The 135,599-nt window shown below is 40.3% G+C and overlaps 1 protein-coding gene across 4 annotated transcripts; it reads left to right on the plus strand.

Annotated features, from left to right (window-relative positions):
- The first annotated feature begins 4,080 nt into the window (after positions 1–4,080).
- Positions 4,081–121,603, plus strand: AGMO (alkylglycerol monooxygenase). Of its 4 annotated transcripts, none has more exons than XM_083578746.1 (13): positions 4,081–4,309; positions 8,179–8,306; positions 15,186–15,337; positions 49,450–49,553; positions 51,629–51,724; positions 58,831–58,897; positions 59,748–59,813; positions 59,894–59,973; positions 60,225–60,359; positions 61,430–61,546; positions 73,471–73,553; positions 74,675–74,780; positions 76,827–77,042. In XM_083578746.1, exons 1-13 carry the CDS (start codon positions 4,172–4,174, stop codon positions 77,025–77,027), a joined length of 1,473 nt encoding a protein of 490 aa, XP_083434872.1. In that variant the 5' UTR covers positions 4,081–4,171; the 3' UTR covers positions 77,028–77,042. The 4 variants fall into 4 exon arrangements, with proteins under 4 accessions (XP_083434872.1, XP_083434874.1, XP_083434873.1 ...); XM_083578748.1 differs by lacking the exon at positions 76,827–77,042 and adding an exon at positions 119,704–121,603 and having other exon boundaries at positions 4,088–4,309; XM_083578747.1 differs by lacking the exon at positions 4,081–4,309 and adding an exon at positions 4,398–4,941.
- Positions 121,604–135,599: the final 13,996 nt, after the last annotated feature.

The following is a 135,599-nucleotide window of genomic DNA, read 5'->3' on the forward strand; positions in this document are numbered from 1 at the left end:
AAAAAAAAAAATATTGGGAAACACAGCCTCAAATTAAAGAGATGGAATCAGGTACTGGTTTGTGGCTGATAAGTACTAAAAACACATGACGAAATAATGCTTATCTAATAAAGAACTTCGACTCTTTTGCAATCACAGCTACCACCAATTAAATGAATCAAAATAAGCTGTTGCACAATTACCCTCATCAGGCTAGGAATATAGTTTAATAAATAGCACTACAGTGGTACCTTGGGTTAAGTACTTCATTTGTTCCGGAGGTCTGTTCTTAACCTGAAAAATGTTCTTAACCTGAAGCACCACTTTAGCTAATGGGGGCCTCCCACTGCCACTGCGCTGCCGGAGCATGATTTCTGTTCTCATCCTGAAGCAAAGTTCTTAACCCGAGGTACTATTTCTGGGTTTGTGGAGTCTGTAACCTGAAGCGTATGTAACCTGAAGCGTATGTAACCTGAGGTACCACTGTATTGCCACATTTTAGACTACTTTAATAAATAGCTTAACTAGCAATGCATCAAAAGACTTTTAAAAATATGGTTATTATTTATTATTTTAAGCTATTTCCCATATTCATGTATAATTTCAAATCATTCAAACAAACTATCCGCAGCTCACGTCTGGATACAATTTCACTTTGCAGTGAATTGCTGCCAAGGCAAACGGTATTGCCCAACCCATTCTAAACCTACCCTAACTCCCTTTATGAGTTTATTATTTAATGCTGCTGCAGAGCTCCAAAGAGACCCAAACAGGAAGCGTCTGGGTGTTTTCTGCTCATAGAGTGGGTGGGACAGAGTTCTTCAGAGAAAATAAGAATATGAGCTGCCTGCAGATCACATTGGGCCAGTTCCTCAATTTCCTCCAAGAGTTTAGTTTCCTTGGATACTGAAATGATTAGTCAACACTAGAATACTATCCCTTTAGACCTGTGTTCCTTTAATTGTATTGGAGAGACCTTGGGTTCTACAAACACAAAGACATGGGGCAGAGGAACACGTACACATCCATGCTCACAAAGGTCCTGTTTCTGGAGCCTTGTGCCAAATGCTAACAAGTCGCAGTTCAGTATTCAGCTCAGTAAATATATGCTGCATGTGCTCTTTCAACTCTCCATCTTCAGGGCAGAAACAGGGCTCTGATAGTCCTTTGAGAGTATGCCAGAGAAGAGACCATACTCACATAAACTGAATGTCCTATCACATTGCAAACTGGGGGATGCTGCGGTCCTATTAGTAGAATGTTCCTTCTAAGAGAAAACACTGATGCATTTGTTTCTGAAGTGGTCTGCTTTGTGTGACTTTACCCACCTAATTTTCATGGGAGACATTTGTGGGAAGTAATCTCCACATGAAAAAAACTCAAAGCTTGTATCATGCCAAAGAATTATGAATGTTCTCATTTTTAACTGACAGGACGACTCAAAACATTTTCTATATTTTCCACGGTTTGAATCCAGAGATATGCACACCTAAGGGAACTAATGGAACCTGCCTTTTCCCGTTCCTCCAGACCCTTATGCCATAAGTCACTCCATTCAGCAATGTCCCCTGGATCTCATGAAAGGCTTTTTGGGATGGTTGCTGGCAGGGAGGAAAGTTTGTTCTCAGCAGTCCCCTTCAGTGCACTTATCTTTGGATCCAACCCCATGTTTAATCTAATTTAAAAATCATTGATTCTTGCTTTTATTCACAGTGTTTTATACACATAGTCTTTTTATTATCTGCATTTTCAACATGATTTGTTGTATACTTTTGAGCCCATTTGAACTTTCGCAGTAAGTTTCACCTGAGCTGCTTTTAAAAAGACATTATTCACAGAGCAGTTTACAAATACACATTAAAACATAACCATGCATTTATTGTCATGACACAGGGACTTTACCCACATAGAATCTAAATGATCCTCATAATATAGATAAAAGGGCTGAAGTAAAGGTGTAAAGATAAGTGAATATGCTGTTCTTATTTGGAGAACAGAAGGGGCTCCTGAACCCCAGTTCAGTTCAGTTCTGTTCAAACATCTCTAGTTATTTTCTAAAATGGACTCTGAGTCTACTGTGTCAATATGCACATGCTCATACTGTATTCTATTTTATTGTTTGGATGAGCAGAGAGCAACATAGTTTATGTGTACCTTCTGATAACCAGTTTACTGAACCTTTAGAAGTTGTTTAAGGTAATAATTGACTTATCAAGTATCAATTCTGCATCTATCAAGAATCATCACAATGTTGGTCTGCAGCAGCTGTATAATGAGAAATAAAATATTCCAGCAAAGCAGGAAGATCGGTCGATTCATTTTATTGTTACTATTAAACATTTTGTAACTGAAATGGAAAAATCAACGAAAATTTGCAGATATTATTGCTTGCCTTCTGTAATCTGAGAGGAATTTCCTTTAACTCCAACTGTAAACATTCCTTATACATACCCTCTCTGTTACTTATCTTTGTCTCAAAGCTTTGTGCAGCATCATATTTTCAAGAAGCAAAGTTATTTCCTTCCACGTTGCCATGTTGACAAACCTAATCTGGACTCAGATTAACAGCTGAGACAGCAAATGCAGTGATGAAACCATAACAGGGTACTTATTCTTTAGCACAAGGTCTACTTACATGGCAGCACATTAAAGAATTGTACCTGCTTCTGGATTCAATTCCTATTGCTGTGCTTCCCAGCAAGACAGCAGGCAAGAGGAGCAAGACATAAGATCAAAGGGCTATAAAATAAGGAACATGTTGTAAGATAGTAAGAAAATGATTGCATCAGAACATTAAACACTACTTTCTTAGGTCACTTCAACACAATTGGTATTTTTGGGGTGGGATTCAGTTGCATAGCATCACCATCAAATTTCACAATTAAAGTAGATTTGGTGCTTTTGCAAAATAAACCCGTTTACATTTTAAAAAATAAATAAATTAAAATACTTTTTGAAGCAAAGAAAGTGATGGGGAAATGCACTAGAAATTGTGCATTGAAATTGCTTGATGCAGTCTCTTACATTTCTCCCACAAATCAGAACGAATGCTCAATAAACAGTGACGTTATATAACCCTCCCTGCAAGCTTCGTGCAAACAAATCAGAATGCTAAATAAACAGCAGTCTGGAAGTAACCTTAGAATACACTGTCTTTGTAATGTAACAAATTTAAGCTTTTTAAGTTGTCATTGTTGCAGCTACGGTGCCTCTCAAAAACAAAACAAAACTGGCAATACTACAGTGTAACCCCATTTCTCTACTTTCTCTCTTTGTGTGGACAGGAGGCAGGCTTTAGGCTTCAAAATTTCAGCGGTGCCCTGTGAAACACCAAAATTTGGCACCCCTACCTCCACTTGCCTTCCATTGCTGGTCATTGTTGCAGCAACCGGCCCAGTGCAGGCGAATGTAATCAAGATCCAGGTGTATTGGGATGTGTGGATCTGAGCACCCGCAATTAGCATGTGAAGAGTTAACTAACCTGAAGGTATGGGGCATTTATTATTATCATTTATTAAATTTGTATAGTAACAACGTCCCAAGTGTGAGTTAGTATACAAATTTAATAAATAACAAGAAAGTCAAAATTGTCTTAAATCCTAGTCAATCAACAAGTGTTGATGAAGTCAGGTGAATTCCTTTGTTAGGTGATGCCTGCTGGGGGATTAACCATTAGCGCTTCAAACCACTAGTGCAGGCATAGGCAAACTTGGCCCTCCAGCTGTTTTGGGACTACAACTCCCATCATCCCTGACCACTGGTCCTGTTAGCTAGGGATGATGGAAATTGTAGTCCGAAAACAGCTGGAGGGCCGAGTTTGCCTATGCCTGCACTAGTGCATCAAAAGAACTGCCCATTAGAATGCCAATATATAAAGGAAGTGGAATCAGGGGAGACAGGGCCAGGAAATGCTTGTAAAATGCTTTTAAAATGTAGTATAAACACTAACAATTGGGAAACACTTGCCTGCCAGCAGTCCAATTGGAGAACAGCCTTTACCAAAGGTATTGTGGACTTTGCAGATGCACAAACTCAGGGTGATAAGGAGAAACAAGCTAAGAGGAAGGCAGGCTTGGCAAACCCTCACCCTGATCAACTCCCACCCAGAAACCTATGTCCCCACTGTGGAAGGACGTGTGGATCAGAACTGGCCTCCACAGTCAGTCACAGACTCACTGTTAAGACTGATTTCATGGAAGACAATCTTACTCGGCTAGGAGCGATCGCCAAAGAAGTAATATTATGTTCCTGGAAGGCCAGCATGGGTGGTAGAACAAAAAGTGATGCTGATGCTGCGAGGATAAGAAAAGCAGACCTAAAAGTTGTTCAGGTGTGTCAGATAAGCGTGCCTCGTTACGCCGGAGGGGAAAGCGGGGGTGGCGGCCAACTTTCGTAACGAGAGACACTGAGGCGAGGAGGAGGCCGTGGCGGTGGTTCGAGAGCAGCCCCTAAACTTATGGGTCACCCGCCGCAGCCCTGCTTCCAGAAGCCGCAGAGCTCGCTTAACTCGCGCAGCTCCTCGATCTACTTCCCTCAGGTTGTTTGCCTAAACGGCTGGCGCAGGGCCCCGGCTGGCAGCGCGCCGGCCACGGCCTTGAAACTAACCCAAAAGGCTAGCGAGGAAAGACGGAGCGAGCGCTGCTCTGGCTCTCTCTCTCCTCCCCACCCCCGATAAGTTGAACTTTCCCCTTAGAAGGGAGCGCCGGGCTAATATCCTCTCTGCTCTTCGCCTTGGGCTCGCGCCTCGCCTCAGGAGGAAAAAAAAAAAAAGGCGGTCGGCGTCGTTGTCCGCAGCAGCTGCACAAACAAGGCGAGCGCAGCCAAGCCATGGCGGCTTCTTCGCTCGCCACCCCTCAGCGGGCGCTCACCGCCTCGCAGCAGCTCCGCGGCCTCTTCTACGCCCTCACGCCCAACGAGAGCTCCTTCTGCGCCGTCGAGGAGGTGCCCAATTACACAGACAAGGTGAGCCAAGCGCAGCTCGGAGGAGGAGGAGGAGGCGGCGGCCTTGGCCTCGCTTGGCTTTTTTTACCTGAGGGGGATTTACTGCTGCCCATCTGCTCCCTCCCCTCCACCAACAAGGCACGAACCCCGAGGAAGCAACCTGTGCTTTGGGCTGTGGAACACACGTCGTGGAAAGGGCTCTTGGGCTGCCATAGAGAAGCCCAGGGTTGAGTTTTACCTCAGGGTGAGGAGAAAAAAAGGCTCGTTTGGGGGGGGGGGGGAGTGTTGGCGGAGCTGTTCTGTTTCTTGTGGGGCAGCCCTGGGTGTTGTAAACAAAAATTGCCCTTTTCCCTTATGGGGTATCCAAGAGCCCATATAGAGTCCTTACATAGGTTCCCTATTGGTAGGAGAAGATAACAGAGGCCAACCAGAGAATATTGAGAAGCAAAGCAGCTAGTAAACCTGATCCTTATTGAACTGTTGCAACAGGGTGCTCCCCTCACTGGCAGGAGAGGAAGATGAACCCAGAACAATGGCGCGCAAGGCCTTATAAAGACTTTTGAAATTGCCACCCTGTAGATCAAGACCACCCCCAGAAACATCATACATACATCACAGAAGGGGTGTAATCTAAGACCACCCTCTCAGATACATCATACCTTCATCACAGAAAAGGCAGTCTAAACAGAAATTTGAATGTTGTTTTTCTCCTGTCTGGCAGGTTACTTGATTGGATTGCCTGGGGAGCCTGGCCAGTCTTTGGTAATGTTAAATATTTAGTGGGCCAGGTCACAGGCTCACACCTTATTCATATCTTAAATGTGCCCTTGAGACAGGATTTGTGAGGAAAGAGACAATGGGGAGGTTTCCCACTTCAACCTTGCGGGGAAATATTTGCTCAGTTTAGGAATCAAAATGGTTCCAGGTCGGTCTTCCTGTGCTGATCTATGTACGTGCTTGGTTGGTACACTTATGAACATTACCATATATCTAAGACCTCAAAATTCCTATCACATGGAGCCCTTAGGAGCCAGGGGGCCGGGGTGTCTTCGCCCCCAATAAAATATTTGAGCCCTCCACTCCAATTAATGGGCATCGGCAGCACCATTTTCCTAGAAAAAGAAGGGCCAGATTTCTCCCTTGTTCCCTTAGAATGACAATGGCGCCCACCAGAAAAAATGGCGACCACTGGAAAAAAGCTCTTGGCATTGCTGTTCATATGGTTCTTATATATTTTTCAGGGTGGGGATTACCTGCCTCCCCCCCAGTATTTTATTCAAGTTGCCCCCCCCCCTGCCTATGGTACACACTTTGCATGTAAAAAGGCCCCAGGTTCAGTCCTTAGCATCTCCAGGTAGGGACTGGGAGAGACTCCCATGTCCGAAACATTGGACCAGGGCAGCATGGGGGTAGCCAGGATTTTTGTTGGGGAAGACAGTCGGGTCAGCCTCTAAAGTTGATGACGTTTTGTGGGGAAATTACAGGTAAAAAAAAATACCCCCTTCCCAGTACGGGGGGGGGGGCATGCGTTGGTTGGTTGGTTGGGGGAAAACCTCAGTTGATTGAATACTTTCAATGCTTTTCAATAGCTTCGCCCATGCTAGGCAGCCCACTGTTCTGACTGGGCCTAAGGCAGCTTCCTGTGTTCCTGGCCCTGACTGTGGCCTGAAATGAATTGGAGCTTAGCGTTGCAAGGAGCTGGTTGGCACCAGGTTTCAATAAGAATGATACAGGAAATTCTGAGGAAGCCCAAATAAAAAGGGGAAACAAATATGGACTGGCATTTTAATACCAAGTGTTGGGTGAATGATTGGGGGAAAGTATCTATTACTGTTTACCTGGCCTTTACCCCAAGGTCCCAGGAGGGGCTACAATTAAAACACAACATTAAAAATACTTTAAAACAACTTACAAGCACAGAAATAAGGTACGTCCTAAAATATTTATATCTCAAGTGTCAAAAGCCTGAGTAAAGTGGAGCACCCAGGCTCCCACAATAAGCACACATACCTGGGCAAGTCTCATTGAATTCAATTATTTGTATTCAGTTAATCTTTACTTGGAGTAGACCCACTGAAATTAATGGGCCTAAGTCATGACCATTAATTTCAGTGGGTCTGCTCTAAATAAAAGTTAGTTCAATAGGACTAGCCCACCCATAGGATCAGACTATTAGCTTGCTCTCTCATCTCACTATATCATTTATCTATCCCAGTCCTAGTTCTGGAATGGCATTCTGCAATGGGGATTCAGTTTCTCTGTGATAGGAGGAGAACACAAAATCTTAAAGGGTAAAGGCTTGGGAAAGTTCCCTGTCTGAGATCTTGGAAAGCTGCTGCTACAGTGGGTGAGCTGGATTAATGGCCTATTTGTAAATTCAAACCTGCTTTTCCAGGGGTCTTGGTCACTAGAAAATGTGATATATATGAATTGTAGGATCTACACACACATTGTATTGAGTGTGTGGCGGTTGGGAGTAATAGCATCATGTGTGATCCTCCTCTCCTCTCCTCACCCCCACATGTGAAAAGTGCTAGAATGAGATTTGGATCTGGGAACAAATTCTACATCTGCTATGAACTTTTATGGAAAATTAGATCCCTGAGTCTACTCAGCCTCATCAATATAGCTTGCAGTGTGGAATAACTGCGGTTCCTATGAACTACCAGCTCTAAATACAGTTGATTCAGAAACAATACACTGATAAAGTCTTTTGCTGCAGAGGAGTATTTATCAGTGTAAAACAGAAGCAAGGGCAGACTTACTCAATGTAACAATGGAGAAATTTCCCAGAAGGCAATTTTCAGTTTATTTTCCCTTTCACCGTGCTAAATGGCATTTTTCATACAAGTTTTTATATATATATATTCTAATTTCATGGATCGGTCAGAAGAACACAATACCTATATTTTCTTGAAAGCTCATATGTTTTTAAAATATAGTTTTCTTCATAAATGTCATGTTCAAGTTAGGATTGGTTTCACACCTTCAGACACTTCACTTGATCTCCTGTCTCTTGATGACTCAGCTATATGTGTGAATTGTCTGTACTGAAAATAAATACGGTACATTGTTACTGAGTTTTTTATGTAATACAAAATTAAAAAATCAACAGCAATATTCTTGCAAAACTGCAATATGCAGATAAGATGATAGCGAAAATAATGTGTTTTCAAGTATAAATCTTTACTAGAAAATAAGCACTCTGTCATCTTTTATTGCTGACTATCTTGTTTTTGTGTTTCTTTTTTATTTTAGGCAACTCCATGGTTCTTTACCCTGATTTTTCTAGAGTTTATTGTTAAATGGGCTCAGAAGGGATCATCAGCTCGGGTCAATGACAGCATAGCATCTCTCTCTGCAGGGATCCTGTCTCGACTTCCAGAGTGAGTCCTCTCAGTTGGGTGGTTTGGCTGATTCATGTTTAGGGGAAAATAATCCCCTATGGCAAATACTAGCTTTCACTAACACAGAAAAGCTAGTAGGTTGGGTTGGTTGTGAAAGTGCAGTGTGAAATTGAAGGCATTTAGCTTCTCCTCCTGCTGCCACTGCACTGCAGGGAAACAATCGGTGTTACCTCCAAAGCTAGGCTTGTGGTTTATTCTCCACTCGTTGTAAGCTAAGAACAAACCTTGGCTACTGCTCATACAGCAACAATGAGCATGAGTTTGAATGTAATGTTAAGCCAGACCATGGTTTGCTTCTTGGCAGCGCAGCAGCACCAGGAGCAAAGCACCTACTGCTTAAGCAGTGAGCACATTAAACCAAAGTTTATTTTATTATGGGTTAATGTAACATACAAACTAGGCCATTGAGGCATGCAGCTGTTAATACAATACGTAGTTTTGCAGGAAATGGTTTTCCACATCTGCATCTGAAAGTATTTGTAAACGACTAAATAGACTAGTTTAAATCAGGGGTTGATAACCTTTTTGGACCATTGGGCACATTTTGAATTTTGAGAAAGTGCTGTGAGTGCCAGTCACAACATGGCTATTGTGGAGGACATGGCATAACACAAAATGGCTGCCATGGGGAATCCATCATTGTTGCTGGAAGTTCCTGTGGTTGCAATGGTGAGGGCTGCTTTTTATCAACTTTGGCTACAATGAACCATGCATTGGTATCCTTGAGACTATATTACTGTAATAGTCTATGTGGGGCTTCCCTTAATATTTGAAGCTGCAGTTAGTGCAGAATGCAGGGGCTGGGTTGCTGAGTGATGTGTATGGCCATGGCCATGTAACACCATTGTTAACAGAACTACGCCAGTGTCCAGATTTGCAACTGACCCTCGTTTAAGGTTTAGATGTTAACTTAAAAGACCCTAAATAACTAGGGCCTGGGCTATCTGAGCAAACACCTTCTCCAACACATATCTGTCCAATCACTAAGTTCATCCACAGAGGCCTCCTGTTGGGGCACAGCCTGCAGACATCCATCTGGCATTAATGACGAAGAGGGATTCCTCTGTGATGGTATTGACTTCTGGAATGGTCTTGCTCTAGAAATAAAGCATGCATCAACAGTAATGCAGTTCTGGCACATGCTGAAAGCTTTCCGAAGGAATCCATTCCACTGTCGAACAGGTCTTATTGTCAGAAATTCCGCTGTCGAACAGGTCTTATTGTCTTATTGTCTTATTCCTGATGGTTAGTTAGAATCTCATTTCTTGTAACTTGAATCCATTGGTTTGGTTCCTAGTCTCCGGAGCAGGAGGAAACAATCTTGTTGCCCCTTCCATGTGTGACAACTCTTTAAACATTTGAAGATGACTATCATTTCTCTTCTCAGCCTCCTCTTTTCCAGGTTAATAATAATAATAATAGTAATAATAATAATTTATTATTTATACCCTGCCCATCTGGCTGGGCTTCCCCAGCCACTCTGGGTGGCTTTCAACAAAATATTAAAATACAGTAATGTTAACATACCCAGCTCCCTCAACCATTCCTCCTAAGGCTTGATTTCCAGACTCTTGATCATCTTGGTTGCCTTCCTCTGTGCATGTTCCACATGCTGCTTCCCTTGTATGCTTTGGTAAAATTAGGTACTACTACTTTAGCTCATAGTTGAATTTACATCTGAACCAACAAATTGATTTGTGCTTGGTGAGCACAAGTCATAGTTTGGTACATGGAAGCTATGGTCCTGCAGTTGGACTCCAGCTTCCTTCAGCCCCAGCTGAATGGTTAGGGATCGTGGTAGTTGTAGCCCAGCAACATCTGGAGGACCAGAAGTTCCCCATCCCTTTATTAAACAGTTGACCAAACATTATCCATTGTTCTAGATGAGTTATGAATAGCAGAGGGGGGAAGCTAACAGGATTAAAAATTAAAACATTCCTTTGTCATTTTTTATCCTAAAAAGCAAGCAAACAAAAAATAGTAAGTTCCTTCCATTAGAGCTTCAGGCAGCCTTCCCCCCCCCCCAACAAATACATAGTAAGGAAGTTTGACAGAAACTGTTAAAATAATATTTCAGCAGAGCTCACTGTATCTGGGGAAATAGTAGTGTAAATCATTAACAGCTGAGGGTTAGATTAACGCACTATTGATGATATCCTCTCCTAGGGACTAATTTTCATCTTCTCGGCTAACAGGAGAAAGTTTCCCACTTCCTTGGAAAGCATGTGATTAGTATTAAAATGGTGACTTGCAATACATCAAACCTGTAGTTGGAACAGATCTTCAGACATATAATAAGAATACCTTTTTAGTTGCTGTGAAGAAATTTGAAGCCAGGGATTTAAAATTTAAGTATGTAATGCAACTTTTAAATTCTCTTAAAAGGAGGAAGAATATTGCGGCTGCAATCCTAAAAACTTTTAGTAAGTAAGGTCTATTGGACACAGTGGGACTTGCTTCCAAGTCAGAATTGATCAAAAACAAGGATAGTAAATTGCTTAAGGATAATTTAAGAGACATTTAAAATTCATGTAAATGTAAAGCTTTAAACTTTTTAAAAATCACTTTAGAAATGGAAACGGGATTGAGACATTAAATCTCATTTCTTGGGAATAAGTCTCGCTGAACTCAAGGGAGCTGTTCCCTTCTGTAAGTAGATGGTTCTGAAAACCTTGACACTAAAAAATAAATTACAAATAAAACTTGCCTAAAATCTTGAAAAGTTTTCAGTGAACCAAGCAAAACAATACTCATTTCTCCGGAAATAACTACCGGTATATATATGCTAGATATGAATATCACCTACAGTTCATGCATTATTTCTTATATTGGTTCATTTTCCCCCATGAAATTAAGAACTACAAGTAAATGTTCACAATAACATTTTGGTAAATGTGAAGTGTTTATGTATATATTTTCTTATATTCAGATCCTAAACTCACCTTATTTATTTGAAAGGAATGAACTTCCATGGAAAAATATAGGATTGCAGCCTGCAATGAAGTATCAGAAAATACCTTTCAGTTGGTTTGCCAATATGCTTTTGTATTTAGGCTGTACACTTAATATTGTTTCTTTTTAGCCATGCCTGCAATGAAGATTTCCATTCCTAAAACCAGAACAAGATATAGTTAATCCTGTCAACTTAATATAACTCTCCACACTGTACTGACTACAAAAAGAGGGGAAATTCCTATTGGAATTTTTATTATGTGTGATTCTACATCTTCCTTTGTTGATAACCTTTAAAATTATGCAGCTGTTTCATATTCATTTTTTTAATAGCTGAAAGTCATTTAACCTATAAGGGCTGCAATTCTTTATACACTTACCATTGAAAACAATGATACATATTTTTGTGTTGGTTGGAGCTTTTCTTTATTTTTAACGGAAACAGCACAGATTTAAAATAACAATAAGCAAGCGTTTACTAGGCTCTGCTAATAATATTCAAAACTCTGCCATTTTTGTGAATTGCTCTTAGCCTAAAGTTCATAGCCAGTTTTGCATATTGAGGGTAGAAGTGGATCATATTTGCCTTCCTGAGCGAAGTCAGGGAATAGAACTCCCACTCCTTCCTTCCCCTTTCCGCCACCTTGCGGAAAGTTTGGCTTTGTATTGGAGTGTGAAAAGGGAGAAAAAGCCTTGACTCTAGCATGTCAAGCATATTTCAACTCGATTTGTGTCAACTCTAATAAGTTGGTTGACAGAGTAATAAATTGGTTGTCAGCTCGAGAGCTGGCAACTGTCCAAAAAATAAAAAGGGGATTTCAGATCGCAGGCAAGCTCTTTTCCTTTTTCAACCTGAGGTTTCCAAAGGCTGCTGCTTTCCCCTCCTTTTTCATAGAGAAAACATTAGGAAATCTTGTTGTTTTACTTTTTCTAGTCGTTTTCCCATTGAGAAATGTAAATTTCAATTTTAAAGTAAGTCTGTAGACTTAGTTGCGGTGTGTGCGGGTGACTTCCCAGCAATTTCTGTGAAATAAGAGTGGTGTGGCCAGCTTGTATCTTTGTAAACCACATTGAGGTTTTGTTTTTTTTACAGTCAAGTGCTGTATACATTTTATTAAATAAATATTTCCCTTGCGCTGAGGAATGCTCCCTGTTGTTATTAGACAAGAACAGTGTGTTTGTGTTTGTGTTTGTGTGTGTGTGTGTGAGAGAGAGAGAGAGAGAGAGAGAGCAAGAGCAAGAACGAGATTTTGCTTCATAATCAGAACCAGCAGAACATACATAGCTGCTCATGGTAAGCATAATAAAGGCTAGCTGTCTTTCTAATTTTGTGTTATTCCATGCTCCCCATGGCAGCCATTTTGTGCCCTACAGCAGACACAAGATTCACAATGTGCACACTTAATCCAAAAAGGTTGGCGACCCTTGTTATAAGCAGATTTCCTAACTCATATTTTATTTGTGTCATATCTTCTGGATTTTAGTCTTTGAAGATCCAACGTTTCCTAGTAGCTCCCTTTCCTTTATTCCACAAAAATAGACAGCAATTTATGGATTTTTCACACATTATTTATCTAACCTTTTGCAGAATTGCATATAAGGCAACATTACTCCAAAATAGGTAGAAATTAAAGCCAAGTTGGAATGTTAGTGAATTTTCCTACTATTTTGCAATGAAAATTTGTCAGAGCTTCTGATTATAATCATCTTTCTTGGAGCAAGTGCCATTTACATAAAAGAGTTTAGTTTCAGGTAAGTAATCAGCTTAATTAACCTCCATTTTTTCCTTGAAACCCTCATTGAAGGGGGGAGTGGAAGGTTTTTTGTTTTTTGGGGAAAAAAGAGTAAGCATTAAATAACTGCTAGGTTGATGACTTTCATAAAATATTATACAAAAAGACATAAGTAACTGCCGATGCTTTTTGTGATACAATCAATTATTCTTACAATTCTAGCTATTATGTTTCATTTTTTGGTAATCCAATGATGAATGAAAAATATGCAGAATTTACTTGCGTGACTTTTAAAAACAAAACAAAATCATTTCTTTGCAGTTAGTCTGAATTTTACACTCTGGCTACAACCCATGGAAAAAAGGACTCAAGGGCAAAATGAAAGTTCATAAAAATGGAGGAAACGTATCTGTTCATATTTCTGGATATGCTGCAAAAGCATTACATTTCTTTTATTAACAAGGCCAAAGTGAGAAAACAGTATCCAGTGGCCACAATCCAACACAGAGTCAGGCACTCTTAAGCCCTTTTGATTCAGTAGGGCTTAAGTCCATGTAACTATTCACTGGATAGTGGCCAATAAATGATAACATTGTGTTGCTGGATCCCCCCCTTTTTTCATTTCCTGGGCAGTGAAATGATGTTGAGAATACTTTTTTTTCCCCTTTAGACTAGCATTGGTTCTCTTCTCGCCAGTTGTCTGTATGATTAAGAATTTAAGCTAAGACTTGCAAATGCTGCATGCTATAAATTCTAAAAATATGGTTGGTCATATAAAATCATCTTTAACAATATCTGAAGAACAGGGCTCTTATGAAAATTAAACATCTTCCAGGTGTTTTGCCTTAGAAAATGGCAGGTTCACCTACCATTGAAAGTTGCATGGAAATTCTCGGTCCATCAACTGCCAAAGTGAAGTTAAACAGATATCTTGAGTGGAAAATCAGGACAGCTGTTGGAGGGCTATGAGTGAGGCACAGGTGGACTATGACAGCCAGAGGTGAAAGAGGGTCCTCTCATACTCTTTCTGAATTCTTTTTGGCTTTTGGAATTGTAACCAGGAAACATTGCCAATGCATTTCCCAAATAATAGTTTAGTGTTAACACACTTTGATCATAGTGATTCTTTGTAGCTAGAGGAATCAGGTGCGCAGAGCCTTACAGGTAATTTTGGGTCAGTTTAAGACTCCAGCACCACAGTAGCAGCAATCTAATATGCTAACTGCACTTATTTGTCTTGTTTGTCATTTTTTTGACTCTTTAATGTTGCCTCTGCTCATTGGGCCACTGCTTCTGTAGATTCAGTTTCATAGGGCCCTGTTGATTTGATTTTGAATAATTTATCTTCACTTTTTTTGCATTCCTTATGAATTTGTGTTTATTGCTTCAGCAAGTGTTCTTTCACTGTTTTTCTACAACATTTATTTATTTACTGAATTTATATCCTGCGTTTCCTACTGAAGGAGCCCTGGGTGGAAAACAGATCCGCAAGTTAAAAACAAAAACATTCTTATTCAGTTAAAACATTCTAAAAACAATTACAGTTTAAAAAGTACTCCATCAAATGATCTCAGGGAGGAGCAGTATTCTTCAGCCACCAAATACTGGAATGTTTTCAAATTCCTCCTGAGCATTAGTAATGATGGAGACCTACAACTCAATAGGGAGGGCATTCCACAAATGGGGAACTATCACTGAAAAAGTGATGCAACTGAGTAGTGCAGGTGGCGGCACTGCCAAAAAGGCCTCACTTGTTGATTGTGGGTTTTGAAATGATTGAGAGGAATCTTTTAGGTACTTGGGTCCCAAGCCATTTAGAGCTTTAGATGTCTCATTTGTCACTGCCTCCACATACTTGTCCAACACAGCCTTTTCTGATTCTGAAGGAATGGAAAGAGAGAGCTGCGTATCATAGGTATACTGATAACACCACCCTCCAAGTCCCCATATGACTGCATCCAATAGTTTCATATGATGTTAAATAGCACACGAGACTGAATGGATCCTTGATGGATTCTGAAAGGCATGGAGTCAAGCAACAATCTCCTATTACTTGGGAGTAAGCCATATTCATCTAGCTTTTGAGTAAATTTCTTCTGAATAAATGTGCATAGAATTGGGCTGCATGTTGAACTCAGAAATTTTCTTCTGAACTATGCCTTCCAAATTTCAGAGCTTTGTTTATAACCATTGAGCTGGCAATATACATCTATGTGTGGGACAACTACAGACTTCTGGAACTGCCATGGGACTCACCGTGGACATGGTATTTGACATTCCTTGGGGTAGATTTTGGTTACTACTGGTTCCACCGTATGGCTCATGGTAAGACGTGTTTTGTTTTTTGATTTCTTGTATATTTTTTACTTGTTTTCTCAAGAGATGCTGATGAAAGCACGCTCAGTTGATGCTGCCAGGAATGTATTAATCTTCTCTTTGACAAGTTGCTCCACCATGAATGCCATTTTGGCCATGAGGACTGTCATCCTGTCACCCAGGACCAGACTACTTGTAGGCAGAGTAAGGTGACGGTGTCAGGCAATAGACAATGGGGGGGTGAAGTAGTGACAACAGTCTACCCCTGCTATGCCCCCGCAGCATGTTTGCAGGCTGTTTTCACTCTCCTGAACAGTTAGTGATGCTGCTTGTATTCCTGTACTCCCTAGTCATGTTCCAGTGCATCACAGACAGTACCCTTGGAACAGGAAAGCTGAGAGGCAGGCAGCCCAGGCTACAAATGCCAGATGCCAGAAGGCATATGTGTGCATTGTTCTGCTCCTATTATGCATGTGGGTCCTGCTGCTGTTGAATTTGGTTGAGGAATGGTGAATTGAAGTGAGATGTTCGAGGACAGAGCTTTGTGTCGCTTAGCTGTCTTCAGCTGCAGTAGAGGATGTTCTCCTTTCCATAGTGTTAGAAGTATGATTCACATACCAGTCCATTTCATGTTTACATTTCAGTTTATGGAATGGAAGGGGCATTAGGTGGTTTCCCCCCCTCCTTTTTAGGCAGCAAAATGTTTTGGGCTAGACATGACTGGATGTAGGCAAGTAGAAACCTCAGAGGCAAGACACAGGCAGGCTGGAAGCTGCAAATTGTAAAGTTTGTCTATGTGAGTGAACCACTGTGACGATCAGGACTTCACTTGTATGGAAAATAACTATATTTTGTGAAACTCCCCTAAGTTGTTGCATTATCTTTAATTACTTGTTTAAAATGCACCAGAGAAAAGTTTCAAAAATGTATTGGCGTTTCCCTAAGAGTGAAGTCAGATGTAATCTTCTGAGAGCAGTGTGGCCTTTTTGTGAGTGTGTTCAATTTGAAGGTTTATTTTTTTTCTTGAGTTAGGAAGCTGGGGTACCCAGTATGCTTCTGATTGCCTGGTACCCATGCTGTTGTCAAGAAATCTCTTCCCTTACTGCCACCAGTCTTTGGAACAATTTTGAAGTTAAATATTTTACTCTCTTTAATTAGCAAGGCAAAGATGAATGAACATATATATACACACACATGAAATTAATTTAAAAATGAAAAAGATTGTCAGCCTTCCTGAAGCATGAAAGGTAGGGGCTAAAACTGAATGGCCGTATAAACATTTAATTTGCTGTTGTATATGTTTGTATTTTAAATACTAGCAGTCACCTTTAAAGTCCAAAATGGCCTGGGGTGAGGCCATATGAACTTGCATGTACTTTAAGATTTGCTCTCTGGCTCATCCATTCGCAAAGATCTGATTGGTAGTTATCAGAAATGGGGTCTTCTCCTTGGTGACATCACAATTATGAAATTCTCTTCTCATGAAGATCTAACAAATGCAGTTTCTTCCCCTCCTTATACAGGTGCTTTTAAACTTCTTCTTTTTTGAAAAAATATTTGCTTTTTTACCTTGCTTTTTAATTGTTGTTGTTTAGTTGTTTAGTCGTGTCCGACTCTTCGTGACCCCATGGACCAGAGCACGCCAGGCACTCCTGTCTTCCACTGCCTCCCGCAGTTTGGTCAGACTCATGTTTGTAGCTTCGAGAACACTGTCCAACCATCTCGTCCTCTGTCATCCCCTTCTCCTTGTGCCCTCCATCTTTCCCAGCATCAGGGTCTTTTCCAGGGAGTCTTCTCTTCTCGAGGTGGCCAAAATATTGGAGCCTCAGCTTCACAATCTGTCCTTCCAGTGAGCACTCAGGGCTGATTTCCTTAAGAATGGATACGTTTGATCTTCTTGCAGTCCATGGGACTCTCAAGAGTCTCCTCCAGCACCATAATTCAAGAGCATCAATTCTTCGACAAACAGCCTTCTTGATGGTCCAGCTCTCACTTCCATACATCACTATGCTTTTTAATACCTCTGTTCATTTCTACTGTATTGTTTGATTTCCAGCATTGTTTTATTTGTTTATTTAAATGTAAGCTGTTCCAAAACACTGGTTTGAAAAGGAGGGTATAAATTATTTAATAATTTTAGGCCAACATGCCTAAAATTAGTAGGGGACCCCTTTTGGGATTAGCGTGAACTTTTGTATTTCCTTCAAATGATAGGAAATAGACATTTCTGTTCAAAGGGGAAACATTCCTAAATCCTCATATGTGTGGAAAACATTGCTGTAGGCTAAAAACTATAAGGACAGGTAGGAAATTATGATGGGCTGTTGAACTGAGTGGAAGGGTGGGGTGGCTCCTGCCGCTGATGAGAACACTTGTGATGGAAAAAGGAATGGGGTCAGAATCGGGCTAGAACAATGCTGGGAGGGTTTTTGAATTAAGCAGCAGAGGAAGGAGGCAATCGGACATACAGCAATCCTATGGGGAGGAACTCCAGACTTCATTTAGAGAGAGGGGTGGGTGGGAGATGAGGAAGTGCATGGGAGATGAGACAATGCTAAGGGGAGGGAATATTCATCATAAGGGGTAGCCAAATTCTTTGTGTGGGTGTGAGAGAGATGGGGAATATTTTTCATCAACAACAACATTAACTGTATTGGCAGCACTAAGATGTCCATGATTTCCATTATGAAAAGCTATTATAATACATCTCATCCTGAGTACCTAATCCTATCCACCAAATTTGCATTGACAGAGAGGAAAAGAAAATCTGTTCACTTCTGTTGGGGGGGGGGGAGAACAATTGCCCTTTAAGAGAACACTGTTGAACTCCTATTTTTAAATTATAATTAGACCATTTCATTGCAGGCAATACGATTTTTAAGGTTCAAACTACATGTGACACTCAGTTGCATGATTCTTTCCCCAGATGATTTGTTTCTTTAATGCAAAGCAGCCTTGGAGGAGGCTGTGATCAAGAGCGGGGAGAACAGTAGGGGGGTTGTTTTAACTCCTATCCTTCCTGCCATTAGTCTGCTGAAAATCCTCCCCCCAGCTGCTTTCCCACCTGTGGGGAGAAAAGAGATTAGGTCCTGTCAGGGAAAGAAGCACACAACTGTGTAGTGACAGGATGCATGCACGGTTCATTCTGAAACAGCCTGCTCACTACTACACTGGCTGGGTGCCAATTCAGCAAGGTACAAGAATCTCGTGCCATAATAGCCACACAGAATAGAGAATTGTCAAGGGAACATCTTTACACTATGGCTGAGGAAACTATCTAGTTCTGTTCTCTAGAAGTGCTCTATTTTGGGCAGTTGTATAGGTAGAGGACCATTGTCTTGCTAGTGATTAAACTAGCAAGCGAAGTGGAAAAACAGCAGTGAAAAGGAGGTTACTAGTCAGTTTGGGGCATCCGGCACCATGTGGGATTGGCAAGATACAGTAATGGCTACTTGTGTTTTGCAAACTTTCAAAGGACTCAGGAGCGCAATGCCTCCCTGCCTCTTTAATGACAAGCCATTCCATGTGAGGCTGTTGAAGAGCAGCAATGTAAACTAAAATTAATGTTACACTAAACATATCTTATTAGTAACATTTTTTTTGTAATTTGCTTTCAGCTTACAAAACAACAACCAGAAAAGAGACTTCAAAAATATATTAGAAAGTGCCTTTGAACATGTGAGCCACTGGGAAAAAGCTTAATAGATGGCTTTTCAAATTTTAGCAGACCCAACTACAGTGGTACCTCGGGATACGAACGGGATCGGTTCCGGAGCCCCGTTCATATCCCGAAGCGAACGCAACCTGCGTCTGTGCGCCTGCGCATGAGCAGGCCATGTTTCGCCACTTCAGCGCATGCGCGTGACGTCATTTTGACTGTCTGCGCATGCATGAGCGGCGAAACCCGGAAGTAACGCACTCCGTTACTTCGGGTCACCGTGGAGCTCAACCCAAAAATACTTAACTTTAAGCACATTTATCCCGAGGTATGACTGTATTTTAACATTACTAAGTCTGAGGCTTTTAAAAAAGGTGGGAAAGCTTTCTGTAGAAGGTGACAGTATAAGGTTTCTCATCTACTGTAGTCACCTTGTTTGTTTTACATATCTTTTGCTTGGTTAATTACAAATACAGTATGTGATGTCTTTCCCCGGTGGCTAAAGGTTTTTATTTTCATTTTAAAGGTGCCAAAATGCTTTTTAGTTCAAGAATGGCAGTGCTTTCCCCAGGATACTGGAGTATTTTCTAGGTGACGCAAACACACAAATGGATAAAACAGATTTATTCCTCTGCACTCTTCACTTTTAAAAATAGTCAATGGAATGAATAGACCCATTCTGGTGTTTTCAGAATTGGTCTAAGGCCTATTGTCATGTTTCACCATATGAATTAGACAAACTAATCTTCCCATAGTTGCCTGTGAGCAAATAAACTTTTGCAACATTACTGTGGAGAAATTCTAACCCATATGTGATGCTGTTAAAAGTCAACTTTTATTTGGCTATATCTGAATTTCCCAACCTGTAAGCCTCCTGATTTGTTAGGCTGTATTCGTAGGTCACATTTTCTGATCCTCTAACGTTCAGAAATTTAAACCATAGTTTGAAAGTTTGGGAAAGCGTCTTCTCATTAAAAGAGAGCACGTGTTGCGGTGGGGGCCAGCCAAGACACCCCTCTGTTGCCAGGCAGTTTGGGATAGTATAGCTCTGGCAGAGATTGGTAGCCTGAGTTGCTGGGGTAATTTTGATGTTACCAATTTGGGGATGGGAACAGAGGTTTTTTAAACAGTGCTCGCAGCGATCTGCTTTCTCTTTTGCTGCGTGCACCATATCACCCTCCCACCCTCCCTTAATTTGGGTCTTGTGCATTGACCTTGCTATGCCTGTCATGGGGTCGTCTGCCGTTGGGGCAGGGGCCTGGTAGGAATTTTGTCCATTTGGCTGATTGGCTGGTGCCATTTATTTTTTGCCTACTGCATAGCAAATCGTCACAACTTGTAAGGTTGCAGTTAGGCATTGGTTATAATTGGTTGGAGGAGGGGTAAGGATTGGCTGGGCCTGCCCCTCCAATGCTGCTGCTGCAAGGGAATTCCGTTAAAGGAATTCAGGGGCTTGCCATCCTTTTGTCCAAACCCCTGGAATCGGGTTTGGGCCGCGTAAGCCCCTGGGAGCATGCGGGGAGAAGCTGAGGGCCTGTGGCGCAGCTCCAGTTCTCCCCAACATTGTTTCCCCTCACTGACTTTCGCTGGAATCTGGAAGTCAGTTCTGTCCCCAGACGGGGGGACAGATAGTCCTAACCAATGCCTAAGCAACCACTCACATCCATGTATGTTAATAAAGTTGTGGCCAAAATTATGCCAAAAACCTTAAACAAAGATTCTGTGTGAAGTGTGTGTTGTTGGGATGGGGTGTCTTGGGGACCTCTATTCAATTCAAAATCCTTTATTAGGCATAGCACACCACACATTATCAAACATCATATACAGACTGTATAAAATACGGGCTCAGCAAACACAATTTATCCCAATCCTATTCTTAACTCCAAAAAATAAATCGATCTACATAGATCATATAATACAACACAGCAACATCACCTACCATTAAGAACCACTAAGTCTCTCTATCATGGCCCTCAACACGCATGGGGACCTCGACACGCAACAAGCACTATACTTACGTGTTGACACCCCCCTTCCCTCCTATTATGCTCTAAGCTTAATAGAATACTTTCTGGTTTGATCAAACCTCAATCCGTCATTATGTCTGGCAAGTTGTGATAAGAGTGACTCTTCCAAACTAGGAATCTACATGAGCAGCTCCATGTTGGGCAAAAGATTCTTGCATTGCAGAGCGTTGGACTAGATGACCCTCATGGTCCCTCCCAACTCTAAAAAGGTAAAGGACCCCTGACAGTTAACTCCGGTCGTGAATGACTCTGGGGTTGCAGTTCTCATCTCGCTTTACTGGCTGAGGGAGCCGGCGTACAGCTTCTGGGTCATGTGCCAGATGTGGCTTAGTCATGCTGGCCACATGATCTGGAAAAACTGTCTGCGGACAACGGAACACCGAAACCAGAGCAACACACGGAAACACTGTTTACCTTCCCACCGGAGCAGTACCTATTTATCTACTTGCACTTTGACGTGCTTTTGAACTGCTAGGTTGGCAGGAGCTGGGACCGAACAACAGGAGCTGACCCTGTTGCAGGGATCCGAACCGCTGACCTTCCGATTGGCAAGCCCAAGGCTCAGTGGTTTACACCACAGTGCCACCTATGTCTCCCACTCTTATAGTTCTATAATTCTGTGATTTTTATAATCAAACAGTTTGGAGAGAATCACTCAAACTAAGAGGGCAGCATAGCTGCTGTTTCAAGTGGTGGCAAAGTCAGCCTCCCACTTGGTATTTTTTGGTTCTGCTTTGTTTTTAACTAAAAGAAATTATTGGCCATTTAATCTTCCCCCACCAGAACATTTGGAAAATTCACTTTGCTAAAGTTGTGCTTTACAGGGGAATGGTGGACTCCAGAAGTGTGTGTTTGAGGGAGGAGATAATTTTAGCCTGACTTAAAATAATGTAACATTTATTTTAAAAAGTGGTATTAGTATCTGAATTGTCTGTGCTGAACTTTAAAACTTAGTTATATAATAAAATCAAATGTGTCGGTTGTATGGCCCTTGTAGTTTAAATGCGTCAAGTTAAACCACAATAAGAAGACTTCAGACTACTTATATTTATGCTTACTGGCATCCCAGGGAAAAAGGTAAAGTTCAGTTTATAAAACCTGGGCAAATAAGGATGTAACTTTTTCTTTTCTCCCTTGGGCTGAATCTCAGCTGAAATAACTGACAATTTCTGGACTTGCAGGAGGAAATGATGAGCTAAGATAAATATCCAGATGTTTGCTGGCCAGATGGATAATGTTACATTTTGGAAGACAATGGTATACCTGTGTCTCCTGACAGGAAGTTGTAAACACACACAACCTTTTTATCTCTGTAGTCTTGATGAAAGTTTGTCTCACTTTTTTAAAATATAAAAGTGTGCATTTTTTTTATAACTAAACCTACAACGGTTCCAAATAAGAAATCCTTGCAGCATGGAGGCACAGCTTTGAAATAGTGGCTGCATCTGTCAAAGTTAATTTAACACTCTCTGTGCATTGATTTCAGTTCATGGGAGACTTGGCTTCGAGAAGTGCCTTTCCAGCATTAGGAAATAGGTGTGCCATCTTTTCCCATGCTTCCTTGGGTCTATTCTCATGTTTCAGGTTATTTATGTCCAAAACTGGAAACCTTGACTTTTCACCTGTCCATACCAATTCAGCCCCCCTTAATTGTTTGGTTACATTTCAATCAAATTATTGAAAGTAATATTAAAAAGTAATGGTTTGTATCCAAAGTTAGTCATACTCGTAATAGACCCATTGAAATGATTGAGCATGACTAATTTAGGTCCATTAATTTCAGTAGGTCTACTCTAAGTAATAGTTGAATACCATCCTATGTAAATGAGACGCGGGTGGCGCTGTGATGTAAACCACTGAGCCTTGGGCTTGCCAATCGGAAGGCCAGCAGTTCAAATCCCCACAACAGGGTGAGCTCCCGTTGTTCAGTCCTAGCTCCTGCCAACCTAGCAGTTTGAAAGCACGTCAAAGTGCAAGTAGATAAATAGGTACCGCTCCAGCGGGAAGGTAACTGGCATTCCCGTGCATTGCTCTGGTTTTGCCAGAAGCGGCTTAGTCGTGCTGGCCACATGACCCAGAAAAACTCTGCGGACAAACGTCGGCTCCCTTGGCCAGTAAAGCAAGATGAGCGCTGCAACTCCAGAGTCATTCACGACTGGAGTTAACTGTCAGGGGTCCTTTACTTTTACCTTTTACCCTATGTAAATTATTCAGCAGTGTAAACTCATATGAAGCTTCTCAACTCCTAGAGAGCCACATATGCTGGTTTTTAATGTAGACTGGATACATCCAGAAGGTGGAAAATAGCGTTGAGGTGAAATGGAGGGTGCTTTTTAAAAAACAGAAACAAAACAACAGACTCTTTAAAAAAGCGTCTCCTTTTGGTTAATTTCATGGGGTGGCTATGAATAGGATGAAGGTGTTTGCCGTTGCAGATTAAGGACTCTGTTTCTTGCCCTCAGTCTGTATTGATTTTGTGACATCAGGTATAGCCAGGTCTGGGGAGAGCCTTAGCTCAGTTGCAGAGTCATCTGTTCTGTCTGCAGAAGGTCCCAGATTCAATCCCTGGTATCATCAGGTAGGGCTGGGAGAGACCCCTGTTTGAAATCATGGAGTGCCACTGCCAGTCAGAACTCAGCTAGATGGACCAGTGGTCCAATTAAGTACAAGGCATCTGCCTGTGTTGCTATGGTTAAGTGATTTAGTGATGTCATGCTGGGTATGGTAACCCTGATTGACTGGAATTGCATAGTCAGCAAGGAGGAGGAGGGGATTTTAAAAATTGGTGCCAAAACAGCAGCTGATTAAGGCTGTAAATGACAAGGAGCAAGGAATAGATGGAATGGTTCTATTTAAAATTGAATTATGTTTATAAACCACTTAGAGATTTTTTTTTACAATTTAGCAGTATCCAATTTCTGTTAAATAAATATAAATAAATAAAAAGAAAAAAAAACTTGGTACAGCACTGAAGAAGCTTAAAAATCCTACAGGTTGAATTTTCATGTCCCCCTCTAAATTGTTTTATGGATAGGACTGTAGAAAGCTTTTTGTTGAAATGGGGAGTTTCCAGCTCTTTAAAATGTGGAGCTGATGGGATTGAAAGGATATATAATCCTAAATCAAATTAAAAGGTGTCTCAGTTTGCTATTCTGGGCCACGTAGAAAAGTGTTGTTCATTTATTGCTAGTGAATGAGCATTGCGTCTCCAAACTATGATTTGAGCTAATTACATTTTAGGCAAAACGCTGATGCAAATATGATGTTGCACCATTGAAAGAAAAGAGAGGGAGAAATTCAAGAGGAGGGGAAGGAAAGGAGAAGGTGCAGATGAACCTAAACAGTGCTTCTGATTCCCTTATCAAAATTAGATTGGGCAACATCATGCTTGCACTAGTCCTGGCTCACTGATTCCTACTAGTTTCGCATCCTCCATTTTCTTCTTTTTATCCCATTCTTCTTTTTCTGTAATCCCAGGAGGACTGCAACATGTAGTCTAGGATATACTGACTCTTGAATTGTTATCTGCTAACCAATAAACAAGCACCACCTGTATTCTTTGAAGAGAAGCTAAGTATCATAAAATAATCAGAATATGTATTACAGTTGTATATACAGTGCATCGGATTTTGAGATTCCTTGCAGATTCCCTGATGCTTCTGTTAAACATGTGCTTGGCAAAAATTGGGGTGGGGGGGCTACATTGAGTCTCCCCCCCACAGCTACATTCTAGACAGTATCTGTAGATCAAAATGTATTTTAAAAATAATAAATCATAAATAAAATTGGTACTTGGTCAAGAGAAGGTTATTATTCATATTACTTTTGTTTATCCCACATTTAGATAATACGGTATCTTGACTGATACCATCTTACTTGATAATATATTCCACCCATCTAACAGCATACATTTCCATATAAATATGGAATCACAGGATCATTTGTTTGCATGAATGTATGCACTATTCATATGCCCTTTCCCATGACTAGCATGTACCAATGTAAAAAAAGTTTTTCGTTACAGCTGATAACTGTGTTTTTAAACCCCTCATGAATTGGTGGAGACAATGTTTTCCATTGAGTAAAGCATTTAGATTAGTTCTGAGCTGTAATTATGGGCATACACTTAACTTCCTTTGACTTCCTTAGGATTGCATAAAGTACAAAAGTTGATCTAGCAACTGATTACAGTATGAAACATAGATGGTGTAATTCACAGAATCATATCAACACACAATAATAAAGGCCTCCCTTTATAGAGAGCCCCTCAAGATCTACATATGATTCTCTGCTAAACAGCCATGTTATTAGAGCTTATTATTAAAAGAGATGCATATAAGGCATCTGACAGTATCAATTTTAAGGCTTTAGTGCACAATAGCACCAGGAATCTAAAATTAAAACTGTTATTAGAAGCAGTTGAAAGGATGCACTGAACTGAAGCTGTGCCTTGCAATCTTGGCTATTGTTATATTATTGCAGAGTCCCACAGGCAAGCCTAACATGAACAGTACAGAGACTTCACATCCTGGCTCTTTTGATTCTTTTGTCCGCCCTCCAACCTGCACGGCCAGGAACCTTCAGTTGAGAAAGATTTATGAAGCCCTCACTAACAGGGTCAACCCTGTTATATCATCAGAGGGATCCTTCTTAAAAATAATAACATCCATCCACAGCTCTGTAGGGTGGCCTTTCTTGGCATCAGCATTTTGTGTTTGTCTTAACAATCTGTGCACACAAAAGCTCACCCCCACTCCCTTAACTCCAGTGAGAACGTCTATCAATTCTGTTAGGCACAGTAGCTCAGGTTCTTGTTATCTGTCAGCCCTGTGTCATCTGAGGTAACTGATACATTGGAGAGGTGCTGTAAACTTCAAAGGGGTAGAATTGTGCATCCTGAGGAGACATGCTTAGATTTAGAGGTTTCCACATCAGAAGACAGAAACAGAAGGAACCGACTGCTTAAGAAAAGAATTTATCTCTCACACTTACAAACCACTCCTGCAAATAAGCATGTTAGTTAGCGTACATTGCAGATATTCCAAATTGCCAACCAAGGTTAAATATTCACAGATGTACTACAAGACAGAAGTATTTTTTAGATAGATAATATGTAAATGATGGATCATCTCTCACACAGTGACCTTCCTTGCAGTTCAAGCTTAATCGTTTGGCTGAACTAATCAAAATGTATTGTTGTTCATAAGAATGACAAAATAAATGAGGATATTATGTTTTTGTATTGCTTCCTCATAGACAATGGCCTTTTATTTACTGTGATTTCATAAACTGCTTCTTTGCAGTCAGCCTTTCAAACTAATTTTGTCTCCTGTGTTGGGAGTTTAAACAAAAGAGAATATATTCCTGGGTACTTAGCCAGGGATTTTGGAGAGTTAATACTCCCACTCTTCTTTGTCAAGTGCCATGGGGATTTCTAACATCCGCACAACAGACAGGAACTTGGTTTTATGCCTTAAAAAGTGGATGGATTTTTTCCACCACATAATCTGTACTGCAATTACCAATAAAAAAGTAGTATTTAAGTACTATAAACTGAACAATCTGCAAGCAGGTCTATTTTTTAAAAGTAAGACACGAACCCTGAAGTAAAAAAAATGGGGGGGGGGGGGAGACACAGGGAATTTACATCAAGTTTCACAGTGAATATAGAAATCACCAAAATGGATAGATGGCCAGAACCTAAGGCTATAAGAAAGGGCTGGGGAACTGTGTATGTTTTTGAAGCCCAGTCCCTTAAGCATTGTAGGCCATGTTATGTTCTTTCTGCTGTGTGTTCTGTGGCTTCTGCAGAGTGTGCACCTGAATCAAAGCTCAATGGGTGTTCTGGGGCACATACCTTATTGGCAAGTATATCATGCCAGTCACGCTGATCTGTGAACTGGGCCCCATGAACTTTAGCCTTTAGCTTGCAAAAAGGACACTAGTCCTTTGTGATGGGTGTGAGTGCATTTTGTGGTAATTGCAGATTTCTGTCCTCCTTTCCTAATTCAGTTTGTCTTTATGCGGGTCTTTTGTATTGCTCTTCATGTTCTCAACTGAGAAACCTAACTTCTGGAAATACACCAAAGTTTTAACAATGTATCAGGAAGGATTCTGTAATCCATTTGTTTTTACTTTTATTTTTTGTCTCTTCACTCATTTTGCAAATGTATGAATGTGAAGAGCATTTGCATTTTATGCATGCAAGTTTAATGACAGATTAATTTATTTAGCTTTTTCTTTTTCTTTTTAGTCCCGGTAGTTTTGTTTTGGAGGATTTAGGACCAAACTAGATGAAAAGTGATATGGAATCACATGTTGTGTATTTTGGTGGGGATTTTTAAAAAGTGGTTCCCCCCACCCCCAATTTATACAGGTGAGCTGTTGGGTGCCAATAAAAGCCTGAGGAGCTATTTTCATTGGGAATCTGTTGTGAGGAAAGAATTAAATTTCCCTTCCCTGCATATCACAGTCCTGATCATGCTCCTCTATTGCTGCCATTTAACAGCAGATATGTGAAAAGCATATGTGACGTAGTGTCAGGGCACCCCCCCAATATTGAGGGGGTCACCAGGCACCCTCCTTGTGCCCCAGTTTCCACCCAGCAGCCCAGGAGCTGGGTCAGGGCTGGGAAGAATGAGGGAGATATTTGACTTCCCTCGTCCCAGTCTCCTCCCAGCAGCCCAGGAGCTGCCAAACTGTATTTATGCTTGAGAATTTTAAAGCAGGGATCTGGAGCAGTAAAAATTGAATATAGATGCAAGAAATAATAATAATTAACATACTGAATAAACCCAATAAATACGTGCTACTGGGGTGTCTACATTAAGGCTGTTGCATAAGAGCTAGAGCATATGTTGTGTTTACTATGGGGAAACTGCCGAAAAAACTCTCTATGGAGAGTTTACTGTCAACCTCTAGCAGGGACCTTGAGATTCTCCATATGGCACTCTGCAGCCTAGGGAGGTGGAATGGAGAACTTTCTCTGAGGAGGACCTCTTAGATGACATTCCTTTTGCATATGTAATAATTAAAACTGACTCCTAAAATGGTTCTTGCTATTTGCAGTTTTTATAAGTTACTTGTATTAAATTTGCTGTCCAATTAATTTACTTGGTAAAAATGTTTTAAAGTCAGTCAATTTAACCAATGAATCAACTAAACATTTCAGCCCTAATAAGAAGCCATATGTCCACAGGGTTTTTCTGCTGTGTTGCTCATCTTTTAAACAATTAAACAACCAAGAAGAGCCCTTCATGTTATTTATGCATCTTGTAATCAGACAGACCAGTTAAGCCAAACTGCTTGGATTCATGCAGGTTAGTCCTCTAAAGCCAAAGGGATTTAACCCATTTTTAAACAGATCAGCTTGACTGTGCTAGTAGACCCATTATGAAAAATTAAGTTCTTAAAGCATAGCATCTTAGCATAAAGGAAACAATTGAGACTTAAGTAAATAAAAATTTTAAAAAACTGAACTCGTGAACCTGGCTTTAAAAATTGGCACAGGACACCAAGCAGCGTTGCCATTTGTGTTGATACTCTGTGATGTGACCAGAGTCCCAAAATCCATTGGTTGTTTTGCTTGGCTCAGTTGAAGCATCACATTCCTCAGGCTTTTGCACCCCATTGACTGTACTGGTGACAAGATCTTTAAGTCACTCAGCAGACTGAAAGTCAACAGCTAGTACACATATTGCTCACATGTGCTAAACTTTACAGTCTGTTTTGCCAAGCATTTCTTTTAAGATCCTTTTTTCAAGAGCATTTTTATTTTTTAAAAAATAAATAGCAATAAGCAATTTCTTTTACTTCGTGTTTGCTTGTTTGTTTAAAAATTCATTGTCAGCTAAATAGTTACATCTTGCACTTTAAAAAAATATTCCAAAGGTGTCTATTGAGAGACTCTACTGCTGTATCATTCCTGTTTTAGTATATGTGCTGCTGGAGTGAGCATGGATTGCCTTCTTTGGAGTCAATGTCCCTCTCTCAATTCAAAATTCAGGAAGCATGTAACATTTACAATATTCATGTCAACAGAAAAAATATATAAGAACAATTAACTTGAATTATTTCTTAGCTCTGGAGTAATGTTAAAATTATACAATACAATTAATTAGATGAACATCTCAATTATTTACAAGCCATTGTTTGTATGAAAGGAGATGACAGTAACCAGACCACGACTGCCAAAAATAAGTGGTATTATCTTTGACAGTGCCAACTATATGGGACTTGCATAATCCAGACCTATAATGCCAAGTGATGGAATCATCTCCTTCATCTCATCGCACACTTCAAATCACCTAGGTGATGATTTGCACCTCTGCGTAGAAACTTGTTTGAATGAATAAATTATTCTTACTAGACTGAGACACTAGACGACACAGCTGCTTTTAGAAAACACATGTATCTACTATATGTACATTGCTAATTGCATATAATTGTTATTATTACTATTATTTGTTAAATTTGTATAGCGTCCTTCATCAGAAGATGAACCAGGATGGCTCACAACAGATAAATACAAAATGAGAATACAAAATACATAATAAAACAAAAACAAGAAGAAACCAATAACACCTCTTCAATGAACACTTTATAAAAGCCGTGTAATGTTAATCAGCCAAACGCCTGGTTGAAGAGAAACATTCTCACCTGACACCTAAAGATGTGTAATGAAGGCAGCAGGCGAGCCTCCCTGGGGAGAGCATTCCACAAATAGGGAGCCACCACAGAAGAGGCCTTTCTCATGTTGCTGCCTTTTGACGTCTTGTGGAGGAGGCACACAAAGAAGGGATGATGATGGCAAAGTCCAGGTTGGTTTATATGGAAAGAGGCAGTCCTTGAGGTATTGTGGTCCTGAGCCACTTAGGGGTTTATAGGTCAAAACCAATACTTTGAATTGGGCCTAGAAACTAAGTGGCAGCTGAAGTTTCCAAACCATCTTCAGAGGCAGCCCTACGTGTAACATATTGCAGTAACCTAAACTAGAGGTTACCAGAGCATAGACAACAGTAGTGAGGCTATCCTTGCCCAGAGAGCAACACAGCTGAGCCACTGGCCAAAGTTGATGGATGCATAGTCTTTGGCAAAAATACTTTTTTCTCATAGATGAAAAAGGTACTGTATTTGTGGTAGAATAGTTAATATTAAAACCTTTGACTATTAATCAAAGTGAAGGCAGTAGAACTTGCTATGGTAAATCTAGGACAATTGTTTATTTGCCTACCTGAATGTTCAATATTATTTGTACATGTTTTTCCACAAGGCATGTGATGGCAAAGTGCCAATTTACCAGCTTTTCTCTTGTGACAAGTAATTAAACATTATACTGGTTATTACTAGGTATATTTATCTTTCCCTCACTAGAATTGGACCATTTGTCTTCTGAAAGGGGCAGCGCCTGCACATTTTTCTAAGTGACATTTTTGAATTACCAGTCCAACATTTTCCACCCCACCCCTGGGTGTGTTTTTTCAGAAGTAAGTTTTGTGACATTAGTGGCATTCCTTTTCAAGAAAAGTGAGCATCACATTGTAGACTGAATATGAACTCTGAGCAAGGAGGTTTCTGCTTCAAATCTTTCCTCAGCTGTGAATTTGCTGAATGCCCCTAGACAGTTTTGACATCATGTCAAACAATAGTTAAGGAAGATTAACTATGGTTTTGTGTGTTACCTGAATTGACAAAACATAATTTAAAGCTTTTTCTGCTGCTCCTTCAGGGACCACTGCACCTAAATTGCTGACCAGACAGAAAGTGATAACTAACTAGCAGCTTCCATGGTTTACCTTACAAGTTCACATTGTGATTTGCGTTGTAAGGTATGCTTAGTGCAAACTATGGCTTGGTGTGATACCTGACTGTCTCTGACTGTCAGGAACTGTCAGGGTTCTGAGGAATGGGTGGAAGAGGTAGCGGGGCCAGAGACTGATACAGGCACAGCGACAACTTCAATGTAGGAGAAGTTGCAGGTTGATTGCACTCATGCTATTAGGGAAGCATACTTAAGTTTGGGGTGTAGGAATGGCCACCTGTTGCTCCTACAGTCCAGCTCAGAGCACAAGCCTAAGGAGGGGCTACCTAGCCACTAGAAGCATGTTTGTGTGTGCTTAGTGCATCTCAGGAGCTGCTGTTATTCATGCATTGTCAATAAATAAGGAATTAAACTACCGGTTGTTTTACCTCCATGGGCTTGGTGTGCTCAGTATACTAGCTCAGTCTTAATACAGTCATACCTCGGGTTACAGACGCTTCAGGTTGTGTTTTTTTGGGTTGCGGACCACCGAAACCTGGAAGTACCAGAATGGATTACTTCCAGGTTTCGGCTGTTGCGCATGCACAGAAGTGCTGAATCGCACTTAGGTTGGGAACGTGCATCCTGCATGGATCACATTCGCAACCCAAGCATCCACTGTACATTTAAATTTAGTAATGGAGATAATAATACTTACCTACCTCACAGAGTTGTTGCAGAGATGACGAAGGCTGTGTCTGTGACTGTCTGTTTCTGTGAGTCTTGGACATTCACAAACAATGATAAAAATATAGGATGGTTAATGGTAACAGTATAGATTATACTGTTAATTGTTTTAGTTGCAATGCTAGACAGCTGTAGCAAGCTGGGGGGGGTGTCTTCATGAAGTGGGAAATAACTATTGAAAACCTCTGACTGCCGCCAATCACCTTATGGAGTGGGGAAATGGCTTTTCCAAACTAGCATGCTGGTTCAGCTGGCTTGTCTGCTTGCGCACATGTTTCTCCCTAGTCTGCCTTATACCTCTCTAAAACCTGTTTCTTGAAGCACTCTTTGTCTGATGTGTGCTGTCTTACTCTGCTATCTGATTAGCATTCTGTGAATGACCATGGAACAGAAGGGATGGAAAATGTGAGTGGTGACAGGGGATGAAACAGACATAGGCAAGATTTCTTGAAAACTTGGCATTTTGTTTATGCAATGATTTGGGAATAGGGCAATCCCTTATTTGCCTTTAAAATTATGAGAGATTATGAGTCTCCCTTCAGTTTAAGGCCACAGCCAGCATGTAAAAATATTGCAGTGTAGTAAACCTCAGTGATAAAATAGCAACATCCATTTGATAAACCTTGACAGGAACCATAGAACAATTAAAATGAACTAATTTTCTTGAAATGCTGGGGATTTATTTTTTCAAGACTTTGTCCAGTGTCAAGTGGATATCAAAGTAGAAACTGGGCAAGTTTCTCAGAAAGGTAATTCCAAATGAGGGCACCACAAGCAAGGAAGTCCTCATAACACCAGTTAATTTTCTTGGTGGAACAATAAAATGCATTCAAATATTTTGCAAGAAAGAAGTGAACTGAAGTGATGTCTGGGCTGTCCCATTGTCCTCAAATTTTTCTCAGTTATTTTCAGCAAGATGCACAATAGTGAAAGGCACAGAGACTCTCTTGTGAATGTTTTTCTTTTTTCCTCTTAAAATTTTGATGCCTCAGCATCATCTCTTTCTTCTTGGCAGTACACCATGAGCACCAATCTGTTTATACTCTTCTTCCCAGCCAGTGTAATCGAACCCCCATTATTTTCTTCCTCTGAGAATTGTTAAGTTCATTTGTTTTAACTATTTTTGAAAGGGGGGAATTGGCCTCGCTTAGGAACTCACTCTTCTGGGTTGCCCTCGAAGTCTTAAATCCTACTTGAAAGCACCACAAATGAGGCAACCTTCCTGCTTACTTCTTCATCATAGCTGAGAGTTTTGGCTGGACAAAGAATTAAAATGAAGGGGAGCAGGAGCATTCTGTGGTATGTGCACTGCAAATATTTTCCTAGCATATAATATGAACTATTGGCTCCTTAATTTCAACTCCTCTCTCAGCAAGATAGCCTGAATAGCTCGGCAGGAACATTGCAGTCCTACTAACGTATTTAGGTGTGTGTTTTGTGTATCTCAGATCTCAAAGTCTCAGCCCAAGATCCCAGGAATGCCCTTAACCCTAAAATTCATGTTCAATACTTAGACTGTGATTTGAAAATGAAAAGTGTGTGTGTGGAGTGCTTTTCCTACCACTAACACCATCTTTCTGGGATTACTTATTTATTTAAAACTTTTATAAAATGTTCAATGTTTTAAAAAACTGTGACCGTTGTACAACACAGAAACATAAAACAGTATTGTTAAAACAAAAATACGCATAAAATGTCTGTTTTCAGTATAGTACCACAAATATAATTTCCCCAGATGACATAAGTGATCTTATAGCTCTATATAGGGACATGGCGCTCTTTAAGGTAAGGGGCATAGGGCATGATTTCCAAGCATGGTTGATCTAGCACCTGTTACTTTAGAAATTAATAGTTGTTTCTGTGATGTGATACTGTGTTATGAAGTAAAAGCAGCGACCATTTTACTTGGGTCCAATGTGTGCGTGATTGCACATGCATGCATCACCATGGACCTGGAAGTGGCCCAAAAATGTGGTGGGGTGGGCTTATACACAGTCTATGTATGCAATGACCCGGAATGCAACCCCCCACAGAAACAGGAAGTTGCCTGTATTAATAATGCTGCTTTGCATATCATGGATATTCCCATACAGGTCTTCTTTTTTTTACCACTGCTGAGGCTCATGCCTTTTTGGTTAATGGATTGTCTCTTTAATGGTGATGATATTTCAGGGAACCTAGCCTTTGCATAGGAAATGTAGTCATGCTGAAATATGAATAAATATTCAGAATGACACATTCCCATGACTTTGATTTGTATTATAAATGTGCTAATAATATTCTGCTATGGACCAAGGTTCATACAAATTGCTGTGGAATTTTTCCCACACTTGGAAAATGTTGGCCACAGTATTCTCCTAGTATATTAAGCTTTTGGAATTCACTTCTGTTTCCTATTTCACAAACATTAGTCAAGTTTTAAAAGAGATAGAGTGGAAATAGTGTGCAAAGATTCAGTTGAAACTGCCACGAGAAAATGATGGATAGATATTGTGTAAAGTTATTATTTTGTGTGCTATATGGTACACCAAACAAGGTAAAGGTAAAGGACCCCTGGACAGTTAAGTCCAGTTAAAGGTGACTATAGGGTATGGCGCTCATCTCTCTTTTTCAGGCCTAGGGAGCAGCGCTTGTTCACAGACAGCTTTCTGGGTCATGTGGCCAGCATGACTAAACTGCTACTGGCACATGGAGGACTGTGACAAGTGTCAGAGTGCACAGAAATGCAATTTACATTCCTGCCACAGCGGTTCCTATTTATCTACTTGAACTGGTATGCTTTCGAACTGCTAGGTTGGTAGAAGCTGGGACAGAGCAACAGGAGCTCACCCCATTGCGCAGATTCTAACTGCCAACCTTCCAATCAGCAAGCCTAAGAAGCTGAGTGGTTTAGACCACAGCGCCACCCATGTCCCACACCAAACAACACTGATGCGGCTTGAGGAAATAAAGTTGTAAATGCACAATGCCTTTGCATTCATAATGGAATGGTGTTTCCAAAGAAGTGTTACTTTGAGTGGATGAGGAAATGTATTGAAAAACAAAAGGTCTCTGAAATAATAATTGCAATTTCTTCATTGCATGGGTTAGTCCCACATGTATTACAAGCCATCCTTATAAGTACAGCTGTGTGGTGAATAAGCAGAGCAGTTCTAACCTCCAATTCAGCCCACTGGAGGGAGTTAGGATGTGGCAGAGGCTTCGCTTTGTAAATAGGGAATCTCACTTTTCCAGTGCTGGGTGCTCAGCTTCTTCAGCTTCAGGCCTCTCTCCTGCACCAGCCTGTACTGGCATGCTGAAAACCAGCAGTTTCACTGCCCCTTCCCCCAGAGGCATACACAGGCTTTCCTGCACCCTTGGCAAGGAGCTGTATTGGTGATTCTGAAGCCAGGAGAGACCATGGACAAGAAACTCAAAAAGTTAGCTTTTTGTTGATTTTCACAGACTCCTAGGCACGCCGAGCAACAGTGGTGGTACAGTTTTTGTGCCCCCCTGGGCCTGCACCCTTCACAGGGGTCAGCCTAGCCAACTCATGGTAGGACTTCCCGACTGGCATGTTCTCTCCCTTCTGGTCGATCGTTCGGGAGCTTCAAAAGCTTTCTTCTGCCCGAACATCACAGCGACTGATGCCAACAGACATCAGCACACTCATGGATCCGCAGAGTCTTTGCAGTTTGCGTAACAGACCTCAGCAACTCAGCATTTTGGCTAATCTACTTTATTTACATATAAAACACTCAGAGCATTCTGACTTAGCTCCTTTCTCTTTCCCACCAGACAGCAAAGAGAGAGAACAAAGGACAATAATCCCACTTCAAAGAACACAGTAACACAAACATCCTGTCTCTTCCACTTCTCACTGTGGAATGAAAACATACAACAATCTCATGACTGCAATCATGGAGCAGGAATCTTAACAAAATACACCCCTGTCTTTCTCCTCCTACCCTGGCTGATATGAGTGGTAGGACTTCTGATGTGACACTGGCTCTGACACTCTGCTCAGTTCCACTGCTCCTGGCCAGAAATAAGGATTCTAAGATAACAGTGCAATCCTATGCATGCTTACTTGGAAGTAAATCACACTGTTTTCAGTGGGGCTTAGTCCCAGGTAAGTATGCACAGGATTGCATCCCTAACGGTTGTATTAAATAGCTTATAAGAAGCTGTTTAAGGAGGGTTTTTTCTGCTTTCTGTCTTTAGATAATGCCTATAGAATGACTAGAACTAAAATCTGCCAAATATCCTACCAACTAATTGATTGTGTATGTGGTCAAAATCAGTGGGGGTTGTACCCTCACTTTCCGCTCCAGAAACTGGGTATCCTGTTAAAGGGATCCATGAAGGAGTTGCTTCTGTTCGTTTGCCCAGATGGCAGCTTGGGCCTCAGCACTTCTAGAGGTGGCGATCCCTGCGGGGATCCCCCTATTTGATGTAAGTCATAGGAATCTCCACTGCTGGGTTGACCCTGATGTCATTTCCGGCAGGCAGACAATAAATAAATGATTACCCATTGTGTATGCCAAACCTCTTCATCTGTAGTCAATAAAGTTGTGGCCTGATTTGATCCCATTCAATGGCATGGTGTCTTATTGGTAGCTCATCTGAGTGGAGGGGTGGGGTGGGACAATGACTAGAACTAAAATATGCTAAACATCCCACCCAATAATTTATTGTGTATGTGGTCAAAATCAGAGTAGTATCAGATTTATTATGTGTTGAATTGGAATAAGAGGAAGAAAATAAACCAGGGAAGCAGGAGGAAGAGGGTTGGATCTGGCACCAATATAAGAAATAAAAAAGGGGGGAAAATACAGTTAAAAATCAAAATGAATATTTATTTTTTTAATTTTTTATTAGGTTTTGTAAACAAGAAAAATGTTATACAAATTAGTATACCAAGTTTTCTCATGTCATGTGTCTATCACAAAAATAGCATAAAAAATGTGGAAAAATATCTACAACATATGTTTTATTATTTAATATGATAGCTGTGCCATCACCTGTCTTCAGCCACATATTCAGATCTGTCGCGGACCACCTGAATAAAGCTCACAGACCACTGGTCCACGGACTACAGTTTGGGAACCCCTGACTTAGACAAATGTGAAGTAATCCTGATACACTTTGTCTGTTGCCTTTTGAAAGATGTTTGGGAGCATATTTTCCTACAGATTTGAAATTGTGACACTTAAGTTAAATTTGCATCCTTTGTCATCAGTGGCCCATGACAGATGGACAAATTTCAGCTTGATTGGTAAAGATGGAGAGTTATGTGTCATGACATTTCTGTGACTTGTGTTAGTCATGACTTAACATATTGTATTCAAGAAGCAAAACTTTTTATTTTTTGTTGCGGAGATATATCAATCGAAGAACACAATCATTTGTGTTATAAGTGTAAGGTTTCTTCTTTCCCTTTTGCAGTGGTGCATTATTTATGTTTTAACTAGAGTACACTTGATAGGAAGTGGAAGTCAGAGCACTGATCTCTTGTAATTTGAGTCAGAAATTGTCAACAGATAAATTAGTTGTAACTTTTCGCAGCTGAATAAGAACATTAAAAATATTGGTAACAGCGAAAGGCCATTTACTATACTTGCCAGTATTATTTCATCTTATTCTAATCTCAAACACCTGCATAGGCTGCCTCTTTCCATCTCCACCCCTAGATCCAAGGCACTCAGGTCATCTTTCCTGAACACATTTATAATCATTGGCTTATTCTTGCCGTCTAGGTTGATACTTTAGATGTCGTGAGATTTATTGTCATCTGTTAATGGCAATAAAAGTATTCTCAATGCTTCAGGCCTAGTATTTTCTAGGTCAGGACCTGACACACAGTAAGTTAGAGTCCGTAGTCAAAGGATTTATAGGACGGGTTAACAAGATGCAAAAAGGAAACTAGAGAATTCCAGTGTGGGAGTAGAGAAGAGAAGAAGCTGAAAACAATAGTGCATTATTTGCCAGGGTTCTCAAACTCCCCGCTCCCCCCCCCTAAAAAACGTTATATACACAGACACACAAAATTTACCATTATGTACAAGATTTCATTGGTACACCAGTGCCATTACTTTCATTAGAAGCTGATTATAAAAATGATGCCATTTATATAATTGGGGAAGGCCCACAGTTCACTGGTAGAGCATCTGCAGTCCTAGGTTCATTCCTGACATCTCCAGGTAGGGCTTAGAGAGATTCTTCACTGAAACCCTGAAGAGCCACTGCTAGTCAGTATAGACATTACTGAGCATGATGCACCAATGGTCTGATTCAGTATAAGGTAGCTTCCTATGCTCCTATGTGCATTACCAGGTTAGCCAGAAATCCCTTGCTAACCATGTCTACTCAGCAGTAGGTCCCATATAAATCAATGATGCTTACTTCCAGGTAAGTTGGGTTAGGATTCCACCCTTACTGCATTTTTTTTTACTACCACTCTGTAAGAATCACAGAAAAATTCAGCCATCTTTGTTCTCTGATTTTTATTTTTTTTACTATATTACTGCTTGTGTGGAGACCAAATTGAGAAAAATATGTGTGTGATTTAAAGGGTATATGATTGGGGGATTAGAAATTGCTCAGTTGGTATTGCAATAAGTCAAGAACTAAGGCATAGCAAGCAAACAAATTGCCCCGGAAGCATTCAAATGAATACTTGGTGATAGTGGACAATGGTCGTGGCATTTCTTTTGCCAAAGTTTGTGTTCTTTTTATTCTTCATTTTCTGTAGGAAGCCGCCTTGTCTCTAATCGCTTCATTGACTTTGCTTGTTAATCATATTAGCATCCTCTTTGCCTCAGTGGTATTTTCCACATTCGAGACAAGCTTCTGTTATTGTGGTTATGAGCAACTCCCAAGCATTCTGGAGAGATTTGTTACTCTTTACTTTCGCTATCAACTTCCCTTTTACCCTCATTTTGGGGAAGTTCTCTCTTTTGAAGTCGAATGTGACTGTCGGACTTCCTTGGCAATTGTTCGTTTTCATATATACTGAATATGATAGAACTAATTAATTCAATATTATTTACATCCAATACCAGGTCCTGTGTCCCACTTGATATTAGGTTCAAGGTCACCAGCTGTTCTAGGGCAAATCATGACCAGAATGCACACATACCCAGTCTATGTTAGCATGACTGAAGTCACCAATTACTAAAACATTTCCTCAATTGGATACCTCCTTGATTTAATTATCCATCTCATATTCGTGTTTCAGATACTTACTATGAATATTCAGAATAGACTGTGTTGTTTGCTATGTGCCATATTTTCCCCTTGCAATACAGTATGTCCTTCAACACAATGAGTTCCCTTGGCTTAAATTGTGGGAAAAGCATAAGCCGTTCTCCCCTCCCCACCCCCATATTAAAATTCAGGGGATTGAGGGGGGTTGCATCTCCTACAAAATAAGCTTGTCTATTTTTTCTATCCATACATACACTTGAAGTGAAATTTCTATGCAAAGAAAGTGGTATGTAAATAGCCTTTCTTTTAAAAATACATGTAAACTAAACAGACACAATTTTAAACACACAAGCCAAGATTTGAAGAGTTGCATTAGGTGTGTCCATCAGCTTAGGTATTTGCAATGGGACTTAACACAACCTTTAAAACAGTGGGCCCTTGACCCAAATTGCAAACGACCTTTGAAAGCCACTTTCCCCATGATATGTGGGGATGATGTTCAAAGTAGATATGGGAACCCAGATGGTGGTGTTAGAAACTGAGATATGAAAGCTAGAAATTAAATGGCACCTCAAACCTAGGCACAATTTTTAGAACAAAAATACAAAACTGAAAATGAATGAACTGCAGCTAAAATCTTTTGAGGGTCCCTTCTCCAGTCTTCACGGAGTGGCTGGAAGTGGGGAGGCAGAAAAAGCACCTCCTTTTCTTTCAGCAGTGGCAGTTTTAATCTGAAATCTTAGGCTCAGTACTGCGCCCAGGGCTCAGAAACTGCTCACATTAATGAAATTCCCTGTCGCAAAATGCATCTACAACGATGGGAGTTTCGAACGCTGCTAGTTGGGATGTAAAACTTGGTCAGATGGTTTTCTAGATCCTGACCAAAACTTCTTATTAAGTATATGGTTGACCAATTGTCTTTTATTTTTATTCTCTTTTTGAGTTTGTAGAAGTAATATCAACATACCTTAGTTAATATCTGCATTTTTTTTATTTATTTTATTTGTTTACTCTTGGCGTACTCTAACTTTAATGTTCCCCTTTAATGTATGCACATTCAGAATTTTGGACATTGTGGGAAAAGGTTTCACTGGCAACCATTCTTGCCATTAAAAGTGTTTCCCATCTGAATATCAGCTGCCAAAGTATGTGGTATCCAGCAGAGCAGGAGGATGAGGACATAGTTTGCAATGAAGCTGAACAGTTTGCACTTCCTAGCAGTGACACCAAACATCAATCTTTATAGAGACAGCCCAGAACACAGGAAAATAAGAACCCTTTACAAAAAAAAAGGACAAAAGGAGAATTATCTTCTCCCTTTCATTCTCATTCCAGTTGTTTCCTCTTCAGATCCTTTCAGAACGAAATATATTCTCCCAGTGACATTTCAGATTTTTATTAACGCAACTTGAGTTATAAATGTATGCACTCCACAATGTAAAAAATGCTTTGATTTCTTTAAATGTTGGCTTTGCTGTTGATATTAGTCTATGGAAATGTATTCTTGGACTAGTAGAGGAGCAGCAGCCCAGCTGCAAAAGTAGCATCAGAGTGCTATTGTGTCTACATGGGCTTCTGATTTCATAGCATCTGAGGCTGCTACTTTAAACTCTTAGTAAGGGTTTGAGGTGTTGCAGGGAAGCTTGTCTCCTGTTTGTTTAGTTTGGTTTCATTCAGTTTTGTCCAGCAATGGGAACAATGTTCTTCTCAGCATGTGAGTAACATGTTTTGAAGTGGCTTCTCCCAGAAGGGAGAAGCTGCATGCTTTGCCTGCAGTTGTTCACCCATAGGAAATTAAAACAGATTCCTTCATCAGTTGTTGTCTGGTTATGTGTTTTTAATTTTAAGTGCTTGCGATCTTTTTAAAATACATGTGTAGGTTAGGGACATTTGTGTGGGAGGGACCCTATTCCTGCCTTGTCTCTGTTCTTCTCGACTTCAATTCAGGGACGTAAGAAGCAGCTGCATATTGAGTGGGACCATTGGTCCTTTTAGCTCAGAATTGGCTGGCTGGGATTTGGAATTCTCCTTGTCCTGTTCCTTCTGCTCCAAGAGTGTGTTTCATCTTTCCTTGTGCATGCTAGGGCTAATGTGTTGAACTTGGGTCACGAGTAGGAAGATGTCCTCATGCACTGTACAAAGCCACCTTTCTTATTTCCCTTTCCTAGATGCCACCTGGGTTGGCATGGTGTGCTCCTAGGTTCAGCAATGGTGTGCTCCTAGGTTGAGCAAGAAAGGAGCAAGGAAGGGAAGGCTACGTGGCTCCCTGTGCTCTGTCACTGCACAAACCTGCCTGCCTGCCCCCTTTCCAAGGGATGGGGCTGTAACTCAGTGGCAGGACATCTCCTTTACATAAAGGAGGCCCTGGTTTCAACCCCCAGCATCTCCAAATAGGGCTGGCAGAGACCCCCCAGTCTGAAACCCTGGAGAGCCACTGCCCGTCAATATGGATAGTACTGAGTTAGAGGCACCAGTGGTCGGACTCACTATAAGCAGCTTCCTGTCTTTCTACTTCTCAATTGCTCCGTGCTTCAGTATTATAAAACAAAATGTTGGAGTGTGATAGAAGAATTGATGTTTGTGAAGATGGATGGACAGACAGGCCAGAGATGCTACCAAAATTCTTCAGGAAATTTTGGTGGCTTTGGTGATGATTGTCTCAAAGAAGAGGAGATCATTAGAAGCCCTGAAATTCTTCGCTCTTTTTTATTAAATGCCAAATAAGAGAAGGCTTTCTGACTTACCAGTGCTAAAGAACTGTCACTAGGAACACTGGTCCATGGAAGACGCATGGTAAAAGAGGGTTCCCAAACATAGGTTGGCTTTTGCTCCCAAGCCCAGTTTTCACAGGGGTAGCTATGAAAGGTAATCACCTAGCAAATCGGTGGATGAAGTCTTTGTGAAGAAAGGTCTGAGCTGCCCACGATTTCTCTAAGTCAAGATGTCGCATGTCTCCTGCCAAGGCTCTTCATATTTAAAATGGGTACTTAAAATGCCTACCTGAAGAACAACAGGAGAAAGAGGCAAGGTTCCCCACCCAATGAGAGGGGAATGTATCTCCCAACATCAGGGTATCCAGGTCCCTTTAGAGAACCAGGGTTCCAAGCTGGAATCTTCTATGAAGCTGACCAGCCTTGGTGATTCTTTGTGAGTAAACTTGAACAACGAGTGTAGTGAATAAGCAAGTTCAGTTTTAGAGCCACAGTGTTCAGGTTTATTTTATATTATGTTTTGACCTTCTGCTTCCCCTCTAAAAAAGTTTCCTAATTTGGCTGTGTATATGGTTGCCAGTCTCAGAGTTTTTGGATCCCTACATGCCTAAACACTTGGCATTCATGCTACTGGGAATTTTGGATTGGAATTACAACCACACTCTTCTGAGGTCTGGGAGGGACTCGGAGAGAGTGAATGCTTCCACTACACTCCAAATGAACCACAAAGGTGCAAGTTGAACTGAGTGCTAGGGCACTGCTTTAGTGCATCCCAGGTTCCTTTCCATCTGGGGCAGAAAGAGTAATTGGGAGGGTGGTGGCAGTAACTGCTGGAGAGTAAAGCCCGCTGGCAGCACTGCAGGGCTGTTGTGTTACAGTTGGGCAACGAAGTGAGTGGGAAAAGCTCTCTTGAGCACTTCTGTCTTCGTCACAGTCTTGACTTTGCTAGAGGGGTGCTTTTTAGAGCCTTACGGTGGATAGAAAAGGAAGTGAGTTATTTCCAATTGTGCAAAAAAGAATTTGTTTCGTTTCCAAATTTGTCTATGGTGATATCTAGTCAAGCTCACCCATCACAAATATCCCACCCCCTGAGCCTCAATATGATGCTTACTAACTAATACAAACAAATCAAAATCCTATTGAAATAATGTGGCTTTTTGGACATGTTTCACTTTAAAAAGCATGAATATGTATTACTTAAAAAATAAAACTGTTGTAGACTTGAAGGGCAAAATCAATATGGATTACACTCTCTTAACATAGGCTGTGTACAAGATACCTTGAGATTTTACTACAGGAGGGCTTGGCTGTCTCTATTTTTCCTGGACGAGGTCTGTACTACTTTTTGCTTTGGAGATTTCTTCCCACATTGCCTCAGATCAATGGTTTTTGTTTTGAATTTCTAGAATGCTTGTGGATCTTCTCTGTGGGAGTGATTGCTTTGCTATTCAGATGGTATGGCAGAAGATCAGGCAGGGGTTTCTGGCACACGTACATATCTTTGAGGCAGGTTTTGCACTAGCTTGCTATAGTTCTTGGCATGTATATCCTGGGAACATATTCCCTGATTTTTCTATTTGATCCTAAGTTAGCCCACTCACTGAATCATTTTCAGACCACACAAGGTTTTTAATTTTTGAGTGATGGGAATGAGAATGAATGGAAAAATCAAATTAGAGAAAGAAAAATCAGTAAATTGCCAATTTTCCCTAAAATGGTTCATATATTGATACATTTTTCCTTTAACATTATGCAGATGTGTTAAAAGCATTTAAGGGCAAGCTATGTCAATATGATACATTTATGTGCAGCTCCAGACCTTAAACTGAGGATATGGGGAGAAGCCAACAATTGGCATTGGATCACAATGGATTTCAACCCTTATCCTTTACTACCGCCAGCCTCCTACCTGAACCTACCAAGTGCCTTATCTCTAGCAGTCATTAACACAAAAGCTGGCAAGTGGGATATCTTGGCAAACTCTCCCATAAAATTTTTCTTTTATTGCAACAAAAAAGGAGGAACAACTTTGGTGTGTTCTGGTTCAAGTTACCCTCTGGGGTTGACTTCTGACTACTTGTTTCAGTTGAGGGCCGGATAAAAATATTAACACACTGGATACTGAAGGAGCAGAAATGAGAAACAAGAAATTTAAAGTTACTTGGTTTCTTTTTATTTAAGAATGTATCAGTTGATTTCTGATACTGCATCTCAAAAGTGACATACTTAGCAACATTTTAATACAAACAATGGAATGGGGGACTCTTCAGGGTAGTATGCCAAAGACTCCTTCAAACCTAGTGCCGCTCTCATCTCTGAAAGTTGGGACATCCAGAGAAGTGCTCTAGTAGCAGATCTTGGAGTTCGGGCAGGTTTTTGTAGGAGAAGGCAGCCCTTTAAATATGATGGTTCCAAGTTATTTAGGCTCTGGTGCATGCCAGTAATTTAATTTTCAATGACTGGCTGACCATTATTAAGGAGAGAGAAGAGAAGAGAAGAGAAGAGAAGAGAAGAGAAGAGAAGAGAAGAGAAGAGATTTATGCGGCTAGTGTATCTGGATTCTGCATGTGACTTTTTAGTTCATTTGTTAAAGGAAAACTATTATGGAAAAAAGGTATTTGAAATTGAGTCTTTAACCATGTGTAACATTTGTAATCGTGGACAACTTTAAGTTGAAAATAGTATAATGGAAATGTTAATGAAATTATGTTGTAGTTTGCAGCCGTGTAGCTACTTCCTTTGTCTTGCTGGAAAAAAAGTGTGTTTTTAGTTTGCTTAAATTCCTCTTCCCTAGATTCAACGTTTTTATTTTTGTTTTTGATCATGGGGATAATAAGTTATGTTAGTTGATTGACACTGGTGTGCTTTCCATCCTTGTAGAGACACCTTTTGTATTTTACAATGTGTTGGCTACAGCTGTATATTTTGTAGTAATAGATAAAACAGGCTGCCACCTGTGTTCAGGGCTGACCAGCAGTGAGTGTGACTGTTCCAGTTCTTCTAGGCATGATTATTGCTCTTCATTCATTACTTAATATTAACTCTTTCTTTTTAGAAAGGAATTCTACATTGCAAATACAGAGCAGAGTGAAACTTTGTTTTTGTTTTTATAAATAATTTTTATTAACTGGCCAATCACATCAAATTAAATCACATCACATAAATTACAAATTACAAAGCCAAATTTTTAAATTTTGTTGGGGGAACCCATACTTCAAGATCCAAAGGGGGATTCAGATCATCTTCTTATTACTGCGTTAATGTCCAAATCAGTCCCAATCAGTCCAAACAAAATTCATAATTCTATCCAGTCTTATCTTGGTGTTTCCACATCATATCTTGTTCATATAATTTCTATTTTTCCTTTACGATCTCTTCTGTTAGTCTCCTTAAGCCGATAAGCAAAATAATAATCCTGTGTGGATTTCCCGTTCCTCCACTAAGTCCAGATGGTTTCCATATATCTCCTTCGTAGATAACATCGCTCTTTCCATCATAAATTTGGCATTTGTCGCTCTTAAGTCCCACCGAGAAGTTGATCCACGATATGTAAACAACTCTATTTCTCTCTTTCTCCTCCCAGACCCAAGAGCAGTGGCGTAGCGTGGGGGTGCAGGGGGGGGCCGGCCGCACCGGGTGCAACATCTGGGGGTTAGGGGGTGTTAATCCATGGGTTAGGGGGCGCAAATCCATGGGTTAGGGGGCGCAAATTACTTGCCTTGCCCCGGATGCTGACAACCCACGCTACGCCACTGCCCAAGAGCTCCAACAATGCCTCCCAAAATGGCGACGGCATTTTTAACTGCGTCATTCCAAAACTCTTAGTTTTCCAGCTTCATCTTGAAACATTGCTTTGGTTTGAAAGTTTATCTCCACACAGCCTTAAATCCACAGCTTAAGTCCTTAGTTTCTGACTCATTAGGGGAGGGGATTCTTGTTAAATCACATAAGAAAAAGGAAGGCAGGTTTTTTCCCCCCTCCCCCCTCAGTCATACCGTATCTTGATGTATCTTCTCATATTTTATTCTTGTCTTGTTATCAGAGATCTCTTTTGTCAGCAGTCTTTACTCCCCTTTTTCCTTGAAGCATGTGCAATTTATCTCGTCCAAATTGTTTCTTTTGAAGATGCTTGCAACTAGCGGCGCGAATCAGGGACGGCGTCCAGGAGTGCCGGAATCCCACAGGAGGGCTTTGTGCCTAGTGCCCCCACCCCCACAAATTCGGGGGTGGTATAGGGCACAGCAGGCAAGGGCCATCCCCCCCACAATCCTGGGGGGGGGGTTAAGGAGGCTAATTACCCCCATCATAGCCTCCAAATTACCTCATGTGGGTTGGAGAGATGTTATTGTCAGCCATCTTCTGATGCGCCACCTAGTGGCCCCCGAAACTTTGGTTTAGCTCACACTGTCAATATATTTGATTAACATCATTATTTATCCTGCCAGTAAGAGCCCAATGGATTTTTTTTTTTAATTTCATTTTTCAAATAGGACATGGTCTATAGTCCTTAGGCTAACCATTAGTGTTTCTGTCTACATTTACAACTCGACACTTGGCATATATTTCAAAATGAAAATAGATCTAATATATATGTATAGACAACAATATACAGTACTAGCATTTTCCATGAAACCACATCTGCTCCCAATGTAATTAAACTGTTTATCTTAAAACAAGAGCTTGTATTACAGTTAACTTTCTAAACTCAAGGAAGTCATACTGGCCTTTATTGGTTGCTTTTGCAAATTCTTCTCTCGGAAATAGGTCTTTAAAATTAGCTTTTAAAAGACAAGTCCACCTTGGTATATATTTTAATCAAACAATAACTATCTGTTTATAAGGTGGAAATCAGTTTATAAGGTGCAGGAGTGGAAGTTTTGATGACTATTCTCATTGATCAATGGGTTTCCTCTTAGGCAGTAGGAACCTTTTTCTGTAAAAATAGCAATCAGAGGCTCTGTGTGCACATAGTTCTGTCCCACCTGTGCAAGAATTCTGGGCTATGTTTTTTAAATCACTCATTTCCACAGCTGACTGTTTGATGTATTTAAGACGAAGAACATGATTCGGCATTGCTCTCACTGGTTTCTCACTCTTTAATTGAATACTTGCTAGTAATAAAATGGACTTCTAGTAATTCTTTTTGAATACCATTTAACCTTAAGTTAAATGAATGTACAATGTAAAAATCATCATGGATTCTCTTACTTGAACTTTTCACAATGACTGAGGGAAAGAAGCAAGATCCAGTTACTGTGTTTGTACAGCTGTATCTCATTGAGTCAAGGTTTGTGTTACACACAGTTTGTGATAGGAAGTATATGCTTTTAAAACAACTAAGGAGACAGATCTTTAACCTCCACCCTTTTTAGACTTTTTTGTCCACTCATTTAGCTTCTGTCATGGTCCTAGGAAGTATTTCAAATACAAATTATTGCACAGTATTGTAGTTTGCATGAATAACTCATCCCCTAGTGCACTCATTAGGAAGGGTGGATTAAGATACTCATTTCCCTGAAGAATTGGTTTAAGATACTGAGTGCTTCAAGAGAAGATGAATTCTCAAAAACGATTTCTCAGGTTGCATGTTAGGGATATTTTCCTGATGGGTCAGTTAAATAATAGTTTTTCAGTATAGCTGATGTGAGGATTTTGAGGAGCTCAGGATACAGTCTGGGATAATTTAAGTTGCATCCTATATTATTAGCAGGTCATAATTTGTTGGCTGTCATATGCTAATATCTAACTTACAAGTAGTTTGCAATTTCTCTGGTGTCTTGGAATGAATGACCTGAAGATTCATTAACATATTGGATTTGGTAAATTTGATCTAACGGGTTAATCATCACTCCTAATATACTTTTGGCAGTAGAAGATACCACAGCATTGATGTTTATAATCATATACTTATATAGTGAACAAGATCCCAATTTTTGCCAAATGTTACTTGCTTAATCGTTTCAACAAAAGTTTACCTTCCCATTGTTACTAAGTAGAGTTCATCTGGCTGCCATCCAGTCAACTTTCACATTATCAGCAGATTTATGTAAACTTCATTCTTTGAAACACAGGTGACCTAAGATTTGTTTAACTTTAACAAGACAACTACTAGACTCCACCACCCACTTTCACGTTAATGATGAGTTCAAGACACTCCACAGAGCCTCAGGCTACACATCTGATGGCCATGAAAGACTTTGTCTTTGCAGTTCTTCTTGCCAAATTCCTTCTCAAAACTGTCTCAAAATAGACATAGATATCTAAAATTCATAGCAACCAGGCCACCTAGACTATTTTAAAGAAGACAGTGTCCTGATATATTTTGGCTATTGATAGTGAGGCAAGGGACATAGAGACAATCAGTATGCATATGCATGGCTGCTGATTGGTGGCTGCCTGCTTCCCTGTCTCCTACTATTGAAAAACTATAATTCTACTAATTATAGGAATGGAGGCCTTGATCAACCAACCAGGCATTTAATCATCAGCTCAGGGCTTCTGACCTCCTTCACCATCACACTTAAGAATGGAAATAAACCAAATAAATTAACAACCCCCATCATTCAGCCCGGACACTAAGGAGCACCTCCAAGGTTCTTCTGGAAGTTCCCTCACTGTGAGAAGTGAAGTTACAGGGAACCAGGCAAAGGGCCTTCTTGGTGGTAGCGCCCTCCCTGTGGAATGCCCTCCCATCAGATGTCAAGGAGATAAAGAACTACACAACTTTTAGAAGACATCTGAAGGTAGTCCTGTATTGGGAAGTTTTTAAAGTTTGACATTTTATTACATTTTTATATTCTGCTGGAAGCCTCCTAGAGTGGCTGAGGAAACCCAGCCAGATGGGTAGGATATAAGTAAAATTATTATTATTATTATTATTATTATTATTATTATTATTATTATTATGCAAAAAGTGTAAAATTCTCATGATAACCCTAGACAGCAATATTATGTTCAGGGAACGATAGGGAATGAAAGATTACAAATAAAGCATTTCTACATAATAAGACACTTACTCTTATTTAGCTTATCTTTACTGATAAAGAAGATTGTATCTAACTGCGCGCACACTCTTCCAATTTCTCTTAAAATATGTCCTGAAAACCCTCCCAATTTCCTCCCTTTACAGTTTATTTCTGTATGTATTACTTCAGCTCTTTAAATAGGTAACTTTTCTCACTTATATTAACCCCCACTGAGGGGTCCATTAGATATTCTCTCAATCATGTGGGAGCCACTTAATTGTGAGCTGTTCCTACATAGGTCATTTGAATTATCAAGGCACTTGGGCAGGGTGATTGTTTCTTTGCAATTATATTGTTTGATTGCAATTATATGAGCATTTCCTCAAAAGTAAATATTGATTTATTCAATGGGTGTTCAATGCATAGGATTGTAGCCTCAGTCATTTTCCTAGGTGTAGATATCCTATGATCCTGAGAGAATGTCTAAAGAGGTTCTGGAATTAGCTGATTTTGATGTATAAAATGGGACCAGGACAGAGACACCGAGTTCCTCCCAACATTGGGGGGAGGGCTCATTATTTGCATGAGACATTACATTTATGACACACACATGTGACATCATGTGCATTGGGAGGAGGCTGAAAGGTTCACTGCCACTGCGGGGAGGCCTTATAAGGCCCACCCCCTCAAGATCGGGAGCAGCTTCGCTCTGTTCCCACATAATCTGTGGGCGGGATGGAGGTGTCCTCAGCTCCATGGAGTTTCCACCTATTGACTATGATAACTGAAAAAATGATCTCACATCTTACATTACCAATCAATCACTGTCCTCCGCAGGTGATCACCCCCTGCAGATACCACCTTCTCAGGAGGTCAGTTCCATACAATGTCCTTTGTTTACTGCTCTTGGCTCCTTTGAGAAGAAGGGTGGGATATACTGGTAAATTTAATTAATCACCATCATTATAATTTCTGAAATATGTGTATCACATGCTAATTTTTATTAATTGTGATAGTTACTTGATTATAGGAACAAAATGCTTTGTTCTCTATTCCAGGGCTCACATGAATTATTTGTCTTTTCAGAGATTAATTTATTGTGGGCAGGACACCAAGCTCATCACAGTTCTGAGGACTATAATTTATTCACAGCATTAAGGCAATCTGTCCTGCAGAAGTATGCATCTTGGGTATGTTGCATAAAAGTTACACTGTTGTGCAATAAAATAATGGCTAAACATGTGTGTCAGTCATCAACTTTAGGGATATCAAATCTATGACTTAAGCTTTTTTCAAAAAGTAATTATTTAGTAAAGTGCTTTATTTACTTTAAACTTCCATGTGGATTCTACTTTCTCTATATCTTAAAGATTAATATATTTCACATAAGTAAATAAAATGAATTTGATACTTAAGTGCAATTGTAACATTTCTATTAACTAAAATGAATTAATGAATTAATTGATTTTTATATAAAGAGAATTGTTTTAAATCACATTGAAAGCCTATATATATATTATGTGTATGTGTTCTAAATAAAATGTCACAAAACTACCTTGACAGGCAAGCAAAATTCTTATATTTCACCCCAATCTAGGAAGTGATATCTACATGTAGGAAGGAGGCTTTGCTCTTAAGTTCCTTTGCTCTAAAGTTCCTTTGGTTGGTTGGGACATTTATAGTGTGTTGTGCTTCTGTGTTAATAGCATGAGTGGATGCCCATAACAAATAGTCAGGGCTGTGCATGTGAGTCCTAGCACTGGATTAGGGACTGTAGTTGCTACACTGTTCAGGTGCTTGGTGCTGCCAATTCACACACTGTAAGTCACCTAAATTAAAGAAGTGAACTTTACTTTTAAAATGTAACTAAAAAGGTATTAATACATGGCTACAAAACCAGACTTGAACCTAGCCTTGATCACCAGCCAAAATTTATGGTTGTTACTGACCATGTGCAGAGGAAGGATCTTTGCTGTGATGTCACAGTATGCAGAATGCATTTTAAAAAGTGTGAAGTGATTGTGGACGCAAACGTCTGTTCTCCTCACCTGGCTCTGAGCTTCTGATGTTGGGGTTGCCCCTGAAAAATGGCTCAGAAAACAGTAAATTGAGGTGTGAGGGTTTTTTTTATCCTCTCTGAGGTTTAAAGACATATGGAGCCCGATCCTATGTGTGTTCACTCTGATGTAACTCCCCACTAAGTTCAAATGAATTTATTCCCATATAGAATTCCCAGGCTGCAAAGAATTGCAACCTGGGTTTCATTTCTTTGTCCTACATCAGGGTGCATAATTTCTCTTAACTATTTAACATAATTTACTACTTACTTTGAAAATTCTGCCGTTTAGATTTATAAAAAATAGAATTAACTGTTTTTGTGGTCACTATATATAAGCAAATAGTATGTAACAGCACTGTTGACTGTTTGTGAGACTTGCAATCAAACTAATGAAGAATGACATTAGAAGATTTTACAAAATAATAGTTAACTAATAGGAGATCTCTGGCTTCTGTTTCATAGCAAATGTTTGTGGTCTCCAGTGATGGGTAGCCTGCCATGTTCAAACGGATCCAGTTGAAATGTGACAGTGGTTCTTGTTTTAGATAAATTTGGCCATGCCAAAATGGAAACTAATTAGAATTGCCACAGCCTTTTTCGTGCTTTTGGAAAAAAGCAATGTGCTGTGATTTAAGCATTTTGCATCTCACTAGAATACCTTCCTAAATTCTTTACTTAGAACCTCTTTCTGTTACAAGTGCAGTGAAATAAGACTTGGTTGGATACAAACCCAGCTGCTGACTTTTCTGTCATTGAACTTTTCAGATTTTTACCTGATGACATTAATTGAGTGGAGACACATGAATAGCTGGAAAAATATTGTGGACATTTCCAATCCACTAGGAATTCACCCTTAGAGTTTTGGCTGGTTAGCAGTTCCATGGCAGAACAGCAATGAAGGGAACAATTGAGTTAAGCAATTTAAAATAATGAAACGTGGCAACCATTTTAGTTATAGCACATCTTTATCCATACTAAGTTTCAAGAAAGCATATTTCAGAGTATGATGGTATGTATCTAATAACCAGAATAGCAACCAAGGGAATTGCAATGGGTACATTTTCTCTTTGCTGGCTTCTTCTATCTTTGTCATCTCAGGCATGTCTTGAATGTGGAGTTTCCCATAATTCTTTTATTAAATGAATAAAATTATGTCTATTATAATTTGGTAGATCCATTTGTTAACTTGTCTTCCTTAATTTTCAGATATTCTACTTGCCCATGGCTCTCTTTATTCCTCCCTCAGTGTGTGCTGTTCATCTCCAGTTTAATCTCCTTTACCAGTTCTGGATACATACAGAGGTAATTTTGGATCTTTAGCAGTGCCTAAGCTCTTAGTCTGGAACTGTGTCTTGGAAATCTACTAGTAGCTGATTTATTGTGTAACAGAAGTATTTTTCTGATTTCTTTAAAGAGAAACATATGCTCCTTTTTATTCCTCTCTCTCTCTCTCTCTCTCTCTCTCTCTCTCACACACACACACACACACACACAGGCCATTTGGTCCCAATTACTTTAAAATATTTTAACTTCAGCATATCAAAACAAAGTACTATTTTAGTACTATATTTTTACACTTTTTATTTTAATTGCTGCAGCACAGATAGACTTTATATCTGAGAAAGACATATCAATGAAAATATTTTCAATGATCATCAGATCATTTTGTTAATGATCTAAAATCATGACCAAATTTTGGTGTTGGCCTCCATTGTCCTAATGATTAGCTGCTCATGAAAGTTTCATGTGAACATTGTGTGCATTTGAGCACATATTTGTTAGTCTTCTGTGTTGATAACTAATTAGTCATCATGCTATTTCTCAGGTAAACTTTGTTTCAAGTTTTAGTAATATGCAAGGATTATGTGCTGATCATATTATTTTTCTGCTGCATACAACAATCTATTTTGAATAGCCATCACCCCATATTTAAATTAATCCTAGAATAAATAATTATCCTCTACTACAACTGTAGCTTATTACATTACAAAGTGCTTAGTTATTTTCAGTTACGTAGTTCACAGATTGCTGTGAGGAGGCTATACATACTTCTACAAATGCTTTCTCATCCTGTTTTCAGGTTTCCTGTGCATATTGTTTGGCTTACTTGCTGTGCAATTACACTTGGCCTTTTATATATAATATACCTCAGCTTTTAAAATATTATAAATCTGAAGGTTATACTACACTGGTCTGCTAGTTATAATAAAATACCAAAATCACAATGGGCTGTTAGGACAAATAAAGCAGTCCTGCTTTTTATAAAGAAAAGGGTCCAGGTGTTATTGTGACAGAACTAAATGTAATTTTGTTCAGATGTTGCTGTCTGACAGATGTGAATTCTACATTATATTTAATTAAGTGTTCTTCCATTACAAAATGCCTCTCTCATCTCAAGGCTACCTCTATTGCAACATTAAATCATGCGTTGCTGCCCTGCATGAAATTCCCCCAAAGAAAATATTTAGCTTAGATAAATGATGCTCCTAAATTTCTAAAATAAATGGTATAGTTGTTCCTCTCAAAATTACTGATATAATAAACAGAAGAGGGCTTTGAAATGCAATACTTCAGGAGCTGAATCAGGCCCTTAAAAGGCTGAGGGAAAGTGTTTATTGATAGTCATTTGAAAAAGACAACATGATAGTGCTTTTGTAACAACTGAAAAGAGGGAGATGTAGGAGGGGATTGCATAAGGCTCAACTGAACCTTTCAACTTGGTTTCTGCTGCTGGTTTTTGGCAAGGTACATACATTCTGCAACCTGCTAGCTAATACTTGGTGTAGGAGGTCCATGCTTGCCTTCCATAGCAACATCCAAATATCATGCATGCATATGGATAGTGCTTCTTGAATCAGTTGTAAAAAGGTTGTTTTGATTTGGCATGGGAAACTTATATAAATGCATCACAAGCAGAATAACAGATTCCTGGTTCAGAAATATTCATTTTAATATAATTTAATTTTAATTATAGAGCCTTCCACAGGCATGGGCAGAATAAAAACCAATACATTTATGTTTAAAGAATAATATAGACTGTAATAAATAATGCTTTATAGAGGGTGTACACCTACATAATATTTGCTTCAGACCCCAATTTGGCACTTAATGGAACAGCCTAGAATTGTGGTCTGAACTAATTTTTGTGATCATTGCTCAAGCAACAAAATTTTGTTAATTGAACTTCATGAATAGTTGATTGGGGGTGTGTGGATAAATGAAGGAATTCATTTTCTAGTTGAAATAATTCCCTCGGATTGTAAACTTGACCTTTAGATCACAATGGAGCTGTCCCTCAGCACCTTCTCCCCTCCTCACTCTAGCAGCCTCCTTAAGTTTAAATATAAAAGCTTCACTTTCACAAAGCTGCTCCATTCCCTAAAGCACTGGGTTTGGAGAATGCTGATAAAATCCTTCCCTATGATTACAAGCTAGACCTGTCAATCACAATACTCCTCCACCCACCCACAATCTCCCTGCCAGGTTTAATAATTTGGCCGTGACAAACTGTGAATAAAATAATCCTGAAGGAATGTGTTCTTTATATAATTAGGTCCAAAATGCTAATGAAACATGCCTATTTCTTTCTAAAAGCCATTGATTAGTTTAAAATAGTTCTAATTCAGTTTCTTTATAATTGCACACTTTTTCCACCAAGTATGTTGAAAGGTTTGTTTTTTATTCAATTAAAATCCGTATCTAGTTATGTATCACCTGTCTAAAGAAAAGCTTTGAGCTTGTCCAATGGGAAGTAGAACCTTTAACTGAAAATTATTGGTGAAATGTGGGGGGGGGGGAGGAATTGAGTGACAACATTCTGCCTTCAAGATAATTTATTATAAACAGATTTCTTGAAACCCTTGTATTTATTATATAAACAGTTTCTAAGCTTGACTGTCCATTAAAGCTAGGCTTTCACTTCTTCATTCCTATAGTGCAGTTATATCAGAAATTCACCCCCCCCCCCAATTGCTTTATGATCCCTACAGGCCTGATTCCTTTAGCTTGTTTTAGTTCCAAACCAAAAATATTATTGTTTCACTTCTCAATGTGGAAATTTGGAAACCTCCATATTACATGCTAACTGGAGTAGAAAACTGCCTAATCAGATAGGAAAACAGTTGGCGATGAATAAATCAGGGTTTGCCGAAAAATTCAAAGTGCTAAGGCGGGCAGACGAGTGCATATCCTAGGGGTTCTGCCTTTCCCCAGCTTCCCTGTAGAGAATTCACATGACAGATATGGCCACCATGCCCATCTGTATAAATACATGGGTGGGTTGTCTTGAATTAACACAACAACTTTAGTAGAAAAAGCAAATCATGCTTTTATTTTTATGTTTCCTTGCCAGATGGTCTCAAATATGGATTCATATTCCAAAGGGTTGTTTTTTTTTAAATCACCTTGACTTTGGTGTAGTAGTTTTTAATATTAAGGGAGAACAAAATAGTTGGTTCAGTTCAACCGAATACAGCAGACCACGGCCCTAACCCCCACCTGGCATTTTCATTTGTTTTTATGTGTTAAGTTCCTGAACAATTCCGTTGTTGGTTACATTGCAGGCTACAGATGTATTATGAAGAAGCAAAGTTTAGATAATAATATGCATCACAGGTAGCGTCGTAGCTACTTTACATATGCAGCCAAGAGTAGCATGGGCTTTCTTTACCATATGCAGGTGGGCTGTTGAAGCATCAGTGTATTATTCAGGCCCAGTAAAGTGTTGGCAGTATAAGAGGTGCAACATAGACTCCTCTTATCTAACCCATGTTCTGGGCACCACAATTTAAGAAGGATATTGACAAGCGTCAATGTATTGCGAAGAAGGGTGACCCAGATGATAAAGGGTCTGGAAACAAAGCCTTATGAGAAACAAGGGAATTAGGTATCTTTAGCCTGGTAAAGAAATTGAGAGGAAATGTGATAGCCTTCATCAGATATCTAAAGGGCTTATCACATGGAGGATGGACCAAGCTTGTTTTCTTCTGCTCCAGAGGCTAGGATCCGAATCAGTGGCTTCAAGTTACAAGAAAGGAGATTCCACCTAAACATCAGGAATAACTTTCTTACAGTAAGAGCTGTTCGACGGTGGAACAGACTCCAACAAGAGGTTTTTTTAGCAGAGGTTGGATGACCGTGTGTCACTTATGATTTAGTTGAGATTCCTGCATTGCAAGGGGCTGGGCTGGATGATAATAATAATAATAATAAAATAATAATAATAATAATAATAATAATAATAATAATAATAATAATAATTTATTTGTACCCCGCCGATCTGGCTGGGTTTCCCCAGCCACTTTGGGCAGCTTTCAACAAAGATTAAAAATACATTAAAATGTCACACATTAAAAACTTTCCTGAACAGGGCTGCCTTCAGATGTCTTCTAAATGTCAGGTAGTTGTTTATCTCTTTGACATCTGATGGGAGGGTGTTCCACAGGGAGGGTGCCACTACTGAGAAGGCCCTCTGCCTGGTTCCCTGTAGCTTTGCTTCTCGCAGTGAGGGAACCGCCAGAAGATGACCCTCAGGGTCCCTTCTAACTCTACTATTAGAGTTATTCTATCAGAGCTATTATTCTATCAAAATGAAACTAGGAGATGTGCTGCCATGGTCCTTCCTGTAACTGATGTGCCCCATTTGTTCTGGATCTTGATAAACCTTCTTCTCCACAATCCAAGAAGTGGGATCTTTATTCAAGTGACCTGTGTACATTTTGCAAAAACAGCAGAACTAAGGATTCACATTGCAGTGGTGACAAGAGGAGTTAGGCCACAAAATGTGACATTTGCCTTAGATTTCAAGTCATGACTGTTTATCATTATTTAAACAAGAACAGTATTCAAGTCTACAGATAGAAAGCAGTAAAGATTTCCTCATGTGTTGACGTGACTTTGAGACAGCAAACATGCCACAAAAGATGCCACAAAGTTTTCTATCCCCATAAAGCTTGCTTTGCTATTTCGAAGAAGCAAGTTTATTTTACATTGATTTCATTTGTCTTTTTATAAAATATGACTTTTTCTGTTTCTCCTCCTTAAATAAAGTATACACACAAATGCCTTGGACTTGACATACAATATATGTAGTGCAATACTGGTAGTTACTACATGAATATTCATGACTGAAGATGCATCTTTTTGAAGAACCATGAAGAACTTTTGTAGCTTTTGGAATTGTAAGTTTTAAGGTTGATAAATAGCTCATTGTTACCATTTGAGTGTCAAAGGATTAGTATTACATTTCCTTTCCCTGTTTATGGATTGGGGATACCAGAAGAATACAGTGCACACCATAGTCCCAGTGCAGCAACGAGTGACTTGTAAATGGGAAGAAACTTCTGAACACATCTGTCCGTTATGGAGACTACCTTGCAAATGCAAAATGGTGCTGCTGTGGGGATAGGATGCATATCCTTCACCCAAGGGTGTGTGTGAGCACTGCCAAACAGATGTTCAGCATTTTCAGTTCTGACAGTATCAGTCACCTGTTTGGGTGGGATGGATTCCAGCTTTCCCAACCACCACCACCACCTCCAGCAGGTGGTCAGGGCTGACAGCATCAAAATTTTGTTCGTTGGCAATGAACTGCAGCCCACTGCTATGCATGAAAATCTCTGGATTAGGGCCAGAACATAATATGACCCTCTTCAAAGGATTAATATTGCAAGCAGTGATGTTAGCAGGGATGAAAAAAAATCATTAAAAAAATCTACTTAGATCAAAATGTGCAGTTCTAGCCCACTTCTAAGCTTACCCAAAACATATAACTTGGTTCATACTACTCCTCATGTTGGGAACCCAAATATGATATATTTTTACAAAACTATTTCAATATTTATTTTAAAAACAAACCAAAACTAAGCAGTTGAAGGTTAGGTGTGGTCTTTTAGAGAAACCACTGTGAATCAAGGAATGCCTCTATTATTTTATCATGGCTTCAATCTTGTTCTCACTTACCTGAGAGTATGCCCAGTTGAATTCAATATGACTTAATTCTGAGTAGACTTTTATGGGACTGTACAGTGAATCTAACTAGCTGTCACCTTGTTTATAGCTGTAGAACTCTCTTGCTGGACAAATGATGGAAGTTGAGCTAACCTGAAATATTAACATTTTTCTTACTCTTAGGTGGCCTTTTGGGGGCTTGGAGATATTTGCTGGCAGTTTTTGTGGAATTCAAATGTGAATGCTTGTGCTGTTTTTTTTGGTTTAGAATAAAAATTAATAGTCTGTATTCTATTGTCAGTCTTTTTGGAGTCATTTTATACTAATCTGTTGTCTAAATAAGCTTATTCAACATATATAATATGTGCACAACTAAGATGCATCTGGAAAAATGAGCAAGTGTCTGTACTGCTTTCAGTTTGTACTATATAGCTGCTTTACTGATGGAGCAAATTGCATTTAGAAATTACTGATCACCTCTTCAAATTAGAGAAAAATAAAAAACCACGTATAAAACATCTCTTCTGCTGCATTAAAGTATATCTTTGAGATAAAAAGTTCCATTCATGATGGAAATGATCACATTCTTCTTATTTCTTTTTATCAAGGTGATAGTTTTCAAAGAAGTCCTTTGTTTCTATTTTGTGTGTGTGTGTGTGTTGGGTTTGTGAGCATGGCTGACACTGAACATAAACTGAAAATGTGAGAGCAGTGGAGACTCTTGCAGTGGTTAAGAACCTAGGGCCAGGGAGATGCAGCTTCTCGCTCAGCCAAGAAGCTTGCTGGATTACCTTGGACAAGTTACCATCCCTCAGCCTAGTTTACCATACAGCAGGGATGGGGAATCTATTGTTCGGATGTGAAATACAGCCATCCAGTCTTTTCTACCTGGCCCTCAAAGCTGTCCCCTGGCCACACCCCTCTCCAGCTCTGCTTTATACCACAAATATTTCTGCATGGCTGGAATGTGTCATCGAACTCTGATAAGCCTCTTGTCTAGGTAGAGGATAGTGAGGCATGTGCACAGAAAGTAGTCTACTGTACAGGGGCAAACTTTAAATTTGTTGCCTTGCCCACCACTGGCAAGTGGCCCTTGGGAGGTTGCCCTAAAGGGAATGTGTGGCCTACAGCCTGGGGAAAAAATTACCCACTCCTTCCTTACAGGGTCATTGTGTGGTTAAAATGGTTTGGGTCACACATACGTTGCCCTTCGCTCTCTGGAGAATAGGATGGGATAAAAATGTAAGATAAAATTGCAATAATATGACAAAACCCTGTCTTGTGTGAATACAGGTTGTCCTCAGTGAACCTTACACATCATAGTAGCTTTCTCATCTTCTCTTATGAATATTTTGTTCAGGATGGCCATTGACATCCAAATTATCCCTCTGCTTTGAATTTCTCCTGTGGCATTGTCTACTATTTTTCTTTTTGTTAACAAGATCATTGCTTTTTCCAAGGTTATTAAGAATCTCGGCCCTTTGGAGTTTATTCTCAACACACCTAGTCATCACAGAGTACATCATGGTAGGTAATATTAGTTCTGTGTTCATGTTTGTATTACTTTTAAAAATGTTGTTTTATATGAAGGAACAGAATAGCAGGAGCAGTTGTAAATGAGAATTTTTCTATTACTGTTTTAATAGCAGTTCTATAACATTTTAGATTCCCACCCCCACTTTTTTACATCTCACACAGGAAGTCAGAGTTATCCTTGATATTACTTTGATGTTTGTGCCCCATTAACTTCTGCCATAAATATATCAACAAGCTTGTACTCAAATTCTTCTCTTGTTCCTCAGCCCTAACCGCATGTGACAATGTCAGTGTTAACGTAACACCATATTTTGTGATGTTGTGCTATCACAGCTGTATCTTGAACTTTTAATATTTGATTAATAATATATAAAGGCATTTCAGAAAGCCACTCCATTTTAATGTGCATGGCCATTCTGTTACTTTCCAAAACATTTCCTGCTTCAAAGACTGAAGATAAATAAAGGAAATATCTCGCCCCTTATTTAACTCACCATAAATCTTACAAAACAGCTTAAATAATTTTTTACAGTGCAACACTACTCTTAAACAGTTTTTTCAAAAATGTATCAAAAAGTAACTCCAAATGTATTTCTATTATTTTTGTAAGCATGTTTGAAAAATGTCTTAAGCAGCTTGTAGTATATAACCCAGAGAAATGTTATTAGAAGGGAAATGACGCAAGAGGTTTTAAAGAAATGCTCAGAATCATGGCTGTGTTATAATTTGTTTATGAGGAAATGTATTTCTAGAAGCTTATTTAAAGAAAAAGAATTGATAAAACACAATGTATTCTTCAAAGGCATTGACAAAGTTGGTTGCAACATCTCTCCCCAAATAGGAAGAAATCCATACTGCATTGATAAGAACTATGGTGGCACACTGATTATTTGGGACAGGATTTTTGGTAAGTGTAGTTAATTATTTTTCTTAACATTAGCTTTGCAAGCGGTGATTTTATTCTCAGCTTTTTTTCCTTCCCTGCAGGGACATTTGCTGCAGAAAATGATAAAGTTGTATATGGCCTAACACATCCAATTAACAGCTTCGAACTTTTCAAGATTCAGGTAGTCCATCTGTTTTTCTAACCTGCTTGTATGCTTTAATATTACATTTGATTTCATGGGTTGAATTCAGTGTGTTTCCTATTACTCCTTTGCTTTTATTTGATTGTTTTTGGTTCATTGACATAGATAAGAATTAAGCTAGTGTTAGTCAGCCTCTAGCAGGGTGGGGAATGTTAAGCTTCAAGTACTCTCATTAACAGAAGAAAGTGCCCCTGCACAGAAATGTCACACTGATTATTGTATCATTACAGTTCCATCATTGTATTTATATATGGAAAACATTTTGGAATACTCCTGGATTCTGCAATAAGCTTTCTGTCCTGTTCAAGGGCCCAGGATGGGGGCCAGGCAAGCCAAGACTTGGTCTTATGGAGGACATCCCAGAGGTAAGTATAGCATGGATTTCACTTCTTGGTTCTGTAAATTATGTTTTCATATGGGTTCAGTCTTCTGCATGCTTACCTAAAGGCAAGCCACATATTGGTGGGATAGAAGCAGGATCCTGAGCAAACTTACACAGGGACACTCCTTAAACCCAACTGAGTGAAAAATAAAAAAATGGATCTCCCATTCTGGCATACTGCACTCAAGTAGGATTAGCACCACCTCATGCTCAAGGCAAGACCTTAGTCAGCTCCTAGGAACTTTCAACTGTGCTCCTGGAAGCTCTTCAGTTTTAGGTCCCTGCCTTTGGTTCGAGCAGCAGCCCAACAGTTTAGTCCATCAACACAGCGCAAAGCCCTTTCAGCCTTACTAAAAGCTCCTTCAACCCCTTGTGTATAATCTCTTTCTAAGCACTTGATTACACAGGGTTCTGATCTTCATGGAAAGTCGGTTTGTCCTCCTTGGGCTGGTGGCTTTGCAGGCAGGCACCGTATCTCCCTTATGAACCAGCCTATTGCTGACTGGATCGTACTCCTGCCACCAAATTGGCCAGTGGTGGCAGGTATGCAGGGGGCATTACCTGGGCATGGTGCCAACTGACCAACACCCAGGGGAAGGATAAATACATTTTTTTTGTAATGTAGAAGGTTGAAATGTATATTTGTTATATGGAAAATAAATATGTTACCAAAAAGTGAGGGAAAGGGAGAGTAGAACCTAATGAGCTATGTGTGCAAATATTGCATTCCGTTAAATAACAATGGGAAAAAATGACCCTCTAGATGTTACTGAATTCCAGTTTCCATCAGTCACACCCAGCATTGCCGATAGTCAAAGATGATAGGAATTGTAGTCCAGCAACATTTGGATAGCAACAGGTTGCCCACTCTGCCCTATAAAATAAATCATTTGTACAGATTAAAGGTTTCAGCTGCTCTTCTACTTAAAATAAAATAACAATAAAACATGACAAATAGTGAATTTTAACTACTAAATGCAAAAATGGAAGAAAAGTTAATTTGTGATTGAATAAAGACTCTGATTTGTTTGTTTTGTTTTGTTTTTAATGTAGGTTACTGGAAAGGAAGTTCCCTTCAGCCCCACATTACCAAGCTACCTTTGTGTCTATGTAGTTACACATTTCGTCTTAATGCTGGGATTTTACGTTGATTTGATTGCTACAAAATATGTAAGTATAATTTACACTTATTTAAATAAGCTGTTTCATGATACTTGAAGATGGTGCAGATACAGTGCAAATAAAGTATGTTTCTGTTAAAACTGGATGCATGAAATTGAAAACACTGGCGGATAGTATAGTTATTTTTATGCTTACCTATTTTGTGGGTCAAGATGGATTTATCCTATCTTAATGTGAACATAATTTTAATGTGGTAAGAGATTTCTCATTTTTACTGATAGCTCCATCCTGACATTTCCCCCCATCTTCTGTTGTAATCCTTTACTCATTCTTTAAACAGTGTAAAAAAACCCCCACAGTTCCGACAATGGACTGCATAAAAGTTCTTGTTTCAAGACCCAGATCCTAGGCATGATACAGAAAGTCAAGCTAAACAGAAGGCTGAGCTTCAGGAGCACTCTAAAACTCCAGAAGGAACTATCATAAGAAGAAAGCATTTATGTGAATAATATAACTTGGCATTTAACTTCAATATCAATTTTCCACTACACAGAGTTATGAAATGCCCATAGACAGAACTGGAACCTTTTTTACTTGGCTATGTCACAAATGTGGCACTGATCCATAAATAGACACAACTGTTTTCCTCATTTTTAGACATATGTTCCATTCCATAATAGCAATAATGCACTTGAGGTTGTGCAGAATTATTCTCAAATTATTATGTTTGGTCTGATTTACATGTATATACAAAGTTTTAATGCATTAGCTTTGTTTTCTCAGTCTGGAATTATTTATTTGTAGGAGATAAGAAATAACAAAAGAAACTTTTTCCCATAAGAAAACATTTGGTTAGATCATTCTTTCACTAAGAGGTTTAACCTGAACCCCAGCAAAAAGAACTTGGTTGATTTACATATTAGTGAGAGGTGCATTTGGCTGTTGGTGTCTGAGACAGTGACAGCTTTGTACCTTAATGTTCACTCTGGCCAGTTTTATTGTTTTCCCAAATTCATTTTCACACCTCCAATTTGTTTCCCTAATGCAACATTAAGTATCAGTTGGTTGGCTTGAAAATTTCTCAACTATGTTGTATTTTTAAAAATCACTGTCTTTGATAAGATTATAACACTGAAACATAGATAAATCCATGAGGTTAAATAAAAATAACTATTCATAACTCTTCAGACCGGGAGAAAGAACCTCTACCTATAGGCCAATCCTGGCCCACCAGTGGGTCCAGTTTGGCCTGTGAAACCATTTCCCCCAAACCACTTTCATCAATGCATATGGGGTTAAATAAAATGTTGGCTGTGCATGCCTCTTTCCAGCTGGGAACAGGTGCATGCAGTCAAAGCATCACTGCCAATAGGAAATAGTATGATTGGTACTTAGCTGAAGTGTAGGTCTATATGACATCATGGGGTTACTGGGGCCTCTTCCTAATATGGACCGCAGTATAATTTTATTCCAGTTTTGTTCCATTCATGTTTCTGGCCGTATTGGCCATTAGATAGGCTGACAGTTTATAGGGAAACTAGTATTTTCTTACACCTTGAAACTCCTATGACTGTTTGAACTTGGTAAGTCAGCAGAACTGATTGGGAGCTGAATACCTTCCCAAAGAGTCTTCGCTCCTGATTACGGTGGAGTCATAGTCCAACATAGTGACCCCATGATGCCTTATAGATCTGTGCTTCAGGTAAGTACCAGTCGTACTTTCTCATCTTCAAAGATTCCAACTAAACATCAGGAAGAACTTTCTGACCGTAAGAGCTGTCATTCCTTGGAGGTTTTTAAGCAGAAGTTGGATGACCATCTGTCATATATGATCTGTCAGAAGTCCCTACCAGCATTAATGAGCGATTCTCAAGCCTTCAAATAAAGCTCACTAAAAACCAACAGCTTACTATTATAAGCGCTTATGCACCAACACTGGATGCCGATGAAGACATTAAAGAAAAAATTTACTCTCAGCTGGATACCGTCCTATCAGAGATGCCTAAGGAAGATAAAATTATCATCCTGGGTGTTTTTAATGCAAGAGTTGGGCGAGATTTCAATCTGTAGCCTGGGACTATTGGGAAAGAAGGAGTTGGCAACAGCAACCAGGACGGAATCTTACTTTTGACGACATGTGCGGTGCACAACCTTGTTATTACCAATACACTCTTTTGACAGAAAAATAAATTTAAAACTTCATGGAGGCATCCTCGGTCAAACCACTGGCACCTCTTAGACTATGTTATTGTCCATACTAAAGATCAATGTGATGTGCTCCTTACCAGAGCTATGACGAGTGCCAACGATGGCTGGACAGATCACCGACTATTATGCTCCACAATGGCTATCAAGATTATACCTCAGCACAGGCTTCTAGGAAGGAAACCAAAGCGCAAAATGAACACTCAAGCCCTTCAAGATCCCATTAAGTGGGATTGCTTCCAAACAACTCTTAAAGACCATCTGCTTTCAGAATTCCCTGATAATATCGAGGATCACTGGACTAAGCTAAACACATCCATTATTGCAGCCTGTGAACAAACTATTGGATACCAAACCAAGAAACACCAGGACTGGTTTGATGAGAATGACAGTGAGATTGAACGCATGATTGACAAGAAAAGGAAGGTGTTTCAAATCTGGCAAAAAGATAGAAACTGTGTCACTAAGAAAAAAACCTATGCCAACACTAAGGCTGAGGTTCAAAGAAGAACCAGAGAACTAAAAAACACCTGGTGGATAAAAAAAAGCTCAAGAGATCCAGCACTTAGCCGACACTCATGATGCGAGTTTCTTTAAAGCCACAAAGACCATATGCCCCCTACGTTCAGCAGATGGTACCACACTTCTAAAAGATAAAGAAGCTATTGCACTGTGCTGGAAAGAACACTACCAACATCTCTTTAACCGCAACTCCCCCGTAGCTGGTAAGGTCCTTTCACAAATCCCACAAAAACAAGTTAGAGATGAGCTTGCAGTATCTCCAAATCTGGGAGAATTGTGTACAGTTATTAACCAAATGGAAAAACAACAAAGCCAGTGGACCTGATGGGATACCTGCCGAAATCTTAAAATTGGGTGGAATTCAACTTACACAACAACTTCACAAGCTCATCAAAAAAGTCTGGGAAGGAGAAGCAATCCCAGCAGACTTTAGAGATGCCAAAAATTATCAATCTCTTTTAAAAAAGGTGACAGAACTGATTGCGGAAACTATTGAGGCATTTTTCTATTAGCTGCGGCCGGCACATTCTTGCAAAGATCTTAGCAAACCGTCTCTTAACAATATCCGAGGTGACCCTTCCTGAATCCCAAAATGGTTTTCGGCCTTCTAGGGGAACAGTCGACATGATTTTCACCACTCGACAGCTTCAGGAAAAATGCAGAGAGCAAAACCAACCCCTGAATATGGCGTTTCTTGACCTGACTAAGGCTTTCTACACTGTAAATTGTAATGCCCTGTGGACTGTCCTTCTGAAAATTGGCTGCTCAGATAAATTTGTAAACATCATTCAGCTCCTCCATGATAATATGACAGCAACAATCGCAGATAACAATGGCTCTCAAAGTGAACCATTCACAGTGGGATCAGGTGTTAAACAGGGTTGTGTTATTGCTCCAACTCTATTCATTATTTTCATTGCCATGATCCTACACTTTGTAGAAGGGAAACTCCCCACTGAGGTAGAAATCATATATTGAACAAATAGAAAGCTCTTCAATCTGAGCAGGCTGAAAGCAAAGAGTAAGGTCACCGTAACTTCCGTCATAGAGCTTCAGTATGCTGATGACAACGTAGTGTGTGCATGCTCAGAGGATGACCTCCAAACCATCCTAAATATCTTCGCAGAAGCTTATGAAAAGCTTGGCCTGTTGTTCAACATCCAAAAAACCAAAGTGCTGCACCAACAAGTACAAAATAACCCCTCTGCAGCTCCAGAAATCCAACTCAGTGGTGTAATGTTGGAAAATGTCGATCACTTCTCCTAACTAGGCAGTTATCATTCCACAAGGGTCAACACTGATGCCGAAATCCAGCATCTCCTGAGCTCTTTGAGTGCAGCTTTCTCCCGATTGAAGTGCAGAGTGTTTGAGGACTGGGACATTTATAGAGAAACCAAAATGCTTGTTTACAAAGCTATTGTACTACCAAGCTTACTGTATGCTTGTGAAACATGGACCACTTACAGACGCCATCTCCAACTTCTTGAAAGTTTCCATCAACAGTGTCTCTGAAAAATCTTACACATCACTTGAGTAGACAGGCGAACTAATATCAATGTACTGGATGAAGCAAAAATCACCAGTGTTGAAGCAGTGATTCTTCAACATCAACTTCGTTGGACTGGTCATGTTGTGTGGATGCCTGATTATCGTCTTCCAAAGCAACTACTCTATTCTGAACTTAAAAATGGAAAGCGTAATGCTGGTGGTCAACAAAAGAGGTTTAAAGATTGTCTCAAGGCAAATCTTTAAAAAAAAATGTAGTATAAACACTGACAACTGGGAAACACTGGCCTGTGAACACTCCAGTTGGAGAACAGCCTTTACCAAAAGTGTCATGGGCTTTGAAGACACTCAAACTCAGGATGCAAGGGAGAAACGTGCTAAGAGGAAGGCATGCTTGGCAAATCCACACTGTGATCAACTCCCACCCGGGAACCAATGTCCCCACTGTGAAAGGATGTGTGTATCCAGAATTGGCCTCCACAGCACTTATGGACTCATTGTTAAAACCGTGTTTATGGAAGACAATCTTACTGGGTTATGAGTGATCGCCAAAGAAGAAGAAGAAGAAGAAGAAGAAGAAGAAGAAGAAGAAGAAGAAGAAGAAGAAGAGTAGGAGGAGTTGAGATCCCTTCATTGCAGGGGGGTGGACTAAATGACCCTTGAGGTCCCTCCCAACTCTGCAATTCTATGATTCTATGAATTTTTTATTTCCATTTAGTCTTTTGAATTTGTCATCCTATCATTTCTTTCCATCTTTGAGTATAGCTAGGGTCTCATTTCTCCTTCACCATAAAATAAAATGGAATAAGAGACAGCTTTTTTGACAACCTTTGCTCTTTTCCCCCTATATTAATATTTCAAAAAAAATCATTTTCTTAATGCAGCCCTTTGAAGTTTCAGCCAGTTATTTTTAAAATCCCTTAACTGGAAATATTCAAATATGAAAAAAAATTGTTTCCATCATAAGGGCAAGTTGTTTAACATGGTTGTCCTCAAGCTAGTCAATATATTTAGTTAACCCTGCTTGCTGCCAATTGATGAACATCATTTTTTAAAAAAACATTTTTATTAATTTGAGGATCAAATAATACTGAGGCCATTGGGAATTGTGGCAGGCCTAAGTAATTTTTACATTTGGCTCATATTTTCCACAACACTGGGATAATACAACTTACCCTTTTGCCTGACTTCCTGTCTTTAGTTTCCTTCCACATAGAAGCCTTTGGATCTAAACACATCTGCTCCAAATCTTTTATATTTCCCTGTCCCATTTCTTGATACCAGTCCATTTTTTCAAACTAGCAATTTGTATGCAAATGCATTTTAAAACCTGGATTTAATTTTTGTACGAATACTCTACCAAATCTAAATGTGTGTGGGCTATAGGTCAGTGGTAAAGCACATGCTGTGCAACCGAAATGTTCCAAGGTCAATCTGTGGCATTTCCAGGTAGGCCATTGAGAAAGCGCTGCCTAGAATCCTGAAAGCAGCTGCCAGGTAGTATCCGCGATACTGGATAAAGTCGACTAGTATCAAGCAACTTCCTGCATTTCTAAATACAGTAGCCTGGATCCACAAAAGCTTCCTTCAGAGGAAATACCCGCATGCCTGTCTGGATCCAATCAAGTATGTTAAGGAAGCTGCAAGAGTTTAGAACATTATTATTACTTTCCTGATTTATAAAATGTATTGATTTCCTTTTTTTTACTATGGTAATTCAAAGTGATATGCACTATATGAATAGTCAAAGGCAAACCTTGAAATGCACATAAAAAGACAACCCCATTTTTAAAAGTTAGGATTAAAAACATTCCGCTCACTTGAGGCTACAGATAATTAAGAGCCAAAGACCTGGTGAAAAAGAAATGTTTTTGCCAAGCAATGATGTAAACATAACTTCCACTCATGAAAAGGGAACTGCTGGTGCTCTGGGATATCATATTTATGAGAGAAGTACTTTTGCTTTAAAATCACAGAATCGTTTAAAGTTTATTTGAATTAGTATGTAAATTTGAAAGCTTTCTCTCTTTTCGACACAACAAAAATCCCATTTTTTGTTCAGTTTCTGTCAATAACCACACTTCAAAAGCTGTGCCTAATTTATAATTGGGGATCCTGCTGTGGTTCCAGAGATCATCCCTTTCCCCTGGTTAAATACAAATACTGCAGTATATAAATTCTCGTTTATTTTATATGTTCATGCTTCATGTGTATTTTGTTTGGAGAGAGAGGATTCTTACACTGCCATTAAAGTGTAACAGTCACATTCCTTTCCCACTGCAACTTGCAAATGCTTAGATTAGTGATCTAAGTTGTTTATTTTCTTTATTTTATTTTATTGGCGCAGCACCTAGAAAATTAACACAATAACTGCCAAGTTCCACTTTGTGGTTTGTACATTTCAAATATAAATGTGGAACATAAATACAGGAACAACTCTAGTGTGCGTCTCCTGTATGATTAGATTGTAAATAGAAAACTATACGTAATAAATGCATATTTATATAACACAATATGTTTAAAATTTATATACATCTACCATGTATTTTGCTTTGATATTAACTAGAAACATGCAGGTTATTCCTGCTCCTCCTGACTTGCTGAATCTAACTGTCACCCCTTCTCCATATCATGCTTCTTGTTTCTTGAACTCTTTCCCTCCCAACAGCACTTGGCCTATTCAGTCTTGAGGGCACAGTGTGAAAGATGTCAGATGTTCACATATCTTTAATTTGCAGGCTCTTGATAATATCTACAAATGACTCCCATGACTGAATATATGTGCAAACATATTGTAGTTGAAAAATTGTGTGTATGAGCTATTCAAATCACACATCTTTATATTTAAGATTTCAAGAGTATGAGCTGTGAGCCAAATTTCCCTGGTTCAGATCTTCCATAGGTCACAGAATTCACTATTTTCCAGTGTCAGTATCCTCTTGCATCGTAATGGGATAAATAAGGATGACACATCCTCACAAATCACCCTGTTAGGGTTAGCAGCTGAAACATTTATTATTATTTATTTAAGCCAACAAAGTGTATCATTCCAGTGCTGTTACTGAGAGAAAGAGAGATTTCATGTTTGCAAAGTATTTCAATGTATATTAAAAACTCTAAATGCTATTTACAGTAATAACAATTTATCAATGGGATTTACTCATCCTGTGTCTGGAAACAACATGATTTATGGGTCACCAGTGAGAGATAATACAGTATCTTTAAATCAGTTGCAATGATTATATCTTAATAAAAGAGAGAGAGAGAGATCTTTCTAAACATCAGTTAATGCACAGAGGAGAGGAATTGGTATTGCCTCTGCTGTCACCATCCTGATCTCCATGTGCTCATCGAGATGTCTGAGCAAAGCCTATGTGTATGCTGGTTATATATGTATGGGTGCTGTTCAGATAAACACATGGAGCCTGGGAGTGGGGACAGAGAGTATGATCTCTGTCTCTCCCTCCATGTGTCACCAAGCCACTGCACAGGGCTGCTGTACCTCTCTTTTCCCAGGACTTTTTCAGATCTGTTTTTACTTTAATCCAGAACATTATTGCTTAGGTTGCAGGTCAGAGTAACTCTACTTTCATTAAATGGGAGTTTGCATAATTTACTAGCCACAGGATTTCAGTTTTAGATAGGGAGGTGATTATCTTGGCTTTGAAATTGGCTGGCTGCAACCAGAGTCCACTAAGGTCCAGAGCCAGTTCTCGCACATTCTTTAGCTGTATTCAGCACTCCTAGCTGAAATAAGCTGTTGGGGAGAAAGAGGCAAGACAAGAATTGCCTGGGGGGGGAGGGGGCGCTGAGCACAGTACTCTTTCATCCTATGTTTTAAACAAGTAGATAGCTTCTCTAGTAAATATATTTTTTCAGGTTGTAACCTGCTCTTCCAAAGGACCACATGGTTCCTTACATTAATAAAAACCACAAAAAGCAATACAAGAAATTATGAAAAAGCATAGCAATGCATTAAAAACAACACAGCAGCACGTCCCAAAATTGAGCTTAAAATTATCTTTTTTTGCTTCATGGGAAAAAGCTATACCTTGAAATTTAACTTGAATACATTTCTCTTTTTTTATTTTTTTATACAAAATCATGAGTTATTGGGGAGGTTTGCCTACTGGCCAAAATGCTTTTCGAGAAAACAACAACAACAATAATGTGAAGTACTGTTACATTAAATTTCCTCATTTTTTTGGATCTCTCTATCTTGAAGTGAAGCAGTAAATCTGCGGTTTGATAGTTTGTCCTGGGAAGAAATGTGTGTTGGCTTGTAAACTGGTTAGATTGTGTTTTGGTTTTTTTTAAAGGCAGTGAATCTGTTTTCTTAGTTTAAAAGGAGTTAAAACTTTTGGTTAAGAATCCCTGGGGGTGCCTTTTGACTCTTCAGTAAAACAAAACCCACTCAGAAATAGCCTGGATCTTGTGGTTTGATGTGTTCTCCAAACATGGACAAAAGGAGTTCTCACTGCTATTAAATTTGAGAATCCTGTCCAACAGCATCCTTCCCTCAAATGCCTTTGAGGGGAAGGGATCACTGTGAAGGCTGTGGTATTCTTTCAGAAAACTTTTTATTGAGCTCAAAAAGCTCCTAGTACAGCTTCATGCATTTTCATCTACTATTGAGCCCTGCAGTCTGAATTAGAAATCTCAGACTCTACTATGAAGACTAACATTATAGGACTCTTCCACTGCAGTTTATGCTTCTTTGATTTTTTTTAAGGTAAATGTATTTAAGTTTCGGGTGGAATCACCCTTGGTCAATATCCTGTGCCTCCTTAAAAATAATATCAAAAGCAACTGCTATTGTTTTCATATATCTTTTACCTTCATTTTACATGTGGCAGAATTAGAAATTGAGAAACCGGCAGAGCCTATTTTCTGTGGCGTGTTTCTTTAGGTACTCTTGCACAAGTGGCACTTCCACAGGTGAAGATTCCTGATTTTTACCGAGGATTGGGGGGCCCTCTAGTGGAATGGTACTGGATGTGGCACAAAAATCAAAGGCAGCATATTACAGGATATCGCTGTGTGAATTGCTGGGAAAATAAAAGCCTTGGGTGCTGTTGCTACTAAAGTCAGCAAGAAGAACAGTCAGTGTGGTGAGGCAGAGCTGCTCTTCTGGCACTGGGGTTGCTGCAGTTTACTAGGACCGGGTTGATGGTAAGGCACTGGCAGAGCCAGTCTGACATCCCCTCTTGTTCATCCACACAGCAGCAGTCTCCAGCTGAACAGCAGCAACACTGGTGTCATGAGGGTGGATTTGCATCTCTGCCCTATGACACCAACTACTGATGGGAAGCGAGGAGCAGAAATGAAGCAGAGATTGAGTCTGAACGAGGAAAAACTGAAGCACAAGCATGCAGAGAGAGTGCTGCAGGATGTATAGGAAAAATGGAAACATGGTAAAAAGACTTGTGGGAAAACAAAGTGGGAGTAAGAAATGGGGAGATGCAGAAAATTTGACAGCCTGTGGAAACAGAGAAAAAGGAGGTTAGGTGGAGGAAAAGAGAGAAAGAGAAATGGAAGAATATACACTTTGAGCTTTATAGAAAGAAAAGAGAGAGGACGGTCTAACCGTGATACCTGTGGTGGCCGTCCATGGATGCCTGTACCTCCTGTGGCTCCTGCAAACAAGCACCTTTGAAACCCAAGAGGCTGTTTGCTCTTCTTCCTTAGCATGAGAACCTAAGAAGAGCCTGCTAGATCACGCCAATGGCCCATCTAGTCCAGCATCCTGTTTTCACAGTGGCCAACCAGATGCCTATGGGAAACCCTCATGCACTCTCCCTTCCAGTCCTTCCAGCAACTGACATTCAGTAGCACTGCTGCCTCCAACTGTGGAGGCAGAGCATAGCTACCATAGCTAGTAGCCATTGATAACCATTTCCCTCCCTCGTACTTACGGGACCGCCTCTGCAGGTATGTCCTGCAGAGAACCCTAAGGTCCATGCATAATAATAGCTTAAAGGTCCCGGGCCCTAAGAAAGCCAGATTATCCTCCACCAGGGCCTGGGTTTTTCCAGTGATGGCTCCAACCTGGTGGAATGCTCTGTCCCATGAGACTAGGGCCCTGCAGGACTTGATCTCCTTCTGCAGGGCCTGTAAACAGAGCTATTCCGCCTGGCCTTCAGTTTGAATTAGCCTGATCCTCTATTCCCTTTTCCCCTTTCCTCTTCTATGAAGAAACCCTTTCTGGGACCCCACATTTAAATTCTTCCCTGGTTTCCTTGCTGGCCCTAGTAGGACCAACTTGGCCAGTTAGCCCTGGTGATCATTTGATGTCTACTGACTGGGGTCCCCCCTCAAATGACCCCTGAATTCTTGAATTTTATTGATATTGATGCTTCATTTTATGTTGTATTTTATGCTGTTTCATGCTGTTTTTAAGTCACATTTTAATCAATGTTTTATATTTGCTGTTAGCTGCCCTGAGCCCGGTTTTTAAACCGGGAAGGGCGGGGTATAAATAAAATGTATTATTATTATTATTTATTATTAATTTGATGGTCATCACCGCCTCCTGTGGGAGCAAATCCCATAGTTTAACTATGCACTGCTTCCACTCTCCCTTTTCTCCTGAACAGAAGAGAGATGCAAAGAGCTTGGCTCAACATTCCAGTTAAGCTTACTAATCCAAGGTTGAAGACCACTGTGTGGTGGTCTGTAGAGAAAAGAGCATTATATGGGGTTACAGGGGTGTTAACCAAATGAGTTAAAATGAAAGAAAATATCATAGTGTAGGTTACCTTTTGGTGTGGCCCTCTCCAGTTAATGTAAATGTCGTTCTCAAAATCATGAGTTGAGCAGTCCTGTCTGAAAACATCAGGGCATTACAAAAGAATTGTGTGTGTCTCTGTTCCCTTCCTTGATGTAATCCTTATACCATTATTTGCTGGCAAACTGCTGCCGTTGCTGTTCCTAGTCTGACTGGGGAGGCAGAAAAATGTGCCACTACATATACATCAGGGCCCTAAGCCAGTAGTAACCCTGTCACCTTACCCCATTTGCTTAATCTCTGTTGAGAATTCAAGTCCTGAATCTTTATATCTCTATTGAATGGAATATATCTCAACAAATGTTCCATTGAAATTAGATATTTATGCTCTACTGATTCTAGGTCAATATATTGAATTGTTAAGAAGCAAATGCATAAATGTGAGCTCATGCTGAAACTGTGATAAATTATCAAACTGGCTTCATTTTTCTTTTCTTTTCTGTTTTTCTTTTCTTTTTTCCTTTTAATAGGATAGTGTTTTCAGTTGCCACTGCTCTCTAGGGAGCCAAGATTGGAAAATACAAAGATGTAATGCTATTAACAGTTTGCAGGGGGCGGGGAGCAGATATGTGATATGGTATTTATTTAGAAAACAGGTCTACTTCTTTGGTTCAGGTCATTGAGGGTTCAAATAATTTCAGGAGAGGAAACAATAATAACGGCGAAGGAGTTATTTTCAAGGCTAACATTGTGTGAAGAACGATTTGGGAGAAAATATCCAATTTTTGTAACCTTCAGCCTTGAAACATAATGACATTAAGAGGGAATGGAGAATCTGTAGTCGATTTTTAGTTGCAAGGTTCAAAGTATCAAACTACTCTGAAAGCAGACAGTAACAAAGTAATATAATTGAGAGTGAAAGTTCAGACTGCCTCACTGGTAAGTTTAGAATTCAATATTCCTCCAGAGAGTCAACCTAAATGAGTAATTTGTCTGCTTGTTGGTTTAACAGACGTTATCACAGGTAACTATTCTCATGAGAGTTGGCTACATTATCCTGACACTAACCTCCATTGGATTCCTTATAGAGCAAAGGTAAGTAATTGAGCATTTCATTTCTGTATGTTTTATATTGCAAATGCAGCCTCTTGGGTTGGATTCAGAGTGTCACTTCAGTGAAAAGAGGATCCCGCTGGAAGGGAGGCAATTTTTGCCAGTTTTCCCTGTTCTCCTTATGGGAACTCTAGGGTCCCCAACCCTTTGGAGCAGCTTTTCAGGTTGAAAGAGAAGTCAATGAATATAATCTCCCTAACCCTTTTTTCCAGGAGGAGTGCTCCATGGGTGGAAATCCACTTATAGAAACAGTGGGTCCAAGCCCTTGATTGCCAAAATTGTTTCTTACAATACAAAAATGTGACAATGATGGAGGTTTAGAATTCCTTTACAAAATGTGCATTAGTGCAGCCTAGCCAATGAGCGGCTTTCCAACTATTCTGGGACTCCCAGCCAATCCCAGCCAGCATTAACAACACTCTATTCTCTTTGTTCACAGTTTAACCTTATTTTGCTTCCCGTGTATCTCCTGACCTTGCTGTGGTTCAAAATGGTTGCCGTATTCAGAGCCAGGAAAGAATTTCCCTGTATTGGCCAGTCTAGAAGTTTTGCCTTCCCCCTAGCAAAACATAACAACTTTTGGTGGTTAAAGGCATAGGGTGGAATACTAGTCTTTAAGCATGGGGTGAAGTGGTGCATCTCCCAGTATTGATCCAGTGGTGTTTTCAGGGTATCCTGCTAAAGGGGTCTCGGTGGATGTCTTTGTCCTGAAGTCAAGCGTGGGGCAGACAGTCCATAAGACTTCCAGCGGCAGCCTCAAGATGGCCAGCTCAGTAGATTAGTGTCTTGGGGATGCCATAATCCTGGCACAACCTCCAGCAGGAGGCTAGAATGCATATGCACCCAATGATTGAGCTAAAATTCCACCTACATTTGTAATCAATAAAGTTGTGGCCATTTTTAATCCAGATTGTTGTTTGCCTGAGTTATTAATCATATATTATGACACTGACTGTGGGGGAGGGTGGCACTGTGACTGGGCCCACAACTGATGTTTTAGAGGGGTAATTGTGATTCTTCTTTACTGCAAGGATACATGCCAATCAAACCCTGAGCTGGTGAACTAAAAATAGACCTTACTAATTTCAGTTCTTTATTTTTAGACCTGAAGCTCCCTTCTTGGAATCTATCCGCTGTTCCACTTTCCTTGCCCTGCTCAAACTTGGTTACTTGAAAACTTACATTGCACTTCTGTCAATGACATATGAGGTAAGGCAACTTAATTTATCATATAGTGCATATATTTATTTTAAGAATAAACTATATATGTTTCTGGACCTTAGAGGTTTGCAATATTTAAAAAGTGCTTGCAAGCATAACAGAGTGTAGTGAGCACCATGAACCAGATATGATCTTATTTATTTTATTTTATATCCCACTTTTCTTCTGGTGCAGGGCCCAAGCCAGCTCACAGCATTATTTAAAGCAGCTACAACTAAAAACACAATACATACAAAGGTTTTTTTAAAAAAGGAATCCTATTAAAAACATCATTGAAGACACTTTAAACCATTTAAAAGCACACACACACAGGCACACAAAAGCACCAGACCCACCCTCTGAAGACACTTCCACAACAGCCAGTTAGTAGCCAAATGCCTGTTGAGTGTGAGGAGGCGGGGAGCCTTTGCCTGATGACAAAGGGAGAACAGAGAGAGACCCAGGCTGGCCTCCCATGAAAGAGAGTTCCACAGTTTGGGAGCAAACACTGAGAAGGCCCTCTCTTGTGTCCTCACCAAATGTGTCTGAAGGTGGCAGGATGGAGAGAAAGGCCTTGTCAGAATACAACAGTTGTATTTTACTTTGGCTTTAGCAGTAAGCACTCAAATGGTGTACATATAGCACTACTTATGAGATCTGAATGCAATATGATAGAGTCATAATTGCTCATGGTACATGTTGATCTTTCTCAACCTGCTGATTGATTTTGCTGGTTTGTATAATAACGCTTCAAAAATCCATTTGACCAGACATCATTTGCAAGACAGGAAAGGTGATTGTGTAGTTTGGACAGCAATGGTTCCATTGATTTTTATCTTCAAATATTAGTATCATCTGTATATATACTGTTCTATAGCCTTGCTCATCTTTGTAGTAAGAAGGACTGTCATAACCTGGGTATTGGTTGCGATGTACAGCTGTGTTTTCCTGTCAAATGTAAGAACCGCAAGCCACTCCATAGCCATGCCTACCCCCATGCTGTATAAGATGTTGGAGGAAGGAAGTGATGGAAGGAAGCTCCCATGAAGCTTCATGATAAAAAGCCTTGTCAGCACACCTAGATCTAAATAAATTCAAGTTGAGCTTGTAATATTAATTCTCTCTGTTATCTTTGCTAAAGAGAAAATCCAGCCATTGTGGACTAGTAAGATGGACTTTCTTGACAAGACAAGAGCCCTGGGGGTAATAATACCCCTTGGAGAAAAGAAATCATAGTTGAACCTTACATTCAGTAGATTAAGTTAGTTTCCACTTAGGTGTGACAGAGTCATTACTGATTTTAGCCTTAGCTGGTGTGTGAGCTGGATTCACCACCATCAACTAAAGATGATGATGTATGGTTCCAGATGCTCTGGCCAATTGACCGTAAAATTGCTCTGCATTTCTGGCAGGGCAGCCAAGTTAGAGCTTTTAAAATCTCCATGCCTGAAGCTCAGCGCCCACTGTTTGGAAGCTGCTCATTATTCTTCTCCTGCCCCCTGATCTGAGCAAAAGAGAGACTTCTGGAATCAATTAGAAATGTCTGCCCTTGATGAGATTTGCACGTGAGTTTGGAATTGTGAGGCTTTGATAGTGTCAGCCAACAGCTGCAATTTCAGGTGGTAAAATCAAGAGAAGAATTTTTACAGGGCTTAATTACAATCAGTATGTATTTATAACTAGTTGAGGGACACTAAAAAAAAGTGAAGTTCGAAACTGTCAAGCATATTGTTGAAGATGAGACTTCATTACTTCCATCACAGGAAAGTAAACAAAATGTTTGTTGGAAACTTGTGGTTGTGAGACTGTGTTGTGGCTGCAAGAAACTGGAAATGGTGTTTTCTGTAGTTCTTGCTGCAAAAGAAACATCTGGCAGTATTTATGTCATTCCTATTTGACAAGTTGAGGCAATAATAAGCGGTGATACACATTTGTGTACAAGTGTAAAGTACAGTCTTTCTTAGATAAATATAATACAGTAATCAGAAAGTAACCCTTTCCCCTCCAAGGATCTATGTATTAAATGTATATATTTTAAACATGTTATATTTACAGGGTTGTATCCAACGCTGTCCATGCACTCCTCCTGCAGAACCCTTCATGCCCTCAAAATCTGCTCTGGAGGGTAGGGAACCTGCTGGAGCAGATTTTTCAGGGTGTGTTGGGGGCTGCAGGGGGAAGGACCAGAAAGGTGAAGTTCTGTTGCTTGGGTGGAAGTCCACTTGCGCAATATTGAATTTTGCCCACGGTAAATAACAGTCCATAGAATCTGTTACTTGATGCTCATCTTGATTATATTTACCTTTGTTTTCTATTGTGCTTGCATTTACTAAAATAAAAAGGAAATTATAATTATATCTGTATTTTGGAATACATTTTTTTATCTATTTAAAATATGCAAACTTGACTTTGCTCAAGTGGTGCTTTCATGTCCTGAAAAATTAACACCTATGCTTCACGTAACATTTTTAACTAGTAGTAAAAATTCTACAAATATGATCTGATTGTCAGACTACAACTGCAGTTATTAAGCAAGAGCTTATATATTTGCCTTGGTGGCCACCTTCTATCTTGAATAAAATGGAACTAAAAGTCTGTATAATTGTTTTAACTTCTATCCTACTTACCAGCTGAAAACAATTTTTTAAAAATAAAGTAAAATAAAAATAAAAATCACTGAAGCAAGCTAGTTAAGTTTCACCGAATGTCTATCTGAACAACAACTAGAAAAGTGTAGTGCTCATTCAAGAAGGCTAGGAGGGATGGTTTTTGTTGTGGGGGTCACTACAGAAAGGACAGTGCTTCTCAACTGCAATTTTTCCTTCTGTGGAGAAAAGGATTGGATATTTTTATCTGCAGCTTAAATTCACTGTACTTTTACATATGCGTGTACACCTGACTGTGGTGCACATTACAAATGACAGGCATGGGAGGTTCCTACCCAAGGGTCTTATAATCTAAAATAGACACAGGTAAGCAACTTGTGGTTGTGTGTGAGAGAGAGAGAGGGGAGAGGGAGAGGAAGGTATGGATAGTCCAGGGAATACTTATTTTAATTGCATGTATTTTGCTTTGTACAATAAGATATAGGGCGTAGCTGTTTCTCACGTTCGTGCCAAATAAAGGAGAATCCAGGGTTCTTAACAGCTTGATTGTAGAAACTTCTGCACTAGCAGATATATAGGAAGTGGTGAAATAACTGCTGCACTATCATGATGTTAGTGTAGGGTTGATTTCCTATTTCACCCCTTCAAAATAGTATCCTAGGCTAATACTGGTAACAGCCATGATCACCCAGCATGATGTGGTTGTATCATGTGCCAGAGATCTTGATCCAGGCACAATTGCAATGAAGCAATACACTTTATTCCTTACTCTTGCCACCACTGTGGCAGCTTGTTAGAGGAGGGAGGTACTGGCCATTGGTATGCTCTAGTGCAGGCATGGCCAGACTTGGGACTACAATTCCCATCATCCGTGACCACTGGTCCTGTTAGCTAGGGATGATGGGAGTTGTAGTCCCAAAACATCTGGAGGGCCAAGTTTGGCCATGCCTGCTCTAGTGGCAACAATGCTGGGGGTCAAAAATACATGACAGAGATCACAAGAGAATTTGTGATCCTAAAGGTATTTCCTTTGGTGTCTCAGTGAATACACTGTTCCAACTTTCTGTTTGCCCTCAACTATGTGTATTAGTGGGGCTGGGCTGAATGTTCCATCTCATATTCCTATTAGCATTCCATCATTCTGACTTACACTTATGCCCTGGAAAAAGATGATCTGTAGGTCCAATTCCATTGTTTGCTTCTGATGTGGTAGAGTAACAGGTTATTTTACCTCATTAGCTTCATATGGTGACTATTATGGGTGCTTCTCTGTGTGATGACAGGTAGAATCTATCATTTCAGTCACCTTGTCTGTTATCATGATGTAGAAAGTACCACCTATCACCACATAGGGATGCTTGGTTAAGAACATTCACACTTGCCTTGTGATGGCTTTACCCCATCAAATGTGAACTGGACCATAGAGGGTAGTTCTGGATCATAGAGGGTAGTGAAACAAACCTTAATCAGATCTCATGTGCTCATTACGATATGAGGTTTGTAATATTAAAATGTAAAATGTCATTGCTGAAGCAGTGGGAACCTGAATAATAATTTTCGCTATAGTTTCATGATACCTGCTTTTTCCCCTCTTCTCTGCTTTAGAACGCTTTCCTGGAATATTGGTTCTAATCTGTTTTTCTTTTAATTTTGGGTTTTTTTTTATTTAAAAATGATTATTTTACTAGCACTACTAAGGAGTTTTAATTCAGCATTCTAATAGTTTTGAGACCTTCAGACCATTATATCTAAACAGAAAAATTTATTGCTTCCCTCCTTTAAGTTGATCCCAAAGTATAAATTGTGGCATGCCTTCTTTATTTATGCAGACCCCATGAAATAGATAACTTATGCCTGTTCATCCTATTACTTCTCGACTAAAAGATTCATCATTTGTGAGGCTTTCAAGAGCTATTAATAGCCTCCAATGTGTGCTATTACTGCCATCAAGTGTAATTATATCATTTTGCACATATAACTTTTCACATACTGTAATTTCCCAGGTATGACATCTCCCTTACGATTTCATCTTATGTGTGGTATTCAACTCATACTATTAAAACAATCCAGACTTTAAGTATTTTTGCTCTGTAGTATGTGGGAGGGGTGTACAGATGTATTGGATAGGAAAAATAGAGCTTGTATTTTAAAATAGGGAAATCTGGTTACTTTAATTCTGTTTCTCCCCAGCGAAAACATTCCACCTTAGTAATGAAGAACACAAAATTGTCAGGGAAAAAACCTCCTGAAAAACTAAAATTATTATCCAAAGACATTTTTCATCACTGTTAAGTCAGGCATGGAAAAAATATAAGAGTAGAAATGGACAACAAGATAAATCATAATAAAGGAAACCAAATTTATCTTACTAACCAATCCCTTTAAAAATGCCCACTTTGCAACTTAGTTCTCTAAAAAAATCACAAATTCACTGCTTGCTAAAGCTAAAGCCTAAGGTTGAGGCTTTCACCACAAGAAGGAGTTGCTTTGAAACTTAAATATAAGAAAAGCCTACTGAATCATAAAAGGTAAAGGGACCCCTGACCATTAGGTCCAGTCATGACCGATTCTGGGGTTGCGGCGCTCATCTTGCTTTATTGGCCGAAGGAGCTGGCGTACAGCTTTCGGGTCATGTGGCCAGAATGACTAAGCCGCTTCTGGCGAACCAGAGCAGCGCACGGAAACGCTGTTTACCTTCCCGCCGGAGTGGTACCTATTTATCTACTTGCACTTTGACGTGCTTTCGAACTGCTAGGTTGGCAGGAGCAGGGACCGGGCAACGGGAGCTCACCCCATCGCAGGGATTCAAACCACCGACCTTCTGATCGGCAAGTCCTAGGCTCTGTGGTTTAACCCACAGCGCCACCCGCATCCCTTTTCTACTGAATCATACCAAAGGTTAAATCTAGTCCAGCATCCTGTTCTCAAAAGGGCCAGCCAAATGCTAGTGGGAAGGAGCCGCCAGCCAGCTCTGAGCACAACAGCACTCTCTGCAGTTTCAGCAGCTGGTATTAAGAAATGTACTGCCTTCAACAGTGGAGGTAGAATAATAGCCATCATGGTCAATAGCCACGGATAGCCTTATCCTCCATGAATTTGTCTAATATTTCAAAGCCATCGCTGCCTCTTGTGGGGATGAATTCCATATTTTAGCGATGCATTGTGTGAATAGGTGCTTTCTTTTATCTGAATCCTACAACATGCAGCTTCATTGGATGTCCATGAATTCTAATATTATGAGAGAGAGAGAGGAAAGAAATCCCTTTTCTCTATCCCAGGCACCCCCAAACTCGGCCCTCCAGATGTTTTGGGACTACAACTCCCATCATCCCTAGCTAACAGGACCAGTGGTCAAGGAGGATGGGAATTGTAGTCCCGAAACATCTGGAGGGCCGAGTTTGGGGATGCCTGCTCTATCCACTTTCTCCATGCCTTCTGTCATAACCTGCTATCATACTCTTACTCACCTTTTATCTGAACCAAAAAGCCCCAAGTTTTGTAAACTTTCCTCATAGTTTCTCCATCGCCTTGATCATTTTGGTTGCCCTTTTCTGGGATGCTCCCAAGGAGGACATAACTCTCCTTCAGAGGCATACGGTGGTACCTCGGGTTAAGTACTTAATTCATTCCAGAGGTCCATTCTTAACGTGAAACTGTTCTTAACCTGAAGCACCACTTTAGCTAATGGGGCCTCCTGCTGCCGCCATGCAGCCAGAGCACAATTTCTGTTCTCATCCTGAAGCAAAGTTCTTAACCCGAGGTACTATTTCTGGGTTAGCGGAGTCTGTAACCTGAAGCGTCTGTAACCTGAGGTACCACTGTACTTGTTTTGATACTGGAGGTAATATAGAGCCATCACTATAGATACAGGGATTAGTTAGATATGGGGATAAGTGGCAAAATCACCTAGCTCAGTTGGTAGAGCGTGACACTCCTAATCTCAGAGCCATGGGTTTCAGCCTCAGTTTGGGCAAATGATTCCTGCTAGATTGGGCTAGATTATCCTCCTGGTATCTTCATAGTTAATCAAAGTTGAATGGAAAGCTATTGGGTGCATCAACCCTTAGTAAGTAAGAGTCAATAAGAGTCAATGATTAATTGTCTAATAGTGCTGCAGACTAAGAGGTATGATATACTATAATGATTGCCTGTTGGACACCAACATAAATTTAATAAAAAAATGCTTTGCATTTTCTTTCCCTCAGATCTGCATTCTCCATGACTGTTACAGTCCAATAAAATTAGAAATCAATGTAGCTTTTTTTTTAGTTGTATTTATGAAAGTTCATAATACAGGGAATCTCAGCCTTTTTTTGCATTTGCATGCAGATATATGCAAAACAATACTAGTTTATTTAATCTGGATAAGCTAGTTTTTTATTTTTTAAAAAAAGTTAATTTATTAGCTACTTATTAGACATTGAAGCACCACCAGATGCATTGGGTTATTTTAAACATTTATTATAATGTTTTTCCTATGATGTGGACCCATTAAAATAGCTGTAGCGGTTTCTCTGTGGATTAGTAAAAAATATTTTGGAAATTCTTGCATTCAGTGTAGCCATCTATTTTAAGTAAAGAAAAGAAGGTTGTTAAGCTACCAGTGAGAAGTGTGAATATTGTGATTGGCCACTGTGCCTAAACCTGTGGACAGGTATAATGCAGAGTGTAAATGAATTGCTACTGTATAACCTTAAAACTGCAGATGTGGAAGCTAAAATAATATTTAACTATTCATGGTATAATGAATTCTTGCTTGGCGGCTGGCATTCAAAGTCTATTTGAAAGGTACTGTTGGCCTGAGATGCAAGTGATTTGGCAGAGGTCTTGCCTAATATATATTCTCAGAGCCTGTCTGCGCAAGGATGCTGGCAGTTTTAGTGTGATTTCTATTCCAGGAGACAAGTTTCTGTCCAAGGCAACATATGAGTGACCAAATACTTTCCAGTGGAATCTGGGCACTGTAAAATTTCCGGAACTAAGCCGAAAGATTGCAGAGCTTGCTAAACTCTCCCCCCGCCCCCTTGCATACCAGTGTGATGGTGAAATATTTCCAGCTGGAGTACACTGTGGTGAAAGGCTGTAAATTGAACAGACTATTTATCTTGTTATATTTTACTGGTGTTTTAAATAGCAGTATAGCATTGCTAATCAACTATAGTTTTTATTATTATTATCATTACAACACTATGACAAAAGGCATCTACAATACCATAAAACACATCTTACCTCTCAGTCTTTTGTAGAAAATCATTATCAGCAATATATGTAAAGGCAAAGGCATCAAATCACTTCCCATCAAACCAGCAATCCTCAGACCAAACCAGATGTAAATGGAAAAATTTCCTTAAGAAATCAATTAAGAAAGGGATGGTTTTTGCTAGTTTACTTATCTTCCCTCAAGCATTTTCAAATCTGTTTTACAAATGTAGAGTCTACCCTTTTTGACAGGCTGTTTAAACGTAAAAGCAACTATATTTCCATCTCCATTTTTTTATATAAAAAAACAGACTTTTCATTATGATGCATGACACTTTGGGCTAAATTAGAGCCAGCGGTTACTGTTGGGCTGTTCTTGCTCTTCGTGAGTTTTGAGTAAATTAGGGTTCTATAAATTATAGCCATTTTGTACCATTGTTTAACACAGCACACATGGAAAACACAGCACGGTTGAGTTGTAATTCAGCTTTAATGATGCAACACTTGGTTCCAGTCAATTGTTAGAAGGCTGTGGTAGTGTTACTTTAGTGCTTCAGACGTTGCATGTTCCATAACAATTACAGCCCAGCTTTCAGTAATGGCTGCTGGCAGATTATCCACATGTGAAGTCATAGCAATTTTGAAAAAGAAGTAATAAAAATGCACCTGCCTTGTAGTGGAAAATGAGACTTTAACATCTTTGCTTTGAAGTTGGGTGAAGTCTGTGGTATTAACTAACAGATACTGGTATTATGATGCAGTAATCCAGCCCCTCAGGGGAGTGCAGGGATTTGTAATACAAAAAAGCTGCTATTTTCTAGTCACCATGACAATCTGAACGAAGAATGGAAATAATGAGGTGATGATAAAAACTAGAAGGGTGTTAGCTATAAAGTTGGGAATATGTGGAAAAATCACTTACATTTTGTACATTTTAGTTTAGGTGGCCAGTCCAGGGAATCAGAGAATTTATTTTTGTCAGTAATGTACATTGGGCCTGTTTGCTTATCTGAAACTTGAAAACATATGATGTAGCAGTCTTGCTGAAGGTAAGCAGCTCTTTGCCTGGTAGATGCCTGGACGGCAGACTGACTTGGAACCCCATGTACACTTCACTGAGCTCAGGAGGGAGGGGAAGCAGGATATTGATGTAATAAATAAGCATAGTTGCAAATACATAAACTGGGAACCTCTTTAAGGCAAGCTTCTTTTTATACAATGAATAGTATTGCAATAGGCTGCTTTACACGAATAAAGGCTATTTTGCTTGTTAATGTGTACCAAATTCTTGGGCCTTAATCTACATTATCTTCATGCAGAGTAGTTCATCACAAGCCTAGGGGCACTGAGCCCATGGCCAGTGGGGGCCAAGGACATGACAAGAGGCAATAATCGCAGGACAAACATATTGGGATCATTGATTACAGATGTCAGTAGATTTTGGCATAGGCATTGGGTGTATATCCTGATTCCTGAATCATCCAGCATGTCTGATGGTTGATTGTTTGACAGGTCAGTCCTGGGTTAAGGATTGTCCTATAATGTATATGATATTGGGGTGACCCCTCCAAGACTACAATGTTTTGAGAGTACTGTGGCCTGTCAGCCCCCACCTGAGTATCTGGACAGAAGCACCTTGCCCTGGACCCGATTCCTTGAAGTGGTGCATGGGGCTCTCAACACACACACCCCACTCCACCTTGACTGAGGATCCAACCCAATGCTTTATCTGTCAGCGAGTTGTGACAATTGCTATGAGGTAGTCAAAAAACTCAGACAGGACCAATTTGTCTGGAGTCAAATTTTTGCCTGGCCCTGAGTACTTCAGACTGATCTTTCGATAGCAAGGTCTTAAGCATGACCTGCCCGCTCACCTTTGGGCAGAGCCATGACATGTGGGAGGGTGAGAAACCTAATGCCAAGTGAGCTGCCGAGTAGGTGCAGCCTTTTTTATGCTTAGGGAGTGGACCAGAGGGAATCCAGGGAAATGAAATATTCCCTCTGGTCTGCTCCCTAAGCCATGCTCCCAGTCACCCATGATTGTCTGCAACTGCGGGCAGCTGGTGGAGGAGGAAGAGACATTCTCCCCCTTTCACAGAGGGATCAGAAAACCGCTGTGGCTTGGCCACGCCAGACCACAATCACCACCCCCTGCCAAGCAGATGGTAAGTGGTCATTATAATTCAGTAGTAATTCTCTGTAGTAAATGTATGATGCAGCTTCTAGTGTAGAATGGCTTGCTTCATTCTTTTGAATTCTGCATACTATATCTACCGACCCGTGAATTCTCCCTTAGCAAGAGACTTCACTGATCTCCTTTTCTCCCAATTTTAAGCATTCTGTCCCATCTTTGCTTTACTTTGAATTTCATATTGACATTTCCTAAGTGATAGTATTATTAGTGAAGTCATACCTAGAGCTGAACTTAAGAGATCACAATATAATACACCACTATTTTTTCTTGTGAAATCTGGCACAGTAACAATTCCTTCTTCCTAGTTTGTCTAGTTAGGATTTATATATATATCACCTTTTCCTCCAAGTAGGTATTCACATACAAATCCCATATTGTAATGCCCTTAGCTCTGTAACAGTTGATACATTCACAATACCTAATTCAGCATGTGTTGTAGCACCTGGTATAGCTCTTATTCAGTGCCAGAAGTTTTCAGACAAAAACATTTGGCCATATTCCAAAAGTGTATTGATAACTTTAGGTCTGTAATTCTGCTCCATTTGATAAACATACTACTGCAGCTTTGAAAGTGTTCTTAATTCTGGGTATGTCTTCTCTCCTTGGGACATTAAAAACAAGCATTGCTTAAATAAGCACATAGATCATGTATTGATAAAGATAAGCATGCATTGAAGGAAAGAATGTAAGTTTAAAAAAACATACTGAAATCACCCTCTCTACATTTTATGCTAAGTTATCTTGATGTGTAAAATTCTTTGGAAACAATTTTTCCTTCTGCTATGGAGGGATCTTTTGGATCAGAAATGTCTTTACAGTCTTATAATACTAACAACAATAACAGTAAAAAATGCATTTTGAAGTAGTGGTTGTCCTGTATGTATAATGTTCTCCATTTCTGGCAGCATCGGGGGATGGGAGTAAAAGTATTAAAATAAATACAAACTTTTCTTAAGTGACTCACATTTTTTTCAGTCACCACATATCTTCAGCTGTATAGATACAATTGTAAGATAATAATGTTATACATACAGAAAAGCCATTTTGTCAGAATTCCAAATCGCTACTTCAAAGCCACCTTCTTGAAGAGACATAGTCCTGTCTATGAAGTGTTAGGCCAATTGTAAGAAATAAGAAAATGCCTGTGTGCGCGCTTTTAATTTACAAGCAATAACAATTGTTTAACAAATCAATGTTTTCCTTTTTTTGTGTTAATTGATTTATGCTTGAGAAGCAAAAGGGCAGAAAACAAATGACAAAACAGTCTTCACAATCTATTCTGGAGCTGCATAAATTGAAATCCACTTTCACACACACACCAAACATTGGAATACTATTTTTTTCCTAATTATTGCAACCTTCAATCATAACTATATTTTTCCATTACTTCTTCGTATTTAATTTTTGCAACTGCCGTCTCTTATTTCCTGTTTCTATTTTTTTCTCTATCTCAATTTCCTTACTAAGAAACAATTTCTTATGGGATTGTATTCTCCAGGCTTCCTTAACAGTTATTTCTTTCTGCTTAGTAGTATTCCTCAAAGTCTGGTGTTAAGCTCAATTAATTTCTTCCTATGTCTGTTTCCCAGCTGGAATTCTGGTACTTTTATACTGCACTTCCCCTTCCTACTATTAATTTTTTTATCATTGTGACATTACAGCAGAATGATTATAGTACCGTCAGGTTAGGGGGTCAACCCATTTTACACAACGCTTCGATTTGCTTAGTTACCTCCTGCATATCCTGTAATTTCATTATGTTGAAGTAGTATACTTAATCTTCATTTCAGGCTAGTCTGATACTGGTTCATACTTCTTCCCAATCTCTTATTTAACACACTTTCTTCCATTTTTGTATTACAGTCCCTCAAGTTCTTTCAGTACTTGGCATTTAAGTTTGCCTATTTCCGTAAGTGTTACCTCTCAGCTAAAGTCCTATTATAATTAATTACTACTGTCAGGCTTGTGAGATGACTTAACATCAGCACACTTAATGTTTCATATATACAAGCCAATGCAAATCCTGCTTCCACTCCAGTGCTGCTTTGCATGACACAACTATGGCCTTGGGACATAGCCCTCGTCATGGTAGTGTTGGCGTTTAGTCATTAGTTAGACCCATGCTAAATAGATATTGGACTAGACAGACCCATAGTGTGTTCCAGTGGGATTCTTCTAATGCTCTCTCTTATTCAGCCTCCACAGGCTACCAGCACAACCACTAATCATGTTGAAGTAGCAGCTCAGTAGTTAGATGTTATCAGCAATAGGGAACATCCAGCCTGCGGCCTTATTAGGTCTGTGAGGCTGCTTTCACCAAACCACACCTATCTGCCCCACACCTTATATAAATATGTGATGTCAGGTGTGGAACAGCTGAATACATGAGCGCAAATGAACAATCAAGGTTCCTGATTGCACCTCAGCAAATGGGACTTGCTCTCAGCTCTTTGGTGCTGACAGAGAGCCCATTTGAGGTTGTACGCTTGTAGGTGTGGCTTGGATTCAAACTGCGTTTGCAGGCAGACATTTACCCCTGCAGAGTAGCTTTGCAGACAGCTTTGTCAGTTTGCAGAGGGAAATGTCACTTGCTGGCTTTGTTTGACTACAAACCGCGCCTGGAAATATGCAATATAGGGTTCGTTGACAACCCCCAATCAGCTGATCGGCGCAAGCCCCTTTGAAGTTGTCACCTGACATTACAATGTCAGGTGAATGACTGTGTACTTGTCAAAGTGATCCCTGAGGAGTGGGAGAGGTCAGGATCCAACCCACCCACTGGATCCAGTTCCCCACCTCTTTCCTAAATTCCTAATTGCTAGCATATCAGTTCGCAGGCAGTTGGCAAGCCTGTTTAAACATTTTAGTAAATGGTCTGCAAGGGCAACTTCAGGGTGACAGACACTATTATTACAGGAATAAAGATTTAATGCTTGTTATATGGCACCTTAATATACTGTGACCTTGAAGCTTTGGTGTAAACTCAAATGGTCAACAGAAAAACCCTTTATATAGGTTTTGTTTCTGCAGCAAGCCAGCTGTGGATCCTGGTATTTATCTCTCTCCTCAATGTGCATTATCTGTTGGCTGGATGACAAGAAGGTGTAGACAAAATTTATGGGAATTAAAGAGTGAAATAAAAGTCTAATTGGAAGGCTGACCCAAAATAGTTCCATAGTGTATTGCACACTTGGACAGCTGTACAAGATATGTCTCATTAGGTGTATAAATAAAAATTGACACTACATTTTGGCACTATATAAGTTATCACGATAAATTATACTCTCATTAGCATAAGTGTAGAAATCTATTGATAATGGAGATACATTTAATGTGTACACTGGGTGCTATGTTAACAAGCTAGCTACCAGCAATTTCTTTTGTTTTTTTTCTGTTCGCCTTAATAAAAGAAAATGATTTTAGGTCTGAACTTTATTATACATAACCGCTTACAAGCCCAAGGGAAAAGAATTCCTGCATTAAAGCTGGAGCCTAAAATTCCGCTGCCTCAGCTCTTAGGAGGATTTGAGAATATGAAGAACTCCTCCTGGAAGGGAGGTTGGAGAAGGGGAAAACAACCATTATATGAGTCCTGCGGGATTAATAAATCTTCCTGTATTCCTTGGAATCCTTTGAACTAAACTTCGAGAGAAGCAATGGAGACAAAGGTCTTCTGGAGCTTTGTTTCCAGGTTGCAGCCCTAACACAGAAATTCACTTGGATAATTTTTATCTGTAAACTCTAAAATGCTGTGTGTGTTAACTTCTGAACTTTTAAAGTCTGAGGACAACAATTATATGAACTCTTTTTGAAAAATGCAGGTCATGAGTAATTTAATACTTCAATGATATTGCTGAATGTTATCTGATTGGCAAGGATCAGACCATTGCCTCTGACCATAAAGAGTCATCCAGAAACACACACAAGGAGAGGCTGTTTTGCATGTGAAATTATTACTATGGTGGAAAAGACAAAAGAAATTTTGGTAATGTCCATAAGCCTTGGAAAGTTCATTGTAAATCTAAATCAATGATAATGAAAATACTTTTTTGAAAGTAGGTAAAGGTAAAGGTAGCCCTGCCCGTACGGGCCAGTCTTGACAGACTCTAGGGTTGTGCGCTCATCTCACTCTAGAGGCTGGGAGCCAGCGCTGTCCGCAGACACTTCCGGGTCACGTGGCCAGCGTGACGAAGCTGCTTTGGCGAACCGGCACCAGAGCAGCACACGGAAACGCCGTTTACCTTCCCGCTATAAAGTGGTACCTATTTATCTACTTGCACTTAAGGGTGCTTTCGAACTGCTAGGTGGGCAGGAGCTGGGACCGAACGATGGGAGCTCACCCCGCCGCGGGGATTTGAACCACTGACCATGCGATCGGCAAGTCCTAGGCGCTGAGGTTTTACCCACAGCGCCACCCGCATCCCTTTTTTAAAAGTAGCAGGTGATTTTTTTTTAAGCTACTTCTTTGAGGCCATTTCTCTCTCTCTCTCTCTCTCTCTCTCTCTCTCTCTCTCTCTCTGTCTGTCTCTCTCTCTCTTTCTCTCTCTCTTTGTAATGTAATACATTAGCAGGAAGCCATCTCTTTATTTTTGGAATTGTAGAATTGGCAGGGACCACGAGGATCATTTAGTCCAACCTCTTGCTATGCAGGAATCTTTTATCCAGCGTGGGGCTCATTGCTAAAGATTATTACCGCACTGCATTTCTGTGTAGAAACCAAAATAGAGAAAAGCAGAAATGAGGTTGTGCGTGTATTAGATTTGTTAAAATTTGCAGCTACAACTTCAAAAATGGAATTTTGGATAAAAAGACTCATCCCAGCAGCTAAGAATCTTGTTGTGGAAAGTCAGCTGCCCGTACAAAACTCTTCCTTTGCTTCAGCAAATTCTCCACATCTTCCTCTAAATATTTATTGTTGTCATTCTTAGATTAACAATGTGAATGAGGACTTGTGAGAATAAATAACCGTATCCCTACAAACCAAAACATATGTTAAGGATGACTGTGTTTACCCAACTTTAAAACAACAAACATATTCTGCCTATGAGCAACAACACGTATTTGAAAACACTGTTTGGGCTGAAATGTAGGAATGGAAACCAAACAAGAACTGGCCAAGTTTGAATTAGTTGATGGAAATTTTGTAGAAATTCTAGCTTTGAGCCAAGAAAATTAAAATTCTCATATGGGTATTGTATATGGCTGTTTTGATTAGCCTTTTTCTCATGGCTTGGGTGGTTAACAGCAAAAAAATAATTTGTGAGATTGTGTATTAGCAATATATACAGCACTAAAAATCCCACAGTTTTAATCTCCATCCGTTAAATGTTCATCTTTTTATTCATTGCTAAATATTATTGCACTGCATTTCTAAGTAGAAACCAAAACAGAGAAAATCAGGAATGGTGTCGTGTGTATTTCAGGGTGTTGGACTAGATCAGGCATAGGCAAACTTGGCCCTCCAGGTGTTTTGGGACTACAATTCCCATCATCCCTGACCACTGGTCCTGCTATGGATGATGGGAGTCGTAGTCCCAAAACATCTGGAGGGCTGATTTTTCCTGTGCCTGGACTAGATGACCCTCAGAGTCCAATTCCATGATCCTAAGAAAAAGGGCTTGTGAAGCCTTTATACAAGATACTCCTTTTAAATTTGGGAGACCTACCTACAGCGTATGAATAACCATATACTGAATCAGGCTATTGGTCCACAGCCCAGCACTGTCTGTTGACTGACTGGCGATGTTGCTCCAGGGTGTCAAGCAAAGGTCTTGCCCACCCATCTGACATCCTTTTAACTAGGACTTGGATTGCAAGGCATGTATTCGTTCTGTTACTTATGAGCTTCCCACATATATTTCAACATGCGTTGAGGTTACCAAAATATAGCTGAGAATTTCTCAGTCCAAATCTGATAAGAAAATTTGCAGCTTCCTCAACATATGGAAATGATGAAAAGTCTTTTTCTTTTACTATTGTTGTAGCCATGTTATTTATTCACTATTGGGCGCTGTAGGTATAAATGTGCGCAGTGCGTATGAAGAGCTACTTAGCTTTTTTGAATGTACAATGTGATTGTCTGCACTCATTGGAAATAAAAGATAACAGAAGAAAGTACCTATGAGACAGCTGCCAAGATTACTAGGAGACATTTGTTTTTATAGTGAGTGGTTGAGGGATTCACCAATTTTCTGATAATTGACTTTTTTTTCCCTAGAGTAAATTGCCAAAAGAATGACAATACAGAAGGAACTGTAATAAAACTAGTCAGGATTATAGTTTTCCCAATGTAGATGTTGTGGTGATGGGCATGTGGCATTTCACACGACTTCTTTCACATATGTGGGATAAGTGTCATGCTTTGAAAAGAGCACGTGGGAGACTGAACTGACTCCTCTCCCCTTACTTCAATCCCAGCTCACTCCTGTAATGGAGACAGAAATGGAGAAAAATATATGAAACAAGTGACTGTAAGACACAGGAGTGGGAAGGGTTCAGTTCCTCCCCCCCCCCACATGCTCATGTTAAAAGGATCACAACCTCATATATGAAAAGGAGCACATATCCATCACTGCCACCATCTTGCCCTTCCCTTTAGGGTACAAAATAAGGGGCCCCATACCCATTTCAGAGATTTTAAGGATGTTGTTACAATGAAATAAGCTTTCAGCAAACCTATTGCCACTGCTATTATCCCCCCCCCCACCCTCAGGGGTGCCTAGAATGGGAGCTGGAACTAGTGCTATCACCCTTGTTGGTGTGACATAATGTTACATATTATGAAGCTCTAAAATTCACTCGGGATTAAAAGCTCTTTCTTACCCTAGTTTAAAATATGTCCTTAATGAATATTCAATAAGTGTGTGCATCTTATTATCTGAATTAGTGTGAGGCAGGATTTGACATAAGCATTTGTGGAAATAAATCATTGTCCCTACTCTGATCGGCAGAGCTGGAACACAAGGCTCAAGGGAAGGAATATTAGGACTTGGTTCAGTCTACCTCTTCTGACTCATGACACATGTAGTTCTTAGGGAATCCAGATGATCCAAGACTCAAACTTGTGTTTTACATGTGTATAGGATGTTTTCGGGCTGTGCTCATCCCTCACAGGTGTGCATGGTTGGCCAAGAGAATTTGTTTATTATTTGTTAGCCTTTTTCAGTTGCAAGTTTTTCCCCCCACCACAAGTTTTCTACTGCAGAGCCAGTTGCTATGTGCTAGCTGTACTGCATCAAAATCATATATATATGAATGTTTGCCCCAGATCGGGATAGGGGAGAAAATTGTGTGGCTCGCATTTTAATGTAAACCAACCAAATTCACACTTCCTGAAGCAACCTATGAACCTTTTTCAAAATTTGAATTTCTCTGAATTTTACAAGGCAGTTCTCCAGCAGTTTGTGAAGCGCACACAAGAATGCATATATTAAGGAAAGTAACGTACAGAAATCATCCTATTAAAGAAAGGTTGCTTGCAAAAATGCATGTGCTAACCAAAACTGCATCAAAAGTGCATATATTAGCAGAAAAGTGTATGAAAATGTGTATGAACTTTCATATGGGCCTTTTAATTTATGCAGAAATGAAGTGAACTGAACATAAATTTTGAAAAATGAGAAACTGAAATTAGCAGGTTAGGCAATCCTTAGCAGTAGAGCCACTTCTTTAAAAATGGCAGTTTCCCCTTTTTGACTGCATGATCCCAGCTAAACAGGGATCACATAGTCAGTATAATGGTGTCATAGTAATTTGTCTCTACAGCCACAGGAGGCACTGTAACCTTCCAACAGTTGGACTTCAACCTCAGATATACAGATGCCAACAACAGTGATACCTAAAGTACTCAATTTGATGACAAAATGATGTCACAAGAACAAGTTAGACAAAGGGCAACATTTCTTGCCCTTACTCTGAATTGGCTTCATGCTAATGCTATATAGTCAATCAAATCTGGTTACATAATGGTGTACAAGCCAGTACAGAATGACAGCAAAATCGTTTTCTTACTCTGAACAGGCAAGCACATTTGTTCCTGTTGAAGTCCTCCCCACTCACTGAAAAGGAGAGGATAACTTTTAGCAGCTTGCCTACAACAAACCATATGTATGTATGGTACCCCCCCATACACCCACACCATTTTGGGGCTCAGCTCTAATCTATAAAGTACCTGTCATTTGTAAGAGATAGTTCCTATACTTCTAGCTTAATGCCATATAAAGGCCACAAGTAACTGCCATCTATATATGATTTAAAGGCTCAGGCAGTACCGTATGCTTAGTTCAGTGCAAATGAAAGCATTGTGAGAAGTCCTCACTTTTTAACACTTAATCTGTTACCCTATTGTGTGTTTTGATATCCAATGTACATACTGAAGAAAGATGTGATTACTCAGTAACAAAGCTGCCAAAATGCTGGACGTTTTCTTTACTGGTGGAAAAGAATTGTATTCAGTGGAACCAAGCCACTGAGTTATTTTTGCCAGGAAATAGCTAGCTGAAAGTTAACTAACACAGAATAAAACAGAATTTGGGAACTGAATGATAATAATAATAAAAATAAATATTTGTTGGTAAAGACTGGGTTCTTTTCTATTTTCTGAAGATGTTTTACAGCATCAATAGTCTATTTCCTGATTTAATATTCTATTTTAGATGTTTAGGGGTGTTTCTTCTGGGGTAGTTTACCCACCTTTGGTCCCCACCCTGCACTCATCTCTCACCTGTGGCTCCTAGAAACTGTCAGCACGTAACAGCAACCACACCTGGGGAACGGCTTCAACTGGCTGGCTAACCCATGTGAGGGTAGCCAATGGGTCTCAAACCCTCAGTGAGTTAGGGACTTCCCTAGTATGTGATAACAGGCTCTGGTGGATTGAGCAGATGAGACCAATAGTGAATCCAATGGTCAAGAAAGTGGCTTCTGAATGTATTGTACAGGGAAGTGAGGGGCATTTAGGGATCATAAGCCTGGGAAGGTAGCCCATCTAGGAGAAGGAAAACTCTTATCGTAAACATCCACTGCCTTGCAGGATATCTTCAGGAGAAGGAAAGGCTAAGGAGTAAGCCCTACACAAATCCAGTGTGGAGTCCCTAAGACAGTTGGATGGAGTCTTGTGTGCCTCTTTCTGGCAACTCCTGCAGCCAAGCATATTGGAGCACATCAATGAGGCCTTGAGGGGGAACCTTTTGTCATCTGGGCAGCCCAGGACCTCCATGCACACTATCCAAGGAGATCACTTTGGTGCTGTTAATACAGTGGATTGACTATTCTGTTTTTATCCCACCTTTCTTCACCAAGTGTGCTCAGGGCAATTTGCAGTGAAACAATAAACAATTTATAAACTGCAAAATCATAAATGCAACCCAGCAGTAAAAGCAGCAGTTAAAACATCAGGTGGTTTCTCTCCTCTGCCTTGCTTCATCTTCAATGGGTGGTGAAGCCATTGAATTTATTACTACCCCTGTCATATGTAGTAGCATTTGTGTGGGGCGGGGTGCTATGTATCTGTTTCAGAAATGTGTTCACGCTTGCCATAAACTTTTCATATAGGTAGTAGTCCTGAGTTTTTACAAATCAGACTTGCCTTATGATGTGGCAGTCTATATCAAGAAACTTTGAGGTACAGGACCAATATGGCTCTTCCCCTTTGCTTTCTTACACGGAAGTCTTTAGAAACTGATAATACCACATTTCTGCTTTGCATGATGAAATAAGATATTCTCACGCTCCTTGCCTCCAAAAGACTGATAGTCCTAAATTAGAAATCAGCAGTCATGAGTCACTACAAATATATCTGGAAAGTTGAGGAGAAATGGTTTTTCTTTAGAACTTGATCTTTCATCAACTGGAAGTATCGAGAGTTGATAACAAAAGAGAAGGGATAACAAGTTTCAAAGGTGGACAGCAGAATTTTGAAAGCATTAATGGACCTGTCAGCCATATACAGTTGACAGCTCCTCATATGCCTCCTCATTTTAAAAGAACAGTAAGTTGTCCATACTCGTGGGTCTTGATTTTGATTAACAAATTTTACAAATTAGGTGAGCAAGGAATAAAAACACAATAAAAACATTAAAATTTTTAATTGCAATCTGAATAGCTTTCTAAACTGACATAGGAGTAATTGTGATCATGTTGATGTTTGTTGTTGAAAATTGTAGCATTTTGAGCATTACTCAAATATAAAGCAGTATTCCAATGTCAGCAGTTTCCCATCTTCAAACAAGTAAAAGAGGAGTTAGTTGGTGAGGGATCCACCAAATCACTTGTGTAAACAGAAGGTACTATTGCTTACACAAGATAGTATCTGATTTCCCTCTCCATCTTGCATTGTGTCTCACACAATTCTCACAATGTTTCAGACAAGTCCACAACCCTGAGGATCAGTGTTTATATGGTGCAGCATGAAGGAAGAGTAAGGAAGGTCCTCTTGTGTGAGCAGACCTTCTCCCACAGTTCTCTGCGTTCCTTGACCTGGTCTTTCCTTCCAAGGTGAGGTTAGCCCCAGAAAATATTAGTCGAGGCAATGCAGCTCCTCTTGCCCCCTGTAATGGAAGTGCCAAACTGCTTTTTACACATATGATAAGCCTTGACTAATCAGTTTCAAGCCTTGACTCTTTGAAAGCTCGACATTTGTTTAAATGAAAGCACTGGTCTAAAAACTTTCTTCAAATGAAAACCAAGCCCGGCTCAATTCACGTGAGCCAAGTTGCTCAGCTACATGCCTGCATATCAGATCTCAGCAGCTGTTACTCCTGAGCAGATTACCCAGAGAGAGTGCAATGATAGCATTAGTATGAAATGTAGCTGATGAGTGATGACTTATTTCACAGCAGTACATGATTTATGTTTTCGACCCAAAAGGCTACATATGGCTCTTTAAGTTTCTAGGTGCACTCAAACCTAAGATTCGGTTGTTCACTGTAACCATGCTGGCAGTCATGACTTATATGGAAATTATTTTTAACCTGTGGTGGAAATATAGACCCGTTCCCCTGGGTTTGCATGTGTTGTGTTATGTATGTTGATGGCTTGCCAGTGCATAGTTTCACTAGTACTGTACTCTCTGATGTGCTGTTAAGGGAAGCAGTTGTGCAAGATGATTATATTTATATGATGCACATGTTGCTGCCGCTGCTGCTTTTTGAATACAGTTCTCTAAACAACTGCTCTGAAGTAAGGAGTTTGAGGATTGCACTAGAGAGGCCGTCACACAGTCTGTTATAGCAATTGTTATATGCCCATGTAGTAAAATGTATATTACCCATGAATGCATGCCATCTTATCTAGAGCAAATTAACTTAAGAGATTTGAAAGATATATTTTTATAAGCAGAATTGCTCATTATGGATAAAGCAGCCTAGTTTTTGTTTGAGGCATTAGGGTGCCTGGAGCAAGTCCTGCTGGCAGTTCTGTTCCTTAAAAAACAGAACAGCTTCAGACTGCAATTTTAAGGTTGAAGCTTTTTCTTGCAAGCAGAAACTTCCAAATAGGGTCTTATTGGGTCAGTTTCAAATGCCCTCCATAGAAAGATTACATTCCTCTCAAGCATCGTGTTTCTTAGAATTAATATTGAGGACCTGACACTTTGCCATTGCAAGAGTAGTTCCAACCTGCAGTGATTAGAGGATTCTGAAGCCTTCTTTTCTAGCCTATCAGTTTTTAAGTGTTCCAGTTTGCCATTCCTGACATGACACTTTAATGGCACTTATCCAGGGTATACCTTTGCTGCTGCTATATGTCATGAGGACTGCAGGCGCTTTCTGGATTACAACTTTGCATGCACCTGTACTACAGATGCCTGATGCATCAACTTCAGCAACAGCAGTCTCTGTCAAGGAGAGGATGCAAGAACCGGATCTAGTCACACATCCCTTCTTCATCCTAATAGTTGATAATGGTTTTGAATACTCTTGACTCCATGGTATGAATGCCAATTGCCAGAAACCACAGGAGAGAAGAATGCTGCTGTGCTCAGGTACTGCTTGCAGGCTTCCCATGGACATCTGGTTGGTCACTGTGAAAACAAGATGCTGGACTACATGGACCACTGGCCTGATCCAACAGGGCTATTCTTATGTTCTTAGTTAAAACACATCAGCACTAAATAACTAGAAAATGTTATATAATAATAAATAAATAATAATGTTTTTTTAATTTATACCCCGCCCTTCCCAGTTCAGAAAACCAGGCTCAGGGTGGCTAACAACAAATTTAAAACACTTAATTGATGCAACAAAAACAGCATAAAATACAGTATAAAACGTGAATAACAATAAATTCAGAATTCAAAAATCAATTTAGGGGGGAAATCCATCCAATAAACATTAGATGATCACCAGGGCTAGCTGGCTAAATTAGTCCTATTTGGACCAGCAAGGAGACCAGGGGAGAATTAGCTGTGGGATCCCAGAGCGGATAATCTTCATAAAAAGGGGAGAGAGAGGGAAGGAAGGGGAATAAAAGATCTGGCTAAGTTCAAATTGAAAGCTAGGCGGAATAGCTCTGTCTTGCAGGCCCTGCGGAAGGAAGTTAAATCCTGCAGAAACATGAATATGCATAAACATGAATCCAGGCCACTATTGTGCGCACATATGGAAGGCTGGTTGTAGCTTGGTAGCTGATGACATTCTTTGCGCAACAAATGCTCCAGTTTCACTTTCCATTATTATTATATCCTCACAACAACCATTACAGGTAGCTTAGGCTGAGAGACAGTAACAGTCTCAAGGTTACACAGTGAGCTTCATGGCTGAATGGAGGTTTGAACCTTGATTTTGCAGTTCCCAGTCTAACACTTCACTAAACCACATTAGATCTTGTAGATTTTATTGGGTGCACTTTCAGATGAATAGTGTATATGAACTTTTCAGTTTTGGTGGTGGTGTTTTTCTTATACATTTCCCCCCAAAATCTTTAACTACTTAGGGCATGCTTTTCTGAATGGCTGATGAATATCACTAATTTGTAATGACAGGCAGTAATTATAAAAAGAACAGGGGTAAAATTGTTATAGAACTGATAGGAATTTATTTAGTTGGTGACAGAGAAGAATTTCTTGTACAAATAAATTTATTCAGATAAATTAGTTAGAATACAAGCTAAATAGAATTTGCCATTTAAGATTTATCATTAATGAATCATGGAGATAAGAAAATTTACCGTTGTAAACTGGCCACTTAACTGTATTACGGATCAAGCCAGTCTTTCAGCCTTGTGGTGATTTTGTTGATCACACTATATTTTTTCTTCCACAGTTCAGTTTTAGGATAACAATAAGAGTTTTCAGTGTTTTTCAGTCTGGGAGTGAATCTCCACAGCTGGATAGCTCTCCAATGTGAAATGATCCCAGAAGGGTATGTTTCCCATTAACCAAGTCTCTTGTAGCAATTCTTCTGAATAATTAATATTTCAAGAATCCCCTTGTGGTCTTTTTTGATCCATAGATGAAGTCATCCTCAGTTCTGATATCTAAAACCTGACTCCATCTTAGCTACTTGAAACCCAAACCCTTGTCAACATGGCATAAAAAGAATATTCAAAAATGTCAAAGTCTTTCAACTTTACCATATTGAACTGAAATAGGTGTCAAAAAAATTAACTATGTTTATTTGACATCAAGCTCCAGCACGTGTATAAAATCTGCATGCAAAAGAATTAATTTCTGGAATAATGTGAGGAGAAACACACATTATGATGGATACAGATATTTGAATAAGATTTAATTAGGACAGGACAAATCAAAGTCGCCAGATGCTTTAAATTTACTACTACTTGTATGGTCTTTATATTCCCACATATGGATTTGGGATAGGACTGAGCCAAAAAAGTGAGTGTATCTTTGCAAAACACCCATGAAAAAGGGGAGTCATTTCATTGATCTTTCAGGAGGACACATGCACAGTGATGAAAATATTTACCTCCTTGAAAGTGGCAGACGAACTGATGTGAAGGTCACATGCATAGCATAATTCTCTGCTTCTGTCATGTGTCTTGCTAAGAGATGGAGAGGTGTTGCATTTTCACAGCTAAGAGTGATTTCCCTCTCCCCCAGGAGAGTGCTGCTCATCAGAAAAAAATATTAATGCCTCCTGAAATGACTTTTAATATAAAAGCCAAACACCAAATACATTTGGTTCAGTTCTAATTTTAAGCACGTATCATATCATTAAGCTGAATTCACCAGAAAATACTGAAAGGGTAAGGAAAAGGTCCCCCTCTCAACCCAGAATAAATACCATTTGGGGGATCTCTTTAAAAAATTGAGACATTGTGCGCTTTCTGTTATTGCCAAAATACTGCTGCATAGACTTTATAAAGGGTAAGACACACATGCCAGAGTCACACACAAACACACTTTTGTAGGAGCCTTCATGCCTCCAGCTGAGGGGCAGATGGAAAGATGGTAACTCTCACTGATCTCTTGTTTATATAGTAAGCCCCCCTCTTCTAAATTATTTTAAAACTTTTGTCTTGGCCCTGAAATCTTTGGGGGTTTCTTCCACTTCCACTCAACCTCAATCCTTCCCCAAAATACCAAAACATAAAGGCTGAATGTTTCAGCTCAACACTAAGCCTCAGTGAACTTCAATTTACTAGTTTCAATTTACATCATCAGCCTTCCTTTGTGTTAACATACAGCTTGACCTAGCCTGAGCTCTCCTGAGCTCCACTTGGAGCTGTCCGAGGTTCTACTCATGTTTTCACACCTGCCTATGCTGAAACTTATGCTGGGACCTGAAGTTAGGATCAATCTCTGGCTTGGGCTTAACCCAAACCTGGACATCTTTGCTCCCTGAACCTAAATAATCTGTTGCAATAAGGGCCTTTTGCAATTATTTCCCACAAACTCATAGGCAGTTCCTCTTAGCTAGCAAAGGTACAAAGTGACAATACAGAAGTTCTCTGGGAGAGGCCTTAAGCAGGGTATCTGATGGATATGTAGTATGATGTTTGTCATGTGAATAAAACCAGAAAGCACATGGGTAAACGATTTTAGTAGTCACCATATGATGGCTGTTCAAATAATCTTGGTTCAACAAAGGCCAATGATGATTAGGCTTCGGTGTTGGGTTGCAGATGGAACACAAAATGAGAACACTGTAGCAGTATCATTTAGCAAAAACTGTTTTCTATATAGTAGAAGGGAAACAGTCAGTTCCCCATGTCTGCTATTGAACTGGGCAGGCCATAGATGTGATTGGCTTGAAATTATTTATGTGATAGAGAAGCTTGTAGACCATTTCTCAAGAATGTTTGTTCTATCGGGGTGTGTAGGGATGATCGTGGGGTGGGGAGTGGGGTCTGGAGGGAGCACACTCCCCACCCGCAGGCAGCCACAGTCTGCCTGCACGTGTGACCTTGGGGTGCAGGGCACACCCCCCTCACAGACAAAGCCACAGCTGTCTGAACATCGTGGCCTCTGTCTAACCCTTTGCGGTCTCAGTAGTCTGTGGTGTCCTGTCTGTAACCTTTGTCTCTGAGACCTTTTGTCTCCTTCGTCATACACTGTGCAAGGGGAAAATGACGTGGTGGAAATAGCTGCCAAAATAACTTTGTACCAACCCACGATCTCGGAACTGGACGATGTGTAAAGGTCACAGCCCAAAATGTATCTGCCTGGCTTGCATATTTGTGTCAATAAAAGGAGGCTTCACAGGGCTGGCCAGCAGCTTGCATGCAGCCCACCTGTGTGCAGCTCACCTACATTATCAACTCCTGCCTCATGTCCATCACTTCAGGGGTGTGTGAAATAGTTGCCCCCATGGATTGGTGTCTTAGCTTTTTTAAAGTTTAAAGGAAAGGGGAAAACACCATTGCCACATCATTGAAAGTAAGCACCACCCTTCAAAGTCATTCAACGTCTACCACCTGAAAGTGGTAAAAAGTTGCAATACCTTATGCCTACCTTTGTAGGGAATGAATGGTACCACAAAGAGTGGGGGCATTATACTCAGTCCTAACTATAACTAGTATAGAAGTTTATAATCCTTTTCAGAAGAGAGTTGTCTGGTTGTGTGTGTAATTTTAAAATAACAACAGCTGTGAACCAATACATAATTTAACATCTACTTGTTTTCTTTCAATGTGAAACATTTCGTGCAATAAGGCGGTAATACACTGATTTCATCGTACACTGATTTTTCCAAGTTTCACTTTCTGACTTTTAGCACTGCTACTGGCCTTCATATCTGTATGGCGCTAGGCAATCTCTGTGTGCTCCCTAACAAGAAACACACATTATGGTTAAGTAGCAGAGGTGAGCAACATACTTACAATGCAGGTCAGGCGCGATCACTTACATTTTTTACGAGGGTCACTTCTGCTCCCTGGGTGGGATGTGACCTTTCCTGTTAGAAAAGGAATGACCACAGATGTTTGCCACCTCTTGTCTAAATGGCTTAGTTCTCAGTCCCCTTTCAATATCCCTTAAAAGCATTCAGAACAACAGAAGCTGGGAAAGGTGGCCAGCATGTAGAGATCTAAATATGGGTATTTTAAAGCCATAGATAACCTATTCTGAAATTAAATTTTTGCTCAGGACTGGTTCAGGGCTTAAGGATAGGATCTGGCAAGTCATATCACTAGATAGTTTTGCTAAATTGTTTTTATTCATTCTGTTAGACACCTGAGGATTTCACTGAAGAATGTAATATAAATATTTTAACACAAATAACCCAAATTGATTTACAGTTCATAAGAGCCTTCTACATCAGGCGAATGGCCCATTTACTCCAGCATCCTGTTTTCACAGTGGCTAACCAGAAGCCTATGGGAAGCCCAGAAGCAGCACCCAAGCTCACGAACACCCTCCCTTCCTACATTCTTCAGCAGCTAGTATTCAGCAGCACACTGCCTTGACCATAGAGGCAGAGCATAGCCATTGTTGCTAGCAGCCATTGATAGCCTTGATTTCATGTTTATTTTAGTGGTATGTTAATATATCTTGCTGGACATCTTCAAGAGAAGAAAAAACTGGGGTGGTGTCTCTAAGATGGTTAGATGGTGTCTTGTACGCCTCCTTCTGGCAATTCCTGAAGCCAAGCTGGTGCCAAATGTATTGCTCTGCTTTCCTTTGGGGCCACATCAGCAAGGCTGAGAGGCGGGTCTTGTCATCTGGGCAGCCCAGGACCTCCATACACACTGCCCAGGCTTGCACCTGGAGAGGTCACTTCAGTGCTGCTAGCATAGTAAAAACAATGCAGAAGGTGGCAGTTATGAGTTAATCGGTCTTTGCAGCCACAGCAGGTTCTGTGGTTCACCCCCAGAGGCACACTCCATTGTCTCTTGAGACAGACAGATGCCAGCAGCAACAATAAGTTACAGTAATATTTTTATAAACCACACCTCTGCTGGAGAAGATGCACTGGTTGCCAGTATGGTACCAGGTACAGTTTAAAGTTTTGCTTTTAGCATTTGAAACCTAAACAAGTTGGGGCTAGGTTACATAAGGCATCTTATTGGCCACTATGGGAGCATCATGGGCCTTTGGCATGATCCATCAGTGTTCTCCTTCCACTCTTATGTTCATAGTGCTGGGGGGGAATGGTTTTCTTTATGGTAAAGCTGAGATGTCATTCCTCTATTCCAAAACTTTTTTTCAGTGGTTTTTATAACTCTTTTCTTTTGTATTTTCTTAGTCCAAAATGTTGAGGAGCTTCTGCGGCGTCCGTACATTTTAATAATTTTCTGAACAACTAAACAAGTTGTTCCTTCCCATTTATACTGAGCTTCAATTTTCTTTCTTCTTTCTTCTTTCTTTTTCGTTTCTTTTTTTAAAGTTTCCATCAGTTTGGCAAAGTAAAGATGAGTTTGATCCAACTTTTTAAACTGGGAGCTGGTCCAAAAAACTGAGTAGTCAAAAATCTGTTAAGTGTGTTGATGCCGTATTACCTGATACTTTTGGCCTTAATTTAAACAGTTTATGCAGTCGTTTACAAATTCTCTCTGTTGTTTTGTTTAAGTTAAAGTCAAAATTTTTACTTGACATATTATCCACACAACTGAATGGATTCTGTCCTAGTCCCTTTCCTACAGACCATATATCTTTAGGCACTGAAGCCAAACAAATAAGTACAGTTGGCTCTTATATCCCCAATATGAACATTCTCCATTCTCTCGAAGATTTCAAGTTAATTAATAAAGCAATCCTGAACATTTCCAGAATCCTGATGCTCTGCAAGGAATAGCCTTTATTTCACCTCATCTGTTTTCAAGTTACCTGAAAGTGAGCGGGTGGAAAAAGTGAATCATAAAGACATCAGACAGCATATGAGCATTAATAATACAACTGGAACTGATCAAAAGTAGAAATCGTCAAAATAGTCTTTGAAGAAAAGCTGCTCCAACTTAAGACTCTTTTTGCATTTGTGAATAAACATTTTCATGGATTGATTAATTAGTCCTGACCAAATAACAAATGAGATGTAATGTTAACATTTTTTTAATGAATATTCTCTTCTGTATTTTAAACAGGAAAATTTAGATATGCCATACTTGTTGGCCATGATCCAAAGAACTGCAGTTAGGTTTCTTTGCTGAGTGTTGAAAAGCAAGGAATTGTGAACAAAAACTATTCCGTAGCTTACAATAAAATATCCCTTGACTGTGCTTGGAAAACTCAGACTGTAGTCTGGAAGCACTGTATGAAAATTCATAAATTCATCATGGGTTAGAGCTCTGAACAGAAGCAGTCCAAGGGCTACAGTGAATTGTTTTGGTAGTGTGGTTCCCTATTTACTCATTAAAATATCAAATTTGGATAGTCTTATACTTTTTATATCTTAGGGCTTATCCACAACTCCATTTGCCACACTGTTTCCCCCCAGGGAAACATGATCTTTAGGGCTGAATTTGAACAAACATCGATCAGGTTTTCTGTGGATTGCTATTTGTTATGATTTAGTGCTAAAGAGTAGGTTTTTCATGGGAAATTGGCAGGGCATAGGCAAAGCTCTGAAACTGCTCAGACCTGTGCTTCCTAGGCACAGGACAAGTAGCAATGTGGATGAGCCCTCAGTGAAACAAGAAATAAACAGGTTTTGTGACTGTGGGAGATAAAAGTATGGAGAAAAATATTAGTCTGTTTTAAAATGGCCCTAACAAGTACTGAGTATCAGAATGCTAGGAGGTATTAAGCGTCATGACTTTCCAGGAGGAATCGTGGTGGACTAGTTCTCTTGCCGAGTATGTTGATTAATGATAGCCAAGACATAAACCTTGGTTATCACATTCTTTCTTGTACACAGCTCAACTCACTCACTGAACAGTGCCACTCCTGTTCACAGATACTGTGATTCAGCAAAGGCCCCTTACTCGTGAAAGTATAACTCTGGTTAGCTATAGTTATTGCCTGCACAATTGGTTGTGCTGTATTCCTATCGATGTTAAGTGATGAAAATGTTGCCTTTCCTTTAAAAAAACAAACAGACAGGGTTCCTACTCATTCCAAGATTAAAATTTCTGCTGCGTTGTCTACCTTACCCCCAATCTACTTTAACAGGAGGTTGAGTGATTAGCAGGAACATCAACTGCAGAATAGTCACCTTTTTGTATTGAAGATATTACAATAGCAAAGCAAATTAACTCTCATTCTCACCAATCAACTAATTAACATTTAATAGCAGGGACAGGAAGCCTGTTGGCGTCCAGTTGTTGAACTACAATTTTCATTGTCTCCGACCATTGGCCATGATGGCTCCAGCTGAAGGAGTCCATCAACACCTGGAGCTCCCGGATTTATAGCCTGCATTCACTGTGAGTCAGGTATGTAAAGATGCAGAAGTGGCTCACCCAGTGAGGGAGAGCAGCAACACCTAGCTTCCCTGCAGGTGTGTCACTGCTGCTTACTAGGTGAGGCAGGGATTAGGTGATGGGCAGGGCAATGTCAATCAACATCTGATGATCTCCTTCTACCGGTCAACAATAGAAAGTGTCCTTTCATACTGCATCATGGTGTGGTATGCCGGTTTGACAGCATCTGATAGGAAGTGCCTACAGAGGGTGGTGAATACAAGATATTATGGGCTGTCCTGTGAATCCACTGGATGAAATAGCAGAAGAACGTTGCCTCAGGAGAGTGAGGAAAATTTTCAGGGATGATTCACACCCTGGCCGGCACTTTCTTGATCTCATGCCCTCAGGCAGAAGATATAGAAACATGATTAGTCGCACCAACAGGGTAAAGAATAGCTTCTATCCATGGGCTGTTAGGCTGCTGAATGAAAAGATAACAACAGGGCAACTGACTTTCGGGTTTAGTGGGTGTGCATCAGTAAATGAGGGGAATTAAGACTAAGAGCACTGAGTGGGGGGTGCTCGTGTAATCTCATTGTATACAAGTTGTACAAGTGACAGTAAAGTATTTCAATAGGAGCACCTGATTGGCTCTGCCATGAGGAGACCACATTGATCTCCCTGCTGACCTAGCTCTCTCCTTCTCATTAAAGTGGCAGCAACACACCTTTCAATAAGCTAGGTTGCGGGTCCATTCCTCCAGGTGAGCCACTTATGTACAGATGCACACATCCTTTTAAAACAGCACACTTGTAAATGCCACACTGCTCCAATGCTCCCCAAATAGAAGATTGCTTGGATAGCTCTCAAAAGGCCAGCCACAGTTGTAGTCAATTATCCACAGAACAACTCCCACCAAGCATACTGGAAATCTCTTAATGAAAGGATCAAACTACCCTGAAGAGATCTCTAATGCATACTAAAATGAAAGGCGCAAAAAAAAAAAAAAATCAGGAGGAATGCAACATCATTCCTTGCCACTGGAATAGATGGATTACAGAATTATTCTACAAATGGACCTTGGCAAGCAGCCAGGTGAAAAATAAATGTCAGTTATCTTGAATGAGCAGAAATCCAAATCCTGTTCGAGCTGCTCTGTCATAGGGTTTCTCTAAATGAACAGTGTAACTGTGAGATGACTGCATCTATAAGATGACAGATGAACACATAATCCAGGAGCTATTTCTCATTTCCACTTCCTAGCTGTATTAAAATCCACCCCAAATAAATTATGTTTTCTCCAGTTTGAAGTCTAAGGGATCACTGCAACGAAGCTAAGTGTATGAGATTAAGAGAGAAAGTGTCAGTGACAAAATGTCCTGGGAAAGCGAGAAACAGTTTCTCTCCTCGCTAAGAATTTGAGCCCGTATAGAAAGACTAGACTGACTAGAACAAATTTTGGAGCTGTGATAGGTCAGAAGGAACTCTTCTACGCTATAGGATAGTGTTGTTCCATGTCCATTCAAACAACCTTTGTGAGCAACATGCCATTTCCCTGGGCTCAAAATGACTTCATGCTAAACCCAAATCCCAGACCTGATTTGAGCAGATGCTACCACTCAGTGTACTTCAGAAAGGTTTTTGGTGGATCCACACTCTATATTGGGGATGGTGTCCTCTGCTCATCCAGATGTGTAAGAGTCCAATGTCCATCAGCATCAGCCAGCATGGCCAATGGTCAGGGATACTGAGAGTTGTATTCCAACAACATCTGGAGGGCTACAGATTCTCCATTTCAGCACTGCATGCTCATGATGAAGTATACACACTCTCTTAGCATATTTAAACCCAGTTTTCTAAACAAGTATATTTGTTGTCAGCAAAGGAGGGTCATGTGAACTGGCCCTTGGCCTTACTGGAAGGAATGGGTTACTGGCTGGCACTGTTTACTTTGATTAGCTCAAATTATCTCTCAGGCTTTTAAAAGAGTTTTGCTTTTAGAGATTAAATGAATTTTCTGTTTTAAGTCTGAAGGAACAGAGGATTGGAAGGGGTAACTGCGGGTGAAGGGAACCTTTGAACCATTATTTAAAAGCAGAGTAAGGGAAATAAATCTATGTGAGTAGCTATGCCAATTTCTTGCAAATGTTTTCAGCCCAGTCTCTGTAGGATTCCTCTTGACACCAGTATAACCTCCCACCTACTTCATTCCCTCTTCCTTAGGAGAATAATTGTTGTTTATCATCTGGGTAAGATTCAGATTTATAGGTCATAGAAAGTATAAACTAGGGTTTCACCTTCCGCTGCCCTTCTCCTTTACTTCCTCCTTGAAATATTGGCCCTTGCAACTAAAAACTGTTTTTGCATATAATGAAATTCGCAAGTGCATTGGAGGAGGTGTACTTTTTCAACCCCCAAAGTTTCAATAGCAGCTTATTCTTTTAAAAGACAAATTTCAGAAGGCATATGTTTGAAAGAAAAGTGGAAATATAAATACAGGAAATGAGTGTGTGACTGTATAACTGAGTTCATAAATGGGCCCCCTTTTCTTATTAAAGTGGACTTTTACAGTAGGGAAAAAACAAACCCACCTACTTAACTGTTCATTGCTACTACCAGAGCATGAAATAAATCCATAGTTTATATCCAAAGTTCTACCTTTGATATTCATTTTTCAAGTATACCCTGTGAGAGGTATGTCCATTCCTGTCAAAATAATGTGATCCATTCAAAAACTACCTTGATTCTCACCCATTAAGAACTTTTTAAATACGGCAGTACAGGTACTCAAACAACGTACTGTTTCAGAAAGAAATGCTGGCGACGTCAGAAGATATTGCTGTTGCAAATGTGACTTTTTTTGAGGAAAGGTGCACGATAGCATTTGGTTCAGTTTGGGGGAAAGAAGCATCTGAACAGAAATGCAAAGGAAAATGAACTGTTAGCAGTTTTCAATCAGCTAAAATTATATATATATCTCTTATCATGATATCAGTCAAGCATCAGCAACCATGTGTAGTTAGAACATAGGAAGCTGCCTTATCTAACTCCATATTGTCTACACTGACTGGCAGCAGCTCTCAGGATTTCAGGCAGGAATCTCTCCCAGCCCTATCTGCACAGTTATAACAACGGCCAGAATGACTTCACTGTTCCCTGAAGTGTAGCTACCAGTTATTTCAAGAACATGTGAATCATGAAATAACTTTTTTTATAAGCATGCCTTTTGTGTTTGTGCACTATGACCACAATACAATCATGCATTTTTCATCTCTAAGAGCCGCAAACAAATGCGCTGACTAGAAGGAGAGTGGTGTGGGAATAAAACCACTGGGCTAGATCTGTAGGAGTGGCAAAACGGTATCTGCAAGGCTATGTGTCTTGTGGTTCTTGGGGAATGGGAAGATTTGGACATGTGGCTCAGAAGCTGCCATGTGGTTGATAACCTGCTCAGGCTGTAGTCACAAGTCAGATAATTGGCAATAGTGCTAATCAATGGTGCCCAGGAACAGGAGATCAGGTTTAGACTTCGGTCTGAATAACTGGTTGGTTCTGTCATACATAACCTCACTAGGATCACAGTGAGGTAGCAGCGAGTTCTTCTGAAATCAAAGTGGCATAAGCTCCTTTCAGTTTTTCCTCCCGAGTATTCATTGAATGTATTTAGGCATGAATGAGGCTATGTTGCAGGCAGGATTCCCAACCTCTGCACATTCAGCTGAACATATGCAAGGGACTCTTATGGAAATGACAGCTTAGGGCCGCAGTATCTCAGGGACCACCTCTCCCCATGACCCTGCAAACTGCCCCAGTGCAGTCATCGTCTTGAGGCCTTTCTTTGTGTGCCCCCTCCACTGCGGTGGGCCTTTTCTGCAGTGACTCCCCACATATATTTGCGTATCTTTAGGCACCAGGCAAAAACATTTCTCTATAACCAGCCTTTGGCTGATTAAACAATGTATGGCCTTTTGAATGTGTTTGTGGGAGGGAAGTTACTGGTTTGTTTTATTATGTAGTTTTTGTTTTCATTTAGTATTTTATATGTTGTGGACCACCGTTTGCTCTTCAGATGAAGAGTGGTATACAGTGGTACCTCGGGTTAAGTACTTAATTTCTTCTGGAGGTCCATTCTTAACCTGAAACAGTACTTAACCTGAAGCACCGCTTTAGCTAATGGGGCCTCCTGCTGCCGCTGTGCAGCCGGAGCACGATTTCTGTTCTCATCCTGAAGCAAAGTTCTTAACCTGAGGTACAATTTCTGGGTTAGCAGAGTCTGTAACCTGAAGCGTATGTAACCTGAAGCGTATGCAACCCAAGGTACCACTGTACAAACAAAAATAAAATGACTGACTGGTGTCTTTCAAAATCTTAAAACCCAGGCAGGCTTGTATGGGAGAATGTGGTTTTTTAAAGAATCTGATCTCAAGTTCTGTTTCTTCTTCTGGGGCAGGAATTGCAACCTCTCAGTGACCCTTGATCTCCTGGCCAATAGCATAGGCCAGAGCATTTGCTTCTTCTGCCCTGCAGTTCCAGCACAAGTGGTGATCAGAGCAGAGTCTACCTTGGACTGTTAGTGTTCATGTCTTTCAAAGTATCATAATTCAAAGTGTGTTGTGAAAATTAAATGCGTAATTTGGTACAAATTGCAATGGACTTAGCATCTATTGATTACTGTTGAAAAATATATACTGTGCTCTGTTTTCTTTCTTTCCGTTGCGGAACAAATTTATTATAAAATGAGAGAATACTGAAAAAAATAAAAAAGATTGTTAGCTAAAACAAAAGAAAAGCCTTCTTTCCAAATCAGCTGCAAAAGTATTGCCTGAAATACTAATTTTATCATATGTAGATAACACCGAATCAGCTGTATTGTGGAGAGCACTTTTTTGAATGTGTTCCATTTTCCCGTATCTCTAGTTGTGGCACATGATAAAATTATCAATGAAGCATCCTAATTGGATCCTGAAGCAAAGGGATGTTGCCCTATGAATCATTTTATGTTTGTGGGAGGCAACTTTGGAACTAACAGAGTAGGAATGAGAGCCAGATGTTTTCTGGGAACCTGGCTGGACTGTAGGCTGTGTGCATTTCCTAACATAGGCAGCCATATGGAAGAAAAGGTTGGAAACATCCCATTACAAGTCATATATCACCCATTTGACAGCAAGGATTTCAGCTTGTTTTTATTTAAATCATGAAAGCAGCTGTTCAGCTGTCCAGCTGTATTAAATTTAACCCCTTTCCCCTAGCAGAATGAATGTAGTAATTTATGCAATAGTAGCCAAACAATTTGGTGGGTGCAGAACAAAAAACATGTTAGGAGGACCCCACATTTACTCATGCTCTATGAACTCACCTTAAATGGTTGTGATTGGTTATGTCTGTTGCCAAGTTATGCTGAAGACCAATAGGAATCATCTTTCTATCAAGAATACCACCAAATATTAATGTTGTATATGGTAAATATAAATAATTGTAATGAAAACAAAGATTTAAAACCAACTTTTCTTGAAAACTGGAATCATGAAAAAATTTCAGCTTGATGTCAGTTGGAAAACCCTGTGCTTCATACATTTCTCCCTCTTTCCGTTTATCAACTGCACTTACTCAACTGCCAATACTATTTTTTAAGGTGTGTTTTTCTTTTTCTCTTTATCTGTGTCCTCTTGCTCATGCAATGTTATCTTTGTGATTTGATTATCTTTCTTTACATATTTCTGTTTCCTTATACTGTGTGTTCCTTTCTGTCCTTTTCATGACCTGTTTTTGCTTCTGGCCGTTTGGTTTGTTGGCTTTCATTGCAGAGTAGCACTTCACAGTGCAGTCCTATGCAAGTGCTCAGTGGGGCTTTTCTCATGAGTAAATTTAAAAGTGTGTCCCTGCCTTCACCACTAAGAAGGGTACACCAGTGTGTGCAGCTTCCCTGTCAATGAAGGGTTGTTGTTTGTAATTGGGATATCAGACTTACTTCTAGTGGTTTCTTTCAATTGTGTTACCTTATTAGTTTGCTAACAAATAAGAAATGTTATGTGAGACATAGAGTAGATACGGACTTTAATTTCCTATGCGGGAAAAGTATTTAAGTGAGATCCCAAAGAATAGTACGCTAGAGTGATAGTTCTGGCATACTAAATGCCCCCCCCCCGATGCTATGAAGTATGTGTTTTATCTCTTTTGCCACAATACTTACCTTTAGATCTCAAAGGTTTTGTATTGTGGTTGCAGACTGAGGCTAGGCTGTGTTTCCTTTGTAACACCATTTTTTTTATGAAGCATCATGAGGGGGCACTGTGCTTCCTTTTCAGGATCCTTCGTAAAATATTTGGCCTTGAAAGCAATAGGGAATGAGCTGATCTCATACTCGTCTCTGCTACTTCCAGCTGCTAAGTTCACTAAGTGAGCAGGCAGGCAATCTCTTTATTAAGAGGTATTCCAAGCTATGAACAATTTAAATCTGCAGTTGAGATTGCTATTGCAGATGACATTCTGCCGTCTCAGTTCTTCGCTGCTCAGTGCTAGGCGCCATCTTCAAATACACAAGAGTTGCGGTGGCTAACCTTTTTTCGGCCTATTACATTCACCATTGGCCAACCTTCTGTGGGAAGGGGGAAATGGCCACCCCACACTGTGTATGCACACTTTAGCATTCATGCACTTACACAGGGCACCTTTTAGCAGAACATCATTGTTCATAGCCTACAGGTACTTGGACTGTAGCAGGCTTAAGTTGTTTGCTAAAGTAGATATGGAGATGAACCTTGTGTCTGGTTCAGCAGTAGCAGAGCCCTAACAAACATAAAACCGATCTATTCCAAACTTAGCTTTTCTTACACATGAAAATTTTGTTCAGAAATAGTTCGTGTACAATAGTATTTTTCTGGAATTCTGTATGAGTTTTCTCTCCCACCCCCAGCCACTGGCTCAGATTTATTCATTGTTTCATGATGTTTTTGGTCCAAGCTACTTCCCACTCAACACACCCTCTCTCTCACACACACAGCCTTTTGCATCGAATTTTGGTCTGGGCTCAATCCCACCCATACACAGGTTAAAAAACATTGCAAAAAATATATATATAATCATATCAAGATGTTTTTAAAATAAAATATATTTAAAGTGAAGAAATTATGTATAAGCACCTTTTTATATGTAACATTGATTAGTGGTATATGCTTAGAAGTTTTGGGACTTGTAAGTCCCAATGAAATTTATTTTAATCTATGAAGTAAGTAATGAAATTTCTTTTAATCTATGAGACAAAAATCTCATAATTCCTCTATTGATACTTGTGTTACCATTGTATGAATTAATTATAATGTGGCATTGAGGTGGTTCAGATTACACCTTCATGCATTTATTGTACACAGCCACTTAAAAGAAATTCGAGTGTTTTAAAATTCTTCAAAACCAAACATGCTTGTTTTTTAAACAAAAAACACACACCAATAAACAATATCATTTCTGTAAGCATAGGTGACAGAGGAGTAGCCATACTTGTGTTTATGAAAATGTACCTGCATGTTAATAAATGTTCTAAATTGATATCAATAATGCTTTTAAAACCAATAATTGTTTGTAACAGCTGCAAATCAGTTATGGACTGAAAAGAACAGAAAAGGGTCCTATCTCAAATGTACTTTTCGTTAACATACAAAGCAGTATTATAGTGAGCAGAGCTAATTGCTTTGACTGACAACAGCTATCCAGGTATCCCACAGAGATTATTGACATTGCCCGATGCTTAACCTCCCCCCCCAAAAAAAGATCTTTATTGAAACTTAGCATATATACATAATAACCAAAATTCCCAATGATTCCCTCACATAAAGTATAATATCTAAATAACAACAACTACTTAATTATACACTTAATTATAAAACCCACTGTCAGGGAACTGTCATCGGCTCAGGGGGAAAGGCGGATGGATTTCAGAGAGCCCCCAAAGATCGTAGGAAGCAGCACTTCCTCAGCAGAGGAAGGAAGCCACGCCTCTAGTGGGGAGGAGATGCAGGGCTAGGAGGATGCAAGGCGGTGCCAGGACACCTTGCCTGAGCAAAGCGGGGAGGAGGGAGGTCCCCCTTTACCCAAGCCTTCCTTGCGCAGTAGGCTTTCACGCAGAGAAGGGAGGCGTAGACTGGGGGTCAAGAGACTACTCTGCTGGGGAAGATTTAAGGACTGCCCACTCTCAGATTCTGCTAGTGAATGAGCAAGACATGGAATAGAGGCGCTCTGCATTGTAAAGGTTTTTAGCACCACTAATAAAGCTTTAGAACAGACCAGTGAGGCATCTTGCCTGATTGCTCTCGAGCAACCACCCGATAGCCATAACACCCACCATCCATCCTCTACTTCCCTCCACAGCAATTCGACTTCTTTATATTTCTTTCTACCTTTTCCCCTTGCATTCTATAATAAATTGTTACATTCTGATTTTTCCTTCTTTCTTTATTGGTTTTGTTATTGCTTACATTTTTTATTCTAAGCCTATTAACATGTCATTTTTAGAGCAATATTTTGACATATAATCTTCGAAATACTTCCACTCTATTCTTAACTTTTGATTTGATTGATACCTTATAATTGAAGTTAATTTTGCCAATTCTATATACTCACTTAATTTACAAATCTACTCTTCCTTTGTTGGTGTGTCCTGAGATTTCCATTTAGTGGCAATTACTACCCTGGCAGCTGTTGTTGCATATAAAAAGATTGTGGTTTTTTTCATATGTAGTATATGTCTTTGCCCACCAACCCTAACAGATAACCTTTTTATGGTACAGATGCCAGAAATAAGGCATGGGACCTTCTGCAAAGATAGCATATACTCTACCACTGAGTTACATCCCATCTCCTATGTTTTGATCCTGCACCCTAGAATCCCAGAATTGTAGAGTTGGGAGGGACCCCATGGGTCATCTTGTCCAACAACCAGCAATGAAGGAATTTAAGCTAAAGCATCCATGACCTGAATACTAGACATTTTTTTAAAAAAAATGGCTTGATGTTTATTTAGATAACATAAGATCTTTCCTGGTTGAGTCAGAATTTTGAAGAGGAAAGATAAGCAACTGTGGTGAGCCCAACCGCTGTCAATACTTGACGTGAATGCACTGATTTTGCAAATGTGGTTTCCAACCACATTCATTGATAGAACTAGTTTCAATTTATTGAAATTTCTAAGAATATATTTTTGCTGTTGCTTGTTGTAGCGGCAGAAAAAAAAACACCTTAAGAAATAAGAAACTAGTTTTCCTATTGACTGTGCTGAGTGCTCTGCTCCATCAATAAAATGTTGGAGAATTTCTTCTCCCCTGTATGAATTTAGTGGACTGATCTCTGTCTTCCCATCTCTCTACACACAAATAGGGTGGGTAATTTCAAGAAGTCACCTGTCCAGCTGTCTTTGTTGTTATGCTTTGCAGTGAGTGGTTTACAGTGTGTGGTGAAAGAGTTTGGCAAGCAGTGGATCTGCATGGTAGATGGCTATAGACACAGCTCCTCACAAATTGGAACTGTTTCAACATTACGGAGATTTCAAGCAGCTCTTAAATGCTTATTAGTGTGAATTGGGCCTGATTTTATAATCAAAGGCTTTAGCCTGGTCGTAAAATTTCTGCTTCAGAATGGGAATGTTTGTGCATACTTACACCTTTTTAAACAATAGCTTTAAGTGCTGGGGGGGGATACTTTTCACTCCCCCCCCATGTTTATGCAACCATTACCTGTGTTTTCAAGGCTTATTTAAAGCAGCTGGGCGCCTGGTGTTTTCTTTGCCCTTTATTGGAACTCTTGCCAGAACAGGTAGTCAAAAAACGGAAAGTGGGGTGGGGGGTGGGATTCCGGCATCTGCCTGTTTTCTCTCCCTCTCCTCTCTCCCTCTCTCAGGAACACAGCTGTAGCTTCCATAGGAAGCACTCATTTTTCCCATCAGCCAAGTCTCTGCGTACCCTTGGGTCCACTTTTGGCACAGCTCGTCAAGTAGGATGCAGTTTATGGCTTAGAACTTATGAGAGAAAGCATTCGGGCGGTCCCTTTCCCTGGCAGAACACCGAGAGCAATTCCCCAAGCTGCAACACACATGTGAGCATCTGACCTCTTGTTAGCACACCATGGGAGAGGTTAACAATTGTTGAGACTTCAGGCATCCCTTTGACATAGAAGCAAAACAATAACAAGCTTTGCCAGGATACAACTATATGCTTGGGGGGGCAGGGGCGGAGAGCTGTGTTTGGTTCAGTTTGGTTATAATTTAAACAGGGAATGGGGGGGACCCAGATTGATCATTTTAAGCTAGTGGGTAGGGATGCAAATGTATCACGAGAAAAAGAAGGGATCAGCATACTAATTTCAAACCACCCCTCTTATTGTTTCAGGCAAAAACTGCAGTTGGCTTGTCTGTGTGTTACTCTGGTTCATTGTTTCTGATAGGTTGGCCAACGTGAGAACAGGATGCGGGGAGAGATGGGCCTGATCCAGCAAGGCTCTTATTACGCTTGTAAAGTCACCTCTTTACAAAGTATCACATTTTAATAAGGTGCTATCCAATAGCTGTTGAATTCACCAATGCAGCTACCACAACAAACACGAATAGCTGGCCAGCTTCAAGAGATGAGCTGAAATTTATCAGAAAGATAATCTTCTGAGAAATCTTTTGAAAACCTGCTTCCTCGGAAGATGAACACTTTTCTAAATCCAGTGGTACCTCGGGTTAAGTACTTAATTCATTCCAGAGGTCTGTTCTTAACCTGAAACTGTTCTTAACCTGAAGCACCACTTTAGCTAATGGGGCCTCCTGCTGCTGCTGCACCGCCGGAGCACGATTTCTGTTCTCACCCTGAAGCAAAGTTCTTAACCTGAAGCACTATTTTTGGGTTAGCGGAGTCTGTAACCTGAAGCGTATGTAACCTGAAGCGTATGTAACCCGAGGTACCACTGTATTCTGCATTTTGTGTGTGTGCTTGCCACCATTTTCTTCACAATGCCCTGGAACAATGCTGCTTCAGAGGCACTGGGGGGGGGGTACAAAATGGTGGCTATTCTGCCAACATAGGAACTCCACAAAAAGAAATGAATAAAGAATGCGGGGAGAGGGGACGGACTTTCCAATGCTGCTATTTATTGTGACCCCTTTCCCCAGAAACTGTTGGATAATTTACTGCACCAAAATGTCCTGACTCAATTTTGATGTCCAGGTATACTGTGGATACTGTGGATATTTTTGACTGCTGACATCTTCCTATTTTCATCTAATATGATCTCCTTTCTAGCACAGATGTATCGTCCTTTAAGTGGGTTATAGGTTGGGGCACTAAGGGATGGCAATGCCTTCTTTACTTAGACTTTTGTATCAACCTTGAAAAATCCATTGCAATAGAACACAGGTTAATGGTCTCAAAATTGTAGCTAAGGGTGTTTTTTGTTCAATATATAGTACATTAATGATTTTTCACATTAAATATGTTTGCCATTGGACTATATTGCTGATATTGCTGACAGGTGCCAAAAAATGAGAAGAAAATATGTTGTTGGATTCTGTGTATTCCATGGTAGTGTGTATGTTTTCTCATTGAAGGCTGTGATAGCAATAGCCAGTGTGATAGCCAGTTACTATTGATGTAATTGTATTTAAATGTATTTGATAGCAGTGTCAAAACATGCAAAAAGTTGAAACGTGAATTGCATATTAAGGTCACCTTTCTGAAAGATAAAATAGCTTCACAAGAAGCAGAGTTTGGGGTTTATTGCTGCTAACACATATTAGCTTCCACCTATTTCTAAACTGTAGGTGATATAAGAAGCCTTGTTTCCCCATCCCACATTATGACATTGAACAGATTTTCCCTGTTTAAACTATGCTAGAGCTTGGAATCAAATCAAATGGTTGGCAGATTTTTATGCTGTTAGAACATGTGTTCAGGTAGAGAGCATTTTGTCCTTGTGTGTTATGTAAGAGCTCGTGCCTTAATGAAAATAGTGGAGAAGCTATATTTTACAGTTCATAGGAAAGTGTTAGCTAGTTCATCTTTTCCTGGACCACCAGAGGGCAGTGTTTAACACTGCAGGAATAAGAGTCTCCTTTTATTTTCCCCCTCTTTGAAGTTTGGTTTTAGGGATAAGAGACTTTTGTGATAACTAAGGCTGTGTGTATTCAACCATTAGTTTTAAGTGCACAGTGACTGTAGGCAGCTACAGACTATGAACTGGTTACAAACTATGTACTGCTATAAATAGCTTCGGTTCATTTGAAAGAACTATTCGTGCTAGTATAGAGTGAAAGGTAAAGGTAAAGGGACCCCTGACCATTAGGTCCAGTCGTGGCTGACTCTGGGGTTGCGGCGCTCATCTCGCTTTATTGGTCGAGGGAGCCGGCGTACAGCTTCCGGGTCATGTGGCCAGCATGACTAAGCCGCTTCTGGCAAAGCAGAGCAGCACACGGAAACACCGTTTACCTTCCCGCCAGAGCGGTACCTATTTATCTACTTGCACTTTGATGTGCTTTCGAACTGCTAGGTTGGCAGGAGCAGGGACCGAGCAACGGGACCTCCCCCCATTGCAGGGATTCGAACCGCTGACCTTCTGATCGGCAAGTCCTAGGCTCTGTGGTTTAACCCACAGCGCCACCCGCACCCAAGTATAGAGTGAAGGGGGCAGGTTTATTGCATGGCAGGGATATTTGTATGGCTATTTCTGCATTGCCGGCCTGATTCAAAACTTTGCTGGTGCTTCTGTGCTCACACAGAGTTCTGAGGTATCAAGGGCTTCCCCCATTCATTGTAATATTGGTGACAGCTCTGCGTGACTAGAATATGACAGCAGGGCTGACATTTTTTTAGAATTCCCTATGTGTGTAGTAGCTTTGCCTGAGCATTGGCACTCCTCAACAAACATCTTCAGTATGAACATGTATGCACACTAAGATATTTGGAGATACCATAGGCCTGTGTTGAGTTTCCATCTTTAGGGTTTCTCTACAGATTCTTCTTTTCTTCTGCAAACCATAGGTATGATACCAGGTATGATGGGTGTTGTATTCCAACAAGATCTGGCACACACCAGGTTGGGGAAGACAGGCCTACAGCGGCTGGCATTGGTTCTTAGGGTTTCAGACAGGAGTCATTCCCAGCCCCTGAGATTGAACCTGGGATGGGCAAAACGTGCTCTATCACTGATAACAGAGCATTCATAGAGGCTCTTAACTATTAGGTTGGGAACGTAGCGCAGGAGGCAATTAATATGTATAAATTATCCCAGGTTGCCCACTAAGTCCATGATTTAACCAAAACTTGATTCCAGACACAGGCTGCCCTGTTTTGAACAATACATGTGGCAGAGGATTGAGTGCTTGTTGGGCCAAGCTATGGAAAGCTATGTGAGCCAAAACCAGTACTTCAAATCAAGCCTGCAAAATCGGTGTTGATCTGGGGCATGTGCATAATACACTCCAGCAGCCTATTCCGTTCCAAGGGGTTAGTGGTTGTGTTCTGCTTCAGCTGCAGCTCACTAACCAACCTTGAAGGGCAGTCTTGAGGTTACGAAGGCATGAGCGATGGGTGGATATGTGCATTCCATCACCCTTTCTCCTGACTCTGCTGTCAAGTTTCTTCGGGATTGTCATGCTAAATTAGACCCAGAATCCATCTTAGAAACTGGAAAGCAAATCTTACTTTGCAGTATGATCTTGACTAATTACTAGTGTATCGTGCCTTCTGTACTGAAGACATAAAACCTTGAATGTGCTCGGCTTTGAATACGACGTGCTTTTGTTTTCCTTTTTAAATGAAAATCAAACAGATTCCGTGACACAAGGCATCTCATTCTTTTATTTAATACACTCCCCCTCTAAACGCTCATGGCATTTAGAAACACACAATAAAGATGGAAATTCTTTTGCATCACCACATTTGGGGCGCGGGGTGGGGTGGGGCAAATGCACACTTTTAAAGGATTTCCCCTTCATATAATAATAGCTATCAACTGAGAACACTTCTTGGGATTTAACAACCCACAGTTGTGCCTTAGGACCACCATCATCCAGTCATTACTCCCCTTAAAGAACACTGTGGTTTCGGCACCATTGTAGAAATGTTCTTTTTAAAATGAAGCCTATATTTAAAACCACCTTATATTTAATGCATATTTCAGAAATGCGGTGTGATCTTTCTTTGATAAATAGTTGCAGGAGCACATGCAATTATAGCTACATAAAGAGATTTAAGCACCATGAACAGCTTTGGGGTTTTTTTCACCTAGCCTTTCTCTGGATAAAGGCAAGCACAGAAAATTGTGTGTTGAAGTGTGTGCGCATGGAAATTTTTCCACCTTTGCAGTGAAATAGGAGTGGCACTTCTGCAACTGAGAGAGAGTAGGAACTCACTGGATTGCAGAAGTGGCCCCTTCATTTTGCTGTGCACCACAGGCCCTTCCAGCTGACTGCTGCATATTAAAGATTAACAGAGTTGGAAGGCATCTCAAAGGTCATCTAGTGCAGCCTTCTCCAACCTGATGATGTTTTCAACTGCAACTTCCATCATGTCTTACCATTAGTCACGCTGGTTGGAGCTGATGGGAGATGTCATACAAAACATCTGGAGGATGAAGGTTGGGGGAGACTGTTCTAGTAGAAACCTCTGCTCATACCGCAGCAGCCATCATAGGTGGACTTTCAGTCTCTGCTTAAGAACTTCTAGTCTAACATAATAAACAATTATGTCTAGTGGGAGGCCAGCTGGCTAGCCCTGGTTGGGCTGTTCCCTTCCAGCCATCCCGCTGCAAAGACCATCACCTCTGCTCCGACATAAATCAGCGACCTGGGCTTCTGAACCAGGGCACACTATCAACAGATCGAACTGTGCACACAGAATAGGCGTGAGGCTTATGGAAGCATACTACAACTACAGATTTGTTAATCATAAATCAGGACAAAGAAGCATGCCGTGTGTCTCTCTCGTCGTCTCAGAACAGCTAAAAACAAAAGCTGTACACAATGGAAGTTCCCAGCATACTGTGCTGAAATGTAAACAGACATGTGACACACAACAATTCCACACGTCTGCTCCTTAAGGTGGAATGGAAATGTCAACAATAATTTGACAGCATGCCTTATTCTATTCCTTGGTTTAATATATAATAAAAAAATATTGAAATGGAGTTCTCTCTCTCTCTCTCTCTCTCTCTCTCTCTCTCTCATATACTACAGGTGTTGTTTTCACTCTGCATTGCTTTTTGGGGAATACAAATGATGAAGAAACTCGCCTCAAGTGTAGCAAAGCAGCACTGAAAAGAAATATGTCCAAATCTCCACATTAGGAATGCAAGAGCCTTTCTAGATCAGACCCAGAGGTCCTCCTAGTCCAACATCCAACAGTGGCCTACCAGATGCCTATGGGAATCCTTCAAGCAGGATACGAGCACAGTCGTGTTCTCTGACACATCATCCCCAGCAACAAGTATTCAAAGACTACTTGGGGTAGTGCGTGGCTATTGTGAATAGTAGCCATTTAGAGCATTTTCCTCCATGAATTTGTCTAATCTCCTTTTAGTGTGTCCAAGTTGGTAGCCATCATCACATCAAATGTCTGTGAATTTCCATAATTTAACTGCACTGTGTGAAGAAGTACAGTGGACGCTCAGGTTGTGAATGTGATCCCTGTGGGATGCACGTTTGCAACCCGCCGCGTTCGCAATCTGTGTCTGCGCATCTGCGCACACGCGGGTTGTGATTTGGCACTTCTGCGCACGTGCAAAGCACGATTTAGCACTTCGGCGCATGTGTGACCACCAAAACCCGGAAGTAGCCCATTCTGGTACTTCCGGGTTTCGGTGGTCCATAACCTGAAAAAATGCAACCCGAAGCGTCTGTAACCCAAGGTACACAAAAGTTTATATACCTCTACCATGCCCGCCTTTCTCACCTATTCCCCCCTAAACTAAAAAGGCTCACCATGAACCCAAGATCCCTTGTTACCCAGTTTGGAAAGATCTTTCTGGAGCTCTTTTGCAATCCCTTTTTGTCTGACCACCCTGAAAAAAATTGGTGTCCTCAACAAACTTGGCCAACTCACTGCTCGCCCCTTACTCAAGGTCATAATTATAGCTAAAGTACATTCTAGAGATGTGGTAGAAATCTATGGAGTTGGGTTTTTTTTTAATGTTCACTTACTGCAATTTTATTTTTTGAAACAGTTAAGAAGCCTCAGATTGTTTTATTTTATTTTATTCAGGGTGTCGCAAACCTTCTCATACATAATGTAAAAGGAGTACTTTGCATCAATTCCACTCATGTGCAACCATATGTGGAAAACTTTTGAACAATTCATGAAACTCATAAATGGCATGCCTGGGGGGGGGGGGGAAGGCCTCTCCTCCTTCCGGAGGGGAGGTGTTGTGGGCACGAGACGATTCCCGTGTCACGCAGGGGGCGTTATGCCCCCTGCCCCATTCACATGGCTGGCGCGCCATGCCCCCAGTTGAGCACCCAATCGGGCAGCTTGGTGGGGGTGCGGTTTGCTGCTCAAGATGCAGCTATGCCAGCCATTCAGCCCATTTGCTCACCTTTTCATCGTGAGTCACCCACGCACCACTCCCTTAGGGCTTAGGGCTTAGCTTTTCTCTTGACCTTCCTATGGACCTATGGTTGGTTGCCCAGGTTGCCCAGGGGGCCTGGTAGGAATTTTTTCCAACTGGCAAATTGGCACCGGCCTTTTGGTTTTTTTTGCCTACCTCATAGCAATCGTCACAACTTTCTTGGTATTTGGCGGTTAGGCATTGGAATGTGTTGTTGGTGTGTGGAAGGGCAAGGTGTGGCCATCGCCTACCCCTTCAAATTTGGGTATTCCGTTAAAGGAATCCGGCGGTCATGGATCCTGTCCGATGCCTGTGTGGCAGGGGGGCCATGGCACAACCCTTGGTGACATCAGGGGAGAGCTTATAGTTGTATTAGCATCAACAGGCTCCCCCTACTGGTGGTTAACCCCTCTTCAGACTCACCCCTCTCCAAGTGGGTGGAGTCAAATCTTCCGTGGTCCAATGCCTAAGCCAATACCTTCTCACTTGCTGTAATCAATAAAGTTGTGGCCTTTTCTTGCCCATTAACCTTATATACTGTGTCCACGTGTCTTTATTCCTCCAAGCGGGGATCGGGTCCTTGAACCACAATTAACTACTTTTCTTCTGACATAGTACAGTCACCATAGTAAGTATAGATGGACAAATTCCACTGATTTAAGTTGACCTTATGTATTAATAAACCTATTCCCAGCCAGATTACATTATCTGTGCATTGGATTGTGCCTTAAAGCCCATTAAAACCTGTAGGGCTTACTTCTGAGTAGTCAGACATAGGAGCATGGCCAGCTTTACCATTAGGCACAGTAAGGAAGCTGCCTTGGGCCTCAAATGCTGGAGGGAACTAAGTTGTGTCCATCATGTGGTGTGCCCTACGCCCACCAAGTTAGCCTGGTTCTTTGAAGGATGATATCCTTTTGCCCATGTTGAAGATTCAACTTTCATTTGAATTGCCTTCTGTACATGGCAGAGGCAAGGTGCTGCCTCGTCCTTTGCCCCAGGAAGCAAAATGTCTCGGACCGGACCTTGATAGGGTTACACAGTTAAATATTTTTATTTCTACCTGCGTTGCTGAATAAATGCTTCTCCAATAACAACCTGCCCATACACCGGGATTCTCTTTGGAGACCCACAGTTCCAGCCAAAGACACCTCCTATCTGAAGGGGACCATAAACAACAACCCCTCCACTAGGTCCCACCTTGTAAACCAGATGCAGCCAATGTGATGCCTTCCAGATATTGTTGGAATGCAGTTGACATAATCCCTGACCATTGTCCATGATGGCTGGGACTGATAGAAGTTGGAGTTTATCAACATCTGGAGGGTACAATGTTAGCTACCTCTGCTTTAAGCAGTCTTGCTGCACCATTCAGACACCAATTCCTGCTCCACACTTCTACATAGCCCTATCCTTGATGACCTCCTTTGAGTGCCCTAGCCAACTGAAGCCTTGCCTAGGGCCTACACTGATTTCTTTTTGGCACCAGGCAAGTGTGTGTGTGTGTGTGTGTGTGTGTGTGTATATATATATATATATATATATATATATATATATATATATATATCCCAGTCCTTTCAATATCTGATGTGATTTTAATGCTGCCACTTTATCAGCTGCTTTGATGGATGCTCTGTTTTTGTGTTGATATGATTCTATTGTTTTAATTAATTTTAAAAATCACATTAATTTATACAAAAAGTTGTATGAATGTATAAATACAATTACTGAATTATGCTGGAACATCATAGACTTTTCCAGTTGTTTAGCTGCCTTCTCATGGCTCTATGAAAACAAATAGTTGTAACTGGAAAACATCATGTAACTCAGACTGTTAAGATTCCCTCTCTCTCTAGAAATATGCATGCTTTTCAATGTAAATTAGCAGCTAAGAATAAGCTGGCAAAGAAGCAATTTTCCAGGAGTGCTTATTGAGTCTTTTCAGGACTGTTCATAGCAATCTTCATCCACTGAATGGACATGTCAGAGAGATTTGGGTGGTTTGATCTGCCTTGTTTCAAAACAACCATCTTCCATTGGAAATATGCCCTTAATAGCATTTATTCTCCTCAAGAATAGTGTAATTTCTATTGCCAGGCTTAAGGGCAAGTGGTAGTTCACCATGGTTCTAGATATGACCTGTAATATACTTTCATATCCTCTCTTATCATCCTTGCTTGGATGTCCCTTTCCTTACAGGTCTGAAATATGGCCAGTTAAATCCTGATCCACAAACTGTGATTCTTGCACTTTACATTACACACCATAATGAATGGAGGGAAATGTGGTTAATGCAAGCCTCCCTAATTCATACTTCCCCAAACAACACACAAACTGAAACATAGCTAAATGTTACAGAGATGTGTATATATGGGGAAAGTGTGCGTAGAAGTGCATATATTCATGAAAATAACATGCAAAAAATTGTCACATTTGGGGAAATTTATTGCAAGAAATGTGCATATTGAGAGAAATCCATAGCAAGCATGCACTGAGGGAGAGCAGGAAGGCTGGCCTGCTTCTTTGCCCATAGAAAAAAAATGCTTATGTTTTTGTGTGCTGATGTATAAAAATTAAAATCAGCCGTTTTTGGTGAACTGAGATTGGAAAAATGAGAAACTGAAAAGGAACTGAAATGGACAGATTTTGTCTATCCTTATACAGTAATGGCCCCCACAGTAGGGAGCAAGCGTTGAGCTAAATTCCTCACACCATCATCACTGCAGCTAATCTGGTTGGACCAGGGTGACATTGAGTTCAGGTCTTCATGGGTGCACTGGTGGACCCAATCCAGCCCTCCTGATGTGGCAGCGCAGCCCTGACCTCACAGCCACCCAGCCTCTGTCTTGTCCAGGTAAGTTGGAGTTACCCTGGTGTCAGGGTTGCCCCATGACTCGACTCCACCACACCAGATGCTACGGATACCATAGTTAGGAGGACTAAACTCTAGACATTTTGCTTTTACAGTTCTGGCATATCTGGGTCAAGAAAGATGGCAGATAGAAAACAATTGTATGAAATAAAACCACACTTGAGTCAGGTTTAAGTCAGATATGAGAGCAGCTACATAGCTTTTCTCAAGCCACATGGGCAACTGTAGGAAACATGTCATGTTTTGACATGTCATAGACTGACACTTAAGCTGTTTTGTAAGGAAGTAAATAAGAAAGTGCCTGCATTCACTATTTCTGCAGGAAGAATAAAACTCATGACAAAAGTGCAAAGGCAAACCCTAAAAATAAGACATCTTAATTTACTGGTATTTTTTTTCATAATCAGTGGAAAGCTTGGCTCAGCCTTCTGTCATCTGTACTCAGCAGGGAAACATGGAAGCAGACTGCAAACTGATGACAGGCCTTGTGCAGTTAACTTACGATTTTGAGCCACACTGAAAAGTGCTAGACAATTAGCCTGCTGTCTCACCCATCCACAGCCCACATGAACCACCATGCTGACTTTAAGATTGCTTATTTTATTTTCCATTTTTTTGCCCTTGGGCCTTTCTCTTTCCGAAAGTGTTATATTTTGCATTGAGAGCCTTGCTTTGAAGTAGGGAAGACTCAACTCTTTCTCTGCGTTGCCTCCAAGCAAAAGTAGAACATATGATACTTCCAGCTGAAAGGGTGTGCTTGTTTCTCTCACCAGGAAAGGTGCTGGGAGAAAAAATCTGCAGCAATCAAGAGAGAAAGTAGCTTCCTGAAGTAACACATCTTTCTTACTTCATTAGTTGCAAAACCGTCAGAGCTAAGATCAGCATGGCAAGGGAAAAGAAAGACTCGAGTCTAGGTAATGATTTTCACAATGCATTTTCTGTCCATGTGAACGACTTCAGAAGAGTCCCAAGATATAAGCTCATCTGTACAACTGTAACATTTGACAGCCACAGATACAGAAAGCAATTATTGTGATTGCATGACATGCAGATGTTCTTAAGGTTTTTTTTAAGTGTCAAAACAGTGGAATGTGTCCAGAGAAGCCTATTTCTGGCCTTAGAACCTGTTGAGACCTCCTTGCAAGAGCAGGACCTCAGACCAACATTATTGTTTGCCCTAGCACCTGGCAAAGGGATGTGGGTGGCGCTGTGGGGTAAACCACAGAGCCTAGGACTTGCCGATCAGAAGGTTGGCGGTTCGAATCCCCGCGACGGGGTGAGCTTCTGTTGCTCGGTCCTTGCTCCTGCCAACCTAGCAGTTCGAAAGCACGTCAAAGTGCAAGTAGATAAATAGGTACCACTCCGTCGGGAAGGTAAACGGCGTTTCCGTGTGCTGCTCTGGTTCGCCAGAAGCAGCTTAGTCATGCTGGCTGCATGACCCAGAAGCTGTCTGCGGACAAACACCGGCTCCCTCGGCCCATAGAGCGAGATGAGCGCGCAACCCCAGAGTCGGTCACGACTGGACCTAATGGTCAGGGGTTCCTTTACCTTTACTTAGCATGGGGCAATTAGCAGTATAATGTTTCTGAGCATGTAGGTTCTATTTTTTAAAGTATATTGTTTGTTTAATATAAATAACATCAGTATACATTTAACAGGTTGTTAAAAGCATAAATGCTAGTAGCCTTCTCCACAGCTTGTGTCTAAGAATGTTACAAGTTAATTACATGATTAAAGAAGTACTTGCTTTTTTTCTGCCCTGAACCTACTGTGTATCAATCAACTCTCAAGTTCTAGAATTCAGACAGAAAGTAAAATTTAATCTGCATTATTCATGATTCTGTAAGCCTCTATCCATCTTACTTTTTTCCTAGGTTAAAAGCCCTTATTTGTAGCATTTTGCATTTATTTATTTTTTGGTTGCCAAAACGACTCTCGTTCCCGATGCATTTGAAAATCATAAGGGCCACTTCCCAAACAAACAATACTTTGGTTGCTGTGATAAACAAGTACAACTCTCTTTTGTAGGTTAAACTCCAGTATCAATACCAACAGAGTACATTTCTAAAAACAGTCCATAAGAAGTACTGAAGTTATTTAACAGGGACAGTTGAAGGTAGGGATGGAATAATTGGTCTGTGCCTGGTTTTATGCCAGTTTCAAATGTTTTCAGTCAAATGTTTGTTCTACCTCATTTGAACATAAATCTATCAAAAATGTAATATTAAATCTGCATGAAAAAATATAAATATGGAAATACATTTTTACTGTACTTTTTTGTCAAAATAGACATTTCTTAATTACCTTTTCTCCCAAAATATCTATTTTTGTATGTGTTTTGATTTTTTTTAAAAAAAAACACACTTTTGAGCTGAAAACTGTGATAACCTTTGGAAAGTGTGGATTCCAATTTTCTGATCCATATATCATCTAGGAAGTGGGTATCAGGTCAGTTCATATCAGAATTTGCAATAATTCAGTTTCTCAAGCATCCCTAGCAGGAAGTTAAAGTTAACAGTGACCAACCAGCAATGTTGCCAAGATGTTATTTTTCTGAATGCATCATATTATCATAAACGGGACCAGCATGTGAAAAGGAAAACTTAGGGTACACATTAAACACATTATTCCTTTTATGTGTATCCCTCCTCTGTATTTCATTATTTCAGCACTGTCCTTCGGTCCCTTTCATGTTTCTCCCAACTTAATCTTGCTTGCCTTTTTGCTATTTTCTTCCATCAATCATTCTCCCTCCGCTTACATCTCAAGAAGAGCCTTTGCTCATTTCACAAGCTGCTTTCTGACCATGCTCACTGAGGACAGAGGCGACAGACAGCTCCAAACAGCAGTAGCATCAGATTAGTTTAGACTAAAAGGAGGGGGAGGAGGGGGAAAGGAAACCTGCCATGGATCATTTCAAAATCAGGACTTTGACATGTGTGGTTTTATTACCGCAGGGTTTCTCACACACTTGTACCCTTTCGATAGGAGTATTGTGTCAGTATATAAATTGCCAAAAGTGTTCACCAGGAATGAAGACATGTGAAGAAAGTTGAGGTATAATTTGACACAGGCCCTCGGGCTAACTTGTATCTCCCTGTATGTCATCATATCTCCCTCTGGTCTCTGGCCTGTGCAGAGGAAAAGAGCTTGCTAGAATCACAGACACTATCAATCATATTGTGCTGTTGCCCCACTGTAGACTTCTGCTTCTCAGTCTTACTAAACAATATTCCCTCTTTGACCATGCTTTAATAGGATTCCTATAAAAAACTCAGCTCTTCTCTTATATTGTGCCTGGAACAACAAGGGAGGGCTGAAAAAAGAGCTGTACACCAGCCCAAGATTGGGGGACGGGGATGGCTATAACTGTATTTCAAATGAAAAACTGTGTAGTAACCCCATTGCAGAGGCAGGATATACTTTTGAAGAAGAAGAAGAAGAAGAAGACACTGCTACAGAGACCGTTCTAGTCAGAGTAGACCCATGAAAAATTACTGAACCTTAGTCATTCCTGTAAACTTTAATAGGCCTACTCTGAGTAGGATTAGCATTGGATGTGACCTTGATTCAGTCTACCAGTTGGTTAACTACCTAGAGAAGCAGAATGGCATTGGGATGGGGCCAATGCACATTGGGCATGGTTCCCCTTTGCCAGCTCCCATAGGGAAGCATCTGGTCTGAGCCAATGTCAGGAGTTGACATATCTTGACACTTGCCAAGGGCCACTGCCATCATGGCTGGGGGGCCACAGCCAATCTGCGGAGCTGGCTCCTCCTTGCCATTGCTTCCGATTCCGATTCACCTGTCTGCTCCCCAATGAAATGAGCAAGGAGTAGCAGGAATAACCTCTGAACACCTTGCCTTCACTTTGAGATGTGGCACCAATGGGCCTAAAGAGAAGCAGTTCTCACCACTTAGGGGAAGAGGGGCCACATAAGAAAGGGAATCCAGTGAGAACATCTTCCCCAGTGACCCCCCAAATCTTGAACCAGTGCTGCTTCTGACTCAATCTCCAGACACTCAGCACATCTGGTTACTTGTAGCACTGGGTATTCTTGACATCAGTTGTGCTCCTCTAACTTATTCTTAAATGCCCTGTGCCCTGCCTACTACAATGTGTCACCAAACTGAGCAACTCCTGGCATGCACAGCCAAATTAGAAGAATATCCAGTGTTCCTATGAAGCCTGCCCAATGTTGCCCAGCCAGATATGTCCCAAGACCAGCAAGCAAATGCATACCATCACTCTGATGCAGCTCCAGCTGGCCACACCAATGCCAGGTGCCATATAAATAACACTCATGAACTCTCCCACCATAGTCACAAACAAAATTTTTCTTGTAGGGTGCATTGATCTTTAATGGATATGTGGCACATCTCAAAACTCCTAGATTAACAGCTTAGGCTGCAGGACTCCAACCCAACCTCAGTTTCTGGGTATACCAGTTGGCTGTCCTTGGCAACCCTGATGAGGTTTGTACCAGTTTTACCATCCCAGCTGCAAGATGGTTACATCTGGATGGCTGCTGTGTGAAAGGGACATTCCATGGAGCACCACAATCCCTTCATCCATGGTTATCAATCCCCCCCACGCACAAACAAAGCCCACTGCAGCCAACCAAAGCCACCTAGGCCACCCCAATCTCTCTCACAACCAAGGAGACAGCAAGCGAATAGAAAGAGAACCTCCCCAAGTGATGCTGACACAAAAATCCCACACATACACTAAGTAAAAGAGCATAAGCTTTCTCACCCTATCCCCTCTCTCCCTCTCTCCTCTCTCCTCCCAACCCTATACTGCATATAACACCAATGTCTCATGACAAATGTAACTGATCTATAGAAAACACAGCCTGAAGAAAGAGACAATGCATGCGCTTTTGTGAGCAAGGAAAATCTTTGATTAAAAAATATATTTTTTTAAAAAAAGTCATTGGTTATCAATGGCTCCCAGCCATGATTCCTGTGCTCTGCCTACACTATCAGAGGTAGTGATGCTTCTGAATACCAGTTCCTGGAAACCAGGAACTCTTGTGTTTGTGTCCTACAGGCTTCCCACGGGCATCTGGGTGGCCACCATGAGATGCTGGACTAGATGAACCATTGGCTCAATCCAGCAGACTCTTCTGACGTGTTTATGATAACAGCCAATGACCACATCAGCAATTTAACCACACAGCTCTACCAGTTTAATTGTAACTTACGAAACGGGCAGAGCTGTGTATGTATTTAAGGAAAAACTTACTTAGATGGTTGAGCTGAATTTAAGCACCTGGCAGAAGGAGATGTCAGAAGTTGTGAGCATACATTAGCTAGACAGTAGTAACACAGTAGTGCTGTTCTCTGATCTCCTGTCTGGCCAGAAAAACCAATTAGGAGATCAGTGTCAAATGCTACCCGGAGAAAATTGGGAAGGGGGGTATTATCAGTGTGATACTGAGAAGTTTTCATACTGTGAAGAAAGTAAAGCCACCTATTACTATCCAGAAAATGATCCAATATGAAATTTTCAATTATGCCTCCCTGCTGGGATTCCTTGATTCCTATAACAACATGATGGGCTGAGTGAGGTCTGGGCAACTTCCATGTTTTTAACTGTTCCTCACCTGTCCACACAGCAGTTCCCATGATCAAAGTTGTACAAGTAGCTTTAAAAGAGAAGAAGGGAGAGTAATTTGAGAAGAAACACTTTTTTGCTACTGCAGTATTGGCTCTAGGAGATTTTCAGAATTAGACATTTCCTGCAGCTTATTCAGGTTAAAAGAACATGCAGCTGGTATGCGTTGAGTTTTGCTCTTATCAGCTATTGTTGCAAACCATAATTTTCAATACAATTCCAAATAAATGGAAAGTATGCTCCCAACTTAGGAGGAGGAGGAGGAAGAGGAGAGTGGCTTTGGAAAAGAGGAGAGCATTTCTGTGCAGTGTGGGAGAAACAGCTGCATCATGTACAGCAGAGACCACCAGTAGTGCCCTTGGAGAGTGCGTTGTATGAAAAAGGCATGTGGGAGGATGACAGCTGCAAGAGTAGGACTGGGTGTAGATTGCGGGTTTGGGAAGCCAACTACATAAAATGAACTGTTCAGGATGGGAACACACCTCTAGCTTCTCCACTGGAATCTATCTGGGTGTCATCACGAGACAGCTTTGAGCTGTAAATTATCAGGCAAAAGGAACACTGTGCTCCCGGTTTACCTTGCCAAATCCATCTTTCTGTAGACATGGAAAATATCCCCCAAATATTTGCTGTAATACTTTGCACAGCGTCGGCAGCGGGAAATAATTGTGTAAGCTGACAATTCAGGTTTCAGCAGAAAGGTGGCCCTTTAGGATTTCCCCCACGTGTGGCAGAAGGATCTTGGAAGGAGAAATCACCCATATTCCACACGTGGTTGTGTCACTCCTCCATTGCCAGACATGACCTTCATGCTCCAAGCTCATTGAGCAAAGGGCCTGAATGCAGAAATGCCCTCTACCCCTCCTCCTGACCAACATTGTGGTGGGAGAGGAGGGAAGATATATAAAGCAGCAAACACATAACAAATTACTGAACTTAAAAGATATCTGGATCTTGTGTTTGCATCTCATCCACTGTCTGTTTATTTTATTGAACTATCAATCTATCTATCTTGCTCTGCCATGAATATAGATCCTGACCCATTTTTGACACATACACAAAGCAACATTGTCCCCTCCCCTCAAAGTTAAAAGTAACTAGGGTCTTCTGAAAAGCAGCAATCAAATATATAGTACAAACAAAACAAGAGTACAGAAAACTGGTATGGTGTATAATACCCATTTGCATTTTTGAAAAGTGTTTTGGTTTCCCCCCTTTTTTACTTACATCTGTAATGGACTGTCACCAAATCATTATCAAGCCTTTATTTGGGTCTGAATTACCTAATGCAGACAAGGCTCTCTGATAGCCTTCCTTCTTGACATTATTCTTCTGGATTCTTTTTTATTTCCATACTGACATCTATTGGAGCTTTTAAGAACATTCTTTTGCAATGTAACCAATTATTCAGTGCAGGAGATGTAGTCTCCAGTTTAATAAAAGTCTCAAGCAGAACAATTATGTTTGAAAACAAATGAAAAGATTACTTTTCAGGCAACTGTCGCTCCCCAAATATGAATATAAAGTAACACAAAGGCCATACTGCTTATTGAGCTTCTAAATATACAACTAATATTGACACCTGGAAGCATTTTTACTACATGCATTTTTTATATTAAAAAAGTCCTATGGTGTTGATGGCATGGTTTGTCCGAATTAAATCATATCACTATGGTTCCCAAATTTTTGAGTGCTGAGGCACCATCCTTCTACAAATTTAAGCGGGACAGATAACACACTTCACTACCTAGTGACCTAGTGCTTCTGCATGAATCATTGATATGAGCATGACTCCTCTGACACAACAGGTAACATGAGGACAGGAGATCTTGTGCTTTCAAACAGGGATTCCCATCATGATGTTTGTGGGCAAAGGTGCTCCCACAGAGGTCTTCCCAGGAGACCATGGGATCTTCTCTCACCCCTCATCCCACTGATAATAGTTTTGAAAGTAGCCATTCGAATAGGCTGCAATGTGTGCTTGCTTGTGGTGTGTAGTGCCCACAACAGTTCACAAACATTCGCCGTGCCTACTCTTATGTCATTTCAACACCAGACACAACTATTATTATTATTATCCCACAGTGATCCCAGCCACTCTTCCCAGTAGGTCTTGCCCCAGTGAGGCAGTTGCAAAAACAAGCTCCCTGCTTTCCCACTACTCTCTAAGGCTCCTCCTCCGGTTCCTTCCCCAGCAGCCTAAGGCTCCTTCACCTTGTCTCTCTTTACTCTGCCCTTTTCATTCCTCTTTGTGGTCACAGGAGGAGAGGGAGATTCCTTGGCTTCTTCAGCAGCCTGTTTCTTGACCCCCACTCTGCTTCTGCCTCTGATTCTGGACTGCTCTCTGCCACAGCCTCTTCCTGCTCACTAAACCCTGTTACCTCTTCAGCTTCCGATACCTCTACCTCCCAGTCTGCTCCATCTTCCTCTGACCACTCATCGTCATCCCACTACCAATCCCCAGGTTCTGAGCCTTGTTCTCCTTGGGGTTCCCCAGCTGCTGCCTCCCACCACCACTTGGCAATCCATCCAGTCTATGACAGCCTCCTTGGTGGGCTCACGTGAGCCTTTAATTTTATGTTTTTTTAAAGCATACAAGCATACCCCAGCATGCGGCTGGCAAAATCTTGTCTCAGTAATATCAAGTAATGGTCAAGTTCCTGCTTTTCTCCTGCCAGCCGCCCTCCTGGCTCTAAACAGATATTAAACGATAATAAGATCTTTTATCATTGCCTAATTCAATATCGTTCCCAACTACTTGATTTTGATATTGTTCAGAACTACATTCATCTTGGGGCATTATTTCTATTCAAATCCTTTGCTTTTCATTATACTGAATTAATACTCATTACATAGCCTATTCCTCTGTCGATCCCACTTGCCAAATCTGTCAAGATTAGTGCATAAAATAGCGACAGTCCTCAGAGCCTTAAGAACTCCCCCTATTTTTGTACCATTTGCAAATTTAATGATCCTGCATGTAGGAGCTTTGTCTAAATCCTTGTATAAAATATTCAAGAGTGTCAGAGCTAATCACGAGCCCAGTGGGACATCACTCCTCACTGACTCACTGTGCCTCACCGCAAACTCCCGTTCTTTTTCCTACAGTGTATGCTAAGTGGCACCTCATTTCTCCTACTGACATTTCACAAGCAAACAACTGAAGTCACAGGATTACAGAAAGCGAAAATATCCTAGTGTGAGAAATATTAGTAACAGGAACCAAAGCGGCTCCTAATAAAAAAACATTTTTAAAGCACCAAATTCTCAGCCTCAGGCATATTTCACAGGTACAATTTAACTGTCTTCAGAATTTATATCCTGTCACATGTTACTCCTTTGGGCGCATTCCATTGTCTCTCAAGACAGACAGATGCCAACAACAACAACAACATGTTACTCACTTAGGGCAAGGGTAGCCAAGCTGGTGCCTTACTGATGTTCCTTGAGTACAGCTCCCATCAGCCCCAGTCAGGGATAATGGGAGTTGTAGTCCAGGAACTTCTGCAGTAGGGGGTTGTTGCAACTAGTGCTGGGCCAAAGCCACAAGAGGGCTGAGGCTTTTCTTGTCCTTTCTTCTCATTTTACTTTTTAAAAAAAGCATTGCCATCACTTAACTAGGTGCCTCATCCATAGTTGTTTAAAAAGAATAAAAGGAGGGGAGAAACCTAGTCTTGTCTCATTTAAAAAAAAATTAGAATCCCCTCCCCAAAGGTCTTAGAACTTCACACTCTGAAACACAACAGATACCTCACTCTGAAATTTCCTTTGTGGAAGATTCCCTTTTGTCTCCAAGGCATTATAGCTTTCATTGTGGAAGATCCTGTTGCAGTCCCACCACTACCACCAAATTGTGCAGATGTGGGTTTCCTTCCACTGCCTTATCTTTTGCTGCCACCAGCAATTCCTGCTTGGTCTCCTTCTGAGCCAGGAAGTCTCTCCTCCCTCCTCTGTAGGGAAAGGACTAGAGGGGTCATAGAAGGAAATGAGAACGATTTGTAAAGATAATATTTTTTTAAAGCAACAATAATAAACTGGGAATATGGAGAAGGAGAGGCTAAGGCAGGAAAGATGTTAAAGGAGGAAGTGAATATAAAAAATAGGACAGTGAGATGAACAAAACTCAGTTTGGGAGTTGCAAAAGGTACAAGTTAAGTGTAAAAGGAGAGAGGGAGAAGAAAGGGCAGGAGATGAGTGAAATATTTTTAGAAGCATGTGGAGAGAGGAAAAACATAAAGTTTTTGTCTCTTGAAGTGTTTGGTGCCTTCCAGAACCAGTGTCTGTACTTAGTTTGAGGAAAGCTGAAATATGGAACCCTCTGCTACAAGCAAATCACTGTTGCAATGAATTTAGCCATTTCCAAAGAAGGATTGGGCATCAATAGGAAATGATGTCAGCAATTGCCTACTAATTATGTCAGTCTCCATTTCCACCTCCCTCGGCTGTGCTGCTGGCTCCACCCATGCACTATTTTGTGAATGATGGACCTCAGACATTTTTCGGCCTCTCAAGTGGGTCCCAAGGGTGGAAAGTTTCAGAATCCCATGTCTGTTCAATCACTTTCTGACATACTGTATACCATCTATACTGTATACCATACTGTATAGTCATCTTTAAATAATAGACAATGAGTAAAGACAGAATGTTCCCACTTGGAAATAAGTGCTTGACCACTGTCCCCTTTTTTATTTCACTGTCCAGTATAAAAACAGTTAATGTTACAATGGCACAACTGCAAACCTGCTAGGCAACACTTCCTTTTCTACAAAGGTATCAGCTCCCCTCTTTCCTGGCAGATCACAAACTGTAGGCTGGTGTTCCTGTGATGCCAGAAGGACACAACACAGAAGCCAACTCCTAGGGGCTGAGGGGTCTTTGCCCCCCCATTAAAATATTTGAGGGGGCCACCCCCAAACTTGATGGGCATTGCCATTCAAAGTGCCATTCAAATGGTGTGTGTGCACTATGTCTTGTGATCGATTATGCAGGGGGGCTTACCTGCCCCCCATATTTTATTCATTGACACCCCTGGATAGTAACATTTGTGTCAGTTGCTTTAGAAAGTTTAAGGTTATTCCTTCAAAAGGAAATTCAGTTCTGAAACACATTGAGCTACACTACATGGCAATAGTTGACACTACGAAGGGCATGCATTGGCTTTCTGTGTGTACCCCAAATAATCAGGGTGATTTGGGTCAAGATCTCACATTTCTGACTCAGATTATGCCATTAACAAGGTGTGCCTAGACAGGCCAGGGAGTCCCTATACTTCTGAGTAGCTCTGTTTCTTTGGCTTTTCCAAAACTTTTAAAACACAACATTTTCTTTTCTTAGTAATAAAACCAAGCAAACTGGGGAAACACCCAAAGCTTGAGAAAGGAGGAGGTGGAAAGGTAGTGGAATCTTTAACTTTGACAGAAATGGTCTAGCTATTAATTGCAGTGAATTATTTCCCCAGCGCACTCCAGTCACAGTGATTTCAGGAAGGGGATGTTGAAGTAAAGAGAGTTGTCCTTCAGATGGATCATCATTACTCTCAGAGTTTGGACTGTATATATTTCATTTTAAATATGAATCACATTTGAATGCCCATATGCATGAGCAGTCACAACTATTAAACTATACACACATGCCTGTCCTTTCAAAACCTTCTCCTTGGTTTCAGTGACTTTTCTGTGAGATTCTCAAGAACACTTATACCAGGGAACAATAGTTAAATCTGCTCAGGGGTAATCAGATCATATCAGAAACCATTCACCATTGCTTTACTCTTTATTTGTATTAATGGAATTAATTAATTAATTAATTGAATTTATATACCACCCTTCATCAAGAGATCCCAGGGCAATTCACAGAATAAAATACAAGATAAAACACAAGTAAATTCTTAACCCCAAACAACAAACAATAACCTACCCTCCCTTCCAACAGACACATTTAAAAGGCTGTAGGAAATTAAGCAGCAAAGGTCTGGTTTAAAGGCCTGCATTAGACTTCTAGCCATTCCTCCACAAATAATTTCTTCATTTCCTTATCA

Source organism: Podarcis filfolensis, assembly GCF_964270895.1.
Source record: "Podarcis filfolensis genome assembly, chromosome: 12".
Lineage (NCBI taxonomy): Eukaryota > Metazoa > Chordata > Lepidosauria > Squamata > Lacertidae > Podarcis > Podarcis filfolensis.

Coding starts and splice junctions, on each gene's coding strand:
- AGMO (XM_083578746.1), top strand. CDS start 4,172: ATGGAAGACAATCTTACTCGGCTAGGAGCGATCGCCAAAGAAGTAATA. Junction 60,360..61,429: donor TTATGGAGGACATCCCAGAG/GTAAGTATAGCA, acceptor TTTTTAATGTAG/GTTACTGGAAAGGAAGTTCC. Junction 74,781..76,826: donor TTCTGTCAATGACATATGAG/GTAAGGCAACTT, acceptor TTATATTTACAG/GGTTGTATCCAACGCTGTCC.